At 42.9% G+C, this 144,179-nt stretch overlaps 5 protein-coding genes across 6 annotated transcripts; 2 read left to right on the plus strand and 3 right to left on the minus strand.

Annotated features, from left to right (window-relative positions):
* Positions 1 to 6,100: 6,100 nt before the first annotated feature.
* Positions 6,101 to 38,264, minus strand: RDH10 (retinol dehydrogenase 10). 2 transcript variants are annotated; one of them, XM_056854083.1, is made up of 6 exons: positions 37,973 to 38,264; positions 35,507 to 35,745; positions 12,575 to 12,673; positions 9,985 to 10,130; positions 9,143 to 9,274; positions 6,101 to 6,668 (listed from the first exon to the last, which is right to left on the minus strand). In XM_056854083.1, the coding sequence occupies exons 1-6, from the start codon at positions 38,262 to 38,264 to the stop codon at positions 6,545 to 6,547; spliced, it is 1,032 nt and encodes a 343-aa protein (XP_056710061.1). In that variant the 3' UTR covers positions 6,101 to 6,544. The 2 variants fall into 2 exon arrangements, with proteins under 2 accessions (XP_056710061.1, XP_056710062.1); XM_056854084.1 differs by having other exon boundaries at positions 6,103 to 6,668; positions 35,507 to 35,742.
* Positions 38,265 to 42,744: 4,480 nt separating this feature from the next.
* On the plus strand, positions 42,745 to 55,036 carry RPL7 (ribosomal protein L7). Its single transcript, XM_056854492.1, has 7 exons — positions 42,745 to 42,818; positions 43,758 to 43,863; positions 47,172 to 47,338; positions 48,188 to 48,325; positions 52,368 to 52,477; positions 53,937 to 54,147; positions 54,987 to 55,036. The coding sequence occupies exons 1-6, from the start codon at positions 42,805 to 42,807 to the stop codon at positions 54,143 to 54,145; spliced, it is 744 nt and encodes a 247-aa protein (XP_056710470.1). The 5' UTR covers positions 42,745 to 42,804; the 3' UTR covers positions 54,146 to 54,147; positions 54,987 to 55,036.
* Positions 55,037 to 57,507: 2,471 nt separating this feature from the next.
* Positions 57,508 to 72,450, minus strand: C8H8orf89 (chromosome 8 C8orf89 homolog). The gene is made up of 9 exons (XM_056854902.1): positions 72,303 to 72,450; positions 66,230 to 66,281; positions 64,593 to 64,753; positions 63,885 to 63,964; positions 63,814 to 63,851; positions 61,302 to 61,394; positions 60,426 to 60,536; positions 59,236 to 59,306; positions 57,508 to 57,671 (listed from the first exon to the last, which is right to left on the minus strand). The coding sequence occupies exons 1-9, from the start codon at positions 72,448 to 72,450 to the stop codon at positions 57,508 to 57,510; spliced, it is 918 nt and encodes a 305-aa protein (XP_056710880.1).
* Positions 72,451 to 103,676: 31,226 nt separating this feature from the next.
* On the plus strand, positions 103,677 to 121,009 carry SBSPON (somatomedin B and thrombospondin type 1 domain containing). The gene is made up of 5 exons (XM_056854710.1): positions 103,677 to 103,902; positions 112,073 to 112,267; positions 118,381 to 118,471; positions 119,654 to 119,833; positions 120,892 to 121,009. The coding sequence occupies exons 1-5, from the start codon at positions 103,677 to 103,679 to the stop codon at positions 121,007 to 121,009; spliced, it is 810 nt and encodes a 269-aa protein (XP_056710688.1).
* A 1,776-nt stretch (positions 121,010 to 122,785) lies between these two features.
* TERF1 (telomeric repeat binding factor 1) lies at positions 122,786 to 143,137 on the minus strand. The gene is made up of 10 exons (XM_056854679.1): positions 142,915 to 143,137; positions 140,706 to 140,801; positions 136,934 to 137,064; positions 136,492 to 136,578; positions 128,760 to 128,909; positions 128,486 to 128,548; positions 128,096 to 128,205; positions 126,991 to 127,094; positions 125,791 to 125,864; positions 122,786 to 122,972 (listed from the first exon to the last, which is right to left on the minus strand). The coding sequence occupies exons 1-10, from the start codon at positions 143,135 to 143,137 to the stop codon at positions 122,814 to 122,816; spliced, it is 1,197 nt and encodes a 398-aa protein (XP_056710657.1). The 3' UTR covers positions 122,786 to 122,813.
* Between the last annotated feature and the right edge of the window lie 1,042 nt (positions 143,138 to 144,179).

Here is a 144,179-nt window from a genome sequence, read left to right on the forward strand (position 1 = left end):
CTGGCCATGTAGCTTGTTAGTTATATATTACTAAGAAAATATCATTGTATGGGTGGAATATGTAGAGAGAAGGTAGGGATTTTATTTATTTATTTATTTTTATACTTCTAGCCCTCCCTCCCCCGGCCAAGGCTGGGCTCAGTGCGGGTTACAACATTAAAATTTACAATAAAGCATATGAAACCATAAGACCATCCCATTAATTATAAAATGATGGTCGCCATATATATAAAGTGCCCACTGCCATAGATGAAGCCAACCATAAAATAAAACTTGGTCAGCTATCCAACCTCAATAAGTTGGTTGTAGGCTAGGAAGGGGGGGGGGAGTAGGGAGGCCAGCACTGATCTCACTTGATCTCACCTGTGGCTGTCCTCAACCATTTGTGTGTCACAAATACATCTCAGGACTTTCCCATCATGAAGGATGAGCCACCCACTGTCACTCAGAGTAGTATTTCTGCACAATGTAATAATGTCCCCAAGCACAGCACTTTAGTTTTCCACAGATGAGTGAACTGCTATCATTCACTTAAGGCTATAAGGTCCTACTGAGAAGAACCTTAGACCTAGTCTTTGCTGGTTATATACCGAATAAAGGCTATCTATCTTAGACCTAGTTGACATTAAAAATCAACCTAATCTTAACTATGCAGCTTCTCATCATGGCTTCTGTTTCTGGGTCATAACTGAGTATGGCTGGAGCCCAGTACACAGCATATTTATGGTCAGGGCCAATGTGCTTAGAAGAGGAATGGGTGCACTCCCTCTCCTCCCCAGGTACAGTCTATGCCCCAGGTACAGTCTATGCCACAAACAGAACCAAAATCAGAGAATCTCTGCAGTGGAAATTCCAGGTGGAGGGCACTTTTGCAAGCCCAGCAGAACCAATGGTGATGTACAGAAGCCCAGGAGAACCCAGGGCCACTGTGGCAGTACAAGCCCAACAGAAGTAATGTCATACCAGAGAATCTCTGCAGTAGAAACTGAAGGTGGTGGTGGTGGTGGTGGTGGTGGGTGGGTGGGTGGGTGAGGGGACTTTTGCAGACCAAACAGCACAACAGAAACAAAGGGGGGGGGGACAGGAAAAAACCAGTCCCTGGAAAACTGCAAATGCTGACTCCCGATCTTCCTGGTTAATCCCGAATATTTCTGGGATTTGTCGAGACATTTTTCAGAATCTCCAAAAAATTCCAGATATACTTGAGATGCTGAATACATCTTAAAAATGCAGCTAACGTATTTTTTGTATATATTTTAGCTTGGGTGTAGCTGAATGCACACCTCTAGTAACTGCCCAAGCCTTTCTCCTGCAGTTCTCATGCTGTATGGGCACTCAATCAAGTTGCCACTTATTTGGACCAACATGCTCTAGTTCAGTATACCATCAGCAACTGCAATGGTGTAAGTTGTATTAGAGACTGCCTAGACTACCCTAGACTATCTCCACTATTGCCTATTTGTGATAAGCACCAATAACTTCCACACCTTTACCATGAACAACAGCCTTTCTACACTTCCACTTATTACACAGTTTATGCACAACTGTACACCCGTTGAGCTGGACAGCCAGATGTTTTCCCCTGGCTAGCATTTGTGAAGCACATTATCTCATTAGTTTTGTTGGTAAAATGGAGAGGCAGTGTGGTGTAGTGGTTAAGAGCAATGGTTTGGAACAGCGGACTCCAATCTGGAGAACCGGGTTTGATTCCCCACTCTTCTACATGAGCGGCGGACACTAATCTGGTGAACTGGGTTGGTTTCCCCACTCCTCCACATGAAGCTAGTTGGGTGTCCTTGGGCTAGTCACACCTCTCTTAGAGCTCTCTCAGCCCCACCTATCTCACAGGGTGACTGTTGTGGGGAGGGGAAGGGAAGGTGATTGTAAGCCGGTTTGATTCTTCCTTAAGTGGTAGAGAAAATCGGCATATAAAGAACAACTCTTCTTAGCTGGTATATTAATTGTGATAGTGAATGCAGTGTGGAATATATAGCAGCAACTATTGGATAGTGCTTGTGTCATCCTCGGTGTCCTACACTATTTCATGGAAGTCTTGATTTTGAAATGTATTATTTTGTTTTCATTCTTCATATGTAATAGGCAAGCATCATGATGTGACATCACCCCATGGATCAGTAATGACCCATGTGCTTGCACAGGGGACTACCTTTACCTAATAGGCAGTTTGACATGTCCAATGATTAGGCACGCTGAACATCTGCTCTGTGGCTACTAAACAAAAGGAGAAAGGATTTCTTTCATATGTATTCCAAGCCCATTTTAGATGTTAGCAATACACCTGTAAGGAACAGTAGTATGCTTGAAGCCCCATAGAAGTTGCAAACAATATAACTAACATGAACAAGCATACTGCCTTCCTGCTCTGAGTCCAGCTTCTCATCACTTCTTTTTTTACCACCTGACTGGAGGTCCCTGCTCTCTTACTTGCATTACAAAAGTGGTGGGTTGGATAAATGGCTGCTGGGTAGCTTGGAGTCCACCTTTCACATCCTGCTACCCTTCATCTAAGAAACTGCTGCTGCCACCACTAAGGTAAGCAGCAGGGGAACAGCCAGGGTTTAGTCCTAGTAGCACATTGCCATAGCTGAAGAGATACCAGTACCACTGAAATCTGAGAAGCTTGTTTCTAGTTACTTAACTTTGACCTTTGGGAAATCTTTTTAGTGCATAAAAGGCTGTATCATTTTTTAAAAATCTCAAACATATATGTCTGCTGTATCATTTCCCCCAAAGCATGGTGAAAATGTCAGCAACTGTGTTGTTCTGGCGTCCCTTTATAACATGGGTCAAGCATTTCACAGGTATAGACTTATTACAGATTTACAGAAAGAGGTCATCAGGAGAGTCCACTGTGCAGCCACCCTGGGGGAGCAATGATTGCCAGTTCACTGAACATATGACCTTGAAATATGTAACACAATCACACAGATGTGCCTTTCTTAGTCTGTACCCAGATGCCAAAGAAAATCCATACAGATTCCCTGACAACTCTCTAACATTAACATCCTCCCACAACAGCCAATTCCTTCTCCCACTCATTCATTCTGCAAATCTTCATTACTACATCATCTCACTTCCCAACTAGAGACTGAGGACATACTAAAACAAATGATAGAGAATGGCTATTGGAACCCAATGGTCCCTTCCAAATTACTACAGGAATTCACTGAGTGCAATCCTGAGCAGAGTTACTCCATTCTAAATCAATTGACTTAGGCTGGTCTAACTCTGCATAGGATTGGTTAAAGATTGTGAACGGCCATTGGAATAACATGAAAGCAAGGGGTGATCTTCAAGGAACGTCTTCAAATGGCAAAGCAAGTGCTTTGCCGTAATTCTTTCCCACCAATATTAATAAGCATTCCAGAGGTGTGTGTATCACAACACAATTACTGTTACACAATAAAATATGTGACAAATAAGACTACTGAAAAGTACAATCTTTCATTTCATATTCTCTTATTTATTGAATTGCTGGTTTCCAACCAAGATTCATATATTGTAATTTTAAACAAAGGATTTTTGAAGGATGTTGATTTTATTATCTCCCAAACGTTTCCTTTTTAATCATCTAGTGAGACTTCAAAACAACCAACAGTTACAAGGACCAGTGTGCATCTAGCTGCACTGCTGTGTTGTTGCTAATTCTCTTGTTCTAGCCATGTTCCTGCACCATTGCGAGGTGATTAACAATTGTTTAACTGACACAGTTTTATCTATCATGAGCATGCATTACTAGGAACAGCTCTGTCCATGATTCTGCCTCCTTTCAGTCCAGTCTGCAAAGGTACAGGACCAAGGAATGGCAACACCATTAATCAGAACTGCCTTCAGAACTCTATTCTTGGTCAGTAAATGTCTGTATTGTTTCTCTATTGTCTCTTTGTTTTATTGTGGTTTTAATGAGGACCTAAGCCTACCTCCTTTTCTACTCAACCTAGGACTCATAAGTGGGAGACAGTTAATGATCTATTATTTTCAGTTATGCTGCAGCAGAGACGAAGAGTTGGTTTTATACCCTGCTTTTCTCTGCCTTAAGGAGTCTCAAAGTGGCTTACAATCACCTTCCCTTCCTTTCCGCACAACAGGCATCTGGTGAGATAGGTGGGGCTGAGAGAGTTCTGAGAGACATATGACTGGCCCAAGGTCACCCAGCAGGCTTCATGTGGAGAAGTGAGGAAACAAACCCAGTTCACCAGATTAGAGTCCGCCACTCTTAACCACTACACCATGCTTGAAGGGCAGGCTCCTCGAGGTTCACAATCCCTCACATCTCTCCTGGTTATAAATTACAACAGTGAGAAAAGATGGAGAACAAGTGTTGTTGGGGTGAATAGCAGTGAGCAGTGGTAACAAACCTCATGAAAGTAGCATCAAGATGGCTACATGAGAATGTACCAAGTAAAATGACTGGAGAGTGGGGTAGCCAATCAGTACAAGTGGCCCATGCCTAGTAAATGGTTCTGACCATGCAGAACCATGGCAGTGCCGTGGATTACTTCCAAGGCTGTCTGTAGCACATGTAGGACTTTAACAAGGAATACCAGGCATGCTAAGCATGAGCTGTTCCACAGTGCTATGCCTTTCCTACACTTTTCCCTGCCCTAATCTATATGTCTGGTTTCAGGGGCAATGTTTCCTTCATGAATATGTGCTCCCAGTGAGCTATTGGGGGAGATGATAGAAACGCCTTCTGTGAATGTGCAGTTGTATGTTCTCATGTTGCTATTCTAATGTCTGTGTCACCCCTTGCCTCATAAGAAGCTTCTTCTCTGGTCATTACCACTCCCTTTGGAGCCTGAACTCCTTTGGGGGAAAGCCTTCAACTTTTAATTTGGGATTCTTCTGCCCACCAAGCTGAGGAGGAGATACAGTTGCAGCAGACAGTTTACGAGAGGATGTGAACCCACAACTCTAGAGTTCCAGAGGGAGTAATAGTTATAGGGAATCCTACTGGGCTTGCTACAGTCCTCAGCAAAGCAGAGGACGCTGTGTTACATCTTGGTCCTTCCCTTGTTCTGTGGCAACATCAGGAAAGTGTGATAGCATCAGTGTGTATTGGTGAGTGTGGGTAGTGTCACGATGAACTCTAATACAATTATTATGCTCTCTGCTCCTTAGAGTTGAGTCTTTTTTAGCTCTGCTGAGAGAGCATAGGATAACAGCTAGCTACCCCAGCTCTGTACCAGTGTTGGTGATCTCCCAGTGTGAGGAATTTAGGATTGTGTTGCTCAGGGTCGATATGGTACCTAGAAATTTACCAGCATTTATAACACATACAAGTCACTGTTTAAAGAACGTGGTTCACTTTAATCACCACAAAGGTTGGTCACTATTTAACATGACATTCTAAAAAAAGTCATCACAGGATTTATTTTATAGTAATTTACAAGTGGATGGTATACATTTAGATATAGAGGTAGTTCACCTTTACAATATTCCACTAATACAGATTACCAATTTGAAGGCACAAAATTCTTTTTACAAAAAAAATTGTAAAAATGTCTTCCTGTTCTACAATGTGAATACATTTCTTTCTTTTAAAAAAAAAGTTTTTACACCTTTCCATCCTCCAACATTCAAGTTGCATTCAGCATTGTTTTAGCTCTAGAGTTAGTTGGCACCAAAAACATGATTTGCAATTGTTCTTCTCCTAGCTTGATTGCTTTGAGTTTTAGGTTAGAGTGTTAGGCAACAATATACACTATACAGTGTTGGAGGACGAATGAGGGGAAAAATAGGTTTTAAACATCCTTTTATTTTAAATTGTGATCTTATACATAATTTGAGAGCAAACTCTTGTTGATTCAAAGGAACTTACTTCAAGTAAACATATGTAGGATTGGGCTGCCATCCCCAAACACAATTTGACAGCTTTAAAAACACTGGTGTTTAAAGGGTTATGTCATGAATTGTATCTTAGTAATGGGAAGAGTTGAATTACAGTTTTGTTCTGAATGGTTTCTGAAATATCAATGTTACTTCTGAATCTGGAGAGATTTAGGATCAATACATGCAGATATTACACAGGAGAATTTACCTTACAGTTTAGCTCATAGGTTGGGTGATCCCCTCTGGAACACTGCACTGTTAAATTACATTAGTTTACATGATCATCCATAGGAATTACTGCATAATTTAATACCACAGAAAAGTTAAAACAGTTTGTGAAATAATTATATTTGAATGGTCATCTCAGGAGGAATTCATACATAGGTTTATTTCTACAAAATAGTATTGTGACTAAAGTTACTGTACATTTAGCAAAATTTCTGAAAGGACCAAAGGTAACAACTACGTTTTAAAATTCACTTTTTCTGTCATGGTTTCCAAGAAGTTGAGTTACTTTATATACAGTATGTAAAAACAATGATTTTTCTGCCCACTATACAGGTAAAAGATCCAAGAGAATGCCACAGTAAAAGGTTTTAATGATTGCATCAGCTAAATGCAAGTGCACTTCACAATTCAGTCGTAGAGTTTGATCATAATTCTGCTATAAATGCTAGTCCGTCGTAAAAGGTTATATCCCATTTTTTGCTTCATTGTTATTTGTGGCCTGTTTGCGTTGAGCAATGAAAGGGTACATACACTTGTCTGCTCCCAAGAATCGGTACATACACACGACGGCTTCAAAAGGCAGGATGCTATGAAGGGAGGGGAAAAAGAATGATTAAGAACATATGATGTAAATCTGGTAATTGGCAATTGATAAAAATCTACAGATGAAGCATTCTTGTTACAAAGACAGACATCTAAAGGCCTGAACTAGTCTAAAGTTAATGAGAGCAGCAGAGGACAGCAACTCCTCTCTTCAAAAGGCACCGTCGGAAAAACCGCCAAAAGAAACAAGGTAGTGGTTGAGACAGACATTGTAACGTTTTTGTTTATTTGCTTTTGAAACCTCTGACCTTGTCCTCATGATCATCTCCTGAACAAGTAAACAAAACCCTGAAGTAACAAAGCAGACATGGAATCATTAGGGTTGAAAGATGACAACATTTATAGGCTACTAGGATGGAAGATCTGAAGACGGTTTTAACCATTTGACAGTCTACCGTCTCCTTGATATTCAAGTGCCTCGGCCTGCACAGCTCTCAGTGTGTGGCACAAGGTAATGAATGAGCCAAGGCCCACTGTTGGTGCTGCTGAGTTTAGTGGCCCTGCAGCCCTGGCTCGTAGCCCCTGAAGGCTGCTCAACTTGGCTTGCTCCAGAGCCATTTCATCTTCCTGGTTTGTTCCTAGGCTTCAGCCTTCCTCGTACAGCTTTTTCATGACCTGAAACAGCCCTGAGAGGCTGCTATTTGGCCCACTGGGGATCCACACATACCGAAAGCATAGAGAAAGGTGATGTGTGTGTGTGGAGTTCGTGTAAACATCCTTCCCTGTGCATCACAGGGCGCAACTAGAAACAACAGTGTTCCTGTGGCATGGCAGACACAGGGATGCCCCCACCATTTTACATCTTGGACTTACTTATTGAAAAAATGCTGCAAGGCCCAATCCTGACAGCATTCCAGCTGGACAAAGACCCAAGTGGTCTTCCCATTTCTGAGAAGGCTTGGAAACAGTGGGGGGGGGGGAGACAGGAGGCCCCAGCAGCAGCAGCAGAGGTAAAGGGCAGTGCTTGCCAGATGATAGAGAAACCCCTGTCTGCTTCCTCATTGTGTGTGCATGTAAACTGCCGTCAAGCTGCAGCCAACTTATGGCAACCCAGTAGGGTTTTCAAGGCAAGAGACATTCAGAGGTGGTTTACCATTGCCTTCCTCTGCATAGCAACCCTGGTTTTCCTTGGTGGTCTCCCATCCAAGTACTAACCAGGGCCGACCATGCTTGGCTTCTGAGATCTAACAAGATCAGGCTAGCCTCAGCCAACCAGGGCAGGGCTGCTTCCTCATTGCCCAGATGATAATACTGGCTTATTTTACATGGCTGTTGTTCGGATAACAAGATAATGCATACAAAGTGCTTTGAACACTGACAGTGCTACAGAAAGGCTAAGTGTTATTAATAATGCAGCCTGTGTCACACTCCTCAAGAAAGAAGAAGGAGAGTGCAACACATGATACCTTCATACAAGAAATTTGTGCCAGAGGTAAGTTCCCACTGAGATGATCATTTGCTCAGCACAGATCTTATAGGCACCCGTTTGTCCGAGATGGGTATGGACAATGTTTCTTCTTGCACTCGTGAGCTTTACCCCTCACTCTTCCCGATGGACAGAGCATGATCGAAAGCTTCCATGTTTACCACAGGATTAAACCTAGAGTTGCCAACTCCAGTTTGGGAAATTCCTGGAGATTTAGGGATAGGGTCTAGAAAGGGGAGGGAACTCAGTGGGGATGTGGTGTCATGGAGTCTGCCGCATGAAGCTGTCATTTCCGCCAGGGGAACTGATCTCTGTGAGAACTCCAGGCCCCACCTTGAGGATGGTAACCCTAAACCATGGTTTAGAATAAAGATTTGTGGGCAGGAAACAAACTTCTAATTTGCCAGAGATTCTCCATTTAGATGTTATGGAGTTTGACTGGAGGCTTTCAAAACTAGAAAGCTTTCAATTATAATCTTTGTGCAAGAAGAGGAGGCAGGTAAGAGGGCATGATCATGAGAACACGCTGTGTTCATGCCAGTCATGGACAAACAGGTTTGTTGTGACATCTGAATGCAACCCACTGTCTTTAAGGGGCTTCTCAAGGTTAATTCTTCCTTTCCTAAAAAATATGTGATTGTCGATACTTTTTATCTATGTCAGTTTTCTCAGCAGATACTATGGAGATCAGAATAGCATCCAGTTCTTAGATTTGAGACATAAAGAAGGAAATAACATGTTCTGCCCCAGAGAAGAGCTAGTGGTATAGGTGGGTGCAAGACCTCTGATGAATAAAGGGAGGAATTCATGCATAGGTCCTAAGTACAGGATCTGCTGCTGCCAAGTCTGCCAGTCTATAACTCTCTGAAAATTATTGGTTGTATCCTATGACTCTGTGTCGCTAACGGAAGAGCTTCTTGCCTTGGTGGAGAGCTCCTTGCACCAGAGGAAAGGTCCACTGTTAATGTAACCAAGTTCATAGGATACAACCCACACATTTTAGGCCAAATCTAGAAATTTCAGAATAGTCACCTTTTCATGAAAGTGACCATATACATCAAGCGAGGTGTACAAATCATAGGCTGGTCAGTAAGTATTGCTCTCATAGCTTGCTTTACACAGTAGTCTGGTTTCAACGGTGGAAGGAATGGCTCAATTTCTTTTCTGAAAAACAAACAAAACCTCATTTTATAAATATGCTCACAGAACCATATATGCAGACTTAGCGCATGATTCATGTGTAAATATGTTGATTTTTAAACCCCGCTGATTTCAAAAGAGAAAGAGACCAAAGCATGCATTTCCTCACCCTTTAAAATCAGTGGCACTCAGAAGAAGAAGAGTTGGTTTTTATATGCCGACTTTCTCTACCACTTAAGGGAGAATCACACTGGCTTACAATCATCTTCCCTTCCCCTCCCAACAGACACCCTGTGAGGTTGGTGCGGCTGAGAGAGCTCTAACAGAGCTGTGACTTGCCCAAGGTCACCCAGCTGGCTTCATGTGTAGGAGTGGGGAAACCAACCCGGTTCTCCAGATCAGAATCCACTGCTCCAAACCACCACTCTTAACCACTACACCACGCTGGCTCTCAAGAAGTGCCCTTAACAGCCTTACATTGGAAAATTTACTCTAGATCTAATAACAGTAAAGTTTATGCCATATCAAAAAGGTAACTTAAAATTGCAAACTTGATTTTAAGAAGTGTGTTTTCCTATTACATAAGAAAAATTATAGGTATGTTTATTTTAAGTATGCTTGTAAAATGGAATCAGTCTTGTATTGCTACAGACTGTAACTGCAGTTTCGAATGGGCATCTAACATACCTGTATCTCTCTCCAGAGAAGGAGAAAAGTCAAGCTAGCCCACTTACCTAATTCGGCAGCCTCTGAACATTCCAGTGTCTACCAGGTAAGGGCAGACCAGTGTTGTTTTAATACCATCCTTTTCAGCTGCCTTCAGTTCATGGCTTAGAGATTCATGAAAACCCACGGCTCCAAATTTACTGGCACAATAATCCTGGATTGTTAAGAAAGAATGCAAGCGTGAGAATGTATAACAAGAAAGAAGGGAACATATTTGAAACTATTCTTTATGTTCCTAGATCCAAATGGAAAAAGTTATAACAAAGAACAAACATGGTTTTGATGTGGTTTTGTGTTGAAATGTCTACATTTCAAGCAGCAACACACACACGCACACAGACTGCTTCTATGGCAAAGTCATCTGGCTGAACTGACAAACTGTCTCAAGACAAACACTGGAGACTCTTGCCTCAAGTAATTTTAACAACATGAGACGTATGAAAGTAGCTAGACTATGATACTAAGAGAGGAAAGAAAAACCATTGATCTTCAAGAGCAATCCATGCATGCTTACTAAAATATAAACCCCATTTATTTTAATTTAATGGGGTTTACTCTATGGTAAGTGCTCCTGAAAATGCAGCCTCAAATCGAAAGTACTCAAGGTTCTTTAGAACATTATACTTGGGACCTTTAAACAAATAATTGTGTTACACCCCTTGGTTGTGATATCTTTTTCCATCTGCAGTCTTGCCTCTAAAGGAATATACTGCAACAAAAGAAGACATAACAATTGCTTTAGGTTAATGTCAGAAGGACAGGGGCAAACTGAAGTGTGGGTTCGCTTTCTTTCTGGTACCATACGTATCACATACTAAGTGTGTCTGGAAGGAGAAGAGAGAGAGGTGCTGGCGGACAATACAGGCAGACAAGAGAAAAGGTCTGGACAAGTTTGCCAACAGACACGTTGTGGTAGGGAAGTTTATCTCAACTGCCTACTACTGGCTCCTCACAAATGCCTTCTGACAAATCCAAATTTCCAGTAGTCAGGCTTACATGGTTTAAATTAATTCTTGTTTAGCATGTCTAGTTTGCTTGCCCATGAAAAGGTTCTGTCCCGCTTGACCACAGTTGGCTGTGAGGTAACCTAAATGTTGACTAATGAATTATCGTCAGTGGCATGAAATAAGTCTGGCTGGCAAGAGTTATAGTGGAGAAACAAAAACAGGGCTGCTAAACTATGCCTTCCTAAAACACCAGCAGGAAAGAGAAGCAGTTGCTAGAAATTAAGTACACAAGTATTGCAGAACTGATCCTTTAAACGTTTTTGTTCCCATCAGTCACTAGTAACGACACAGCATGGGGCAAGGTAATCTAGCAAGAGCAGACTAGAAGATACAAGAATTGGCTACCCTATACCATTCTGATTATGCAAGATTATCCCATTCCACATGATATCTATACCTCTCTCATTCCTAAAAACGTCTTATTTTGACATTGGCACCACAATCCTGTGTTTCAATGGACTTAAAGGTAAAAGGTAAAGGTTCCCTGTGCAAGCACCAGGTCATTCCTGACCCATGGGGTGATGTCACATCCCGACGTTTATCAGGCAGACTTTGTTTACGGGGTGGTTTGCCAGTGCCTTCCTCAGTCATCTTCCCTTTACCCCCAATGGACTTAGACTGGAGTAATTTTGCCCAGCATTGTACTGTTAGTTCTTAAACTACTATACTTCCAACAGTACCATTCTAAGAGCACTTTCCTGGGCGCAAGCTCCACTAATTGGACTTGAATTGGATTCTGAGTAGACCTGCTTAGGTTTGCTCAAAGAGAGCAATCCTGAAGGGGGGGAATCGGCATAGGATCTGGTGTGACCCTGTGCCGCTGTTGTAAGTAACCACTTATCCCGGGATAAGAGGCACTACACCAGCACGGGGGCATGCTGGCTCCGGAATGCCATGTCGCTGTGCGGGGCTCTGCCACTGGCTCTGCCTCCTGGCAGCGTTCCAGCGGTGCAAGTCCCCGCACTGCTGTCCTGGGTAGCTTTCCTGGGGTGTTCCAGGGGGCAGAGCTACCTTTAGGCAATATCCCTTTCACCCCCTCGAGTTGCAGCATTGCCATGCCACCTTTTTTGGTGACGCAGCCTCACTGTTTTCTATGGGGGCATTTTCCCCATTTTCCATTTTAGAGTGTTTTAATTTTACTTTCAGAGGCTGGGAAGCCTCTGTGGAGGCGCCACCACTGCACCGCTCCTGCTGCCATGCACCCCACCTTCAGGAATGGGCTGTAAGTGCACGTTGTGGCACATATGTAGGGTGATGCGGGCATGGGAGAGGGAGAACATACTGGAATGGCTCAGATTTCCTATCATTCTACTGGGTATTTCAGAATGAGCTGCATATTATCCAAACTCCCCTGCAATGGTAGTTTCATAGAAAGCAAACTTAAATCACTGGCACATTACCTATTACAGTACTTAATTAATTGGCACATTAAATTTTCAACAGAAGGTGGATTAGTCACTCTTAAACAGTGAGTGCCTAAAAATCGCTATGCCTTCCCCTCAGGTGCTTTAAGCATTCAGTTGTGCAGCAAATTTGACAATAGCATGAAGTGCTTTGACGCATACGTGCAGTTTTAAGAAGTCTAACAAACCTCCACTCCCGCAGTACTGAACAGGCCAAGGGAACTTGCAACTGTCACGATATGCCCATGATTCAATTCCAGCATTTTCGGAAGGAACGCTTTAGCGGTCTACAGGAGTAAGAAAACAAGAATATGTTACTTCTTAAGTCTTAAGTGTCCCTTCGGTTTAGTTCTCTATCAGCCAAAATGCAATTTCACAGAGGATTTTGTATAGCTTAATTTCCCCCAGAGTGAATTGCAGCAAATAAGCAGCAGCACATTCAAATGAGTCTCATAAAAGCAGACAGGATTATAACAAAAGTCAAAAGTGCCCGTAGAACATGTTTGGTCTATGCTCTCCAAGATTCAAATTGCCAGATTAACTTAACCTTAAAATGGCAGTTACTAAGGAGGTCATAGATTTGTTTAATTTTAGCTCAGAGCACAATAACTAACACAGAATGGTTTCAGCACAGAGATTCCATTTAAATACTGTAGCAAGAAACAAAGGGTGTGTGTTTTGCTTCATCTGATTTTTGCTACAGTTGGCTTAGATAACCAATTTTGATTTAGTAACAGGGTCAAACCAGACGTGTGTTTTTCTGCAGCTCCCAGCAGTTTTCCCAACAATTATCAGGCTGCATGGGTCCATCCTGGATCAGGACTGCGGCTCAAAGGGAGGGGCTATTTAAGTTGCACTGTTTTCCCAACCCAAATCGATGCTACATAGCTGCTATTTGTACCCCATCAGTACACAAATGTTTTCCCAAAAGGGCAAATAGCAGCACCCCAGGGATGTTTCAAGTCAGGAAAATGATGCAGTTGGGAAGGCTTTTAAACCCTGTCTCCTCACATTGCAATCTTGATCTGAATCAGATCCCCCTGTGCCTGGTAACAAATGCGCACATGTGGTGTGGCTCTCAAACGGACTTTCAAGCAGAGCAGCAAAATAAAGAAATCATGAACTAGTCACTGTGACCACCATAGCTTTCCTGTACTGTTGTATCCTTAGGGGAAGGGAGGAGCAGAAGTGGATTAAAGGTCAAGAACTGCTGCTCTAACCCTTTCACCACACTGACTCAGATTGTCATGTTAACTCACAGACACCCTTCTATGAGAGAGAGAGATCAAATTTAGTCAAGTTGATACCTTCAACCAATTGTTATCTGAGATTTGTGAAAATAACCAAATCGTTCTATCATTTGTAGGCACCTCAACCAGGTTTCTGGAAAAACAGCACACACATTTTCTAATCAATCAATCAATAAATAAATAACAGTACCTCCATCATGATTGCTTTTACCTTTATACACAGAGTAAGAAGCATCTAATCTGTCATCTACTTTCTCCCATACCATTCCCCATTAAATAACTCCCTTATCCTACCATTCACCTTCTTTTCAAGCTGAAAAATCTTTGTCTTCAGGAGACCTGCCTTTTGTAGGCACCAACTTGCGTCTGCAAAATTCCTGGCACAGCCCTGTGAAACCCTATGGAGCGATTTCATGGTGTTATCTACAAAATAGCCTTTTTGGCTTGCTGCGCCCGGTGGCAAGCCCCCCCCCCCCGCTCAAGACTGCTTTGTGAGAGAGAGGTTTATTGCATATTGCCAGAGGCTATTACTATCAGAAGAATCCTCTCTTTCTCTGACTCACAGGAACACAAAATACAAGAATTAACAGCGATTACAATTAAAACAAATTAAAAATGAAGTTCATATTCAATAGAAGGTTAAAGTATAATGTCCATTACAACAAGATCTACTTTTGAAGCTAAAATCAATAAAAAATAATTTTTTAAAAAAGATTTTAACTGTACACATATAAAGTGCACTGCACTAATTATTTGGATGAATAAACTTGCTTTTGCAAACTCTTTTGTTACTATCTGGTTTGCACCTCAACTTGTATTTTAAACCCCCCCCCCCCATGAGCCAGAGTGGTGTAGTGGTTAAGAGCAGTGGACTCTCATCTGGAGAACTGGGTTTGATTCCCCGCTCCTCCACATGAAGCCTGCTGGGTGACTTAGGGCTACTCACAATTCTCTCAGAACTCTTTCAGCCCCACCTACCGCACAAGGTGCTTGTTGTGTGGAGAGGAAAGAATTATGATTGTAAGCCACTTTGAGACTCCTTACGGTAGAGGAAAAGTGGGTTATAAAAACTCTTCAATGTATTTTTTTAATTTTTCTGCAAATCTGGGGCCCTTTGCAGGTTTGTAGCAAGATCTGCCTTGCCCGGTCACAGCTCCAGTCACTGGATTTAAGTCTCCTCAGATTTGGCTGACTTCACCGATAGTATATAGATGATAATGATAACAGCAGCTTGTTTTATTTAGACTAACTTATTTGGATAGTTGTAATTTTTTTAACATTCGAACAGGCATGCTGGAAGGAGGAAATGAGAACAAAACAAGCAATTCTCCTCCTATAATCTCATCCCATGACACCTGGATATGCCTCCATGGACTTTGCTGGGAGTCCACCTGCAGAAATCCATTTGTAAGATTAAGACATCTATAATTGCTATACAGCAGTTGTTTCACAGCTGCTATATGCTTGCAGGAAGTGACAATGTGCTAGAATTGCATTTCTGCCAGAATGAGTGCAACCAGAAACCAGAAATGGCTTGATTTCTAGGTTTTTACACATCAGTTGTGAACAATTAAGGATGCTTATATTCTAACCAATACTGGTTCCAGCATTTTTTTTTTAAAGTTAGAAATGTTTCCTTAAAGAACACAATATTCTAAAAATGCTGAAAGGTTAACAAGCCAGTGATTTTACTTTAAGTTAAAATCACATTCAAACATGTTTGTTCACCGGGTAATGGATGGCCTGAACAGTTTCAGCTTCATAGTTTATGTACAATGAGACTACAGCTGACTCAATCTAATTCCATTCTTATGGCGTCTCTGCTTTTTCCAATCAGAGATGTCAGAACAGTTTTGCTCTAACGATTTTCACATGTTCTTGTGCTGCGTTTTTGCCTGCAGGTGTTAAATGACTAACTCAGACCACTGAACACAACACAAAAGAGGGTTTTTCACTGGCCAGCTGGTGGATGATAGAAGATTAACCAGTCCCCCCTTCTCCATGCCTAGGCTCTACTCTTGATTAGCAGAAAGATGGTCTTTGTTGCTTCTTCTTTTTAAATTAAGCCAACTATTTTCACTTCCAGTTGTCCTTACTTGAACACTTCACATGTTTGCAGGGCAGGTATTTAGCGGCATCAAATTCTGGTAAAAAGAAATCCTGGTCAAAAAGCATGTTATCCAAGTAGTGTAAATGATGATTTTATTTCCAAACACATTTTGATTATTTAATTCTTTGAAAACAGGGAAGAGAACTTGTAAATGCATTCATCCATTTCTATATTGCTCTTCCTCCAAGGAACTCGGAAGTTGTTCCCTGCATTTTATCCACAAAACACCACTGTGAGAAAGTCCAGGCTGAGAATGAGTAGCCCAAGATTATTCAGAGAACTTCATGGCTGAGAAGGAATCTGAACCTTGGAATACTCTTGATGCTTTGATCACTATAATGCCCCCAACCAGGCCTGGACGCTATACCCTTGCTTCTGCCTGCACAGTGCTGTTCACCATTGCAGATGGTATTCTTCTGGCACTAGGTACTTCCACTCAATCAAGACCAGCATCTTTTAAGGAGCAGAAAGAGCCTAGCACCACAGGAACAAGCTCTGCAGCAAAGAACTGTCTCCATAATGCACGGAGAGTTATACATACAGATGGAAAGTATAGGATCAAAGCCACATACTTTGATGAAAAAACAGCTAAATGGTAGGGTTACCAACTCTTGTGTTGAAAAATTCCTGGAGATTTGGGAGGAGGATACTGAGGAAGGCAGGGTTTGGGGAGAGGAGGGACCTCAGAAGTATAATGCCATATAGTTCATCATCCAAAGCAACCACTTTCTCCAGAGGAACTGATCTCTCTAGTCTGGAGATCAGTTGTAATTCTGGGAGAACTCCGGGCACCACTTGGAGTTTAGCAACCCTACTAAATGGTTTCTGCCTTCCTTGGATAACATTCTGCAGACATGAAGGCATAGGTCTTCATCCTCTGACCTTCATGGACCAAGCAAGCAATAGAGAGATGATGGAAACTGAAGGGAGGGTATGGTAGAAGGGTTTGCAGTCCTACAAACTGTGCAACATTTCCTATCCTCGGTATTAGAACTCTTAACTGCCTGCAAGTTTTCAAGCTTATCTTTGCAGATGTAAAGGCTAAAAAATAAAAAAGCAGTAGATGATCAGAATTCTGTGCCAAGTGTCAGATTCTGCCAAGTTCCATACACAGTTCTGTGTGCTTTGAAGACATGATAAACTACCAGTTTTGAGTTTGTCCCTCTCCTGTAGCTGGAATCGTCTGTAAACATCATCTGATGGGAATCTGCTTCCTTTGTCACCAGTGCCAGAGAAACACGATTCGTTTCCTTTTCTAGGCTACAGGAGAGAATGGTCTATTTCAGGACAGAATGGTCCAGGGTGCAACAGACGATGTAGAGGATGTGGCACTTTTAGATAAAACTAATCATTAAAGAATGTAAAGCATCTTTTGGGTTGGATAGGAACTGATTGGTGGAATAAAGGTGTCTTCTGCAGGATTTCTAATAAGGTGGACTAGCTTTTATGCATTGTTCACATTGCTCCTACATTTCCTTAATGCATGTTTTCTTCAAATATGAAAAATTTCAGGCTTATAAACAGCCAGTTATTTTGATCATCTGTGGCGTATATAAGCTGCTTCCAGGCAACCAGTTAGAAAGATTTTATAGAAGTTGATTCTCAGCAGGTATGTATGAACATGCAAGGTAATAGATTTAAATTGTATGGACTTATTTACAAATCTGACCCTGTTTAAACCTATACTTAAAGTCTATTCATCAATAATAGGCCAAGAGTTAGAGGGGTGGGGTAGTTATGGTACTCATGGACTGTTCTTGTTGCCTTGTGGTACATTTGTTGTAAGCTACCTTGGGCCTTTGGGGAGAAAATCAGGATACGTTTTTCAAGCAAACGGGTGGAGAAAATGAAGCTGTCCTGATGCATCTTGGTGCTTCGTTTAACATTTAGATAAATTCATCTTTACTGCTTACCTAGTTTTATTCCACATAAGGCTCCCTTAGCCCCATTTTCTATACAATCCCATATAAACTGTCCTGAACATCTTGAAGGAAAAGCAAGGCATAACCGAAATGAGTTTATTTAACTGAAGAGAGGAGCAGTAAGGGAGGCTTTCTTTGCTACTGCTATTTCAAAAGTGGGTTTATGACCCTAACCGTGCATTCCTGAGCCTGGGTGCCGATTTTCCTTAGGAGGAGGCATGACCTCGCCGCCAGCATGTGTCTTGTGCTGTGATTAGACGCACTTATGCTGGCTGCTCCTCTGCCGATGCAGTCTCCCCGTGGCGCGGATCGCTGTGGAGACTTGCAGTGCTGGCGTGGGGGGGCATTCCCGGGGCGGGGTGGGGGGAGGAGCCGCCAGTAGGCAGCTTCCTGTCCCCTTTTGCCCCATTACGCCGGCCCCGAGAACAGCGTTGCTGCGCCTGCTTTTTAGCAGGTGCAGCCTCGCTGTTCTCTATGGGGTGAAAAGGCCCCTTTTAACAAAAAAAGCCACCACAAGGCTTTTTTTTTGGTTTCTCGGCATAGGTGGAATGGTTTTAGGAGGTAGCTTGACTGCGCCTTCTCCCTGCCATTCCCCTACGCCCATTCTTAGGAATGCACGGTGAGTCCAGAAACTGAAGTACAATATAAAAACAACTCAGGTTGCCAACCTCTGGGTGGGGCCTGGATTTATCCTGGAATTAAAACTGACTTCCAGATTACAAAAATCAGTTCTCCTGAGGGTAGATTCTTCATTATCACATCCTTGTTGAGCTTCCTCCCCTCCCCAAAACTCTGACCACCTCCAGGCATCACCCCAAATCTTCAGGAATTTTCCAAGCCAGAGATGTCAACTGTAGACACAACACAGGTTTAGCTACCTCAGTCATGCAGATCTAGAAGTGATCTTCTTAATACTTCGCTTCCTAGAATTACACATTATCATTTAATTTGGCAGCAAAAAAATCATCTAATGATTAAACAGTTGGGCACTGAAGACATATCCATTGTTTGAGCTAACAAAAATACTATAGATGCATTATCAATGAAAAATTTGCTGAATATACAATAAGAAGTCTGGATTACAAGTCTGGATGACAAGTACCACCAAAAAACCAAGATCTTTATGGTAGAATTTATAGTACAGTGAAGTGAGAATGTGAGAATTTTCACTTACGTAACTAGATGGAATGAATTTAGAGATTGTTAATATAGCCCCCTTCCTCCAAATCTCCTGAACCATATCATACAATATATGAGTAATGCAATACAGCTGCACTCCTTTTAGTCTGAACCTTAATTCACTGGACTTCAAAAGACATTGTTCTACAAGCAAGCAAACAAAGTTCTGTAACATTTATTCTGAACAGAATGATAAAAAAAATTAGGCACAAATGTTTTGACTATGAAAAGCCAAACATTGTCTACTCCAGGGGTCGGCAAACTCATTAGTCAAAAGAGCCAAATATCAACAGTACAATGATTGAGATTTCTTTTGAGAGCCAAATTTCTTAAACTTAAACTATATAGGTAGGTACACTGTTTATTAACTTAATAAACTTTAATTAAAGTTTTAAGTCTTAATTAAACTATAAGTACACTGAATAAAACTTGATATCATACTTAATAATGATCTTATTTATTGTTAAAAATTAAATTGTAAGTAAGGTATCCATAAAATTAAATCATTTTTTAACAAATCACAGTTTAACAAATTGCTGCTGTTAGCACTATTTTAGTTTTCTGCTTTAACCCCTCATCTGCTTAGGGAGAATCAAAACTGTTTTGTGGCTGTGTTCTTTGGATGGAATTCTGGTTCCCTTCTTTCCCTCCCCCCCATGTCAAGTAGATAATGTTTTAGTAAAGGAAGAGTTCTGGTCATGTGTATATGGGCATATTGTTTCAAGTCTTGAAGGGATTTGACCTGGAATGGCTGGCTTTGTGTGAATTTTCATTGGGAATGTGTCCCGAGGCTGATGCCCGGCGTCAAACCTCAGGACTAAACCCCGCCCCCTCCGCTGAAGCAGAACCCCACTTACCGGAATCCCCCAGAGAATGCTGAGGGGGGGGCTGGAGTGACAAGTCTGGGCGGGAGGCGCAGTGGCTGGCGCAGCTGGAACTTGGCCGGGAAATGGGTGGGATCGGTGCAAAGGCGACCAGCACCGGCCTCTCCCTGGTGACGGAGGCACGCTGGGAGCGTTCGGAGGGGGCCGGTTCCAAGCCCAAGGCAGGCCGGGGCAAGGCGGAGATGCCCCAGGCCAGCAGCCTCCCGGGGGGGGGGGCTGGCATGGCCGGGACCCGCTGTTCCCCCGAAGGCGCGACGGCCCACCGCAGCGATGGGAACGGAGCAGGGCCTGGCGGACGCCACAGTGAGCGCGCAGGCAGAGGGAAACAGCCCCGCCCAACAGCTGATAGGCGGGCAGGCCCGGAGCCAGAACTGCCACGCTCCACGCTCGTCAACCTGGGCCGAGCCAAAGGCGGAGGCTTTCGCCTCCCAAAGACTTGGGGGGAACGTCCGGGAAGGGAGTTGGGGTGGGACCTCACGGCCTGGGAGGATAAGAGGGGGAGAGAGGGAAAACGCCGGGGAGGATTAGACTCTCTCTCTCTCTCTCTCTCTCTCTGGCGCGCCAGCTCCGGCGCAAAGGAAGCAAGCACAGCCCGGCTGCCGGCGCGAGCGAGCGCAAGAGCAGGGGCTCCAAACCAAGTGACAGAGCTGCACTCAAGGGGCCAAAGAGCCGCATGCAGCACGCGAGCCACGGTTTGCCGACCTCTGGTCTACTCTATTCAGCATCAGCAGCTGTAGAACTTGTGTGAGAAAATGCTCTCTGCATATTCAGCCCTAACAGCCCAAGTGCACATAAACAGAATCACATAATGCAGTATCTCGTGAGTTGTACCATTCCAATAAGTTTGAATGATTTCTTTGGAAAGGGGGAAACTCCATGTGCATAGAAAGTTAGCATGTCAGGAAGGCTGGCCTAGAATCTTTCCTCTGGACGTGCACATTTTTCATATGGAAATGTCATACTCCCATCTTCCAGGGGGGTAAAATATATTAGACACCCCTCCCGTGTAATTGGAATGGTACAGCCCCAGGAAAAATAGCACCGTTTGTTTCTGCCGCATGTGTTGAGTGCTTTTAATTCTTAAGGGAAAGGAGGGCGATAAATGTGGTGGCGTGGACAATATATATCCATATATATCCATGCAATATACAAATCTGTCTTTTCAAAAGTTCAGATCCTGCTTACTGACGTGTTCTCTTCAGCCCACTAATAAGATCTGCGGACCTTGTCATCACCCTTAAATTCTCGAGCTATTCCTTGGGAGCAAACAGCTCTAATAACTTTTTAGAAATCATCTTACGAGATGGAATTTACTTGTCATTTCACAGTTGTACAGGGCAATCATAAATAGAGTTACACCTTTGTTAAACCCCGTGAAGTCACTGGGTTATTGATCGGAAATTCTGTTTCCAAAGGTGTTCATGTAACAAAAGTTAAAAGAGTCAGAACTATAACTTCTGTGCCAATCAAAAGTACAGTAACGGGAAAAAATGGATTCCTGTTAATGTCTGTATTTTCTTTTTTAAGAGTTCAAATATAGCAGCACAAGTTCAGAACTGCAGACATTCAAATGGAGGACTTGGCCCTTCACACAGAACTGCTTGTGGCCCCATGCAGGCCCTTTACTTTTGCAATAATATTGTCTAGTTAACTGGACAGGTAAGAATGAAGAAATATTCACCATCTCTGACTTCATTAACCAGCTTCTTTGCACCATTCCGACAGCTCAAAGGAACCAGTTGAACTGGTCAGGCAGCCATGAAGCAATTCCCTTGATATGTACATAGCAACTATTCACTTGATGACTCTTTAGGACAGGCAAGATTCAACACACTGTGCCAAAAAAACATGCCAAGCTGTGCATCAAGGAACATTTGTTGTAAAGCTGCTGAAATGTGTGCTTATCTATATAGACATTTGTCTGGAACATTTTGGCTCTGAGAAAAGAAGGCAAGAGATATGCACACGAGATATACATAAGGAGAGAACTCCTTCCATCAAAAACCCTACCGTTGCCCAGCCAAAGCCATTTTCACATTACCCTTCGTCATTTTCAGAATATTTTCCTGACCACGAGGGCTAGACTTATTGTAGATGTGATGGCAGAATAAAGGCAGCCTATTTTGTCCCAGCTGGAACAAGTCGGCAATCTTTCCCAATGGGTTACATTGAAAACTTAAACGTTAACCCAAACTGCTCCTGAATAGAATCAGGAGAACACTGATCTTTATTACTTTTATTGTGAAGTCTACTGAAGAGAGGATTTCCTGGGAGATTAGAGATGACAGCAGGCAAAGCCTGCTTGAGTGGCAAAGGAAGAAGGAACAGTGCTGCATGAAGAGAGCCTGCTTATCTTTCTCTATCAGGGTAAGTGTGCTCTAGCAATCCAAAGAGAGAGACAGAGAGAGAGAGCACAGCAAGACAGGAAAATCAGAGAGAGCAATGGGGAAGATGACCACATGAAACAAGACATTGCTGCAGGGGAGACAATAACTTTTACCTTTTTCATTTTTCTTTCCCATGTTAGAAGCTCACCCTGCTTCTGCAGGTTCCCCGTTCCCCTGGCAACTCATCTGAGACTAGACAGGGGAAAACCCAAGAGAGGGCCTTTGCTGTCATGGCCCCAAAATTATTGAACTCCCTCCCCAGGGCCATTTGTCTGTTTCTCTCTATCACTGTCTTCTGCCAGTGGGTAAAGACTTGTGTTTTTTGAGGGGGGTGGGATGGGGGGTTGTCTGGCATTTCCTTAAATTATCACTCTTTTCTGCTTTATGTTTAAATTGGCTGTTCTATGTATGCATTTTTAGTCTGGTTTTATGATATATTTGTATTGTGCTTGCTTAAATTGCCTTAGTGGCCCTGACTGGGCAGTAAGGCAGCATATAAATGTTGTAAATAAATAAACTACACACAGTATTAGTTTCATGAGCTTCACTTGCAGGAGGAAATTCACATTTTCTCCAATAATTCAATATTGACATTTGAGTGATGGCAACATAAGATTCCCTTCAATGAATGCAACAGTATAGAGTTCCCCTACGTGGGAAACCGGATGAAGGGGGTCCTCTGGGATGGTGCCACAGCTTCTCAGGGAGGCTGAACCACCTGACTATCAGCATTCAGGTTTGGCCTTTTTATGTTCCTGCCCTTTAAAATTTTTTTTCATAGGACTGTTGTTTTGAGGTTTGCTTTTATTATTGTTATCGTTATCAGTTAATGTAAAACTTGACTGAATGTTAACTTCAGTACTTTTAGCAAAAAAGAAAAGTTTGAAACTTATTTAATCAATAAATGAGAGAAGATGTGGACTACTGGCAACAACCACCAGGCTTTTCCCTCTTTCTTCTCTGTGAAATAGGAACAGCTTGACTACAAAGGCTATCTCCCTTAATGAAAGCAGCATTCTTCTCTTTTGCACTTTGGGGGACTACAGATGCATGATAAGAACAACTCATCCTATGTTGATCTCTTTGCTTTCCTAACATTTAGATGAGCACGTATGATATCTTTCAGAAAACGCACAGACGAGAGAGGGTTTTGTAGAATGAGTAGCTCAACATCCATAGCCAAATACTCAGGCTGATATGGGGTAGGGAAAGAAAAGAAGGAAAACAAACACTTGCTAATGAGTGGGCAGATGCCTACAGAATTCTTCCAGTTTCTACAGACTAGGCTATGAAGTAGGTTCCGTTCTCGTTTATTTCTATAGTAATGGGTTGTTCAAACAACGACTGAAGGAAAGAATAAACAAGCATCAGGTTTTGATTGTCACAGCCATTTGTCTGCCATAGAATGTTAACCCCTATCCAAAGAAGAACTCAAAGGTTAGAAAGACAAAGACTTTTTTGTGATGCCAGACTACACTGTTGCCACCTAACAAATTCAGAAGCTAATCTGACACAGTGCCACTTTCCTAGCCCACATCACTGCTTTTCAAGCTTTGTAAACGGCTTGCATGGATATTCTGTGCATTACATACAGATTCAAGTGTTCTAGGGCACATTCAATTGACGTAGAACAGACTGTTGCATCTCACCGCTGCCCCATGCAACCCAACACTGTTTTTAGAACTGGGCTTCCCAATATATGGGTCCTGACCCAAAAGCGGGTCATGGAGCCTTGACAGTGGGTACCATGCTTTTGCAGTTTTATAGATTTCTGCATGTTCTGTTTTCTTTAAGTGGGTCACCATCCCACGTAAATATGGACTTCCGTGTCTCTAACCATAAAGATTGGGAACTACTGTTCTAGAGCACCATACATTTTCCTGTAACTGACTGCAAGGATAGGCAAGCTGTCTTTAAATGCAATTACTGGCCTTATTACTGAGGAATCCTATGATTTTCCATCACACAGTATGAAAAGAGCTGGTCTAAGCCATTATACAGCAGCTTACAAAGAATTCCACCAGTTGTCCAAATCAAATATGGACCTTTGGTATGATAGCCACGTCTAGGTGGTAGCTGGAGATCTCCTGGGATTACAACTGCTCTCCAGGTGACAGTGATCAGTTCACCTGGGAGAAAAAGGCTGCTTTGGAAGGTGGATTCTGTGGCATTATACCCCATTGAAGGCCCTCCCCTCCCTAAGCCCCACCTTCCTCAGTCCCCACCCCCAAAATCTCTAGGTATTTCCCAACCCAGATCTGGCAACCCTAGAGTCAAGGGTTGAGACAGACTGGTGAATCCCACAGATGGTCACTGGTAAACTGCTTAGTAAATGATCAAAACTTTCTTATGTACACAATAGCAAGAAAGTTATAGAACAGCAAAACATGACTGTTCTGTATGTCAGGAGGGAATTGTGCCTTTTGGTTGGGATTGTTTGGACATCTTCAGCCACTGTTACACAGGGGCGTAGCTGAAGTAGGCAGGAGTTCTTGTTCTCTTTTGGTTGTTTGAGTGAATAAACTAGGTATGCTTAAGGCCTGCTGAGCCTTTCCCTTACCACTACCAGGCACAGCAATGACATAAAGCCAAACAGAGCTGGTAAACATGAGAAGTTGGGACAAGTTTAAAAAGAAGAAGAAAAGAACAATTAATAAACACTTCCCCCCCCCAAAAAAAAGATTTGCCAATTTCAGGTGGAGAATTTAAAGAGCCAAGCTTCACCTTTCATTTGACACAGTTTGTTCATTGTTAATTATCTAGCACCTCAACCCTAAGTCCTACTTCCTAATGCATTCCATTTCTAGTTGTGAGAAGTCTTCACCTCTCTGATTAACAACCAGAGCCTTGACCTGCCATTTCCCATTTGGTTATGAAATAAATGAATAATGCAAATATCTTTCCATTTTCACACCAACAAACTCACCTTTGAATATTCATTTGAAAGCCCACACACATACACTTTCCTCTTTAGACATTTGTTCTTACCGTAAGTAGTCAGAGAAGTAACTTGAACGTCTTTTATTTTGTTACACCATTATTTCAAGGACTGCAATGAAGGTCAGACATCATTTCCCCCACAAGACTTAAGTGCTGATATACTGGTCCACCAATTCAAGTGAGAAAGGCCCCAGTATACTCTCTGAACCAAAGACTGAAAGCTATGCCTTGCTTCCCATTTTGATATAGGCCAAAGAAAACAAAAATAAGCATTTTAAGATTCTGTCATGGGCAAGTTCTGGATAAGTATAATGGTCCAAACACAGAGTATCTATTGCTCCTTCAAATAGGAGATGGGAGGTCAGACAACAAAAGGACAAAATTAGACATTTCCCATAAATGCATACTAAACCTCATTAAAGTACCTGAAATACAAATAAGAGATATGCAAATATTGCTAGAGTGGCTTGTTTTCTAGGTAGCCGCAAGGGTAGACCCAAATTCCATTTCGCATTAGAGACCCATTTTAAGAGGATACTGATAATAAGGTACATGAGCATCATGCTCAGTTTGTCATTCAGAAATAGAACCATAAAGCTGGAGTCTGGAATAGACTGCAATTTCTATGTCAATATTCAAGAGATGGAACCTGAAAACCAGTTCTGTTGTATGGCAACACCTGGTTTTCTTTTATGCAAGATAAATTCTTTTATGCAACATGATTTCCAATGGTTCTTTTCAGCTTTCACAGCAGGAACCAAGGCTCCATAAGAGGGTCAGGCAAGTGGTGCTTAGCAGTTGTCCCCCCACCCAACAGTTTCTTACTTTTTAACTTACAGCCAAATTTGTGTTGAAGACAGAAATAGATCAGAAAAAGGAGAACTGCCATTCACCCCATACAATGAGAATAAGGCAAGTAGAAATGGATTTTTGAAAATATAGTTCAGGGGTTCCCAACATTTTTGAGGCTGAGCCTTTGAAATTCTGACACAGTGTGGAGGGTGCGGCTACAATATGGCTACCACAGGAGGCGGAGCCAGCCACAAAACAACTGCTGCCGCTCACCTTCAATCACACAGTGAAGATCCTTTTGCAGTGGTGGCAGCTGCTGCCAAGGCAACATTTAAAAAAAAAAATCTGCATAGCCAATCAAATCTCCAATCAGAAGAATTGCTTTCCAGAAGCCCCTACTTGGCCTTGCCCACTTTCTAAATACACTTGATGGGCACCCAGAAAGGCACTCATGGCCGCCATGTTGGGGACCTGATACAGTATGTTACATTTTATCAAACACTACAAATAACTTGTGACCCATTTGGTACTTACCCTATTCCACTTCAGCATCTAGATGGGAAAAACAGAAGTCTGAATGTGCCCACATGTAAAAAAAAATAAAATAAAGTGCGTACATGCACACTAGCATACCAGGTACAACTATTCTAGTTTAGCCTTCTGCCTAACGTAATTATTTTCCATGTACAGGGAGTCTCCTCCACCTTCTGCAGGGAAACATTCAAACCCCCGATTCCTCACCTCCACTCTGAAGTGGTATAATCTAGCAAAGGATCTGTCATGTGATACCACTGATTATATAGTTCTGCTTTTAGTATTACAAATTGATACTTTTTGAGATAATCGATTACATTACTTTTACCCTTCCCGGTTCACAAAGCTTGATGTTCCTCCGACAGCTTCACCTTCATGCCGTACGAGTCAGAGCATAGTACTTAAGACTTAAGATGCAAAATGATTGCTGTTGATTATCGTTTGTGGCAGCACAATTGTTTACCTACGTTTTATATAAACCTGTAAGCCTAGACCTTTCAGAACTGATGCACAGAGAATAGTAGCAAGTTGTTCATGAATGAATCCCTGAAGGCTAATCTTTGAAGAATTTAGATGGATAAATGTTGCTACTAATGTTAGTACAAACATGATAGGTAAGGAGAGAACAGAGAAGAAACAGTTCCTGCCTGGAGGATTACAATCTATGCTAGACAGAGAAGAGAAGGGTGAAGAGGCAGGTCAGAAACTGAGAAGCCAATAGAGCCAGGATAGGAAGGCCAGGCCATAACAGATGTCCAGGAAACATGAAGCTGCAGTGGTTAAACATTCATTTTAAGGAGCTCAAGTTTTATAGGTGGCTTCTGCATTAAGCAGAACACCACATTTCCCCCCCCTCCCCGCTTCAACTGAGCATCTCATTACTTCCAGAAGGCAGATAACCCCCCTCTGGCTCTGGCATAAAAAAAAAAAAGAGATAAGGAACAAAGTGTATGGGTATCACAGCATATTATCCCAGGCACATAAATTTTATAAAGAATGATGGTGATCCTATTAGCTGCTCCATAAAGAGAACAGGGACACATTTTTCTGGACCAGTCTTAGAATACGTTGCCCTCAATGAACAGGGCATATGACAGCTCCAGTTAGACATAAGTTTTTAGAATTTAAAAAAACCCCAAGGAAATAGGCAGTGAAGAAACTTAGGCTGTTGTTTTTTAAAAGGCCCCTTTTAAGCCTTTCAGCGGCCAGGAAATCTCTTTGGAGGTGAGGCATCCCCAGCCGCTGAAAGGCTCAGGAATGAGTTGCCCCTCTTTTAATCCCATTAACTTCAATGGATTTAGAAGGGTGCAGCTCTGATTAGGATGGCGCTGCCAGTAATTTGAAAAATGCCTGCCCAAGTAATATCTGCACTGCCATTTTAAACATTCCCACTTGCTAAGCTTACAACCAAGAAAGGTGGGTGTTTGCTTCCAGTCTCCAAGCCTGCGGTGTGAATAGTTAACGCTATCAGATACATGTGCACACACTATATTGCATGTGTGTGTTTGCATGCGCCACATGTATTCCAGTTTGTAACATGAACCTGCTCTCATGAACTGGAAATAAAAAGTCCCCATTATTATGGTGATACAGTTCTTCACTGTTTGATTTCTATTGAATCTCAAATTTCCTGATCACCACAAACCATCCACAGTATCTGGCATCTCTACTGAAGAGGTCTCAGGTAGCTGGGAAAGATTCTAGAGATCTGCTTCCAGCAAGGAGTAGAAAATACTGAGGTAGCTGGGCCAATTCAGTAAAAAGCAATTAAGTGAACTCATATATAATCCTAAACTGAGAGCTAAATAAAAAAAGAAGAGAAGGAGAAGAGGGAGAGATGCAACTTGTGGTGGCAGAGGAGATCCTTTTGTAAATAAATACACATAGAAATGCAGAATTGCTCTATAAAATGAGAAGTATACCTAGAGAAAGCAGTAAGTCTTGAACATTTCAACTTGGGATAGGATTGCCAGCTCCAGGTTTGGAAATTCATGGAGATTTGGGGGGGGGGTGGAGTTTGGGGAGGGGGGGTTGGGAAGCAGAGGGGCCTTAGCAGGTTATAATGCCATGGAGCCCACCTTTGAAAGCAGCCATTTTCTCCAGGGGAACAGATCTCTGTGGCCTGGAGATCAGTTGTAATTCCAGATCTCCAGCTACCACCTGGAGGTTGGCATCCGTAAGTTGAGAGAAGGGAATAAGGTGGCCCCAAAAGCCTTATGTCCTTCAATTTGGATCCTGTGGAAATTTCCACCAATAGATGTTCAAAAATTCCTTCCTTTCACAGGAAACTGCCAATCACCCCCCCCCCCCACACACACACACGTTCCTCAGGAGCAGCATTCCAGGTATTGTTTTGAGCTGCAGCAGGAAGAGGCAGGCAGAAAAATCCCACCCTTACTGATAGAAATCCCTTCTGTTGGTGAAAATTTTGCTTGAGGTCCATCCACCCCTTTACCTGCTATAAGCTTGTTTTAAAAAACCAAAAGCCAGGATTCAAAAACCATAGACAAAAGACTGAATTTGATTACAGAAACTCATTTGTCACCTGGGAGCTAGAAGAGGTTGTTATGCATTTGGACTTCCATTTGTATGTTATATGCCAATCAGTGAATCACCTACCTGAAAACATTAGGCACAGACTTTTCCAATAACTATCAAAATACTAGAATTGCTATTTTAATAAAACAGGAGTTTTGTTTATGTGCATCAATTTTCATGGTTCATCTTTCCTATTCAGTAGTTTTAATAGTTTCAAATACTGTCTTTTTGAACTGATCTATTCCAAGCCTTCATATGAAAACTGCACTGTAGAGACAGACTTTGTAGCATTGCTATAAAATTAACAATTCAAGCTAAGTCAAGGATCAAATCAATACATTTTGATGATGCATCTGGGGGCATGAATAGCATGCATGCTGTCTGCAAATTGACAGAAACAGGATGGGAGAGGAGAGAATCATACTTATGGGAAAACCAGGCTTAATAAATTTTCAAATACTGAGTTGTCTTTTTCAACTGTACTGGTTAAGTAAAACATCCATTATATGTTGGCAGAGTACTAATAAGCCAACTCCTTCTGTTTAAAATCCCCTTGGTCTATATTTAGACATTTATACACAGGTGGAACCAACCTCTCAACCCCCTAGCAGTTGTACAAAGATACAGGGGGTCCTTTCTGTATATACAGAAATAAGTCTCTGCTAATAGTAATCCTGCCCAGCACTATCTTGCTTTGCTCTGGAGAGGATAAAAAGGCAGCTTAAATATGGCATATGTATACATGACATTTCAAAGCTATTTTTAACTCTGCCTAAATGTTTCCATAAAACAGCAGGTTAGATGGTTAAGAGATTGGGAGTGTGCAGAGGGCTCAAATGCTCCTTTCCCCTCCTCTATGTTAATTCTCCCCCATCTCCAGAGTTGGCTTTGGTCGCAGTCTGGGTGGAGTTAACCATTATTAGCACCACAGACATAATACTACACTATGGTTAAAACAAAACAAGGGAAAGAAATGGAATTTTTTTGTTGGAAAAGGCAGGGGGAGTACAAGCCTATACTTCTAATCTGCTAGAGCAAGGTTCTGAGATTAAGAACCCTACATCTGTATTGGGGCATTGTGTTGTTTTCACAGGAGTGCCCTGATTTTCAAAGACCTTTCCAGTACCTAATGTCGCATTCATACAGGGAGGCACCTTAAACAAATATAGACCATCTTGTCAATAGTACACAGAGCCCGTAGCTGCAGGCAACGGGTTGGATCCTTGTCTAACTTTTGTGCATGGGAGTGTGACTTCTCCAACTCCCCCCTCTCACCACAGCATGAAACACCCCCCTGAAATGCTGTTCCTAGGGGACTGGGCAGCATATGGGCTGCCACAGAAGGTGAAAATCACACACACAGCCACCGCACATACAGATCTTTTCCAGGGGATCCAACCCAATAGTTCTAACTGAGTTCCACTGACTAAGGCCAGGGCATGTTCTGCACCACCTTCAGGTATTTACTTAACCTATACCAGACTGTCACAGCTTTAATTTCCTAAGGCATTACAGGTGGACTTTCTGAAACAAGGCCGTTAAGTTGAGTACAAACAAGTTAGAATACTACTGCTTCAAGATTTGCTGTGATGCTGCAACATCATACTTCTGAATATCAGCATAACAAAACCATCAAGATGCCCATTATACGAAGGGAATGCCTCTAAATATCAAAAGAATATAACTGGGGATAACCACATCACAACTTAGAAGAAGACAAGTTGGTTTTTATACCCCGCTTTTCTCTACCTTTGAGGAGTCTCAAAGTGACTTACAATCACCTTCCCTTCCCCACAATAGACACCTTGTGAGGTAGGTGGGGCCGAGAGAGTTCAGAGAGAACTGTGACTAGCCCAAGGTCACCCAGCAGGCTTCATGTGGAGGAGCGGGGACTCAAAACTTATTCTCCAGATTAGAGTCCACCACTCTTAACCACTACGGCATGCTGGCTCTCACTAGATATCCTGCTTTAAAAAAGAGGAATAATGAGAATAAAGTACTGGAAGAATGAGATATAGCAAACCACACATATACCCAACGAGATGCAACCCCCATACCACAAGCAAACTGTTGCTACTATTCCAGTCTGCTGGACCAAACACACTCTGAGCCAAAGAAGATCAAATTGGCAATGTTGCTTGCAATAATGCTTTACTACAGTGGTAGACGCAGTCAATAAGAAACACTGTATTATTTTGCCCTATAATGGTACTAAAATAGGGCTACTAACATGGGCCATCTTAGCTTGAATGTATTGTTAAATACACAAGGTAAGCAGGTCCTTGTTGGTTGTGCAAGTTTTACCTCGTCTGGAATCACTTCCCCTAAAAAAGTGTCAGTTCAGGAAACAATTCAGATGCGGATAAAAGAAGACTGTCTGACACCTGTTCTCTCACCCCTCAAAGCACATTTTATAGTACAAAGCAAGTTAATACTGGAATATCCAGCCACTCTCAGCATTGGACACTGCTCGATATAACTAAGATCACTCAACGTAGAGTGCGTAGAGCCTGTTCCACTGCTATAATGGGAATTCCTCCACCAGAAGTTCTTCCCGTATACTTCAATCTCTTAGCCTCCCCAACCCAAAGACGTGCTTTCACCTTAGCAAGATTAAATGCATTCCCCACACAGGTTTTAAATGGTCGCTTTTTAAAAATCCCTTTCAGCAACCGCCTGTGTGACTGCGGAGTTGGTGAAATTGAAACCCTAGGGCATCTACTCCTTTTTTGAAAAAACTGGAATAAGGAGAGAAATAGGGTGGATCACACCCATTCTAACAAAGTATAATCTTCCTTTAGAATTCTGGATCATACCTTTTCTCTTATCAGACTTAGAGGTGGACACTGAGAAAATTTATCAGGTGGCAAAATATTTAACTCAAACAATGGCTCTACAACTGTCCCGCTAAATGATACACGTATTCAGCTCCAAGAGATATTGCTGAACTTGTATACTTTTATAGTATGTTTTTTAGGTATTTTAGCAATTCTATATGTTTATATGTATTTGCTTATGACTTTGATAATGAGCAATAAACTAAACTATAATGAAGATCAACTTATTGGAAAAGCCACATAGCTGACTGATGCTGGAGCATCAGTGCCTTAATGTCAATGTGCATAATCTAATCAGTCTTCTTACAACTTTGATTTTATTCACTTTGCTCCTTAGAAATACGTTACTGCTTGAAGTTTTGTACTGGCTTGCAAGGGAGATGACACAAACTCTGCTAGGATAACAGAGATTTGAAATAAATTTGTTTCTTCTATCCATAACAATATTTTCTTGGTTGTTGTATTCATGTGGAACAAAAGTCACAAGGCAGTGAGGACAGCTATTACCTTGACCTAAGAGAAAAGTAAAATGTGTTGAAACATGGATGTTTAAGGCACATTTCCACACTATAAAAATATAGTTTCAAATTTTAGTGCTGCCTAAAAAAGTAGGCATTAAAAAAACCTCCTATGAAACAGTACAAGTCACTGGGATAGAGGTGAATTAATCACAGCAAGAACCCCAATGCTGACCCTTTAGAATATTGGTCCTGGTCTATTAAACATTAGTAGTTCTCAAGCCTCAATTAGTTCCTCCAGTTTTCAGTGAGACTTTTGCACTGAGAACGAAAAATTCAGAATTTTTACCATAAGGTTTCAGTATTCTCGGACAACCATGCAATTTACAAGTGTCAAAATGCACAGGTGCTTTTAAAAGATATACTGTGTATATTGTTCCAATGAAACAAACAAAAACTGTCAACAGTAATTCAGGTCAGCTCCAGAAGTTATCCAAATATATTGTTTATATATATATTTAGGCAAACAGCAATTTCCGTTACCTTGGCTAGGAAACAGAGCAACTTGAGCATCCACAGAAGAAAATAATTTCATTGTTAATTGAGTTCATAAGGGGACTTCCTTTATTTAAGCATGGAGCTACTATTTGGAACTACACAAGACCTCGAGACAAGATCTCCACTCAGTTAGCATGGATCTAATAGTAGTCTTGAGCTGGTTTGGTTCAAACCAACGATTAATACACTATGACAGCTCCAGAGCAGTCCTTCAAAGGATGGGGGAACTTAAAATTTCTTAGAAAAGTATAAAAAGATATTCCAAAACATAGCATAGTTTTTCCATTGTTGCTTCAGGATTTTAAAATGATTTCTTAGAATTTCCCATGTTGTAATTAATTGTTGGTTTAGATGCCTGTAGCAACAGCCGCTGAATACTCTGGGTTCCTCCCATATTTTAATGGCAATGATGTAATAAGTGGCAAAGTTTCTAAGCACTCTTTGTAATTATGCCACGAGCACATATTTATCAAGCTATCCAATTGTCAGTACAACCTAGATTTATCTTTACAGAACAAGCTGTTAAGTATAAAATGGACAATATAAATTCCTGTCATCTATATGCACTGAAACCGATGGATTTTTAAGATCATATTTTATTTGTTCAACACAGTGAAGCACATATCTAGAAGTTTTGTTTGCAGTTAAGGATCAGGATACTGAAAAAGCAATACTTGCTCCAAGCCTACATAAGTTGCCTACATTATCAGTGGTGATGAAGTAAGAGGAACACTACAGAGGTTCAAAGGGAAGGTCCTTACTGAGTGGTAAGCAGCTGATTTGCACACACAGGCTACACTTAAATGGATTTCAATAGCAGTAATGGGAACTACCCCTAGCTGAGACTATGGACAGCCACCATCAGTCAAAAGAAACAATACTGGGCTAATTCCAAAGGAATAGTTGTGCTTGTCTGTGGCAGCAAAAATAAACAGGAGTTTTGTGGCACTTTCAAGATTAACAAAAGTGTGTACAGTCCAAATTTAAATCAGAAAGGTAATATGCTAGTTAATAGATTCACAATGCAATCCTAAGAAGAGTTACACCAGAGTACCTCCACTTAGCATTGCACTGGCCATGGGTGGGAATTCCTACATTTTGCCAAAACGATAGCACTTATATGGAATAAGAAATCCCAAATTCTTGTTCAAGGCTGCAATGAGGAGGGGGAGATTATCCCTTGGCAAAATTTAAGACCGCCACCCATTACAGGGTTAACTAACTTAGCATGGCCTCTGTATGTTTCTTGATCAGATTTAAATTTTATATAATTACATTTCACCCTCCTGCATTTCACAGCCCATTAACCCTGTTGTTTAACTTCTCCTTATCTCCTACATGAAGTGATTGCCCGGTAAGGATCCACTCATTACATCTGAAGGAAGGGGTTCTAGTCTACCAAAGCTTATGCTGGAATAAAACTTTCTTAGTGCCACAAAATTACTGTTTATACTAGACTAGTTGGAGCACTGCCCTGAGTCAAAATTCATAATATGGCTCTCTTTCAGTCAGTTTGTCTGATAACAAACCAGACTTTTCAAGCATACTTTAACATGTTCATCTTCATTGTCATGATGATCCCAGAGCTCAAGCGTCAATTCTCAGGGCTTTGTGCAAACCTGTAACATTCCTTCCACCCACTATACACACTTATGATCCCATCCTATACATGGACAGAGCAATCCTGATAAGGGGGGTACACAAGTGGCTGTGGATGGCGCAGCCATGCCATCCCTGTGTGGTTTCCCAGCCGGAAAAGAGACAGGAAAATCGATTTAAAATTAAAAATCAGGAGGGGGGGGGGGAGGCCCAGTCATTTTAGCAAGGCTACGCCAGCAAAATAGCTAGCGTAACAATGGCATGGCATGAGGGAACGTTCCCAGGCTGAGAGGGGTTAGAAAGCTGGCTAAAGGGAGTTCCAAATCCAGGACGCCGGCATGGGGAGAGATGGTGGGACGGCTGTCCCTGCACCTTGCTGCCGTGTTGCTCTCCAGGGCCAGCATAAGTGCCCCCCACGGGCGTAAGTGCCCCTTGCCATGGCGCAAGTGGGCACTTACGCCAGCGCAGGGTTACGCCAGCTTCTATGGGCACTCAGCCCCCCTTTCAGGATTGCATAGATAATCTCACGAAACCTGAAAGAAAAAAATCCATTTTATTTTTGAAATAAATAGACCACTTCATAGTAAAAAAAAAAAAAAAAACCCTAGCAGCTCAGGCTGCCCCCTCCCACCTGGCAAAGTATACCCATTTTCTCCCATTTCCTCTGTGACACATTAAATGCCAGATTGAAACTTCTAAAGAGCCAGAAATATGAAGTCATTAACAAGGACAGCCAACAGTTCTTTCAATTTACAGGCAATTTATAAAAAAGTTGATAGCACTGCGCTTGAGTTATGATGACCACATATCTATAATCTATACAATAAGACCCATTAATGTCTAGATACCCAGTGGCCCTGATCCAGAGAGAATTTGTCATGCTCAAGTCTCACTGAAATGTTCGCTGCTACTAACCTGTCCCATTGATTTTTACTTAAGTGTGATTAATGTTCTTTGGCTCGGGAGTGACTGAGTAAAAGGGGAAAAGAACAGAAAGTACAAGAGGAGGACTCTACCAACATACAAACAAATCCAGTCTCAACAAGAGGAAGGTGCTATGCTAATGTTACGTTAAATGCTTTTATTGTTATGGGAAGGACAGACTAGGAAGCAAGATAAATGAAATATTCACCCAGAAGTGCGCATGGCAGTTAACCATCATGGTCCTCTCAATCAACTCATCGGGACATTCCAGGAGATGATGGCCAGAGACCACCCCAGCGTTGTTGACCAGGACTGAGACTTCACCAACTTCTTTGCGGACTCTCTCAGCTGTCGTGTAGACATTCTCTCTTTTGCTCACATCGCAAGTGTATGTATGGACCTGCAGGTTGTAGTGAGGTAGCACTTCTTCTTCTCCATGCCCAGCTGCTTACAGGAACACAGACAAGCAAAGGGGGAGTCAGAGCCTCATTAGAGATTTAAGCTCAGAAAATAGCAACCAATTATTAATTTACCCATTCTGATAAGATTCTTTTGATCTTCAGTTCTAAAGGATGGAAGAAGCTGTGCTAATTCGTATCACTTGTGGACAAAAGGAATAAACAATTAGGGTTGAGTCCTATGACTCCCTTCCAACAATCTTTCTCCATCAGAAATAACCTTTTCTACCAGAGAAAGCCTTAGCAGAAGAGAATAAGTCAGCTGGATCGGCCAGCATTTTTACTCAATTTCACCTAATTCCACCTTAATACTACAGTGCCGTCGCACATGCTTTTTCTCCATACTTGTCCCATGATCCCCAGTACAGCCTTTTTAGTGGTCCACCTGTGGAAAAGTTGGTTGGATCCAATGCAACAGATTCAACTTAGCAGAAGGGAGTCATAGAATCCAACCCCTGGTGTCCAATGGATGATACAAGAAGTACCCACAGTAAGGAATGAAGCAACATTAGTCTAAGCATGGAACTTTCAGTGCATTCTGCTTCAAAACAAACATCTGGATTGAAGGTCAATGAGAACAGATCATCCTATGCATGATTACTCAGAAAATAAATACCAATTTCTGGGGGTTTCTCCCAAGTGTGAACAGGGCTGCACTTTGACTTTGTTTAAAAACTGGAACACTAATTCTTAATTGGTTTGGTGCATAAAAGGTACACGGGATCAAAACGAAGTACAATGAAACAATTTAAAAACTACCTTGGCCATGTACACTAAATAAATGCATCAAACCATCCTTTCTATATGAAACACACTGTACAGCACCAGGAAGTCAATCTTCAGTTCTCCACAAGTACTCCACTTTAAACGTATTCCCATTTCACCATCTACAGGGCGATTACTGTTTTGTCAACCGCTAGTCTCTTAAAACCAGTTGTTCTTATAATCTTCCCCAGAATATGCAACATGCAAATCTATGGAGAAAACACCGGACACTAAGGCTACAATCCTAAAGACACTTTCCTTGGACTAAATCTTGGACTGTGTAATATGGGACTGACTTTTGAGGAGATCTGTTTGATTGTTCCCTGAAATACTAGTCCATACTTCTACCCCTAGCTGTGTTTATTTCAATTTCCTAATGTTGTAGTGTTCCCACTTGAAGCAAATTTTAATTTAAATTCTTTAGACCACCCCAGATCCTAATTTCAAAGCTGATTATTTTCTTCCATTTCAATCTTACACTGAATTTTTAAAAATCCGAGGTAGCAACCTTCCCTCTCACATGTGATCATTTAGAATTATGGTAGATATTTTCATATTTTTCTACATGCCTAGTGTGTGGAAACTAGAGAACATGCTCCACAATCACATACGAAAAACAACCTTTTTGTATTCTTAGCACTTGACTGTTCTCTCCCCCTTTCTTTTTCCTTTCACAGCAGGAAAAACTTTTGAATACTTTCACAGCGCAATCCTAAACCCTTCTCAATCCACTGTAAGGGGTAAGTCTGTTACTCCATTCATTTCAATGGTCTTAGACTGGAGTAAATGAGCTTAGACTGGAGTCACTCTCTTTAGGATTGCACTGTTAGTCCAATATCCTTCGATGAAGCAGCAGGTAAAAAGGCAGGCACCCTGACTAAAAGGGCAGAAAAAGTTGTACAGGATCTGCCCGTCCCCCCCTTTAAGCCTCTTACAGAAGCCTCCTGTCTTGGTCACCTCTACCCTATTCCTAAACAGCTTCCCCACAGCGTGGGCACCAATGGCAAATCTTGTGATTAAAAACCAAAAACCTCAAGCTCTTGAAGCAAGGCAGATGGTGAAAGCGAATCTAGAACATAGTTTAGGACATGGGTTCTCAACAAGGGGGGGGGATTGGGACCAGCAAGGTGTGACGTCCTGTAGATTAGGTACAATCTGTAAAAAATGTAGTTTGTTTTTAATTTGATCTGCGACATTCAATAAAGTCTATGACTGTCTTGCGAAGGGGGGGGAATTACATTCTGAACAACGGTGAAAGGGGGGCATGAAGCCCCAAAGGTCTCGGAAGCCCCCTGCCCCACGGTTGCAGCGCGCGATCCCCGCTGCGGGGCGCCGGCTCGCCCTGCTTCCCGCGGGCTTCCCGGGCCAGCCGCTCTCCTTCCACCCGACGTGGCGGCCGCTCAGCCCTCCGGGACGGGACGGGGCGGGCGAGGCGACGGCAAAGGGCTTACCTTTGCGGGCGGCGGCGACGGCTTCTTCGGCGAGCTGGCGGTAGATGTGTCGCACCAGGCCGGCCGTCTCGTCGTTGCCGGGCGCGTTGATGTCCCACAGCACCAGGCGGGCCCGGCGGCGGGCGAACTCGAGGGCGAAGAGGCGGCCCAGCCCGCTGCCCGCGCCCGTGATGAGGCACACCTGGCCGGCCACGCTCTTCTCCGGCCGCCGCACCAGCCACCGCGCCGCCGCCACCACGAACGCCCACAGCACCCGCAGCGTCACCACGAAGAACTCCACCACGATGTTCATGGCTGCCCGGCCCGGCCCGGCCTCTCCCCCCCACCCGCACCTGGCCGGCAGGGGCGAGCCGGGCGGACGCGCAGCCGGCGAGCCCAACCAGCCCCGGAGCGCGAGGGGGCGCCCACACCCCGACGGCCTCCCCGCACACCCCGCTCGCCCTGGCACACGCCCCTCGCCTGGGCTGGGCTGGGGGGAGCGGAGGGGCGCTCCGGGGCCACCTTCCCTCCCGGCCGCCTGCCTGCCTGCCTGCCCGCCTGCCTGCCCCCTGCTGCCCGGCCGCCGGGCTACAGCTCAGCCCCTGAGAGTGAGCCTTGCCCCGCGGCTCGGGGCTCTATATAGCCCCGGCGAGGGGGACGCGGCCCCCCCTCCGCCCCCGCCCCCCTCCCCAGCCCTGGCCCCCCGCCCCCGACGCCTCCTCGCCCGCTTTGCATTCCGAGGCCGGCCCCCGCCACGTTCCCGCCCTCTGGCCCCGCAGCGCCGCCCCTCGCTCGACGGAGGGACGCGCCGGCCCCGGACCCCCCGGCCCGGCCCAGCCCAGCCCCGCCGACGACGATCGCCCTCCCTCCCTCTCTCGCGGCAGTCGGACGTCACGAGCAAGCCGTGGGGACGGAGCCGGGCTGGGGCCGCGCGCCTCTTCCTCCTGGCGCGGCACAGCCCCGAGGCGAGGGCAGACCCGGGCCGTGCACGCGCGCGGGGGGGGGGGGCTCGGCCCGGGGTCTGCCGCTCTCCAGAGGCACTTTTCCCCCGTCGGAGTTCTCCAAACGCTGCAGGGCGGTGGGGGGGGGGGGGCTTATCGTTGAGTTCGGAGAATTTGGACGGGGGGGATGCGCCTCTCGAGAGCGGCAGGTCCCCGGCCGAGCCCCCCCCCCGCGCGCGTCCACGGCCGAACTTTGGTCTGCTGCCCGGGCGAAGAGGCGCTTCCTTCCGCGCCGTCGCCAATCGGAGCGTAGCCCAAGCTGGCGAGAAGGGCGGGCGCCCCCTTCCTCGGCCCCCCTCGCTGCCAACGAGGTCTGTCTGTCTGTCTGTCTGTCTTTCTTTCCCTTAGGCAGATCATGAGACCTCGCTGCGCAGGCTGTCAAACGCCCAAGTCCAAGGCGCGCGGTCAGGGGCGCTCCCGGAGAGGACCGGGCTGGGAGACCGATGAAAAGCGCGCCGCTGCCTCCGGGGCGCCGGATAAGGCGCTCGCCTTTCTTCATCTTCGCCCACGGTCCGCGGCTCCCGAAGACGAGATGCCACACCCAGGGACTTCCAAGGGGCTGGGAACACTGATTTGTGCGTGTGAAGTGCCGTCAAGTCGCAGCCGACTTATGGCGACCCCTTTCTTGGGGGGTTTTCATGGCAAGAGACTCACAGAGGTGGTTGGCCAGTGCCTTCCTCCGCGCAGCAACCCCGGTGTTCCTGTGTGGTCTCCCATCCAAATACTAACCAGGGCTGACCCTGCTTAGCTTCTGAGATCTGGCGAGATCAGGCTAGCCTGGGCCATCCAGGTCAGGGCGACACTGATTTACTAGTGTGTAAATCGCATAATAGAAGAGATGGAAGGGACCACCAGGGTCATCTAGTCCAACCCCCTGCACAATTCAGAAAACTCACAACCACCTCCCCCCCACACACACACCAGCGACCCCTACTCCATGCCCAGAAAATGGCCAAGATGCCCTCTCATGATCTGCCTAAGGGGGGGGGGGGAGGAAGGAAGGAAGGAAGAAAGAAGCAACTTTTTTTAATGAGTGAATTTCTCAGCAAAATCGATGGAGTTTTTAAAGTGATAGAATCATAAGCCAATGGGTTGAAGTACTTAATATTGACATTAGCATATGCTCTAATACCCATTTCATATGGCCTCAAAATGTCCCTGTAATTGGTCAAATTTCAAAATTTTCTCAGGGGCATGCAGTGCTGTAAGGGCTCAGTGAGCTCACCAGGATCTATTCACAGCCTACATTTGGGCAGCTGGATTGTCAGATCCTTCGTTGGTGCACGGCTTAATAGTTCTGTAGTTTTATTTCATCACTGCATGGCCCATTTTCAAGGACTCCACCCCACCACCCTGTTCTCCACCATTTGAGCCTCGAGGTCCTTGCAAGGGCAGCAAGGCCCTTTGGACCTTGTTGGATGTTGCCCTATTGTTGCTGGTTGCGAAGGGCCCCCCATAACAGTTCAAGCTTCAGGGCCCCCAAAATGTAGGTCTGCCACTGTTATTCCCTGTTATGTGCGCATAACAATCAAAGCCGTGTTTAAATAGGGCATGGTTCAAGGCGTTGTTTCACAGTCTTGTATGAAAAATAGTGGTTTTTGTGTGTGTCCGGTCACTGTTCCTGGGAGACTAAGTGGACTACATGCTCCAGAATGCACAGCGGCTAGTCGTAACGTAATAATGGGGGCCATCTTGAGCATCCCTCACGCACAAAGACTACAAGTCCCACAATGTATTGAGACTCACTTTTTAAACGATCCCCCCCCATCCTTGAGTTCGATAAATTGTAAAATGCATGCAGGGAATTGTAGTTTTTAACATGGTAATTCTTACCAACGTGTACTAGTTTCTATCTTGACAGCTTCATTATGTTTTGTTTAGTTCCTTTTCTACAACATATGATGAAGTGAACTCTGATTCTCAAAAGCTTATGTTGTAATAAATTTTGTTGGGCTTTTATTTTTATAGAACGAATCAGTTCTCATGGCTGCATTTCTAAATTAAACAAAAGTGGAACCTTAAAAACGAACGACAGCATACTGAAAAAATGAATGTTCCTGTTTAACTGGCTTTTTGTTTTACTTTGCTACAACACACTAACAACACACTAACGAGGTTAGCCCTTTGCAATCATGCATTTCTAAGCACAGTTATAGGGGAATAAGCCAAACTTTTTTGAACTAATTTCAGAGCAATGAAATGTACTCATACTATAATTTCAAGATTAATTTTCTCAGGAATCACTGAGGCAATCCCCCCATATTTTAAACGCAGTTTAATATTTATGAATATATTATTAGTATAGCTCAGAACATCAAATTTCAAGAACTCAAACCTTGCAGACAGATAGGGTTGCCAACCTTCAGGTACTAGTTGGAGATCTGCTATTACGACTGTTCTCCAGCCAATAGAGATCAGTTCACCTGGAGAAAATGGCCATTTTGGCAATTGGACTCTATGGCATTGAAGCCCCTCTCCTCCCCAAACCCCACCCTCCTTAGGCTCCACCCCAAAAACCTCCCGCCGGTGGCCAAGAGGGACCTGGCAACCCTACAGACGGAGGAAATCTGGGTTCAAGCCTTAGGATTTATTTCTGGTTAAACATGCTCAGGGTTCCACACTGTGGGTGACATGAAACTAGTCGTTCTCCCCAGCCTAACCTACTTCACAAGGTTGTTGTGGGAATAACATTTGGGAGCAAAGTTGCCAGCTCTGGGTTAGGAAATACCTGGAGATGTGGGGGGGGGGTGTAACCTGAGGAGGGCAGGATTTGGGGAGGGGAAGAGCTTCAATGGGGTATAATGCCACAGAGTCCACCTTCCAAAGCAGCCAATTCTCCAGGTGAACTGATCTCTGTCACGTGGAGATCAGTTGTAATCCCAGGAGATCTCCAGCCACCACCTGGAGGTTGGTAACCCTATTGGGGAGATCAGTACCATTTATGCCTCATTGAGCTCCTAGCAGGAGTGGAAAAGGACGATGCAGCACCTGATTTGACAGAAACATAGGGTTGGCATCTCCAGGTTAGAAAATTCATGGAGATTTGGGGGTGAAGCCTGCGAGAGTGGGGTTTGGGAAGGGGAGGGACCTCAGCCAGGTGTAATGCCACAGAACTGATGATCAGTTGTGATTCTGGAGATCGACAGGCTCCACCTGGAGGCTGGCAACCGTACGTGAATGTTAAAAAAATATATATCTATCTATATATCTATAGGGAGCGTTATTGAAACCACAGACTATACATAATATAGTGGGCAGGTCCATACCTCCAATTACTGTCTCACTGTCCATTCGGAGATTTCTCCGGCTACATTAACAATGCAATCTAAAATATGTTTGCTCACTCTTACTGAGCTCAATGAGATTTACTCCCAAGCAAGCATGCATACGACTTCAGCCTAGGGAGCGATGATAGTTTTGTAAAGATAAACAGGAGTCTTGGGGCACTTTAAAGCCTAACGAGCTTTTAGCACGTCTGCACCTATGCATCTTGACAAAGTGAACTCCGGTCCACGAAAGTTTGTGCTAGTTTATTTTATTCTAGCATAAATGTGCGCGGACCACAGCCCCACTTCGTCAGACGCATGTGTGCAAATGCAGGAAGAAAATTTGTTTTTGTTCGCTTTTCAGGTGCCCCTATCCCTCTATTTACCGGCAACGTGCTTGCTCCTCTAGACCGACAGTTCAAGCGTTTGGCACCCAACTAGCCAACTCTCTCTCCCCGTTTTACGCAGGCAATGATTTAGCGGACTAAAAGCCTGGGCTGGGACTTAGGACGCCTGTGCTCTGAGACTGGGGCTGACGCTTTATGTGCACTGCGCATGCGCTAGTTCTCTCTTTCCGGAGGCGACCATGGCGGGCGAAGAGTGAGTATCGGTTTCTTCCTAGAGACAATCCGTTGCCATCCGCGGCGTTTGAGTCGCCCGTTCTCCGGTTCTGCTTCTCGAGTTTAACTGCTGAGTCCCCACGTGCCCGTCGAGATTTTGCTTGCACGTCTGGAAGGGGGTTTAGGCGAGAGCGATGTGGCTGGGAACCGGGCAGTAGCCTTGCTGCAACGCAGCGTCCTTGGGCGCGGGTTGGTTTTGGCAGCGGGGCTTCTCTGCAAGGCCTGAGGCGAACCCAGTGGGAATGGGGAGGCGGTGTTGGCAGCCGGCAGTTCACAAGCTGGTGAGGTGACCTTTCCCTGGGTATTGTTAGTCCCACCGCTTGTCTGGTGCGGCTTAGGCCCGGTTTAGCCTTCCGGAATATGGCGGAATGAATGTACCAATGAATGGAGAAGGCTCAAATTCTGTTGCGCTCGCAAAGCTGGTTTTATTTTAACAAGGGTTGGTGCTTTGGAAATAGTGCTTTTTTCATAACTTTTTTGTGGAGTGGTATCATGTGGCGACATAGATGCAGATGCTTCCAGAGCGTTTCACGCATACTTATAAAAACAAGCGTGTTTTTTTTTCTCTCTTGGAAAATGTCGTTAACAGAATTTTTTATTTTATCTTCTAAAATATAAGGGCGAGTTTTTAACTGCTCCTTTATAAAAAAATGTACGATTATCTTCAGGACTTGGTTTTGCTAAGCGTGTTTTATAATTGTGCTGTAGCAGCAGCATGCAGCAAAGAATTCCCTCAAAAGAGAAAGCAGATTATTAAAGGCTGTGCTAAACTAGGCATTTAACTAAAAAAACTGGTACGATTTAACATTCAGTAATTTGTTCATTTATAATACTTTTTGTGGCAAATTGAAAAGACTTTTAAGAGTTTGGGGAAGAAGCTGATCCATAGTTATGTTTTGCTTTTTACTCCGTAATGCAGAGCAAAAAAGAAGGTGCCTTCGGTTCCAGAAAGCCTCGTGAAGAAAAGGAAGGCTTTTGCAGATATAAAGGCCAAACGTCTGAAGAGACTGTTGGTTCAAAAAAAGGTGAGATTTTATTAATCTGGCTAGACTTTCCTCGAGACCTGTGACAAATGGTGGGATTCCACATAGTCCTTAAATGGCCTCTGTATAGATGGTGTGACCCCCATCATCTAAAGAAGTGAGCTGTGGCTCACGAAAGTTCATAACCCTGCCAGAAATGTTGTTAGTCTTTAAGGTGCTACTGGACTGTTGCTCTTTTCTATTGCTAGTGACCCCCATTAGGAATACTGTGTAGGTTCCGGTTGTCAAACTTTAAAAGAGATACTGCAGAGTTGGAAAAGTACAGACGAAAGCAACCAAGATGATTAAGGGATTGGAACACCTTTTTTACACGAAGAGAGTGTGGGGCTCTTGGAGGGAAAATAATGGGGAATGGGTGCTAGAGGTTTGTAGAACTATGCATGGGATATAGAAAGTGGATAGAGAGGATGCTGTCACTGTTCTGCAGTGCTAGAACTTGGGGGCACTCAGTTAAGTTGATGGGCAGTAGAGTGAGGATGGACAAAATAAGTACTTGTTTACTTAATGAGTAATTGTGGAATTACTCTGACCCTAGAAGCTAAACTGACCCTAGAAACTAAAATGACTAAACTGAGGCTATTTTGGTCACATGAGACGACAAGAGTCACTGGAAAAGACAGTCATGCTAGGAAAAGTTGAGGGCAGCAGGAAAAGAGGAAGACTCAACAAGAGATGGACTGACTCAATAAAGGAAGCCACAGCCCTCAATTTGCAAGATCTGAGCAAGGCTGTCAAAGATAGGACATTTTGGAGGACTTTCATTCATAGGGTCGCCATGAGTCGGAAGCGACTTGACGGCACTTAATACACACAATTGTGGAATTCACTGCACACAATTGTGGAATTCACTGCCAGGAGTGTAGTGGTGGTCATGAGCATAGGTGGCTTTGTTAGACAGACTGATGGGGGATAGATCCATCAAAGTCTACTAGCCGTGGTGATTAAAGGGAACCTCCATATCCTGAGGCAATAATTTTCTGATTTCTAGTGCTAGGAGGCATCTTCAAGGTGGTGTTGGGGGGCTTGGCCTGTATGTTCTGTTTGTTGGTCCTTCAGGGCAACTGATTGTGCATAGTGTGAAACAGGAAGCTGGACTAGGTGCACTATCAAGGGTCTGATCCATGAGGACACCTCATGTTTTCTGGGATATTCTGCAGTAGATTTGCAGAACCTGGGTTTTTTCCCCTCTGGTTGGCAGGTCAGCTTTTTGGCATTGTGTAGCGCTTTAAAATTATGGGTGGCCTGATCCCAAAGGATCTTTGTCCCAGAAGAGCTTGCACTCTAATGCAGGTTGAAAAAGCTAGTTGTCTATACTTCTTTGCTTTTTCCATTTCCAGAAACAGTCTTTCTCCTGTACCTGTCATTAGATCTTATTTTTCCTTAGCCTGTTAGCACTGTACTTTCATGGATATTGAGATGTTTTATTTCTTCAGTTGTAAGATATTGATGAAACTTTGAAGAAATATTTCTCATCTATTCCATAAGAACATAAGAAAGGCCCTGCTGGATCAGACCAAGGCCCATCAAGTCCAGCAGTCTGTTCACACAGTGGCCAACCAGGTGCCTCTAGGAAGCCCACAAACAAGACGACTGCAGCAGCACCATCCTGCCTGTGTTCTACAGCACCTAATATAATACGCATGCTCCTCTGATACTAGAGAGAATAGGTATGCAGCATGACTAGTGTCCATTTTAACTAATAGCCATGAATACCCCTCTTCTCCATGAATATGTCCACTCCCCTCTTAAAGCCTTCGAAGTTGGCAGCCATCACCACATTTTGGGGCAGAGAGTTCCACAATTTAACTATGCGTTGTGTAAAAAAATACTTCCTTTTATCTGTTTTGAATCTCTCACCCTCCAGCTTCAACAGATGACCTCGCATTGTAGTGTTATGGGAGAGGGAGAAAAACGTCTCCCTGTCCACTCTCTCCAAACCATGCATTATTTTATAGACCTCTATCATGTCTTCCCTCAGCTGCCTTCTTTCCAAGCTAAACAGCCCTAAGTGTCTTAACCGCTCCTCATAGGACAGTTGCTCCAGTCCCCTAATCATCCTGGTTGCTCTTTTCTGCACCTTCTTAAGCTCTGTAATATCCTTTTTTAGGTGTGGTGACCAGAACTGTACACAGTGTGGTCTCACCATAGATGTGTGCAAGGGCAGTATGATATCAGCAGTTTTATTTTCTATTCCTCGTCTAATTATGGCCAGCATGGAATTTGCCTTTTTTACAGCAGCCGCACACTGGGTTGACATCTTCATTGAGCTATCCACTACCACCCCAAGATCCCTTTCTTGGTCTGTCACTGCCAGCACAGATCCCATCAGTGTATATGTGAAGTTGGGATTTTTTGCCCCAATATGCATCACTTTACACTTGCTCACACTGAATCTCATTTACCATTTTAATGCCCATTCTTCCAGTATGTATAGATGCTTCTGGAGCTCTTCACAGTCCGATTTTGTTTTAACCACCCTTAATAATTTGGTGTCATCTACAAACTTGGCTATTTCACTGTTTAACCCCAACTCCAGGTCATTGATGAACAGGTTGACAAGCACCGGTCCCAACACAGATCCCTGAGGCACCCCACTGCTCACATCCCACCATTATGAGAACTGACCATTGATTCCTACTCTCTGCCTGTTGTGCCACACTGAAGGGACTCCTGTACTCTTGCCATCATCTTCCCTTAACCAGAGCTGTGTCCTTCTGTTCCTCAACATCACCCTTTCCCTTCTGGAATTTTCCCACCCCAGGGCTGAATTAATAGGACTTCATTTACCCCTGCCCGGACAGGAAAAGTTAACATTTCTTACAGAAGAGCACCTTCAAAAGTTTATGAGGTGCATAATATAAATCTTTCTGGTTTGGGAAGCCTTAACTTAGACTTCAGACTACTTTATGTATACCTTTCCCCCCCTTGTTCTGTTTCCCTCCTGTAATAATAATAATAAAAAAAAAACTTGAGACTTCAGTTTGCTGTGATGTGTGAATGAGGGTGCCTGGGAAAATTGGGTTTTCCCCTACAACCTGGTAAATTGCCATAACACACTGTTGTTTAAATAAAATAACGGCTTAATCCCGTATATTGGGAGGGGTCTTTTGAGGAAGCTTTCAACTGCACTCTGTGCACATGGGTGGTAGCCTGTGAACATAGCGAACAAGCTACGTCTTCCCCTCTTGAAAAAAGAAGCTTGTTGTGATGTCTGAATACCACTTTGGATGGCATCAATGTCTGAAGCTTTGTAGGTTGTTGAAATTAATACATTGCTGTTCTAATTTCAGTTGCGAAAGGATGAACGAAAACTCATCTATAAAAGAGCTCAGGCCTATCACAAAGAATACAGGCAGATGTATCGACGTGAGATTCGCATGGCTCGAATGGCTCGCAAAGTTGGCAATTACTATGTACCTGCTGAACCCAAACTGGCATTTGTAATCAGAATCAGAGGGTAAGTTGAACAAGTGGGATATGCAGGCCCTGACATTAATTATAGTTAATTCTTTGCACCAGCAATCTTAACAGTGCATTCCTGAGGAGAGTTACTCCAGTCTAAGCCCACTGAAATGAATGGGCTTAGACTGGAGTAACTGTCCTTAGGATGCACCGAAAGTGGCTAATTTGAGGGAGGAAACTGAATTGCAGTGTCTGACAAATTGGTCAGCTGTTTAACAGTGAGTTCTGTGGTTCCAGTTCAATAATAGGGACGTACCACTGTCAACTGTAGAAATATTGGGTTGCATCTTATAGAAAACAAATGAAATACATTTTCCCTGCAATCTCCTCTATCCCTAGTATGTGGGACACAGTTCAGGGGGCTACCAGAAAGGTTAATCAGCAGAGATCGCCCAGTCCTTCTGGAATGGGTCATGGAAAAGCTTGTGTAGGGAGTTTCTCCTATTTCCCCCCTTCTTGTTGCAGCCCCTGTACTGTTCCCAAGGGTCCCCTTATCCTCAGGAGTGGCTTTACAGGGAGCTGTAGTGGGATAGAGGAGGCTGCAAAACTCCCCTTTGTGCTACAGGATTCATTTTACTGAGGAATGTTCTATTGGTTTCAGCAAAATTGGACATCCTTGAGCGTTTTGTTAGTGGAATAGAATTTTGTGTAGTAAAACTAACATCTTTAAAGTTATGCTTAACCTGAATACCTGCTGATATTGTTCTAATTACAGCAAGGTCAGTTATCTGTAATACAATTAATCTTAATTAAAATATTTTGCTATGAATTTCAGTGACGGTACATTCTTAAAAGCTATTATTCTTATGTGCTGAAAATGTCCTCGTTTTTCTGAACCTTTCAGCATTAATGGTGTCAGTCCCAAGGTTCGCAAGGTACTGCAGCTTCTTCGTCTGCGTCAAATTTTCAATGGGACTTTTGTGAAACTCAACAAAGCATCCATTAACATGCTGAGGATTGTTGAACCCTACATTGCATGGGGGTAAGTTGAATCTTGAATGTAATAGTTTTCATATAAGTAACAATTACATTCACTAAATTGTTTGCTGCTTTTTCCAGTTCTTTCATCTGTATTCTGCTTCTGAACAAGATGGTCTTGGATTCTCTCAGCAGCAAGAAGGGGGGGGGGAGTATGTGTATAAGACAGTGAAACAGAGAGAAGCTGCTTTCACAGCAGTGCTATGAGATAAACGTATTGGTCTGTGTCATAATAAATGGTTCAGAAGCTAGTTTGTGGATTTGATGTCCTAAATCAGTGATGGCGAACCTTTTAGAGACCGAGTGCCCAAACTACAACCCAAAACCCACTTATTTATCGCCAAGTGCCAATACGGTAATTTAACCTGAATACTGAGGTTTTAGTTTAGAAAAAACAACTCATACATTTACATATTTTTCATTTAAAAAAACAAATAATAACAGAGCTTTCAATGATACAAACAACTTTTTATTGAAAGGTAAAAGTTTGCATTTGGCATGCATCTCTCCAGGACTCGTCCTCTGCTCAGCCACCAGACATTATTGTACATAAGTTAACAATTATTCTATGCCTGAACCTCCTCAAGAAGTGCTTGAAACTGTTGACAGTTCAGAGCACGAGCCATGATGTAATTCACCATTTTTGTGACATCTTTGAGGACATCGTCAATTTTTTTGAACAATTAATGTGATTTTTGCTGTTGTGTGCATGCTGATAATTTGTCTACCCTTGGCTCATACTTTGTAAGTTTGAGAGCAACACATGCAGCATTCAGGTCATCTGTTAGCCTGTTTCTGGTGTCAGATTTGATATAATTCAAAGCTGAAAACAGCTGCTCACAAGCATAAGATGATCCAAACAGAGTAAGGAAAGCAATCCCAAGTGCTTTCATTGACTTAAAATTATTTGGCAGAGAATTCCACACTTTAAGGATTTCACTTTCAGAACTAACTGTGCTGTCCTTTGGCATCCCTTCTATCTTCTCAAATGTTTCTCGCAGGTCATGGAATGTATTTTTCCAGATAGAGCTTTCTTAAAATTCTTTTAGCTCCATTTCCAGATTTTCTAAATCTAACCAGTATAGGCAGGAAAGATCAAGTTCTTCAAATTTGGCTCTATCTGGAGAAGTAAGAAAACACAGGGTTGTCTCCATCTTATGGAACTGTAAAAATCTGTTACTAAAATTCACCTTTGCTGCTGCTACAATGCTATAAAATTCCTTGTAGATTTCCTGATGGCTTGTAGGATTGTCTGCAAATGTTGTAGAATTTTTTTAATGCTTTTTTAGATTTGGAAAATATTTCAGCTGCCCACTTTCAAGATCTCTTTCAAAAATCTCCAGTTTTCTCTCAAATGTTTTGATATCACAAAACATCCTTTCTGCTGTTTTCCCTACACCTTGTAGTTGTTTGTTCAGTACGTTGAAGTGTTGTGTAGAATCTGTAAAAAACATGAGGTTGGTAAGTCGGGCCATATCAGTGAGCTGTGGATATTCCTGCCCTTTTTCATTCATAAACAGTCTAATTTCATCCAAGCAGGCTACAAATCTCTCCAGGACTCGTCCTCTGCTCAGCCACCGGACATTATTGTACATAAGTAGACAATTATACTGTGCCTGAACCTCCTCAAGAAATGCTTGAAACTGTTGACAATTCAGAGCACGAGCCATGATGTAATTCACCATTTTTGTGACATCTTTGAGGACATCATCAAATTTTTTGCTGTTGTCCCTGGCACAAAGAGCTTCTTGATGTATAATACAGTGGAACTGAATGACTTGATGTTTTGCTTCTTTAACAAAGAATTGTATGAAACCAGATGTTGCCCCCACCATAGAAGGTGCCCCATCACTAATAATTTAAACCACTTTTTCTGGTCTTATGTCTTGTGACAAAAAAGCCTCCATCACAGCATTGTAGATATCTATCCCTTGTGTTCTTTTAGGCAAAGACACCAGTTTCACCAGCTCTTCTCTCATGGTGTCACCAACAGCATAATGCAAAATTACTGCTAGCCTTGCATGATTATTTATATCTCTGCTTTCATCCAAGCACATGGAGTAACAGGCTGCCTTTTGTAAGTCAGTGGTGAGCTGCTGACTAACATCACTTGCCATGCGCTGGACTCTATCTTTAACAGTATTTCTGCTAAGTGGCATCTCACAGATGCGTTGAATAATTTTATCCTTGTTTGGGAAATCATGAAAAAGGGAATTGCTCCCAGACAACATGGCTGTGTTGATAATATCCCCATCAGAGAGGGGCTTACCATGTTTTGCTATGCACAGTGAAATTTGAAAATTGGCAGCTGTCAGATGATTTGTTCTAGAAAGAGTTGGAAATTTCTTCTAGAAATGAGGCTTGGGGGAAGCTAGGTAGACAGACAGAGATACATCCTGGCATGACAGGAGGGTCAAAGATATGGCCCACGTCTGAGAACAAAGCCACTGTAGTACCAGCCACATGGGACACTGAAGCTTCATGGACCTTTGTCTATCAAGGTCAGTACTGTCTACTCACTTCAAAGCAGGTGTTCTATCATTGAACCATGTCCCCCACCCCCAGCTCCTCAAGTACTTCTGAATTCCATAGATTTCAAGGGGAGAAAAGTATTTTCTTCTATTTAGCTCTCAGACTGAAACCAAGAGGACTAAAGGCCAAACCACACATTAGGTTGAAGATCCATTACTAGATCTCCACATGGTTTTTTCACCCTAAAATGCAGCCACAGGGACAGACCCCACTGGGCTGGGAGGATATTAACTTTCTTCATTTTCCCAATTAAAAATGTCCTCCCCAACTGGGTGGCTATTGTTCCTGGTAGACAAATCTTTTTCTGTCTTCTTTCCTTGCTAGAAGATAATTGTACCTGGTGTGGAGGGGAGGGTTCAGCTGAGAAGTTAGTACCTTGTTGTCTCTGTAAAGGGCCTTTTTAAAACAGCTGCACCCTGGGACCAAGTTGAGAATTAGATATATAGGTGAGTCAGCACAGGGCTTAACATTCTGTAAGGGGAAAAAAAACAATGTTGATGTTTGAAAAGGCAGTTGGAATGGGGTGCAGAGAGTTAGTTGGATGGTAAGGGATGATGAGAAGCTGACAGAGTAAGCATGGATAAAAAGAAAAAAGGCAGAGCAATCAATGTGGTAATACCTACCTAGGAAAGCAGAATGGAAGAAATTGAAGACGGGCGGGGCCCCCAAACTGAAGACGGGCGGGGGGGCCGACAAACAGCTGAGCTGCTCCGCAACTCAGCTGAGAGGAGGGGGGAGTGGCAAGGTGCTCGGCCACAGCCTCCCCGGTCCAAAGTAAAGACGGGTGAACAGCTGAGCCCAACGAACATCTGAGCTGCAGCCAACAAACAGCTGAGCTGCGGCCCCAACTCAGCTGAGAGAGGGGGAGGGGCTTGCCCCGGGTGCAAGGAGAGGAAGGGCGCAAGCGCAGGCTTGGGGAACATGGGCTTGGGGAGAAGGAGCACCGCAACATGGCACAGCCCTAGGCAGACGTGACAGCTCCGCGCGTGCCCACAGAGGGCTCGGCGTGCCGCATGTTCGCCAACACGGTCCTAAACTGTTTGGGATCAGGGTGTCAGAAGGGCCCCGTTCCCAGCACATATTATTATTATGTTTTATTGTTTCAATTTAATACCCCGCTCTCCTTGGCCGAGACCGGGCTCAGAGCGGCTTCACATAACTTTGTGAGAGGTTCTGCTCTGTGTATCCCTGATTTTGGAGATAAGATCAGTAGGCATCAAGGATAGGGCTTTTTTTGATGAGCGAATGAGTCAGGGCTATTGTCTTGCCTGTGCAGTCTCTGGTTGCATCTGGAAAGGGGACCCAGTGATCAGCAACTTGCTAAGAGGTGTCCCAAACCTGGAACGAGACTTATGACATTTTCTCCTGTTGCTTATTCATCTGTTACTGGTTGTATTGTGGGTTTTAAATTGCCATTAAACTGCGGTGTAGGGCTCATAATATGCAAACACAGAAGTTTATTCTTGTTATAGTATTGAATTAGCCAATGCAGATATTTCACCTTTTTGTTCCAGTTATCCCAACTTAAAATCTGTGCATGAACTGATCTACAAGCGAGGCTATGGCAAGATCAACAAGCAGCGTGTTGCTTTGACTGACAATTCTTTGATCAAGAGATGTCTGAGTAAGTACAACTCATTTTTTAGCAGTCCTCAGGGCTTAATATGATTTACTAAATGTTGGTTGCTTTTGGTGCATAGATACATATGTAAGCCTGTTGCCTATTCTGAATTGTGCTGTGTATCATAGAGGAAACTTTCTTGACAGTCATTCTGTTGGTTGGTTTGAAGTCCAGCGTTTTTAGCTCTCATACTGTAGTTCTGTTTACATAGTGACCTGAGCCTTTTATTATCGCTGCTTTGAGATGTCCTGGCAAGCAGTGTAACAAGCATGAACATACCTTGTTCTATCAGAGAAATGAGTGCAACTGTGACTGGACTGCTGTGGAGTTCATGTATACATTTTTATTCTGGCCCTCCTGGGGGCTCACTACATGGTTTTTCTCCCATTTTATTATCACAGCAGACCTGGAAGGTAGGTTAGGCAGAGACAGTGACTGGCCCAAGGTCATCTATTGAGAATCATGCCAAGTGGGGAGTTGAACTTGTGTCTCCCAGTAACACATTAACCGCTACATTTCACTGGTTCTCTTGAGGCACGTCTGCCTTTGTTGGCCACTCAGGCCCTCAAAATTGTTAATAAAAATGCAGAAACTATATTAAAACACAATATTTTAAAAAGTTTTTTAATGGTTCTTGTTCTCACAGTGTTTTCATGTAATCTATCAATTAGCTTATTAGTAAGAGGAACTTTTTTAGGACCTTGCCTGAAAAAGATGCAGTAGAAAGCATAAATATAAGCAAGCCCTGCGTTTTTACGTCTGGGAACATTTCTTTGAAAGCTAAAGATACAGTTGCTCAGTTTATGTCATTTTAAGGCATACTGTCACTTTTTCACTGAGGAAAAAAAATGAGATATATGCACAGCTAGAAAAACCGCCGTTCCCCACTTCATTACATCCTTCTCTTAACAGCTACTTGAGGCTATTGGAGGGTATTACAATATTACTGTAATGTTCATTCATAGCCTGCCTTTCTCACTGAAGCTCCAGGTGGATTATAAAGTATAAAAATGATTTGATCAGATAGCAAAGATCTCCAATAAACTATGCAGTACGACTTAAGGCTACAAAAATAGGACACCTCCCCCCCCCCCAAGATATCTACATTGGTATTCAGTAGCAAGAATATCTGTAAGAGAATACTGCTTTATGTGTAATTTCTGTGTTATATTTACTAACACATTCTCAAGCATATTTATGGATGAATTGGCATAACTTTATTTGTATGCTGGCAGATGATTTAAGTGATTAATCATTGGCATTTCTATCAATGGCAGTCTAATATTTTTCTTGGAAGACTACTGTGTTAGTGTTTGAAAAAGACTTCCCTGGTTCGAGGCTCTCTTTGGCTTTGAAACTGACTGGATGACGTGACAAATGATCTTAACAAGGTGGTGATAAGAATCAAAGATGTTTAAGCAGTTTGTGCACTGAACTTTGTGGTTATTCTGTTTTATTTTAGAAAAGTATGGCATCATTTGCACGGAAGATCTGATCCATGAAATCTATACTGTTGGTAAAAACTTCAAGGCAGCAAACAACTTCCTCTGGCCATTCAAGCTGTCTTCTCCACGAGGTGGAATGAAGAAGAAAACTACCCACTTTGTAGAAGGGGGTGATGCAGGAAACAGGGAAGATCAGATTAACAGACTCATAAGAAGAATGAATTAATGGTATGATTAAGTGTTTGTTAATACCATGCAAGTTAGTGATGTTTCCAAAGGTTAGAGCACAAGCTTCAGCAGCTCTGGAAGCCTGTTTTCAAGGTGAGGCAGGCCTCAGTTGCTGCATACCCTCTGACTCAGATTGTAAATGTGACAGGCAAATACCCCTTTCACTACTTCATTGAACCTAAGCACATCTCAGCTTGAGCTTGCATGAATGGGGAATTGCCTGGAATGTTCTGATGGAAGAATGGGGTACATTAAGGGAGCCACTATGGTTCAAGTCCAGTGTCACACCTCCATTTTGCAAGGTTGAACATTCCCTGCCTCCTTTTCTTCAGGTTAAGCAGGAAGCTGAGGCTTTCCTGGCCTGGGTCTTATTTATTATCTTTAGTATGTATGCTATAGAATTAAGTTAGTTAGGCTGCCTTAAAGTTTAAAATTCAACAGTTCTGCAAGTAAGACCTCCAAAGGTGGTAGTCCAGAAATTGTGGCTAGTCAGGTTACCCACTCACGTTAATGACAGTAGCCATAACAGGAGGGAGGAGAACCCTGGTGGTTAGCTTGTTCTCAGGTGGATGTTCACAAACCTGTGTTAAAATTCCTTAAGTTACACAGGGGGTAAAAAAGGTTACTGTGTGAATAGACAAGCACTGAACGTAATTCAGCCAGTTTGAGATGTTCTGAGTCAATTTCTATTAGAAGTATTCTATTATAGTTTATTCTAAGACTGTTTTAGTTAATTTCATCTCCATACTTACCAGGTAGATAGTGTAGGAAATAGTGGCTAATAGAACATGTTTGATAAACTACCTAGTATTTACTGTTAATTTGTCTTTTTCCCTTAGGTGCTAAGACTTCACCAAGCTTTGCAAATAAAAACAGTCTCTGTAAACCATTTGTCCTTTTCCTTCTTGAATTGACTGGCTGCCAGTAAAGCAGGGTAATCAGTATCCAGTTCTAGGGGAAATCATAAGGTGCTGGCCAAATTCTACACATGATTTTTACTCCCCCACCTCCCTTTTCCATCTTAAACCATGACAAGAAAACTATGCAGGGATTTAAAGTATTGGTGGGAATGGAGGGAGAGGAATAACTACCCTTAATCCTCTGCCTTATGAGTAGAATCAATAGTGTTGCCCTTCTCTAGCACGGAGGGGGGGTGAGAGGCATTTCAGTTAGTGTTATGACATGGATTGGATACTTGACTAAATGACTGCTTCTGTGCATGCCACAGGCTAGTTTACATACACGAGGCTACGCTGACACCAAAGGTCAATTTGTTTCTTACAGCCCTTATAGGCCCCCGCCAATTGATCTTAACATTCTGCCTGTGTCACTGCTTAGCGAGTGTGAAGGGGTAGAAATGGCCAATATCATCCTGTTGAGAATTCCTCTGAAATTACAGAGCTAGTTTTTTTTTACTAGAAATAGCAGCAGCTGGTTTATTTCTTTTTCACTCAGTTCATTTATTTCATTATTGGCCAGCTGCTGAAGACCAGAATTTGACACTGGAACCAAGTGTTCATGTAAACTTGTACAAACAGCTATTGATTTTTTACAGGGAATGAGGACTGCTGCAGCAGCTGTACTATTTAATCCCAGTTAAACATCGTGGTGCACACTGAGTCACAAAATATACACTACTGTTTGATGTTGCCTATTCCCGCCATGTTCAGTGTGCTTAAAACACACTCCTATTTTCTGTCTAGAAAGAAATTCCACTGAAGTCCCTCCTGAGGAAAAACCTCCATGCATTAATGCATTGTTCACGAGACCGCAATCTGGGACAATGGAGTATAACAACAACTTTCTTAGCATAAGGTTTTTTGGAATGGCCTATAATGATCTTAAAATAGTCTCATGTCAGCAGAACAAGTGACTGTGAGATTCTGATCCTGGCTTGGAGACAGTGCACAAATAAATACACCTCAAACTTAAAGGCAGTTGTATATGGAAATTTCTGGCTGAAATTGAGTCAAAAGCACTGTTCCAGTCATGAACAATCCCTCTGAAATGTACTTGCTGTGCAACTTCAAAATGCTGCTTTTATTTGAACTGACATCAAAGCTGATTTCTACAAATGATGAAATAAGTTTGTCTAAGTGTACTTTAAATAACAAACACTGCATAATACTTTTTATTAGTACTACCTGAAAGCTTGCACAATGTTATGTGTGTTGCCTTCTGCAGAAGTCTTCATCATGGTGGAAGTTAAAGGGGAAGAGAGGGGAAAAAGTGATTTCTTAAGGCTACATGTCTGTTGAATTTCAGGTAGTCTTTAATAGATTGGGCAGATCTGGCAATCAATAGGAAAACTAGCCTAAAAATCAGGGTCAAACTTTCTCCCCTTTTAAAACATTTAGTCTAATATACTGGAGAAAAACTATGCAGATTGTTTTGGGTTATTTTGATACTAATAAAAGTATTGCATAGCCTTTGGGTTTTGTTTTAGACTAGGAGCACTTGAACTCCAGTGAGTTCAGATTGCCTTAAAATTGCTGGTTGCAAGTATGCCACTGATTTATCAATTAATTGGATTGACTAATCACTGAACTACTTGTTGGATGGTTGCAAAACAATTCAGATTCCTCTGCAAACGATGCATTAGTTTTAAAGTGGCTTCTACTTTTTCTGTTCCCATTAATAATGATTTCTAATTAATGTGTGGTTTGGCATGGTTTACCTGTGTGCAGTTCTGCACAGGAGTAGTTGTGTAGAGATGAGTGTAGAGCCTGGGACCACCAGGTTTGACTCCCTCGCTCGACCATGGAAGCCTGCCAGTTGACATTGGGTCCATCACAGTCTCTCAGCTTCATCTACCCTCACAGGGTTGTTATAGGGATTAAGTGGAGGGCGGGTGAACTATGTGAAAAGCCGCTTTAGTACAACTGTGCAAGGCTTCTCATCTTGCAAGTGGCAGTCCCGAGCAAGACAGAAATCAAAACAACCTGCCCTCCTAAACGATGAAATGAACCAGCCAATTGTTATCTGGTGTGCCAAACTTGCATTTCCTGGACCAATGAACTAATCTTGGGATCAGCTCACCAGAATTGTTACCATTGATTAAGGTACGTTTGCTTGGCAAACTCATTCATGCTGATGACTATGACATCTCTACTTTGGACTAACACAACACCTGCACTCCCAAGTGCATCGGTTACACATTGCTAACAAACATTTGTGCACGGACAACTGGTAAAATTTAGTGAATTTACTCATGTAGATGGTAGCACCTCTGTACAAACTTATAAAATGTTTAATATCAAAGATTTGGTATTTTACATTCGTTATGAAGTCAATAAGATAGACACTGATCAATATATACTGTGGAAATAGGTTCTGTCTATCTCAAAAGAAAATACTTTTTTAAGGGAGCCTGCTCCTTGCCTGTGAAGTGTGATGTTTCTTGATCCGCCTGACTCTTGTGGTTTTCTCTTGGTGAATGGTTTCGCATTCCAGAGCAGCCAGTTGAGAAAGCCGCTGGATGTATTGAGAAGGAGCTCCACTAACAGGATCTGTGAAGTGACAGCCTGGGCAAAGAACAAAGGACTCAGCTGACTGCATGCTGCTAAGTGTTTATTTCATGTTTTTTACTTAATTATGGGCTGGAACAATAGTAACAGTATTATGCTAAAATATACCAAACAGTAAAATAAGCAACAAAAATCAGTAACCCAAAAGATTCAATGGTAGCATGGGTAGTTCTTTGCAGTAGAAACTAGATAAAATGGTCCCTTAACACTACAGAACTATGGTGGAGAGAACTGTACAATTGGAGTGGTTGCCTTTGTTTAGGTCTAGGAGTCTACCATTTTCAGGCCACTATGCCACCTCTGCTCTATACTTCCTCAAGGTTATTGTAGCAGCCTGAATAGCCCACCTTATCCCAGGCTCATCAGAGCTTGAGAGCTAACCAAGGTTGGCTATAGTCAGCAGTTGGGCGGGAGACCACTAAGAAAGACCGGGCTTACTATGCAGAGAGTGGTAATCGCAAACCACCTGTGCTCATCTGTTGCCTGGAACACCCTGTCGATGGAGTAATCATGAGTCAGTTCTAGTAGCAGTAGTAGTATGGAAGATTCAGGGAGCAGAATCCTCTAAGAGGAGATGGGAAAGTTCCATGCTGTTAACAGCCATGGTCATCCTGATTCCATGTCACCCAGACTGGAAAGCAAAGTTTGAGTTGCCATCTATTATTTATTATTTCCATTTGTTACCCTGCTCTTCCCGGCCAAAGCCAATATGGAACTAAATCCACTCATGTGTCCTGCATAATGTATAACTGGGAAGTTCTGAGCAACACCATGCAAAGTAAGAGTGCCATAGGAATTGAACTCTAACAACACAGACCTCCAGGCTCACTTTACATATTCAACCAGGGCTTTAGTTAGAAGGGTGGCTGATAGGGTGAACAGAATCCCTAGTTCATAAAATATATTACTTTTAATAAAATGAGCCTTCACCAAAAACAAAGTACGTTACTAATAGCATCATTCTGAATTCTATCAGATTTTATATATCTAGTTTAAACAAAGAGATTTACTCATTACAGAATGGCAAACTGTTGTCTGTTCCATTACATTTTCCCTTGCAATGTGGATGGTCATAAACAATACAAACTCAAGCATTTAAAGTAAATGGATGTTCAATATGTAGCCCAATCTTACACATTTTTACTTCGAGGTTTCAATGAGTTCAACATTGCTTTCAACGAAATGAAACAAAAATGTTCACAAATATTAGTATGTACGTCAGCTTTTCTAATATGAATCATCCAGTCTAGATTCTAGTTTAAATTCCTTTTTAATATTGCCAAATTAAACCTCTGGAGATGGGTTTACACGCCTTACTAAAAATGTTATCCCTTACAAGCATGCATTACAACAAGATTTCAACAAGTATTTACAAATTAGAATCTCCTGTGCATCTATTCTGTTAGCAATGGTGCTTTTCTTCCGCAGAAGGATCTTTCCCCTGATACAAGAGGCTCTGCTGCTGCTAGCAGATCCACAGATCTAAACTAGATGGCATTCAAAATGATGCTAGTTCTAACAAGGATAGGAAGTAGGACGTGAGATTTAACAAGCAGTATACCTTTGCCAGGCTTGAATTTGGACCCCTCTGGAAATGAAATTAGGCTGGAACACCGGTTGTACTTCTTCAACCTATAATATTTACATTACATGCGTTAAACAAGATAATGTACAAGTGGGAACCTGTAATTCTGAGTGCTCGCCAGCTGCCACCTGGAGATTGGCAACCCTAATTCCCCTAAAGGAAATGCATCATTTGGAGGGTGGGCTGTATAGCATGAGGTCATTTCCTTCCCCAAACCTTGCCCTCCCAGACCCTACTTTAAAGTTCTAACTGCTATACCACACTGGCTTTCATAGGATGACTGTTGTTGAACAGTAGCAAGCAGCCAGGCCTAGCTGAGTCATGCAAGTTGAGTGGTATCAAATCCCTCAGAGGTTGCTTCCAAGCCTAGTGTACGACGTGGAGATCTTCCAGAGTTACAACTGAATCATCATCGTCGTCGTCATCATCAAGATTTCACATTTTTCTGCAAACCTGTGCCCTTTTCAGGTTTGTAGAAAGATCTGTCTTGCCTGTTCGCAGTTCCAGTCACTGGATTTAAGTATCCTCAGATTTGGCCGACTTGGCTATCAGTATATAGATTACATTTATTATCTCCCCCTAAAGTCTACAGAAGACATGTACACTATGTGACAATTGTTTTGTCAAAATACTTTGCTAAACAATTATAATCTCCATTTAAATTCCTAGCAATATTCTTACAAAGATCAAAACATTGTACTGGTAAAACTGAGGCAGGATATTTTACCTAAAGATGACAACGAGATCCTGAAAATATTAACAAGTAAGATTTTTTATTCACAGTTACTGTCTTGACAAAATCCAAAAGAACCATGAAACAACCGGGCCCAAAGGGATGAGTTTTTCCTCAAACAGCTCCTATGCCACTTGAAAACTGTGGAAGCCTTCCTCAAATTCTGAAGCTCTTTTCTAATATGATATGTGGTTCAAACTCCAAGAGATCTGGTGGGTTAATGCAAGTTCTTGCACTTCAGATTAGTGAAGGTATACTTAATAGGACTAAGCTCCCATTCAACTCTTTGGAAATTGCTTCTGAATAAATTGGGCTGCTTGTCACAGGAAGATCCACGGATTAACTGAATTAATTTTCATGGGCAGCATCAATTGTCCCATTTTAGTTTAACCATATTTCAAAAATAAAAGGGGTAGCACCCAAACTATCTTACCTTTCAGCACCTTCTTCTCCAGCTCCACCATGCACCCCAGGTACCTTCAAAGAGCCTGGTTTCCAAGAACACGTCCCTCTTCTGTGAATGCCTTCAATGACTGTATCTCCTCTAGAAGAGGAGAAATAAAAATAAATGTTCCAAATAGTGGCAGTTTTTACAGCAATATACAGGGTTTTTTCACATTGTGTTGTGATAAAAAGGCTTTCATGGCCTAGAGGGCCCAAGGAAGTTGGGTCATCTGTACCACTGTCTTTGACATTGAGGAAGGGCTGTGGCTCAGTTGTAGAGCATCTGCTTGGCATGCAGAAGGTCCCAGGTTCAATCCCTGGCATCTCCAGTTGAAAGGGACCAGGCAAGTAGGTGATGTGAAAGACCTCTGCCTGAGACCCTGGAGAGCCGCTGCCGGTCTGAGTGGACAATACTGACTTTGATGGACCAAGAGACTGATTCAGTAGAAGGCAGCTTCATGTGTTCATGTGACATAACCCGTTCTAATAGCAGGTTTGTATTTCCAGCTGAATCAAATCTACTCACAGTCCACTGTGTTTGTTGGGCCTGTACTGCTTTCATAACTGCCCATCTACTCTATTTACTATAAGTTTACATGTCAACCTTATGATTAATCATGAGACTGCCATCCTGTACCCAAAAAAGGCTTGTCTATATCTACCTATATCTTACAGGAATATGGCACTGAACACAATCCCAGCCTGTTCCTGGACTGGGCTTTCACACCTGGGGAAGGCATGCCTCAACGCACATGTCCTAGCGGTGTGTAGGGGTTTCAGCCTTTGGCAGCCGCTTAAAACCTCACCTTTATGGTCTGAAATTAGTACAGCAGAATTAAACTTATCACACATAATGTAGACTTACCTGCTTTTGTAAAAGCTGTCAAAACATTGTGATGAGGTAGATGGCAGCCAGTATAAGGGTGGCAAACAACCATAGTCTTCATTAATGCAAGCGCTAAACCAATTGAACGAAGAAAGTCTTACAAAGAAGGCCAGTAAAATAAAAGGTAATGATCCATACTGTATTGCCTGCATTTCATTTAATTTCCCCCAGCACCTAAAGATACTCCTGAAACATATTCTAATAGTGTATGTATATAAAAAAAGCAGGCTTCGTGCCTTAAAATCAACAACACAACACAAGCCTTTATTAGCATATTAAAAGGAAGAGTGCCATAAAATCATCCACACTGAATAGTAGCAGTAGTATACAAAAGAATACCTGACACAACAGAAGACGCAAAGGCCCACTGATATATATTGCTGCAAAATGTGGAATGCAAGCACTATATAAATCAATCTTAATTTCACAGGATGAACCATAGTTGAACAGTAGAACACATGATTCACAAAAAAAGGTCTCAGATTAAATCATGGTTATTTCTAGTCAAACAACAGCAGGGCTGGTAAAGAACTGTGTGGCACAGCTTGAATAGCTGCTGACATTTAGGGCAGACAGTACTAGAATAAGTGGGTAAATATTTATTTACTTAAAACATTCCTATGTAGCCTTCTCACCAAAATAGGGTCCCCAGGTGGTGAAACAGAGTATCCATGTAGACCAAGCATTTTTAAGCATGTGCAATTGGGTGATTAAAATCTATTCTATGGATAGAATTTGTGAATTCCTATAGAAATATCAAATAAAAATAACAAGAAAAAAAGTTGCAATTGTAGGACCAACTGAACTAAGAGGTATTTGGTGGTGCCGTAAAATCACAGCTGACTTATAGTGACCCGTAGGGTTTTCAAGGCAAGAGGCGTTTGGAGGTGGTTTGCCATTGCCAGCCTCCAGGTGGGCTTAGAAAGTTCTGAGAGAACCACGACTAGCCCAAGATCACCCAGCAGGCTTCATGTGGAGGAGTGGGAATCGAACCTGGTTCTCCAGAATAGAGTCTGCCGCTCTTAACCACTACACCATGCTGGCTCTCTAGAGGTAAAAGGTACTTACTGATCAGTAAACACACAAACATACTGTTTACTTTTGGATACTGATAATGTAATCTTAAACAGAGTTATACCTGTCTAAGCCCATGGTGTCGCTCTGCTTAGGATTTTACTGTATTCATACCTTACTAGACTATGGATCCAGTAATCCATCTAACACATTCCATTCCAACTTCATTCCACGTAAATAAGCAAGATGGTGACTAAGTGGCAAGTAAATGAATCAGTTTAAACTGAAGAAAGCAAATCAAACCAAGGCCTGTTTGGGGTTTAAGACAGACGTAGTGTTTGCCTAATACCAATACTCAGCATTTACATAATGTTTCACATACATTATCCTAGAATATTCTGTGTAGGGTGGCTCAAAGTTATTATTTCCAGGGCTAGGGTTGATAGACTTTCAGTGCATTCCTGAGCTCTTTCCTTGAAGCAACTCAGGAGGCGAAGAATGGGCTGTGCCGGTGTACGTGGGATGGCCGCCGCCGGCCGTCCCACTTACACCACACAAAGTGGCCTGGATGCCAGTGGGAAGGCCCAGACGCTGTCCTCCCCGAGCTGCTCTGACAGCGCGGCCCAGGGACACCAACACAGCTTCGCATCCGGACGGCGCATGGGGCATTCCAGTGCCGGGCTGGGGGAAGGAGCCACCTTTAGGTGGCCTCCAAAGCCCTTTTGGGCCAGGAATGCCCCTTTTTTCTTTTTATCTCCTGTGCAACCCTTCCTAGGGTTGCACAGGAGATAAAAAGAAAAAAGGGGCATTCCCAGCCCAAAAGGGCTTTGGAGGCCACCTAAAGGTGGCTCCTTCCCCCTAGGAAGGGTTGCACGGATTTTTCTTGCTGCGAGGAGGTTTCAGCCCCAGTGGGGGGGCCGAAACCTTCTTTGGAGGCAGCGCAGCTTAGTTAGTATTCCAGAGAGTGGTAGCCCAGGCAAGTGAGAAGTCATATGGGGAAGTTATTACCAACATCATGTTTAACTCAGGCCAAGGTGAGCATTGACAGTGTGAACATCAGGTGGGGTAGACAGTGCTCAGTTCCCCCACCCCCTTGCCTTCAAACAAGTGATTATTGTTGTCACAGCTGATAGTTCTGGCTATCTGATCAGTGAGTTGGCATGCATCAAACGTGCTTCAGTGAATCAGAATCAGACAGCTTTGGATCTGGAAATATCATAATCCTCACTATATTGCGATTACTTATTCTGTAAGTGGGTATCTGTACCATTATTTGTAGTCCAAAAGTATGAGTCTTCCAGCTACTTGACTTCAGATACAAAACAGGCAAGCCGTGTATACCTAGAGTCTTCTGGGACATGCCAGTTAGGAATGCCAGTGTTGCAGTTGTGCTTCTGGAAAATATTCTGTGTAGTGCATTTTGGTAACAGAAATAGTTCAGACTATTCACAAAAGAACACAGACTTCAAAAATATACCTGACAGGATATGAATTAGTAGCACCTTTTGTCTTCTGTACAACAGGAGATGGGTTTGATATTGCGAGGTATCTCTCAGATCCCTGAGTAAGACTTTGCATTGCAGTATTTTCACTCATTTCTCTCAAGCCATATGCAGAGGTATATTCTGCTTTAAAAAGCAATTTAGGTAAAGTTATTTTGGTTGAGGCATATTCTGCTTTAAGCAATTATTCAAAGTAGTCAATCACTACTCTTGGTCAATAAAATTTAACACTATATTACAACTACAACCTGAAACACACTGACTTAGAAGTATCCCACTAAAGTCAACAGGAGACATCCGACGAAACATGCCCAGAATGGGTAACTGGTATGGTCTTTCATCTGGTCAGAAAACAAGTTCATCTGATGAGGCTACTTTTCTGGCCATGTGCAGCAAAATGGTAAAGGGCTTTCTTACGTGCAGATACTTACACACAGGCAAGCAAACACCTGTCTTTATCTGGCTAGATGTGCAGCTGGAATTTACCACAGTTCATATGACATGGACATCCTGTTCTTTGTGCTGGCCAACCAAATTGTGGTGTAGGGGTTAGAGTGTCAGACTTTCACTGAACTACCAGGTTCAAATCAAATGTCATGAAACTCACTGGGTAACCCTGGGTCAGTCACATATTCTCAGTCTACCCTTCCTTTGCAGGGCTGTCATGAAGATAAAGAGGACAGGAGAAAGATATACACTATTTGTCTCCTTTATTAAATACATATGTATAGGATGACATATATACAAGGTTTACCTTGTTTTATCTTTTTTGTCTTTATCACCGCATTCTTCCAGCTACGCTCAAACTGAAAACTCCCAAATGGTTTTCCTAAGACTTTGTTATCCAGATTCGTGCCGTCAGACGTCAGAGTTGGCAATTTTTGTTCTTCAGAAGGCTGGCAAACAATTGGTTGGCTGTTTTCAGAGACAAAACAATAATTAACCAACAGTGAATGATTTTCACATGTTGTCAGTTGCAGATATTTTCTCAGTCAAAAAGTAGGTAAACAGGTTGCTGCATTTCATGCCCCAGAAGCACCCATATTTCTGGGAAATCATGGTTTATACATACTGAGAGACTATGGCTATGACCAAAAATTTTTTCCAATATTTTTTGTTCATGGGCCCTGTCTGCTGAGGAAACTCTGGTGTACCAGAGAACTTCTGAATGTTGCAAAGGAGTGCTTTAGAGGGAACACCGAGTTCATAAAGAGCACTGGCCAAGTCTGCTGGGTCTTATTGTTGCTCACTGTAAACCTTGAGTGTGTCTCAAGGAACCCTCTGACACCTTACAGCTGGCTGTGCATTCTAGGAGACAATCAGTAAACTATATTTCAGGGGACCTTGTCTCCCAGCTTCTGATAAAGTTTTCAAAGAACCCCAAGTTTCCCCAGAAACAGCGCGAAAACCATAGCTACAAATGATTGAATCCTCCGTGGCATAGAATCAAACCTGCCCTTGTATAATAGGATAGTATTCTGATTATGTGGAAATGATTGTTGAATTTTTCCTATTTCACCCTTCCAGCGGCAGACCCTATGCCATATCTCATGTGTTTCTGGTGGACAGGAAGCCGCAAGTGATGCTCCAGTCATTCTTGTTGAACCGTGGACACTATTTCTTAGACACAAATCCTTTTAAAAGCAGAACAGATGTCTTGTTTTGTCTGGACAACATTATTTAGCTTGTATTAATCACTCTTAACATATACTTTTATTTTGCCATTTAAACTTAAGTAGACAGAGCTTCCTGAATCTCCTTTCTCCCCCTAAAATCTGAAACAAGAACTCCAAGTATACAGCAAATGGTTGAGAAACTTGATGATGTCAATGAAATGCCGACAGTGCCAAAAGCAGGGAAGAGAGATACTGGCTACAAGAAAGGAACAATTGGCTTGGATTGTATTTGTGGGTTAGCAAGGCAGAAAGGCAACAGACAATTTCAGCATCACAATTACATGCAGTCAGGGGAGATTTTAGCAGATAGTTTTTATTTCTTATCATTATTACTGGGGAGGTGGCAATGGTAGCAGTAAATTGCACTGTCTAGGTAGCAAAACAGTCATTCTGAGTTACACAGGTCTGTATTCTCTTAATCCAGTGCTTCCAATTACAAAGACATTGCTCCAATCTTCTGCCCATTCACCAAGCAGCAAGTCCTATTGAGGTCAGTAGGATTGAACTGTAAGGTGATCATCTCCATTAGTTCAAGAGAGGAATTATTAGTGAGTGGGCAGACTAACTTAGGAGGGACCAATACCTGCTGGGTTAACAGACAACATAACAAGAAGCCTTGTTGAAATCAATTTGGCCCTGACTTCATTTTAAAGCATATTTTTTGCAAGGTTGCAATGCTAATTTTATACTTGTTAGGCCATGGTAAAATACTTACAGTTCTGGAAGGCAAGAAATTTCTGGGAGCTTACCATTGTGCACCTGGGATTCTGCAATCAAATGAACAAAGCAGTAACTTATCAGATCCAAAGTGTCTCCATTGTATATGAAAAAGATGTCATACTACATTTAAAAATATGTGTATTGAAACATGGAAGGAAACATTATCATGAAAGTTCTGTTTTAGTTACTACATTCACAGATTTATCAAAATATTTGTAAACCATTCAGTAAGATTTCTTATTCTAGAATGTAACCTGATTCCCTACTCAGATTTTGGTTTGAACCCATGTCTTGGCATTACTGAAGTGCCTTTAAAAAAACCAAGTAACCATAAACAGCCTTGCAAGCCTTAACATAAAACTCTGAACATAAAACTCTGAACTATTAAGGCAACTGCTGCAAACAGCTAATTAGAGCTCACCTCATATTCCTGACTTCCTCAGAACAAAGAAAAGGTTATAAGAGCTCCTTACAGAGCACAAACTCACTCATTACCTTATATTTACTGGGGTCTTAGCTGATCCAAGATTACAAAGAGCAAAGTTTGGTGTAAAACAAAGCAGGAAGCTCCATCCAGCTGATAAAGGATGGGAATTCAATCAGGTCTCATGAGTATGTCAAAAGGGTTTCAATGTTGTTATTTTAATGCTTTAATATTTGTTGTATCAAATTGTTTTTATAATTATTTTATATTGTTGTTACCCACCATGTCCTGGGATGCCTGGCAGAAGTGCAGGTATATAAATATTTTTAAATAAATAAATAAAAATTTAGAGTTCTAAAATATCAGGTATCAAAACAATAGTTTCCTGCTTTGTTTTGCAAAGAACTCGAGTCAAGGAATGTATGGCAAGCCAGGTGCTCTGACTTACCACTTGGCTGCATAAGAGATAATTTCTCGATGCCCAGCCAGCCCCAGATCAGCAACAGCTTCTCCTGTGCTTTTCAATAAACATTCAGGCCAAACACACACACACATACATTTTCAAGTACTAATTATTATTTGGGAATCCTTTTCTCTGTCAGGTAACACACATTACCAGCATTCACAAATTACGTTTTTCTCAATTTACAGGTCACTTCCACTAATATTGAAAAAGACATTGTCCTTCCTCCCTCCACTTGTCTATTTCTGATGCTAGTCCATAGCATCCTGCAACCAAACTCCAAGTAACACCATAATACTGAGTGTAGTATTATCCACAGCTGCACAATTACTTTGGATAGAACCAACGTGAGCATTCTTGTCAATTTCACATCTATGATGCATACATATTTTAGTAACTTAAAGTATTATGAAATGCTTCAGCACTGGTGTGCACACATTGACCCCTAAACAAGTAAAATCTCACAACTCTTTGAGAACTGGAAGAGGACACAAACAATGAATGTCAATGTTTGTGTGGGGATATCCCGCAGAAGGTGAAGCTTTTGTAAAGAAACACCGTTGGGTTTGGCTGTCGCTGTGTGGAGAGATGTAAAATTTAAATTTTCCAGAAATTTCAAAGCCACAGAGGAAAATAGGGAAATTTTTGTTTGGAAAAAGAGTTTAGGGAAAAAAATGAAAGATGCAAGACTTGCAGCGCATTCCTGACTTCTGAGGATGAAAGTCCTCAGGAGGCCTGGAAGGGGCTGCGCTGGTGTTGGAGCCCCCCATGCCGGCGTCCGGGCTACTTCTGCCTCTGTAAGTGGCCCCAATGCCGGCAGGGAGGTCTGGACGCCGGTCTCCCGGTGCTGCTGTGGCAGGGCCTTCCGCCAGCATCCAACCAGTGTAAAGTCCAGGAGGCGTCCCCTTTCAGCCCGGCGTTCCAGGAGGCATCCCCTTTCAGCCAGGCACACCGGTGGTGAGAATGGTGGTGCTTCGCCTGCTTTTTAGCCCCTTTTTAGCAGGCACAGCCTCACTGTTCTCTATGGAGCGAAAAGCCCAATTTAAAAGGCTTTTTTTGAGTTTTCGGAGCTGGGGAAACGGGTTAGGAGGCGCCCCAGTGGTGCCTCCTCCCCGCTGTTCCCGCACGCCGAAAGCTCAGGAATGCACTGTTATTTTCCTATCAAACCTAACCTTCTTTTACTGACTGAACAACATAAAATGCATCATTTGTAACAGTATATTAAAGTGTACTATTTTGCATATTTACAGAATTTTAAAGTACATATGTTTTCACTTTCTATAAGGGAAATTGCAAGTATACCCAATACTTGATAAAGAGTTGCAAACTGCTGCACCCTATGTGCTACCATAGCACATGTATCTTATATTTTTACCATTTGAGGGGTAGGAAAAAATAACAGCTGAAGCTAGAAAACATTTGTAGTAAACCAAAGAAAGTTTATTATTTGGAAAGAAACACACGTACAATCACAATAGATAGGACTTATCAGCTTATTTGGATATGAACGTAAATGTTATAACACTGAAAACACTAAATTCTTTAAGAATGTATTATCATTAAACACATTACAGCAGGGTTTGGGGAGGGGAGGGACTTCAATGCCATAGAGTCCAGTTGCAAAAGCGGCCATTTTCTCCAGGTGAACCGATCTGTAACAGCTGCAGATCAGTTGTAATAGCAGGAGATCTCCAGCTAGTACCTGGAGGTTGGCAACCCAATATATTATGCATACCAGTTTTAATGTGAAATTCTAATTCATAAATACTATGGCATTAGGTAAATCACTGTGGAATGAACTTTAGTATGAAGTCAACACTTCATTGGGTAAATTATGAATTTTACGCATATGAAAAAAAGCATGTTTTAAGAGAAAAACCAGTACCAAAGGATGATAATATCAAATTTGGCATCTAGCAGGAAAGAGACGTTAGTTGTGAAAAAAAGTTCTTGTTTACACCCCATCATCACTGATCTAGTTTAGCACAAAAAACATACCACTTATTTTCTAAACGTGTATCTTTAGAACCTTCCTGCTAGATTACAATCAGCATTAGTGTTCAAAAATGGGAACACACAAGAATGCTGGCGGTACCAGAAGCAAGCTTTTTAACAGAAACATGATATGCCTGTGTGACAGAACAAAGAAAGAGTGCCCTGCTTTGCTAATAAGCAACCATTCAGTTAAATTACTCCAATGTCTATACTAAATAAAGCTTGGACTCACAAAGTGTTGACAGTTGAAGTTCAAATATTTGTTTTTTAACTAACTGTAGCATACATTTTCTATTGTTGAAATCATATACCAAGCAAGAATAAATTAACTCTGCATGATGTTCATAGAACTGCCACTATCAATTTGTATTATGACTCCAAACACTTGTCTAATTCAATAGCCAGTTCAAGCTGGTTGCTGAGAACTCTGTATATTAATGAGGACTTAGATAACCGGCCTCTAGATATAGAAACATAAGGATATCAGGGGCTTCGCTTCTTGTCTACCATATAATCCTAAAATTCTTTGTCCCACTATTACTTTATTTAGAAAAATTGTACGCTGCCTCTCCAGAAATCTGCTTAAGGCAGCTTACAAAATAAAAACTATAAATACGAAACATTAAAAGATACTAATTAAAATCCAGCATGAGGGTGGGTGGGATCCAGCCCAGAATAAAAACAGAGAACATAAAAACAGACGACAGACAACTTAAAATAAGTTTCCATAGGGTTTTCAAGGCAAGAGACATTGGGAGGTGGTTTGCCATTGTCTACCTCTGTGTCTCCACCCTGGTATTCCTTGGAGGTCTCCCATCCAAATACTAGCCAGGGCTGAGAGTGTGTGACTGGCCCAAGGTCACCTAGCAAGCTTCCATGGCACAAGTGTCCTAGTCCGACACCTTAACCACTATACTGGCTCCAAACTAAACAGTGTTAAAAAGTCAACACCTTAATTAAAAGCCTGGGTGAGCAGAAATGTTTGGGCCTGGCACCTGAAAGAAAACAACGTAGGCACCAGGTGAGCCTCAAGGAGAAGGGCATTCCATAAGTGAGGAGCCACTACTGAAAAAGCCCTGACTCTGGTTACCACCTCCCCAATCTTTGAAGGTGGAGGCACTGACAGCAGGATTTGCAAGGCAGATCTTAACTGGCAAGCTGGACAATATGGGAGGAAGCAGTCTTTCAAGTACCCTGGCCACAAGCCATTTATGGCTTTAAAGGTAAGAAGCAGCACTTCTTATCTGGAAACAAACAGGCAGCCAGTGCAGATCTTTCAGCAGTGGGGTGATATGATCTCTGTAACCTGCCCCTGACAATAGCCTGGCTGCTGCATTTTGCAAAAGCTGAAGTTTCCGGACTGTTTTCAAAGGTAGCCCCACCTAAACCACATTGCAGTAATCTAACCTGGATGTAATCAGAGCATGGATCACCATAGACTGATCATGCTTTTCAAGGAACAGTTGTAGCTGGCATATCAGCCAAAGAAGATAAAAGGCACTACGTGCCACAGAGGAGCCTCCAACTGTAGTCCAGGATCCAGCAGTACCCCAAGCTACATACCTGTTCCTCTATTTCCAGATCCTGCAAACCAATTAGTCCTTTCTCAGGCACTTCTTCCCTAGTATGTCCTTCTTCCTATCCCAGTACTTCCACCCCAATCCCCTGGGTAGCTACTAGAATTGCCAAAGGGTGACTTTGAGACCTCACTATATGAAGTGGGGTGGAGAACCAATGCTTCTTGCCAGCATGGTGTAGTGGTTAAGCTAGGACTGGGGAGACCTTGGTTCAATCCCCCCTCTGCCATGAAGTTCACTGAGCAAATTTGGATTAATCACTAGCCTAATCTACTTCATAGGGTTGTTGCAAGTATAAAATAGAGGCAAGAACTATGCATTCTGGACTCCTTGAAGGAAATAAAATATAATAGATTAACATGTCACAACTCCCCAAAATGGATTTTTATTGCAACCCATAGACAAAGATATTGCTTTTCCTCATCTAGCCTTTGTCTCCTGGATAGGAAACTGGGGGTGGCATCAAGGGTGACATCACACAAGCAATAAACAGATCCGGCCCAGGGACTGTCAGTTGCTGATTCCAGTCTAGCCTAACACTGTTTTCTATACCTTTAATGTCTACCAACAGGTCTAGCAAAACCCATTAATATTCAAAACCCCACATCACTACCCATGTCCTGGTTGTTTAATTTGTTACTTTTAATGCTATCTTTAGTACTGCTATTAAAGTTTGCCTACTCAAAGAACTCCAAAACCACCACTTATTCCAGTAACTCTAAATCAAAATTAACGCTCTCTAAGCCATGTCTCAAATTGACATGTAATTGCAAAGCATTCAATCTGTACACTCCCTCTGCTATCCTGGATGAAATCATACTCCATTCCCTGCTTTTACTGTTTTGGACCAAGAATCTCCTCCAGGTCTCATGCTCATAATCATTAACTGTGGAGTAGGATCTTATCACCCAGAGTGTTAATAACTAAATGAGTTGCCTCTATACGGTACAACTGTTCTCATTACGAATAGCCTGCTGCAAATACCCACCCTCACTGTTTTGTTTACAAGAGCTGCTGCTGAATCTCGGAGTATCCTTTCCTCTAAGGGGGTTGAGTGGCAAGCTTGGATCCCAACACCTCCTTGCTTCAATACTTAGCATGTGTATGGTATTCTGGAGTGCTGGAAGCTTTCGCAAGTATTCGCTTGCCATACACACCACACCTTTGGCGAGTTATCTCATTGAGCAGACAGGGGGCGGAGAAAATGGCAGTCCAGTCCATCCCTTAACTGATATCATTAGCTTAACTTATATCACTGGAAATCTCAGGCACGAGCGGCAAAAGCGCAAAACAACGTGGCTACTGCAAATAGTCTAATGAGCACAAGATCAGCACATAAGTGACTGAATACCAATGATGCCAAAACGTGATCAAACGCGTGTAGAATTCTTCTGAAGTGGCATCAAAAGTCCAATGATATAAAGGTCTTCAGTGTTGTGTGGTGAAAGCCAAAACAGGTCTCCGGTAAATACCCTATTTCGCAACCGCTTTTTCGTCACCGGCAGTCCACAAATACATATTCTCTTCGGAACTTTTGTTCTGTAAAAATGGGTTAGTGCTGATAGCCTCGCTTATATCGTTAGCAACTCCCCCCCCCCCACTCACGCACCCCGTGGCTCTAAGCGCGTCTGCTGCGGGTTTTTGCTCATGGCGGCCCCAACGTCGTCGCGCTTGGGGGGAAGCAAAGGGCGGTCAGCCGCGTCCGAGGAGCCGCCGCCAACGCGCCCCTCGCCCCTCCGTACGGCCGGCGGAGGCATTCATGGCCCGCGACAGCAGCCCCGGCCCAACAGGGCGGCCACATCCCAGCCCCGCCGCCGTTTGTGCCGCAGCAAGGCAGGCCTCACGCAGGCAGGGGGAGCCGGGCCGCGGGTAACTAGGCAACGAGGGGAGCCACAATGAAGGGGCGAGGAAGCGCGAGGGAACCTCGGGGGTGATTGGGCGGAGTGTTTGTGCAAGTGCGCACGCGCGTGCGTGAAGCGCCGTCACGGAAGGTTTTGCCGCTCTTGAGATGCCCTCCCCCCCCCTCATCCCTATTCTCAGAACTCGACAATAAGCTGCCATGCAGTTTTGAGAATTCAGGTGGGGAAAAAGTGCATCTGCAGAGCGACAAATTCAATGCAAAACCTCCCATGAATAAATGGCGATGGCGACCCTATGAACGGAGAGCCTCCAAAACGTCCTGTCGTTAACCGCCTTGCAAAGTGAGGGGCGTGGCTTCCTTAAGGGAATCGATCCGCGGCTGCCACCTTGGATGGCTTTAAGAGGGGAGTGGACCTGTTCATGGAGGAGAAGTAGAAAAGGGCAAGAGCCCAGTAGCACCTTAAAGACCAACAAAAATATTTTCTGGTAGGGTATGAGCTTTCGTGAGCTGCAGGCTGTTGCCCTTTTCTACTGCTGCAGACAGACTAACTACTGCAGACAGACTAAAGCTCATACCCTGCCAGAAAATATAATTATAATGGTTCTCTTTGTCTGTACATGCAAGTTGCTGGAATGCTGCATTTAGACTTCTGATTGTATGTCTGCTACCTTTTACTTATGCTTCTCATCCTTAGAATTTTAAAGAGTTTCATTGAGGCTTTTAATTTCTTTTGGCTTCAGGAATAGTCTTTGTGCAGGAACAGTCTGCGTGTTCTTCCCTGATGTTATAAGTCTGTTACAAGTTGTTAAACACAAAAGAGGAGGCACCTCTGGCAATTCTCTAGAAAACAAAGGCAGGCTTTTCTAATTAAATATATTCACTTTTTACACCACTTCTGTGTAGTGGTTAGAATGTCAGACTAGGATCTGGGAAACCCAGGTTTGAATTCCTATTTTGCCATGAAAGCTTGCTGGGTGATCTTCGGCTAGTGACACTTTCAGCCTAATGTACCTCTCATGGTTGTTAGGATAAAATGTAGGAGAAGAGAATGCTGAAAGCCAGGGGTGTCAAACTCATTTGTTACGAGGGCTGAATATGACATAAATGTCACTTGGTCGAGCCGGGCCATGTGTACCATAAAATTTAATGCCAGGTACTGGAGATAGAAACTTTATAGAAGATACAGGCAAAGCCAATTAATGATATTATTTTTTACTTAAAATACACACATGCTTAAAACAATAACACTAACAACCCAGATCAGGACTTGGGGGGTGGCTTCCTGTGTGAGGAAGACAAGAGAATGAATTGGTTCTTGTAGGTTATTCGGGCTGTGTAACCGTGGTCTTGGAATTTTCTTTCCTGACGTTTCGCCAGCAACTGTGGCAGGCATCTTCAGAGTAGTAACACTGAAGGACAGTGTCTCTCAGTGTCAAGGGTGTAGAAAGAGTAATATATAGTCAGAAAGGGGTTGGGTTTGAGCTGAGTATTGTCCTGCAAAAGTATTGTCCTGTAAGTATCAAGATAATGTGCTAATGAGGGTATGGTATGTTAATATGGAACCATTGTATCCTGAAGTGATCTGTTAATGTGTGTAATCCAAAACTAATCTGTATGGCTATTGTTGAATGTTGTCTTTGTCTGGAGGTGTTTCAGGGCAGGAAGCCAAGCCTTATTCATTCTTAAACTCTCCTCTTTTCTGTTAAAGTTGTGCTGATGTTTGTGAATTTCAATGGCTTCTCTGTGCAATCTGACAAAATAGTTGGTAGAATTGTCCAGTCTTTCAGTGTCTTGGAATAAGACCCTGTGTCCTGTTTGTGTCAGTCCATGTTCAGCCACTGCTGATTTCTCAGGTTGGCCAAGTCTGCAGTATCTTTCATGTTCTTTTATCCTTGTTTGTATGCTGCGTTTTGTGGTCCCGATGTAAACTTCTCCACAGCTGCAAGGTATACGATATACTCCTGCAGAGGTGAGGGGGTCTCTTTTGTCTTTTGCTGATCGTAGCATTTGTTGTATTTTCTTGGTGGGTTTAAACACTGTTTGTAGGTTATGTTTTTTCAAAAGTTTCTCCATCCTATCAGTGACTCCTTTAATAAATGGCAAGAATACCTTTCCTTGCCATTTATTAAAGGAGTCACTGATAGGATGGAGAAACTTTTGAAAAAACATAACCTACAAACAGTGTTTAAACCCACCAAGAAAATACAACAAATGCTACGATCAGCAAAAGACAAAAGAGACCCCCTCACCTCTGCAGGAGTATATCGTATACCTTGCAGCTGTGGAGAAGTTTACATCGGGACCACAAAACGCAGCATACAAACAAGGATAAAAGAACATGAAAGATACTGCAGACTTGGCCAACCTGAGAAATCAGCAGTGGCTGAACATGGACTGACACAAACAGGACACAGGGTCTTATTCCAAGACACTGAAAGACTGGACAATTCTACCAACTATTTTGTCAGATTGCACAGAGAAGCCATTGAAATTCACAAACATCAGCACAACTTTAACAGAAAAGAGGAGAGTTTAAGAATGAATAAGGCTTGGCTTCCTGCCCTGAAACACCTCCAGACAAAGACAACATTCAACAATAGCCATACAGATTAGTTTTGGATTACACACATTAACAGATCACTTCAGGATACAATGGTTCCATATTAACATACCATACCCTCATTAGCACATTATCTTGATACTTACAGGACAATACTTTTGCAGGACAATACTCAGCTCAAACCCAACCCCTTTCTGACTATATATTACTCTTTCTACACCCTTGACACTGAGAGACACTGTCCTTCAGTGTTACTACTCTGAAGATGCCTGCCACAGTTGCTGGCGAAACGTCAGGAAAGAAAATTCCAAGACCACGGTTACACAGCCCGAATAACCTACAAGAACCAATGAACTCTGACCGTGAAAGCCTTCGACAATAAGAGAATGAATCTTCAGAGATGGTGCAGGGTAGTTGGGTGGTTTTTTTGGAGTAGGCATTTAGAAAAAAAACTGCTGCCTGATTAATTGGGGATACCCTCATAATTGATTACAAGGGTTATAATTAACCTAATTAAATGACTAAAAGTTACAACCACAATTACTAAGTATAGAAAGTTAGCATGCAGGGGATAGGCTAGGCTAGAACCCATCTCCCTGGCATCCAGGAATTGTGTATGGAGGAGTATTTAGTCATAGGATAGCACACCTGCCATCTGAAGTGGTAGAGCCGAGAAACAAGTGTACTGCTTCATTGAGAACTAGACATAAAGTGAAAGGGATATTTTATTTCCACTTCAAAGAACTTCCTACTGATTCTCTGGGGCACACACTGGCACAAGAGGGAGACTCACAAAAAATGTCAAAAAGGGGCACACTGTTTCCTTGTCAAAAACTGGCTTGTGTTCTTGGTCAGGAAACACAGAATCTTTTTCATAACTGTGAAACTCAAGGTAAAATGCATCCCAGCCAGAAATGTACCATCTGGCAGGCTAGTGATTTTGTATACTGAGTCTTGATTTTCATGCTTTCTTTATTTGGGAATGATTAAGCACAGTGTAGCTGCCCCAAAGTGAATTTGATTTTGTATACATAAAAGTGGCCATATCACAAATAGACTGAATCCTGAAAATACCAACTTTCCCAAAAGCATATGATGACACTTCATTTTGCTTGTATAGTCAGGGACTGTGCCTACTGCTGCTAGCTTTTGAAGCAATCCTTCCAACTGCCCTTAAAACAGCAATTTCATCTGCAGCAACTAGCAGATGATATGAAAAACATAATCTGCTGATTTCTTCATGGCAAAACTGTGATTAAGGGACAAGAGAAAGTTAAACTGTTTGTGTTGTGTAATGTTTATTGTAAAGAAGTATGAGAAAAATGTGACTTTGACTGGATACAATATAAAATAGTGTATATATAAATATGTTCATTATAAATATAGTAGAGGCACGGTCCTCCAAAGCTGTGCCAGAAGCACAAATAGATGAGAGTGAAAGGAGAGTACATTTGATACACACTGTAAAACACAACAGGTTCATTGACAACACTTCTGTGATAGGAGATATAGCATATTAGATTCTCAATGACCCAGCAGCTGATGCTCTAGAATCTTGGATCAGTAAAGAGTAAAAACAGTGTAAGCAGATAGGGATTTTTTCCCTTTGATGTAGTGGTTAAGAGCGGTGGTTTGGAGTGGTGGACTCTGATCTGGAGAACCGGGTTTGATTCCCCACTCCTCCACATGAGCAGCAGAGGCTAATCTGGTGAACTGGGTTTGTTTCCCTACTCCTACACACGAAGCCAGCTGGGTGACCTTGGGCAAGTCACGCTCTCTCAGCCCCACCTACCTCACAGGGTGTCTGTAGGGAGGGGAAGGGAAGGGAAGCCGGTTTGATTCTTCTTTGAGTGGTAGAGAAAGTCGGCATATAAAAACCAACTCTTCTTCCTCCTCCTCCTCCTCCTCCTCCTCCTCAACATTTCAGCTAAGGTTAAAGGAATAGGAAAGGTTGTGTGTTAAAAATAGTAGCTGTACTTTGTTTAGAGACAGAAACATGTATGCAATAAACCTTGATAGTTAAGCGGAAACATTTGAAAAACTGAGCAGATAGCCCTATTGGATCGCAGTATGAACCCACCAATTAGAGCACGGGGGGGGGGGGAAGCGCTGGCTATCTGAGGGCATAAAAGTAGGGCGATTGAGCTTTGTTCTCAGTTCGCCATTATGGCTTCATGCAATAAAGATGTTGTATCCTGAACTCAGTCTCTTTCGTCATATATCGCCCACGCTACACAATAGAAACACAGGATGGTTAATAATCTTAAGGTACTGTTACTCCATCCTGTTGGTTACATTGGGGGAAATGAGCCCTGAATTTTCCTATCCATTTGTGAAATGATGACCAAAGTTTTTGTGAAGTTTTCTCACAGCAAGATGGTACAGAAATATTGTGTTCACTGTTTTTGAGGTCTGTAGTCCCAAGTGCATCTCTTCTACTCTTATCCTTTCTTACATAGCATAATTTTTTCTGGCATCAGTTTTCCTAGGCAACAGGACATTCATAATTACATCTTAACCAATGGCCAATTTGCCAACAGCAAAATACCCAATTACGCTATGGAAGTATTGTGCCAGCACTTATACAAATTTACTTTTTTGCCTAGAAACAAAATGCACTTGTCAGATGATTGCACATAGTCCATACCAAGGACTACACGGAGAGAACAGTGAAATGTACGTGACAGCAGAGGAGCAACGGGAGGCGAGAGATCAGAGGAGGCTTAAGGTTTATGATCTTGTTAGGACAAGCCCTAATTATGGGTGGATCACTTTGAAACTGGGAATGGACTGCAAAGTTGCTTACATCTATTCCCCTTTCCTCTTTGTACAAATAGGGAAAAGGTAAGTGTGCAAGGAAGGAAAAGGTTTCTTCCGGTTCATAAGCACCCGCTTCTGTCCTTGGCTTCTCCCAAGCTCCTCTCCCTCCTGGGGCAGACCAGAAAGGTTAAGGAGGCCACAAACACTCATGTTGCCCTTTTCTGTGTGAATGACTTTTTGGGTGTTTCTTTACACTCACTGACCTCTGTGATGCTGGATTTGTCTTCCACAAGTCTCTCACCTGAAGGCTTTTGGGCCCCCAATTTAATAAACATTTATGATAGCATTCTGAGGTTTTTTTCATACTTTTGTTTTAAATTAAGTAGGTTAAGTAACAAAAAGACCAGTTTGGCTTATTAGCTCCTTTAATATTGCACAGAAGAGAAATAAATATGAGTAAATGTTGCTTTTCCCATGGATTTATAGATAAACTCAGCATATCGGTATAAGTAAATAAAACAAGATTATTTTAACCTTATTTTTAAAGGGTGGCTGTGGAACTGATTGGGTCTTTTGTCAGACCACAGAGACCTCTCCTGAACCTAATGCCTCTAGAAGGCCCAAAAATATGTAAACGGCAACACTTTACAGAACACATTAGACACTGCTGGGTCTAATTTACTGGAAATAAGAGTCAACTTTAAAGTTAAACTAATATCCTTACATTACAATGGGTGTAAAACTATGTCACATTTTTATCCACATCTTGTGCCAGCATTGAAAAGAGAAGGGACTGAGTAGGAACTAAGCCAACTGATCAGGAAAAATTAGTCTCAGTGGGTTGTTGGTGTTGTTTTTGGCCTTGGGACAGTTGCCAAAAAGCAAACCAGCAACCCTATTTCCCCCCTTTACAGTTGTATTTCTTAGGTGAATAGCCAGTTTTTATACTGAGCTCTACCCCAGATCCACCAGAAACCACTGGGCTTCCACATGGGCCCAACTGTAGCCTTTTGTCAACCCCACAAAATTTGGACCAAGTAAGCTTCCTTTTCTTTCTTCCAAGACTGATTATGGGGCAAACTCAACTAACGGTGCAATCCTAAGGGCTGCCTGTGCTCTGGCGGCCAGCCGCCAGTGTAACTGTGGCACCACTAATCTGCTCCCTGAATGGCTGGCAGGAAAAAGAGTTTGTATCTGGGTTTTGTATCTGGGTTTTCAAGGCTGCAATTGCATCAGCGTCCCCAGCAATACTGCTGTTGCACATGTTTTGTGTTGCAACAACTGGGATATGATGGACAGGGCAGGCAGCACCAATCAGGGCCTGGGGGCCTAGCTCAGTGCTCATCACAGCCCAGAGGTGTGAAGGGGTGTGGCCAGGGAAGCTGGCTCCATGTCTGCGGCACCCCCACCCCCTTAAAGGGGCCAAGTCCTGTCACAAACGTCTGGGCAGCTGACAGAGTTTGCAAGGGCCCCAGCACCCCCCCCTCCTGTGGAGACACAATGCAGGCCCTCAGCGCCAGCTGCAAATTGGAAGGGGGACAGGGAGATGTCAAGGAGAGTTTGTGAAGGAGAAGGATCCTGTTCATGCGTCTCTGATCTCTCTTCCTTCCCCTGCTCAAGCACATGTGCTTGTGCCCAGGGGAGGGGAAGAGAATGATCTTTCGCCTTGATTTTGTGTATGAAAGAGAACAAAAAAGTTGTACAGAAAATGAAGAATTGCAAAGTGTGTGCAGTTGGGTGATGACAAATGAATACAGTTATGCTTTTATTGCTTTTTCTTGTGAGCATTTTGTTTCAAAAGTTGCTAACGTTGTCAAAAGTTGCTAACAGTTGGCCTGCTTCCCTGGAATTTTTTTTAAAAATAGAATATTGCTGAATAAAGAATGCATTAAGCCTGGTGGTGAGTTATTTCCCTCAAGAGCACAGTAATGCCAGGTTTTGTTCTCTTGCTTGCTTTAAAAAAACAACAACCCAAAAACATTTCCAAGTATATCTGTGGAAAGTTTCCATAAGCAGAAGGACCGACCGCATCCTGGAGCAAAAAAAGAAAAGAAAAGCATAGCATAGGTTTATTTAATTCCACATGGATTTGTGTCATTCCAGATTACCCTCTCAGTTCATAACAGGTGTTATCTTTGCATTTGGTGAGAAACGTTTAGACATACTTTGAGAAATGAGGGCAAGAGATGATATGGTAGCTGGTTCGCATACACGGACGTGGAATTATACACATTAGCCACTAGGTGGGGCAAGGAAACAAACAGCATTTTACAATTTTATCTATAGATCCTCAGTCACAGGTTCTGTGGCACAACTTGTATTTGTATTTAACTTTTCTTATTTATGTGTGTGTATATCTACTGGTGCCCTGACCTGGATGGCCCAGGCTAGCCTGATCTCGTCAGATCTCAGAAGCTAAGCAGGGTCAGCCCTGGTTAGTATTTGGATGGGAGACCGCCAAGGAATACCAGGGTTGCTGTGCAGAGGAAGGCACTGGCAAACCACCTCTGTTAGTCTCTTGCCATGAAAACCCCCAAAAGGGGTCGCCATAAGTCGGCTGTGACTTGAAGGTACGTTACACACACACATATCTACTTTTTCTCCCTCTCCCATAATACTAGAACACAGTGTCATCTGCTAAAGCTGGAGAGCGAGAGATTCAAAACAGATAAAAGGAAATATTTTTTCACACAACGCATAGTTAAATTGTGGAACTCCCTGCCCCAGGATGTGGTGACGGCTGCCAGCTTGGAGGGCTTTAAGAGGGGAGTGGACATATTCATGGAGGAGAGGGGTATTCATGGCTATTAGTTAGAATGGATACTGGTCATGCTGCATACCTATTCTCTCTAGTATCAGAGGAGTATGCCTATTATTTTGGGTGCGGTGGAACACAGGCAGGATGGTGCTGCTGCAGTCGTCTTGTTTGTGGGTTTCCTAAAGGCACCTGGTTGGCCACTGGGTGAACAGACTGCTGGACTTGATGGGCCTTGGTCTGATCCAGCAGGGCCTTTCTTATGTTCTTATGGTAGCAATATTTACACCTGAATACACAGTAGCTCTGGTGAAGTGAGTTGCCTGTACAGAATATCAAGTAAAGTAGGGAACATTATTATTAGAACTGCTACTAACCTTACTGTCAATATTAACATGGTTAACTAATTTTTAAAGTCTTTTTATGATTGGGCAGAACAGTCACAAATAATAGAAAAACTGTACTGATTTTAATTAACAGTTGAGCTGCATGTTAAATATAAGTAAATAGTACTTTTTCTATATCAGTTTACTAGGGATATCTGGAAGAGACCACAGATGTCTCTCTGATCTCCTTTGTAGGGTACAGAATACTGAAAATGCAGAGAGACAAACTGATACAGTGGAAGGAAGCAAGGGGCACCTAAACCAAGGGGTGACCCGTATGCACTCAAACTCACCAGCAAAGTTATCATAAACCTATGCAAAGAAACATGCTAGAAGAATGAAAAAGTTTTTAGTAGTTCGTGTTAGCCGCCTTTTCATATGCATTGAAGAGGAAACCTTTTTCAATTACTTAACTGCTAAACCAAATGCTCATATAGAAAATAGTCAGTTAATGTTTCTTTTGACATGACTAAAGTTGTGCCAAAGCAAACCAGGCCAAGTTTGAGGGGAAGGACAGTTTGAATCATAAGGAGCATTAATTTGGTCCTTTAAAGCATAACCCCTCGGGGATGTCAAGACAAAGCTTGTTTCTGATCATCTTTAATACAGACATGCCTGAGAGTCAATCAGGAAGCTGATCTTAGAAGACCTAGTTATGTGGGGAATTCTGTGAGGGAGGATGCTGGAGAAACGTCTCAGGGTGGACACGCTGGTGAGTTGAATTCTGAAAGGAGTCACCTACAAGCTCTGAGCCAGGACAGGGTGAAAAACAGAAGGGAGGAAAACAGTTTTTCTGCCACTTCATTCTTGGACTACTGTAAGGACATGAAGAATAGCACCCATGAAAGCAAACTTTTAAGTGCAGGCAGACACACTTTCTCTCTTCTGGTTCCACCTTCGCTCTTTTAATTACATGTGTATCTGCAAAGGGAGGGCTAATTGAGGCAGGCTGTCATCTTTCTTTAAAAGGAAATGCATTCAAGCAAATCAAACATGTATGTGATGCATTTTGATTTTTTTTCTTATTTCAGATTGTTCTGGGCTAGAAAGGGGGAAATGTCTATACAACTGTCCAAAGGTCCAGAGAATCAGCATTCTACACAGACATCTTCTGCAGGAAAAAAACAGCTTGCTCCTGAGAATGATTGTTGGGTGTAGGTTCTACCTCTCGTCTAAAAAGGGTGAATATAGAAGGCTCAGCACTCAAACTATCTATGTCTGGATGAGTATTTGCAGTGCAACCAGATGGGACAAATGAAGAGGACCTGCACATTTTGAACACATTTCCCAGCCTTACTCTTTGGCAGAATTTCATTCTGTAATACTGAAATTCCATTGTGCCTTATTATATTGTACATAGTCCTTTGTACTAATTTTTTTTAAGCGTATGGGGGTAATAGTAGTTTCCCCATTGAGCTGCTGGCAAGGAAATTGTCAAAATACCAGCTGGAGGTGGGGTGTGAGGAACTGACGAAGGGCATCAGCTCACCCATAGCCTCCAGTGGCAACGCATGAGGAAGCAGCTTTTGAGCTAACACCCGTCATTCTTGCTGCTGAAAATCCTGAGCCAAGTAACTTCAACAGTGCTGCTGGAGCTTAATTTTGTTTGCTTCTGATCCAGCAGCCCTCCAGGGCAGTGACCCACTGAGAACTTCCCCTGTAAGTTAATGGCCAGTGCATTTGACTAATTCCCTCGCCTGCTTTCTTTCTTCAATAGAAAAAAAATACTATTAACTTTCCATGTCTCTTGGAGTCATTATCAGGCTGGGTTTTTTTAGGGGTGGATGGGTGGGAGGTCTTTGGTTACTTTACAAAGCCATATTTTCCTGCATACCTGGGGAGTTCTTGAAGTATATATCTTGGCTATAGTTGGTCTGATTTTGCTGCTTTCATGACTGGCATAGGGCCACCCAGTTTACTATTAGATATTACAAGCAGGGGACCTGCAAGGACTTGTGGGGGCATCTGATTTCACCCTCCCCCATTATTTCCTCTGTTTCTTCCCTGAAAGCCCCCACAGCATCTCCTCTTTTCTGCATTCTTCTCTTCTTCCCACCCACCAGCTAACCTACCTTTATCTGCCTCCTTCTTCAGCTTTCCTTCCTTCCCACTCCCTGGCACTCCATTTGGAAAAACTATGGCTGAGTTGCATGGTGCTGGTTGTCAGGCCCAGTTGCACAGTAAGAAACCAGCAAGGACTTTAGAGGGGCATCTCATTTCCCCCTGTATTTCTCTCCCTACACTAGTTAATCTTTTCCTCTCCCTGGCCACCTCCATATTCTCACCTTTCCCTGTTTCCTTCTCTCCCACCCACAAACCAACCTTTTACCCCCATCTTCAGCTATATTATTCATTTATACCCTGCCTTTCACCACAATGAAGACCCAAAGCAGTTTCTATCATTCTCCTCTTATCTATTTGATCCTCACAACAACCCTGTGGGGTAACTTGGGCTGAGCATGTGTAACTGGCACAAGGTTACCCATCACACTTCCACAGCAGAGTGGATATTTGAACCTGGGTCTCCCAGATCCTAGTCTGAAACTCTAACCACTACACATACAGGCTATCATGGAGTGGCTGCTGTCGAATAGTAGCAAGCACCCAGGCTTCTGTGAGTCATGCAAGTTGGGTGGTTGCAAGTCACCTGGTTGTTTCGACCAGGCCTGGCCCTGCTGAGTTCTCCCTCAAAGGCCAAAACAGCCCTGGAAAGGGCCCTGTAATCTCAATCTGCCTTTTGCTGACAGAATCTAAGGCTTGAAGGCTGGCAATACTGTGTGATTGCCTAGCAACGGCGACTGAGCACATTCATTTCTTAAAGCTACAGGTGCTGCTTCTATCATTTTGGGGATTTTATCCCACTTTAAAAAAAATTATTTCAGATTTTTTTGCAAATCTGGGACTTTTTCAGGTTTGTAGAAAGACCCATCTTGTCTGTTCTTGGCTCCAGTCTCTGGATTTAAATATCCGCAAATTTGGCCACACTACGAATTAGATATATTTATTATGTTGACAAGAAAATCTGACTACACTAATAATGTGTTGGCCTTCAGGACCACAGTTTGCAGGAGAACAAAACCAGAAATGACTTTGCTCTTCTCTGCACCCTCAGTTGCTTTGCAGTCTTTCTAATTAGAAAGAAGTCTCTGCAGTGTGGAGGAAATTGTATCATGCTGTGAACAATAAGACACATTCAGAGGTCCCTGAATCAGTCAATTACTCCATTACCTGACCTCTGTGTGAACTAAACTGTGCTGCTGGCTCTGTGAATGACAGTTATTTTGCATGGTGAAGCCATTACTTCTTGCGGGAACATCTGCTAATGCAACACCTGCAGCAATTTTTGAAGTTAGTCAGGAGCTGGGTGGTATTAGTTACTTACTGTACCTGCAAACTGGCCAGGTCTTTTATGGTGATAGAAGATAATAGCTTGACACATAACTGTTTATTTCTTTTACTTCCAGATTGCCAGTTACTTAAGGTAGTTTACATTTGTTGTGGAAATGGACAGCATTTGTGCAAAAACATATAATAATTCTTAGCACAAATTGTATTTGCTGGTATAATAGAGTTGTATTTGTGCATTCTGTCAGTGTGGCCCAGTTCCATGATCAAGCTAAAGTACATACTTCAAGGGAACCCCAGAGGATGGAAAAAGATGAGCCCTCCCCATTGCCTTTTCTTGGCAGAAACCAATGTTTAAAGGCTGGCTATATTGTTATGGTTGCCTAGCTGAAGTAGAACAGCTAGAAACAAATTTAGCTGCACCATAGACACCAACAAAGATTTTCAGGGTATGAGCTTTTGAGAGCCTAAATTCTCTTCATCAGATAAATTCTCATGAAGGGAGCTTTGACTCTTGAAAGCAAATACCCTGAAAATCTTGTTGGTCTTTAAGGTTTTAGTGGACTCATATCTTACTCATCATTTCTAACATTCTGCTCCTCCAGAAAATGTATGAGGTCTGTTTTACAAAGGTATGGGATACAGAAAGAGGTGAATACCAAAGCAAAGGGGAATAAGAATGTGTTGGGGGAAGTTGCCATTAATGACTGAAAAACAGTTCATAACTAATGTTTAGTCAAGAGTATAAAACATAAAATTTTATTATAGTTGAGATTATTCTTGGCAATAGTTTAAAATAGCCTTCGAAGAGGAAACACACTATTAAATGTAACGAGAGAAGAGGAAAGTGCACAAGCATGCAAAATTATATTCACACTAACTATTTTTAATCCTCCATCCTTTACTCCTAGTTATAGTAAAAATTAGTATAAGGGGTATTGCTTCTCCCTGTATGATATTACAGAAATCTAGCCCTCCTTTGTCATTCCCTTAGCTAATGGTTCATGCCCTGTACAGAGATCACACACAGGTTGTTTACCCTGGCTTGGATGCTATTGGGAAGTGGATTTTTTTCTTCCATGCTTCCCCACAGCATTGTGATTATTCCATGCATCTCCCAAGTTTTATCCAACTTTTGTGTGAACTTTCCCATTAGGACAGAACAGGGCTTCGGAGAGCCACCACGGGCCTCTGGACAAAGATCCTCATCCCCCCATATGACCCTGATCCAAACCATGTGTCTAATTTTTATAGACACATACATATGTGTACTGATAGAGGACACACTGCTTACGACTGATGGATTGGGCTGTAGTTCACAAAAACGTCTTATTACAATAAAGCTTTAATAAGTAAATTAGTAAGAAATCTATTTAAGTTTACCCTTGTACCTTTACCCACCACAACAGCAGGGGCAAATTGATTATGTAGTGGTGCTGGGTGAGAAGTATTGGGATCACTTAAACGGATTTTGCTGACATATTTTCCAAAAATATTATGTCATTTGTCATATAACGTGAAGCTTAATGCCTATAGTATCAAAGTAGCATTTACAGAGGTATATTAGATGCCCCACCAATACAACAACAACCCATTGCCGGAACAATGTTTAAAATGTACTTAAATGTAATGATGGGTGGGGAGAAAGAGTTCTAATTTCTGTTCCACATGTGTAACCACTAAGACAGATTAACATCCATTACCATCCTTCTAAAGGGGGGGGGGAAGCATCCTTTTACTATTTTGATCAATCATTGGGAAATATTATCCCCTCCCTCCACTTCTGTTCATAACATTATCAAGGGTTTGCTTTTATACTATTATTAAGTACATTCTAAGTAGCCAACCAGGGATGAGAAGGAGTTGACACCAAGACTGACAAATAAAGGGGGGGATTAGAAGGAGGGAGAGAGAAGAGAAGGCATATCATAAAAGGAAGAGAGCAAAATGGAGAAGAAAACAGTTAAAGAGGAAATGAAGAAGAGAGGAAAGATTGTTTTATTTTCTACAACATGCTAACAGGGAAGATCTGGCTGAGCAGACACAACTATGGAGCTGGGTAGAAGGAATGGAAGAGTACAGACTGCTGGAAACAACAACAGGAGGCTGCAGCCTGGCAATGGCTGTAGCAGCTATGAGCTGTACTGGCTGGTCTTGGCTTGTTCCAGTGTTGGCTTGGTTGATGGGTTTAGCAGGATATGCCTCCTTGCAGTAAACTTTGCAGAAAGGCATGGCGAGCAGAAAGAAGATACCACTGTTTATGGTGCCCTGCCTTCCCTGCTCTCCTAGGGGCTATAGTGCAGAACTGCATTAGAAATAAAATATTCCTACATGCATTCTGGTGTACTGGCCAGGCAGGCAGGCATGGCTGTGGCTGCAGCACGGTGCAGGGAGAGCTGAGGAAGCGTGTGGCAGGTCGCTGATGGGGAGGAAACTGAAGCTGCTGCTGCTTTTGCAGCCGGCTGGCTGCACCGGGTGGGAGAGATAGCGGGAAAGCACAAGTCCAGTCCAGTCTAGAAGTCAAGCCGGGGGAGTACTTATCAGGAGCGAGGCAATAGCGTCTTGAGTAGGCACTCTGTGTTCAAGGTCACTAGCAAGGCAGTCTGTAGTTCTAAGTCCAGGCCAAAGTCAAAAGCAGGCAGGGGAATCCGAACTGGAGTGTCTGATGCCAGAGATCAGTAAGTTGCTTCCACAAACCGTGTCTGTCTTCCTGTTCCATAAATCAGGCCGGTTTCCAGAACGAGGCGGGTGTGGCAATTAATCAGTGTCCTCCTCTTCTGGAGCTGTTAACTCTCGCCGCCTCGCTTGACCTGCGTCGGTCACTCATTAGCTGCCTAATCTTCCTCCGTCTTTGTTCTCCAGGAGAACATTCTTCCGAGGGGACCTGCAACCCCTCTGTCGGCTTTGTTGTTTCCATCGGCTCTTTCTCATCATCTGCTGCTTCAAGAGGTTCGGCCACTGCAGTCTCTGGAGAGACTGCTAATTGTTCTGATTCTTCCTCAGACGTGACGGAGCCTGGGGCCATGACATCTGGAGGCAGCCCTCTGGTTTCAGGGGCCCTCTAGCTGACATGGTCGCCAGGTATTTTGTCCCCCCAGTACCCCCTCTCTTGGTGGCCCTGGACAGGAAACCTCAGGTCTTCCTGGTCCCAACCATATCAGTTATATTTTCATTGCCCATATTCCCTGTGACAGCTAATTTTCCCCATCCACCACCTATGTGTCTATTTGGCTCTTGAAAGATTCCCAGCTTTCATTTTTTAAGCCTTTAGCCTCTTTCATTGTGGCTATATCTTAACAATGAAAGGGGCTATACTTTTTTTTTTTTAAACAAAATGAAAGTTGGGAATTCAGAAAATCAGATAGATTGTTATAACATAATTCTGTAACAATATGAGTCGTTGATTTAAAAAACACACACACCCCTGTGGCAGTGTGGGGGTTGTTGTTCCTATTGTAGGAGACTCGGGCAAGGAGAATCAGCCCAGTGACCCTGTTGCTGCAGCACTGTATTAGTAGCCCAGCAGCAACAGGGAAACCACACAAGTCTCTCACTGTGTGGAGAACATCTGAGGGCCAAACTAGATGTGACGTCTGCCCTGAGTTGGGTCAGGGAACCCCAACCCAACTTATAGACAGACATTACAAGGGGGACCTATAATTCCCAAGCACTGTAGAAGCTGATTCAGCTTGGGAGCATGGCACCGGGGGGGGGGGGGAGGGGGATGGATGGCCTTCAGGCTACCCTCTGCACTGTTTTCCCATGCTGAAATATCCAAGGAGGCCCTATTTGCCCCATTATCACTGTTCCCATTATGTGGCTGTCCTGAAATCCCTACTTTGGCTTTCCATTCCATTCCACGTTAAGTACAAATTCCTTATTGTTAATGGTTGCCACAGCCTTGCCCATTTCAGCTCTCCTGTCTCAAGGTATCACTGCTCTTCGCACATGTTCCTTCATAGGAAGAACCAGCCACTCCAAAGGTTTCCAGATCTTGTTAAAACTCTACCCATTCTCCTTTGCTGGCTATTGAGTATGGAACTGTTGCCCAAAACATCTAAGCAACACCACCTTTCTTTCTTCCTCAAAACCCTAACTCAGAACTCACATACCAGGTTTGAATCCCCATTACGCCATGGCATCTTCCTAAGTGAACATGAACCAATTATTCTCTCTCAGTCTAACTTACCTCACAGGGTTGTTCTGTCTCCCTGGGGAGAAAAGCAGAATGTAAATATCTTTAAAAATTAGAAATAATATGTGAAGCAATCAAATTAAGGGGCAGTGGTGTCTGTGATCATACACAAAGTGTTTATTGCCAAACCCTGCCTTCAGATTTTTAAGGGTAGAGATTCCAGTTTGGAAGCATGGCTCTCACACTGGCACCTCTCCATGAATGAATGAACCGTAGAAGAGATACTACTGGACAGTTAAGCTCTGGCTGCAGCATCAAAACTGTATGCAAAAATGTTTTGAGCTCATTTTCCCCCTTCTTCAGATGATAAGGATAATTACTTCAGAACTGAGATATACCAGGCTTAGATCCAAAAGCTTTGTGCTAAGGTAAGCAACAAGCGAACTCTTTACTACAGTGAATATTCTTGTTTTCCTACGCCTAGTGGCTCAGAGGTCAAGTTCCACAGAGGGGCCTCAGCCAAAAGAGATCAGGGTTTTTTCCCGCCCCTCCATGCAAAGAATGAGGGCAATTGTAAAAGCGCATCACATCGGGCTTCAGAATGTCCTCAGTCTTCTGGAATTCTCAGCTTTCTAACGCCTCAGCCCACGAAGTGGGAGTGTTTTGTGCAATCTGTGCTAGACTTCGCACAGGCGCAGCGCAAGGGGAAATGCCTTATCGCCCACTGAGAGGTGAGCTCTGGTTTAGCTTTCATTGGGACCCCCCCGGTTAGCTGCTTTCTGGCCCCTGTTTCCTTGGGGGGCTCTCACAGAATTGTTAGTGGGTGAGTTATTTATACTCCCAGCTGATGAGATACAACCCGTCGGTCAAAACAACATTCCCTTCACCCTCCTCTTCTCCCAAGACAGCCAATGCTGTTATTGAACAGAGAGAGCTCTCGGATGGAATGCTGTATATTTTGACAGGGCGTTAAAGTTTGTTGCATAAATGGCTCGTTCCAAACAAAGGATTAACCATGCTATGGTTTCCTCAAGAGAGCCACTGGTCTCTCTCTGCAAATCCAAGAAGGCCCCAGAAAAAGCAGTTACTGTAAGACAATCATGCCCTGCAAGAATTTCTGATAATGCCCCTAGGAAGTGCCTATCCCACAATAGCCAGGCTCTCTGCTTCGATGAACTGGTGGGATACATTCCAAGCTCTTTCTCTTGTATCATATAAATAGGAACATGAGGAATATTTGGTACCTACAGGCAAACCCCTCTGATCATCATCAAGGTTTGAACTGTCTTCACCTTACCAGAGCCTTGCTGAGAAAAGTAGAAATGGAAAAGCACTATGGATTAAATCCCAAGAATGAAGCCATTAACTTAATTTTTTAAAACATTTATATCTTTTTTAAAATAACTGATTAGATCTTCATGGAGTGAATCAGACTGCTGTTTCCTACCTAAAGTGGTTTCATGATTTAATCTGGGGCAAGAAATTGGGTTGCCAGTTTTCCCCCCTAATCCTATTAATATGAAGGTACTTTCAAATATTGGGAAGAGCAATACATTTATGGCTTTGTGTTTAGCCAGAATGTAATTCTGTAGGAAATTGACTTCCCTCACACTTGGGAGCCCTCATCCCTGCTAAACAGGGGAATCTTCTTTATTACTTCTTAAGGATACTCATAATGAACTATCAAAAACTATCAATATCCCCCCCTTAACAGTGAAAAACAAAAACAAAAGGCAGCTAAAAAGTTATCCACTCAGCTCAGCTACCGTTTTGTGTTAGTGGGGGACATGCCCTGAGCCGATAGGATGCCCTGTCCTTAGCTGAATGTAGTAGTAGGAAATAATCCCTAAGCTTTGCATTCTAAAAGCATCTAGTCTTTTAATTGTAATTAAGTAGAGCTGTCTTTAGGATTATTTTCAGCCCAAAAACATTTCTTCTGCTATTTATTTACATAACGTATACCCTGAGTACAGTTAAAACAAGCATACACCTATCAGATCATGTCTCAACAAATCCCAGGCATTGAAATGGCTTCATGAAAATGCCAGTCTAAAAAAGTCAGTGGAAAACAGACATAATGGGTCTCTGCTGAGCTTTTGGAGCAGGATATGCTAAAATTTGGAGTGCCATCGCTAAGAATGCTCCACTCCATTTTGCAATGGGTCGTATTCTGTAGCTAGGTGATACAGAACAGGGCCCTACCTGCAAATACCAACATCTAGGGGTGCTCATATGGGAATTAACACTTCCTGATATAAAGTGGCCAAAGTTACAACTGGTTTTATAGGCATCTCTTAAAACTTTGCATTGTGGTTGAAACCTGGGGCCAAACTAGATGTGGTGGGGCGGCAATCGTTGTTTATTTATGGCTGCCCATTCACACATAAAACCAGGATTGATGGCTGATTTGGATATCAAAAGTCCCACCTGTGCATAATTTGACACAAAAACCTACTCCCTATTTATATGTGTGTATGGCTGGCCTGTCGCGTATGTTTTGCTTCTAACGTGATGGTGGAAGTTAGTGGAGACTGGGAGTAAGAAACTCCTCTCACCCCTTGTGCCTCTTCACTCTGAATTCCTTTGCAAATCCTCTTTATAATATTTGTTCTTGGCTTCTCTGTGCTGTTGAGGATTTACTATCCCTTGACATTTTGAGTAAATTTCATATTTCAGAAAAGGTGTTAAAACAACCATTCATTTTGGTGAGTAATGACCAAGGCTGATCCTTGACCTATGTGAACAAAACAAACAAACTAGGAGGTCTGTTTCAGAGAAGTGTTTTGGCACTTCAGGCCCTAGAATGCTCCATTTATACACACACACACACACACACTCAAAGACTGTATGAATCCCTCAATATCCTTAAATAGTAAATACAATATAATTCAATGTATGCATGGTTCCAAAATAAGTAAATCCTTTCCAAAAGCACTGGATTTAGATATAGGTTTCTTAACCAATCCTCAATGCTACTGATCTCTTAAAATTATTATTTGCTAAAATTCTTAGTTAATCTCTGATTCTTGAAATAGTTTGGCTTAAGGTCTGATACTATGACTTATTCTGCCAACAAATAGGGATTAACAGCCTAAGAGTGTTGGCAGATCATGAAAGTAAACCTTGAGTTATACAGCCCAACCAGCAAGTCAAGGGCACTTTCCTGGGAGTAAGCATCAATGAATGACATGGGGACTTACTTGTGAGTAGATCTACTTAGGAGTGCCCCACAGAGTCCTAGGCTGCAACCACATCTTGTTGAATATTGCCCTACTGATCCATGATAACGATCATTTGCCACTGGGTGGTCTTGTCTATATGGGAAAATCCAGCCGCAAATTATTGCCATAGCACACAACCAATAATGTGAGGATGCAGCCCTAGAGTTGGCAAGGTTTTAGAGGCCATCTAGTCCAAACACTGCTCAACATAAGGTGTATATGAGCTTCAGTAACAATCTGCAGCAAAGCCATTTGAACGCCTATGTGAGTAGGCTGCACTTGCAAAACCAATCCACCACAAAATGTTGGGGCCTTCTTAAGCAGCCCAACTAGCTGTATGGGGCAGCATTATTTTGAAGAGTTCCAATGAGGCAGTGTGTGATCTGACAAGACCGCTTCACAATCCTTTCTCATTGTGTATAGAAAAGGCCAACCAAGATGTTGAAGAGGATGAAGCAATTTTTCTTTAAGAGAAAGCTCAAAGGTTTGGGGTTTTTCCAGTTTAGAAAAAAAGTGTCTGGGGGCATTAAAGAAGTTTTTGAACTTATGATAGTACACAGAGAATGACAAGACAGATCTTTTTTCTCCTTTTCCCATAATTTTACATCTCAGAGGCACCCAATGAAATTGATGAACAGTAGATTCGGGACAGTAGATTCTCTGCAGTCCTGTGGCAAATCTGATCTGGATGGCCCAGGCTAGCCTGATCCCTTCAGATCTCAGAAATTAAGCAGGGTCAGCACTGGTCACTATTTGGATGGGAGACCACCAAGGAAGTCCAGGGTTGCTACACAGAGGCAGGCAATGGCAAACCACCTCTGAATATCTCTTGCCTTGAAAACCCTACAAGGTCGCCGTAAGTCAGCTGTGACTTGATAGCACTTTTCACCATCACCACATTCAGAAAGACACCTCAAAATACTTTTTCTCACAATTGTAGCTGATTGAAGGAATTACAACACCTTTATTGGCATATGTTTGCAATAAGTACAAAGTCTATAGAGTGCAAAACTATGACTAAACAAAGTCAAAATTTAAATTCTTGGAGCCTTGTAGCCAGTTGCAAAAATTTTGCTACCCTGTATATTGTGGCAGGATTTTGTCCGGAAAGAAGTAGTTGTCCCTTGCACTTGTCCGAAGCTCAATTCCAGTTAACTAAGAGTGGGTTAAGGTGTTTGGCTTGAATGTCAGCATAAAAAGGGCAATACAGAAAAACATGCTGTAATGATTCTACACATCTCAGTCTGCAAGGACAGAGTCTATTTATGTATGGGGTTTTCTGAAACCTCCCTAATAGCACAGCTGAGGGTAGAACATTAAACCTTGCAAGCACAAAGGCTCTACATTGCTGTGGGTTGGTCAGGCGGTAGAAACAGAATGCTGGGCCAGCCAAGGATGGTGAAATCCCCAGAGACTTAAGTGATACCACAAGATTTAGTGATGGCCATTAGCTTTCATGACTTTTAAGGGAGATTAGACACATTCATGGACAAGAGGTCCATCAAGGACTATCGGCCATGACAGTTAAATGGCTTGGGGCCAGCCCTTTTTAATGTCCCAAAAGGAATGTAGTCACCAACGCGCATAAATTAAATCGAAGGCCAGCCCATTTTAATGTCCCAATAGGAATGTAGTCACCAACGTGCATAAATTAAATCAAATGCTATGTGAAGTTGTTAAGAAAGCTTGTCAAGAACTATATAGCTTTGTGAACTGCTATGAGTTTTGCTGAAATTTGGCAAGGTATAATTGTTGCCCTGCATAGCAATTTTTATTGCAGTTAGTAGGAGGCACACCCGCAAATGTCATTTACCTCTACAGTCTTGCCTGAACTCATGTGGCAAATCTGGCCCCAGGCAGGGGTTTGACTGGCAATCCGTTCCAGGGGCTCCTGTGAGAATCCCTCCACTAAGCCTCAAGAAACACCATTCTGTACCATGAGCAGAGTTCTCCCCTGTTTCAGTGCCCTCTGGGAAACAGGTGGAAGTAACATTCCAGGAGCTGTGTGAGGTTTCCTTTTGACAAAGCTGACTGCACAAAAAAAAATTCAGTTATAATTAAGATAAATTTCAAGACCTGGCTAGTATCACGTATTCAGCAGTACCAAGCATGTCTTTTGAAGTAGAATTATAAGTTATAAGGAGGAGACTGACAGTGCATTCCTGAAAAGAATGCCTGTGCCGGGCTTAGGAGACAACCCAGAGGCGTTTTCTCCTAAGGAGGTTTCGGCAGCGCCGAAACCTCTACCTGGCGCAAAAAACATATGCCAGCAAAAAGCTGGCGTATCGCAAGAAAATTAAAAAGGGGCGTTCCCGAGCCGAAATGGCTCAGGAGGCTGACTAACGTTGGCCCCGCCCCCCGGCTGATGCCAATACGCCCTGGGAACACCTCCCAGGGTGCCGTTACACCCCGGGAATGCCTCCCGGGGCGCCGTCACGCCTCCCGGCTCGCTGCTGCAGCCTGTGCCTGAGGCCGGCAGAAGGCTGCGGCCCCAGTGCTGCCGCCGTGGTGCCCGGGGACCGGCGCCCGGGCCTGCACGCCGGCACTGGGGCCACTGACGCCAGCATGCGCCTTCTGGGCGCTGGTGGTGTGGGCCCCTGCACCGGCACAGGCCGGCGTCAGCCTCCTAAGGCCTTTTGGCCCAAATTTCAGGAAGGGGCTGTGAATCTTTAAACATTTGCAACGGAAGATCTGCCTGCAGGAATGGCATAAAACCTGTGCCACACCAATGTATCCTCACAATTTGTGACATTGTTCACGTCAGACATCACTGTACTTAAATGCAGCAACATATGATAGGATAGGACAATTATAGAAACTATATGGTGAAACTAGGACTTGAGGTTAGTTTAATGGAATTCTCATTTTCTTTGGAATAAACAGAGTTAATTTCTAAAACATGAAGCATGTTTACTTAGCATACTTTCCCAGAAGAAAGTTTCACTGAGTTCAAGAAAGTTTTCTCCCAAGTAAGTGTGTAGCCATAGAATCTGGGCCCTTGTGCTTAAGGAAAAGGAGCTAACACACACACACACACACACACACACACACACACACACACACACACACGAGACTGGAAAAAATAATAACTGATGACAGCCTTGGCAAGACTTTTCTTTCTCTATTTTTGGTCTCAGCATTAAAACGGCTAAGGTTTCCTATTAAGGATAAAAAGGAAAATAATTTCCATCGTGCCAGTACTATCAACTGTATGGATAATATTACTTTGCTGTGCCAGTGTGAATTTTTTTTGAAAATGCAGTTTGAACTATGCTATAAAAGTTTCTTTACTGTTCCACTTATGGTGTGAACAGGGAGGATTAGTTTAGATGATCTGCCTCTAATGTCTGGGAAATGTTAAGCTTTAAGTTGTATGTGTTGAAGGCCTCCAAGTTTTAAATAAATATTCCACATAAATATTATGAAAACCTCTACTCCTCTCAGTGAGAATCTGCAGCGTGAAATCTAATGATATATACTTGATTTGCATTAATCTGCCCAGGAATGTATTGCAATTTTTTTTTAAAAGTGTGCATTGTTTAATATGGCAGGAACAACTATTGGGCCTGATATTCTTAAATCTTGGTAATGTTATTGAATTTAATTTGTTTCCGCATTGCAGTTTTAATGACCGATGCCAGTGGTGTGCAGTGGGGTTCCATTGGCCACTATGGCGACTGCCAATGTGCTACTTGGCACCCACTTACTTCTTCTCCAAAGAGTCTCTTCCTTAAGCAAAGAACCAATCCAGCCTTTCTGCCATTTCACTGGTTTGAGAAGATTCTCTTGAGAGATAGCATAGCAATGTTGAACATAAATAAACAAGAGGTATTTTGGAAACAGCAGCTTTCATCACAAGAAGGATGCTTGGCTGGGAACCTCTCAACGTTTTCTGGAATCATCTCCATGATAGCCATTTTATTGTCATGTCCAGTACCTGTTTTAAAAATTTCAAAAGTGCCCACAACTTCCAATCTTTAAAAACATATTTAACAGTTTTGTTTAATCGTTTTGTAATGTAAATGTACTCTAGTACATAGTACTGGAAGAGCTTCTATGAAGATTAATTTTTTTTACTATAACATGAAATTTACTTATTAATACATATTATTAATAACCTACTTACAAAAGATTTATATTGTTTTCTGGCTTCTTGCTCGCTAAAAAAAACTTTTGCAATTTTATTTATTTACATCATTTATAGTTCGCCTTTCTCACTGAGACTCAAGGCAGATTACACAGCACAACTACACAATATAAATCAACAGGAATGAGACAGCCAATAAGCTATACAATAGAGGTTTGGATTGCAGAATTCTGAAGACAAGCAGAAATCTGACAGAGGTGAAAGCAACCTGAAACAAAGCATAGACATCAACATGAAATGTTAAATTTCAGTTATATGTATTGAGTAGATGAGCCATTGAAATTATTTTATGCCTATGATACAGTCATTGAAAGCAAAGTGTGAGAACATCTCTGAACAAGTGCTTGGAAAAATATTTCAGGAGTCCTTAGATTAAAATATAGGTCAAAATCATGCTTGGTTTTTTTCTTTTGTCAACTGGTCAGTAAAATTATTCATAGATGGCGTACTTAGTTCTTTGAGAATCAACATTATTTTCATTCAGTTAGGACATATACTATAAGTCCTTCAGGCTGAGATATTATTATTTATTTAGAAAATCTGTATGTCACTTCTCCAGAGACCATCTCAAAAAAGCTCACAAAGTAAGAACAACACCATAATAAAATCACAAAAACAGAAAACATGAACATTATCAGTATTAAAACAAGTCAGGGGCATAAAAACAGCAAAAACCCCAACATTTAGCAGTTTAAACTGGTATCCAGGAAACATCCCTCAGCCAATAAACTGGCCGTAAAAGCAACCACTTAACCTATGGAACAGCTTGGGTATAGGGAAAGGACAGTAAAGCGGGCATCGGGTGAGTCTCAAGAGGGAGAGCATTCCAAAGGCATGGGTGCCACCATTTATAAAGCCCTGTCTCTGGTGCTACCCAAAGAACCCTGTTGCGCAGTGTGGTAAGCTGCAGTATTGCAGTCCAAGCTCTGCTCACAACCTGAGTTCGATCCCGATGGAAGTTGGTTTCAGGTAGCCAGCTCAAGGTTGACTCAGCCTTCCATCCTTCCGAGGTCGGTAAAATGAGTACCCACCTTGCTGGGGGTAAAGGGAAGATGGCTGGGGAAGGCACTGGCAAACCACCCCGTAAACAAAGTCTGCCTAGTAAACGTTGGGATGTGACATCACTGCATGGGACAGGAATGACCCGGTGTTTGCACAGGGGACCTTTACCTTTTACTGGTGCTACCCAATAAACCTCTAAAGGCAGGGGAACAAGAGAAAAGGGTGTGGGAAGACAATTTTAAATGATGCACTGGATAATCCAGGAGGCGGTGGGTGGTCTTGTATGTGGATTAATTGTTGTCGGGGGGGGGGGGGAAAGGACTTACTGTAAAGACCAGACCAAAAAAGAAAGACGAAGGGCATTGATGGTGGTGATGTTCCATGGACACACACCCTCTGTGTATCTTGCCAGGGGGAAGGCTTCGGTAAAGCAAACATTTGCATGAACACAATTCATGATGTTGTCTCACTTCAAAACCTGAGAGTGCCCAAGCCCCCTTTTATTGGGGAGACTCCTTGGAAAAGTAAATAGGTGGGCGTGTGCAAACAAGCTTGAAAAAAAGAGGGAGAGAAACATGAAATGCAGAATCTTTGAAATCTTCTCATCTCAGATGCCATCAGTTAAATCACTTAAAAGCAAACAGGACTGAACTATCTGTATTTGTGCAAGTTAAGGCCTTCCAGGAAGTTTGCTCATGTGGAGGGGTGTGTATGTGTGTGGATTGCTATAGACTGACAGCTAATATATGGGAAATATACTTTGAAGTTGACCTGGCTGATCCTTATATTGGGTATTGCTATAGATACAATTTTAAACTTGAGTTACATGATCCTGGTTGATTTGATTGTTAATCATACAGCCAATGCCTATTCTAGAGCATTTCCTAGCTAAATACAGCTTTCCATTTATACCTTTTTTAAAAAAACATTCAATATAAACACAGCTATGAAAGAGATAACTGTAGGTCCCACGTAGGTTATTTTTAACTGAGGGCTTCAAAGAAAAAACATTGCACAAAAATGTTTAGTTCACTTTTTGAGAATGCTAGACTTTCTCACTATCTGGACTTCAATTGTCTGGATTTTAAATCAATATTTTCCTTGTTACTATCAGTGTAAAAATAGCAATCCCATAAATTCAAGTATCTGATTATGGAAATGGTTTGGATGTCTTTAGGCTAAATGTGCACAGTTCTCTATAGTGTGTTATGATCAGGAGAAAAACACAGTAAGGGCAACGAAAATGTACTGGTGAACAAATCAGACAAAGCTGAAAGCTGAATAAGCATACTGGCAAACAGTGCCATCCTCAACGATGGAATGCTGTTTAGGATTGCTCTGTAAGAGACCAAGCTATGAATCAGCAACTCTCCAGTTTAATTGTCACCTCTATTATAAATTCATTCTGTGGCCTTACACAAGTCACTATGTCTTAGCTCTCCATCTACATGTGGATGATAATGCTGAAATAACCTACAGGGTTGCTGTAAGGATTATAAAAAAATAATGTATGCAAAGTGCACACTGAATACTGGATGTGCTATACAAATATTAAGTTTAACAACCAGCTTCACTTATATGCATCTTAAAACAAATACTTTAGAAATGTTATTTCAGCCAGATCTATAACCTGACTTATTTGGAATCAGAATGTATTCCTTGGTTCTTGTAGGTTATCCGGGCTGTGTAACCGTGGTCTTGGTATTTTCTTTCCTGACGTTTCGCCAGCAGCTGTGGCCGGCATCTTCAGAGGAGTAACACTGAAGGACAGTGTCTCTCAGTGTCAAGTAGTACCTTATGTCAGGTACTAGTTGACATGATATTAGATCCTTTCCACATACAACGCCAAATGTTCACTTGCATTGTCTGAGCACATTTGTGAATGTTGTTATAGAGAATGTTGCATATAGAAATAAAAAATAATTTAAAAACTGAATATTAATTCTAGCCAAAGGCAATTTCTCTTTCACATTACAGTCATGAGGAGTTAAATGTGCTTCATGTAATGTATCTGAAAAAGTGAGCTATGACTCATACCCTGACAGGAATTTTGTTAGTCTTTAAGGTGCTACTGGACTCTTGCTTTTTTCTAGACACACTACCCATCATAGTGTAATGATGAATAACATAATGCATCCGGAGCCATGCATGGATGCCTATAGTTCATGCACCCAGATGGTTAATACAGTTACATTATGCAGTTCTGACAGTGGCAGTTTCCTGTTGGCATGTGTGTATATGTGTGTTAAGTGCTGTCAAGTAGCTTCCAACTCATGGCGACCCTATGAATCAATGTCCTATCTTTGACAGTCCTATCCTCCAAAATGTCCTATCTTTGACAGTCTTGCTCAGAACTTGCAAACTGAGGGCTGTGGCTTCCTTTATTGAGTCAATCTGTCTCTTGTTGGGTCTTCCTCTTTTCCTGCTGCCCTCAACTTTTCCTAGCATGATTGTTTTTTCCAGTGACTCTTGTCTTCTCATAATGTGACCAAAATATGATAGCCTCAGTTTAGTCATTTTAGCTTCTAGGGTCAGTTCAGGCTTGATTTGATCTATAACCCACTGATTTGGTTTTTTGGCTGTCCACTGTATCCGTAACACACTCCTCCAACACCACATTTCAAAAGAATCTACTTTCTTCCTATCAGCTTTCTTCAATGTCCAGCTTTCACACCCATACATAGTAATAGGGAATACGATGGCATGAATTAACTTGATCTTGGTGGCCAGTGACACATCCTTACACTTAAGAATCTTTTCTAGCTCTTTCATGGCTGCCCTTCCCAATCTCAATCTCCTTCTGATTTCTTGGCTGCAGTCTTCCTTTTGGTTGATGATGGAGCCAAGGAATGGAAAGTCTTCAACAATTTCAATTTCCTCATTGTCAGTCTTAAAGTTGTATAAGTATCCTGTGTGTGTATATATGTAGGAAAAATAAATACAGCTTCCTTTTCCTTCAAACAGGTGGTCAGTAGATCAGAGATGACCATGCTGACCATCTGTTCTATGTATAAAGCACACATAGAGATGTTGAGTGGGTCTTATGTGTATTTTTTATTTTTATATTACAACTTACAGTTGATTTTGGCAGAGAGTAGCTCATCTTAGCCAAAGCTTGTCAGAGCTTGGGAGCTAAGCAGGGTTGGCTACAGTTGGATGGGAGACCAAGGAAGACTGGGGCTGCTATATGAAGGAAGGCAATGGCAAACCACCTCTGTCATCTCTTGCCTGGAAAGCCCTATGGATGGGGTCACTATGAGTTGGTTGCGACGTGACAGCACGTTCTTCTTATGAAATGTTGATAGCAAGGATGAAGACTTTAGCAAATTCTTTCAAGTCAAAGATTCTACATCTTCAATTAATGTTTCAGTTTCTTAAACATGCTCCACTAATATGACCCAGACAAGCTGGGAGTCAGATTTTATATATCTAAGATAAAGGAACTGAAGTTAATTTCCCTTCAGGAAAGGGTCCTTTGCTTTGGTGGTCCAAGATACCACTTGCTCTTAAGTCCAATCACCTGTTACAGTATTTTACATTGTGTGCCATCGTGAATAGCTCTCTGGGGAAGTGGCACATAATTTTAAAAAATATGTACTGCCAACCTTGTCTGCAGACTTACACTGTAACACCGCATCCTGCAATCAGCAGAACTTATTCATCTTTCATCTCATTCTGACTGTGTTACGCCTCTCCTTAAATCCCTACATTTGATTGCTGTCTGTTACCAGATCTGGCACAGACTCCATGTTCTTGCATTCTGAGCCCTCTGTGCAGAAGCATCTCTGCCCTTCCCTCCTCCAGCTCCACCACCCTCATCTGCCTGGAGATAGTTTCAGAGGGTATCCATTTTGGTACAGTACCACACAAAATTTCCAGGGTATAAGCTTTCGAGAGTCAAAGTTCCTTCCCATCTGACGAAGGGGCCTTTACTCTTGAAAGCTTATACCCTGGAGATCTTGTTGGTCTTTAAAGTTCTACTGGACTCAAATCTTGCTCAACTGTCTGGAGGTTTCCTTTTCCCTCAAACGACTCTGCCCTTTCTCCCTTTGTTTGGAACTGCCTGTTGGAATACCTGTATAATGCTGGCTCTCTCGCTTCCCTTAAATCTCTCCTCAAAACTCACCTTTTCTGCAAATCCCCTGGCACAAGTCCTCGCAGATGGGGATGTTTAACTGTTCTTCCTGCACCCTTCCCTACAGAAACTTAAGTGTGTGTATCTAAAGGAAGGGATTTTCATCCTTCCTTATTTCCACCTCCCTTCCCTTGTCTCCCTTGTGTCAAAGCTTAGATTGTAAGGTACTCAGGGCAAGGCCCTGCAGGCTCTTTTTGTGTGTGTGTGTGTGTAAAGTGCCGTCAAGTCACAGCCAACTTATGGCAACCCCTTATGGGGTTTTCATGGCAAGAGACTAACAGAGGTGGTTTGCCAGTGCCTTCCTCTCTATGGCAACCCTGGTATTCCTTGGTGGTCTCCTATCTAAATACTAACCAGGGCTGACCCTGCTTAGCTTCCGAGATCTGACGAGATCGGGCTGTACCATGCTGCCTTCCCTCCTGCAGGCCCTTTTTAGTGCTCTGTAAAATCCCATGAAGACTGATGGTACTACACAAAGAAGTAAGAAATTAAATCAATAATAAAATGCAACTTATTTTTACCTTTTACTTCACATTTTGCTTTGACTTTCTCAACAGGGCCCTCTTGCTTTACACGTTGCATCTATATAGGGTTTACATTTTTGGTACACAGTGGACACTTTGTGACATACAACATTAATCTTACACCATTAATCTGTTTTTCTTGGCACAGAGTTCTGGATGGCGAAATAAACTATATTTGTTCACTAGTCTTATAAAGAGTTGCACTGGGGAAAACAAAGAAAAGTATACTGTGTTTTGAAGCTTCACTAAACCACACCCATGCATTACATGGGAGATGTGTGGTGCTATGTCCCAACCATTTAAAATGAAACTAGAGCTGGGGGAGAGAGTGGACCGAATATTTGCTCACAGATGAGGAAGAGGATGTTTAACTGTTCTCCTTACACTCTTTTCCAGGCCTAAATTCCATTTCCCAGACTTCTGTTTCCCTTGTGGGGTAAAAAATGCAGGGGAAACAGCAACCTGAGGATCAAATCAGATCAGGAGGGAAAGTCTATGGGAAAACAAAAACACAAAAACCTCTTCCCCAACTCCTGCAAGTAAATTTGCAGTATTGCAAAACAAAAGAGGAGGTTCAGTTATGGATCTTCCATAAAATGTAGTTTGACCATTTACAGGAAGAGAAAAAGTATTGCTCCAGGTTTCTAGTGATAGTGGGTGCCTCACGTACTATTTCAATATCCAGACCAGGAATGTTTGACACACTGTAGCACTCTGTTGCTCTCTGCTTTGCCACTGACAAATGGGAATCTGCAGAAAGCTGATTCTTCACACATGTAGCAGCAAGGGGAGCTTTCAAAATCAATCTTTCCAGTGAAATATTTGCCCTGACCTGGATGGCCCAAGGTAGCCTGATCTTGTCAGATCTCAAAAGCTAAGTGGGATCAGCCCTGGTTAGTATTTGGTTGGGAGACCACCAAGGAACACCAGGGTTGCTATGCAGAGGAAGTCGCTGACAAACCACCTGGGTTAGTCTCTTGCCTTGAAAACCTCATAAAAGGTTGCCATAAATCGTCTGCGACTTTAGGGCATTTACACACACACACAGAGAGAGTGAACTATTTCGGGCCGGAGGATGGAACAGTTTTAAATGGTGTTTCTACTCCATCACGATTTTTGGGGTGCAAGTGCAAAGGTCTTGCTGTAGAGGTCTACCACTGAAATGAGTGGTGAAGCAGGCGCGCTTGGCACTTGCTCAGAGGCACTTGGATCTATTGTTATTGCATAAGTTCTGGGGCTGAGCTCGCAACTTCAGGCCATGCGCACGCTCCCTTCCTGGCGCAAGTGGTAAGCACGTCTCTTTGCAAGGCCATATAGGCCATTTATGCATGGGAGGTTTTGCCTTGGATTTGCCACTCTCTAGATGTACATCTAAGGAGCCCCGTGGCACAGAGTGGTAAGCTGCAGTACTGAGGTCCAAGCTCTGCTCAGGACCTGAGTTCGATCCCAACGGAAGTTGGTTTCAGTTAGTTGGCTCAGGGTTGACTCAGCCTTCCATCCTTCCGAGGTCGGTCAAATGAGCCCCCAGCTTGCTGGGGGTAAAGGGAAGATGACTGGGGCAGGCACTGGCAACCCACCCCGTAGACAAAGTCTGCCTAGGAAACGTCGGGATGTGACCTCCCCCCATGGGTCAGGAACGACCCGGTGCTTGCCCAGGGGACCTTGCCCTTTTACCTTGGATGCACATTTTCCCCATCCGACTCCTCAAGACTCCAAAAGAAGCCCCCAGGCAGAGTGCTGAGAATTCAGATGGGGGAAACGTGCACCCCGAGAGGGGCAGCCCCAAGGCCAACCCTTCCACGCGCGTGCCTGGCAAAGAGAGCCGCGCTGGCCACCTCCGCCCGGGCCGCAGGGAGCCCTGCCGGCCGCCAGCGATGCAAAAGCCGGCAAGATCCGCGGCGGCGGCGGCGGCGACCTTGGAGGCTGAGCAAGCCGCGGCCTCTGGCCCTCTTCCCGGGCCGGCTGGCCGGCTGCCAAGCGCGCGTCCGCCCCCTCGAGCCGCGCAGACTGACGCTCTCCGGGCGGGCGGGTCCGCGGCGCGCTCTTGCCGCCTGGCCGCGCTCTCCCGCCGGAGAGGCCGGCGGGGCGGGGCGAGCGGGGCTCCCCGTCGAGCCGGGGCTGCTGGGCTTGGCTTGGCTTCCGCGGCAGGGCGATGGGCGGCGGGGCCGGGCCGGCGGTGCTGGGGCTGGCGGCGCTGGCGGCCCTCTGGCCGGCCGCCGGGGCGGGCTGCGCGCAAGAAGGGCGCTGCTGCCCGGGCCGGGACCCGACGTGCGTCGCGACGGGCTGGCGCCTGACCAGAGCCTACGGCACCTGCTTTTGCGACGAGGCGTGCCGGCGGACGGGCGACTGCTGCTACGACTACGCCCAGGCGTGCCCAGGTACGGCGGGGGGGGGGGGAGAGCCCTTGGCGTCCCCAGAGGGCAGGCCGGAGTGGGGTTGGAGCCTCTCGGGGGCGCCTCCTCGCCTGAAGAGCCCAGTGGGGGAGAGTTGCAAGCAGGGAGGGGCCGTGGCTCAGGGGCAGAGCATCTGCTCGGCATGCAGAAGGTCCCAGGTCCAGGCCCCCGCCATCTCCAGTTCAAAGGACTAGGCAGGTGTGTGTGGGCGTTAAGTGCCGTCAAGTCGCTTCCGACTCTATGAATGAAAGTCCTCCAGAATGTCCTGTCTTTGACAGCCTTGCTCAGATCTTGCAAACTGAGGGCTGTGGCTTCCTTGATGGAGTCCGTCCATCTCTGGTTGGGTCTTCCTCTTTTCCTGCTGCCCTCCACTTTTCCTAGCATGACGGTCTTTTCCAGTGACTCTTGTCGTCTCATGACGTGACCAAAATATGACAGCCTCAGTTTAGTCATGTTAGCTTCTAGGGTCAGTTCAGGCTTGATTTGATCTATAACCCACTGATTGGTTTTTTTTGGCAGTCCATGATATCTGTAAAACACTCTCCTCCAACACCACATTTCAAAGGAATCTACTGTCTTCCTATCAGCTTTCTTCACTGTCCAGCTTTCGCTAGGCAGGTAGGTGATGGGAAAGACCTCTGCCGGAGACCCTGGAGAGCCGCTGCCGGTCTGAGGAGACAATACTGACGCTGGCCATTTATGCACAGGAGGTTTTGCCTGGGATTTGCTGCTCTCTAAGTGCACATTTTCCCCATCTGAATTCTCAACACTCTGCATGAGGGCTTGTTTTTGAGTTCTGAGAATTTGGATGGAAAAAAAATGTGCATCTAGAGAGTGGCAAATTCAAGATAAAACCTCCCATGCATAAGTGGCCTTTGATGGACCAAGGGTCTGATTCAGTATAAGGCAGCTTCATGTGTTCGCTCTGCTCGTGCCCAGAGAGCCACTTGATTATGAGACTCTGGGTCTGAATCGTGCCCTGGGGCGGGTGGTGGTGGAAGCGGCTGGAGGTTCCTCGGCTCCTTGCCACCTGCTGCGACTGAGTTGCCGAAGGGGCCCAAAGCAACAGGACTCGGCTTCTCGTGTCCACGCCCTCATTCGCTGCCGCTTCTCACGTTTGCCCCCCATTCCGCCCAAGGGAACACAAACCCTTCAGCGGCATTTACAAAACAACGTTCCCTTTTAGTTCTTACGAAAGGGCACATCCAACCCCGGCACAAAAACGCAAGGAAGTGAGTCAGGGTGACTTCACTGGGCATTTATGTGCATCTAAAGAGTGGAAAATCCAAAGCAAAAATCACCCATGCATAAATGAATCGCATCCTTTTGCACATTTAATCGACGGGACAGAAGAGTGCGTGGTGTGACCGGTCTTTGGTTAAGTGTTATGTAAAACACTCAGCGTAAAAGACTCTTAAAAAAAAAAGTGCCTGCTGGTGCCACTGATGTTGACAGCTGTAGAACAGAAGTGCCTGGCATATATGCACTGATTAATTCCAGAATGTATACAGCCTTTTGTACCTTAAGTTTTTGAAAGTGTTTTTTTTTTTTTAAAGAAAAGCAGATGCAACCGGAGCAGAGAGTCAAAGGACTTTGTGCTCCCGGTGCTGAGATCCTCTTCTGAAAAAAAGATCTAAAAGAGAAAGGGTGCAGAAAGGTTGCTTCCCTTTGCTCCTTTTCAGTTCTTTTTGAACAGCTGCTTGGTTTAGCCATCCAGACTGATGACAGCGTGTGCCCTAGAGGCTGACAGCCTCAAAGAAAAATAAAAAGAACACTTATTTTTCATTTAAAGCAGTATTTATTTAATTTAAAAAGAAACCCTTGTAGCATGTAAGCTTAATTTATTTGCTCGAATCATTTAGAGTTCTCTGCTCCGCAGGCATCTGGGTCTGGCACACTGGGTTGGTTTCTGCTCTGTTTGGTGCATTGTGGTCAGGATTATGTGGATTAGTCTGTGGGGTGGGAAGGGAGGTTGCAGTGGGGAAGGATCCTGCCTTAGGGTAGAGAGTTGGATTTGATCCCCACCTGGCCTCTTCAATCCCGTTCACTCTCCCAGCTCCTGGATCACTTGAAAATGTCATCACTTAAACAGGAAAACCTTTTATATCAGAATCAATCTTCAGACCGAGGGTGGAACTACAAGTTGCCAGGCAAGCACAATGTTCTCAGCTCTGGGTTTGAATCACGATGCTAATGCAGCAGCAGCAAAGAGCATTTGCAGGGCAGAACTGCTTGGTGGGAGGGGAGTGCTTGACCCTTCTCCTGCCCACCATTTCTCTTGTACAGTTCCTAACAAGCCCCCCTCCCCATACCTTTCCTTTTCTGAATCTGTTTGTGAAAGTGGAAATCCGCCTAGCTAGAAGTGAGGAAAGATCTGGGAAGATGGGAAGCAGAGAACTGGTGCTTGGGGGAAAAGGGTTAAGCATCTTTCTTCTTGACAGTTAATTCTTCCTTCCAAATTCCCCTGCTACTACATGACTGTTAATCATCAAACAAGGCTTTGAGGAATCCCTTTTTTTTTCTTGTAAAGTGTACTTTTGCCCATGAGTGTTACATAAAACCATGACTGGAGAGTGGTTAGACTTCTTATTTGGCCCCTCTTTTCATTTTTTTAAACTTTATTACTTACATAAAATTACATACATAAAATTGGGGGAAAGAAAAGGAAACAAAAAATATCAATCAAAATTACATACCGTTACAGATAAAAGTAATAATAATACTCATAAAAGATAACGAACTCTGCTATGCATATTAAAGCCAGCAAAAACATTACTCGTCTTCCTCACCACATTTTCCCATTCTGGAGATTATCGGGACCCAGACAGCATCTAGATCTTCCATATTTTTATAATGAGTGAGCTTAATTAATACATAAATTTGTTTAATCTTATCTATGCAGTTATTTATATCCAGGAATTTGTTTCCTGGCCCCACTCTTTTCAAATGCTAATTCCCTCTAATTTTTATGCTTTTTATTCTTCTTCCCTGTTATGCCTCCAGGATCTTCTCTCTCCCCTTCCCTTGTCACTGCTTCCGTGGTATTAATGTTGGTTTGCTAAACTGTGGCTGGACTTCAAGGGACATCCAAAGAAGTGTGTGTGTGTGTGTGTGAGGGGGGGTGGCGGCAGTAAATTGAGTGGTGTTACTTCCCACTTCCCAGAGCAATAGGCATGGAACAGTGGAAATAAAGAGTGTATGTTTGCTCTAAGGTAAGGCTGTTGAAAAAAAAAATTCGGTAAAATTCGGATTCGGCAAAATTCGGCCCGTTATTATTCAGGAAATGCCAAAGTCCGAACTCCCCCGCTTCGGGTCCGTGCAATTTTGCATGAGATCCGGAGTTCGGGGAAAAATTCGGCCGAATAAAGCCATTAAAAACACAATCGCGCCTTTCCGCGGCTCGGGGGGGGGGCATTTTTTGGGGTAGTGGTCCCAAACTTTCAGCGTAGCTTGAGGGGACCCTTCTTGCAAGAACCCCCACGTTTTGTGAAGATTGGGTCAGGGGGGGCTGAGATATGGGCCCTGAAAGGGGTCCCCCTCCTTAATGTGCATCTCTGACAATGGGGGTTTGCAATTAGCAGAACTTGCCGCCTACTCCGGAAGGTCCCAGCCCCGAGAAACAGCTGAGCTGGGGGGAGCAAGGGCGGGGCAGGCGCGAAGAAGTTTGCAAACCATGCAAAGCAACACGTTTGCAACCATGCAAACAATGCAAAGCAACACGTTTGCAATCATGCAAAGCAACAAGTGACGCCTGGGAGTTTGCAAACCATGGAAAGGGACAGAGGCATGCTAGCTAAGCATAAGGAGCAGGAGGGGGTGGAATTTCCCCTTTTGCATTCGACTCGGGACCAGGCAAATGCATTCTTAAAGTCACAATTTGAAAACAAGTTTTGAGCAAGCATCAAAATAGACCTAACCGATCTTATGAATGAGGGAAAACCTGAGGACACACAACTGAAGCCCCCCTCAAACCAGGGAGAGAGAGACTCGAGGGGGCACACACACCCCAGGCAGAATGGGCGAAAGCCCCCTTTGTCTTCCCCCTCACCCACAGAAACTGCTCCCTCCCCACACACACAAAGACTCTGCTTCCCCCCCCCCACACACAGGAGACAAATTATAGAGAAAAGCCCCAAAATGGGTCTTACTGTGGATGTCTTCTGTTCCACCTTCTTCGCACCTGTCCCGCCCTTGCTCCCTGCAGCTCAGCTGTTTTTCGGGGCTGGGAGCTTTGGGTGTGGGAGGCAAGCTCTGCTAATTGCAAACCCCCATTGTCAGAGATGCACATTAAGGGTGGGGGGACCCCTTCCCAGCCCCATATTTCACCCCCCTGATCCAATCTTTACAAAACTTGGGGGTTCTTGCAAGAAGGGTCCTCTGAAGCTATACTGAAAGTTTGGGACCTCTACCCCCAAAAATGCGCCCCCTGCAGCCAGAGAATGGCTCAAATGTGCACACGCACCCCCCAAGGGGAATCTCACACACAAACAGATACTCTCTTTCTCTCCCCGGGACGCGCAGCAGCTGGGCTCGCGACTGATTGGCCAGAAGACCACCCAGCCTGGCCACCGATTGGCCGCGGGAGAAGGCTGCTTACTAACTGACGGTTATGCTGCTGCTCCGAACCCCGAATTTGCCAAATTTATTCACCAAACACCCCAAACTTGTTGAATTCGGCTCCCCGTTTTCCCGTCTTTTTTGAGTTCAGTTCCATCCGAACTAAAAACTGCCAAATCGGGAAATTTGGCTGTTTTTCAGTTCGGGACGAACCGAATCGACAGCCCTACTCTATGGCATATTCAGCTTGTGTGAAGTGGTTAAAGAAAAGCCTTATTTGCGATGTAATAAATAAGTTTATGGTGCAGGTGTGAGAGGCTTTTTTAAAACAGTTGCACGCTTAATAGTGCATGTGAAATGCAGGAAAAAATCAACTTGTAGAATGCGGTTGATATGTACCAGATTTGTAAATGTGTAATTATCATTTTTTATCTTCTTGCTCGAGAAAGCTCTGGACGATATACAGTGTTCTTCTCCCTCCCGCTGTTTTATCTTCATGTTAGACTGAGAGAGAGTAAGAGACACCGACAGATGTCGCCCAGTGAATTATGGCCTAGGGACTTGAACGTGGGTCTCCAAGATACTAAGCCAGCCCTCTAACCACTACTGGCTCTTCGACTCCAGGCCCAAAAGTTGTTAATAAATTATCAAATATTTATTCCATTTGGGGTGGCTCATTTCATAATGATCAGATCTCCACCAAGTCACCAGTGACCATAACTCATGCATCTTCTGCTAATTTCCCCCTCCAAGTTGTCAGTGAATTGCAGAGGCTATGGAGAGGAGTTGATTACTCATTTTCTGCTGGATTTGGAGAACCAATGTGACAGTGCAATTTTATATAGTGACTCTATTTTAAGCCTTTTGAAATCAATGGTCCTAGACTAGAATAACACTATTTAGGATTGTACTAAGTTTCCCATGCTGCTTCTGCAAAGCCAGCCCAAAGTAAAACACGAACCCAGTACCTTCCCTTTGAGAAGAATATGGCCACCAGTGGTGATTTAATAATCTCCTTTAAACCTGTGGTAGTAATTAAGGATGCAAGAGACTGAGGAGATGGAAGCTTCATAGTGGGTGGTCCCAAGCAATAGTATATTTTCTCAGTGGGCATTAACGCATGGGCAGAATGTTCCTGGTTCGCTCCTCTGTTATCCCACAATATTTTAATCCCACAATATTTAAGTCTGGATAATCAAACGCATGACGCCAGCCTATCCCACATTAAGTCTGAAACAAGTAGCTGCTGGAGGCTCCCCGTGCGTTTGAACCAACCATATAATGTGGGATAGTTCGCAATGCGGGATAGCAGGGGAGTGACATCGCCCAAGGATTGGCTGAGGAGTTATCCAATCAAAGGGCGATTCTCCCCCCTTTTTTTTTCTTTGAACGCCAGCGTTCCAGTATACCATCGTCTCAACCTGTCAATTAAAAAAAGGCGGGACGGGAGACCGGAAGCAGCAATTGCTCGCACAGGAAAGGGGGCGGGACGGGGGACGGGAAGCGGCAATTGCTTGCGCAGGGAAGGGGGCGGGACGGAGGAGACCGGTAAGGAGCATTAGTAGCGAGCTAGCCGAGTAATTACACGCACGTCGGCGTTCCGGTAATGTAGCGGAATTTAAAAAAAGTAGCGGATTAGAACCGAAAAGATCGCTATAAACCAGGGATTGATTAACCCGGGTTTTTTTGCCTTAATTCGCGACTAAGGTGGGTCCGATGCGCAGCCCTTGGACGGTCGTGCGTGTGGACCATGGAGATTCGCTACTATTAAGGCACAAAAGCGAGACAAATTGGCCGTGCGTTAAGCCCCAGTGTTTTCAGGCCTCTGGTCTTGACTGCTAGTAGTAGTTTTCTTCCAGTGCTTTGTGCACTGAAAAGGATAGTCATCATCATACATGAAATCTGGATATGCAAATTAGGATGATTACCAAAATGTTTTTTTTTTGGGGGGGGAAATAGTATTTTAAAAGAAGATTGTAATTTATATGGGTGTATTATTTTTGGAGAAGAGCCCCTTGCCGCAGAATGGTAAAGCTGCAGTACTGCAGTCAAAAGCTCTGCTCACGACCTGAGTTCTATCCCAACAGAAGTTGGTTTCAGATAGCGGGCTCAAGGTTGACTCAGCCTTCCATCCTTTGAGGTTGGTAAAACGAGTACCCAGCTTGCTTGGGGTAAAGGGAAGATGACTGGGGAAGGCACTGGCAAACCACCCCGTAAACAAAGTCTGCCTCTTAAATGTCGGGATGTGACGTCACCCCATGGGTCAGGAATGACCCGGTACTTGCACAGGGGACCTTTACCTTTACCTTTTTATTATTTTTGGAATGGGAGAAGAAGGGAGAGTCTTTCAAATATGAGGTGAGGCAGTCTTCAACTACAAAATATGATCAGAGGAACAGCATAAGAAATGATATAAAGATCAAGTTATATAACACATCAGCCCTAGTTATACTACATACTAATAATAGCCATGTTCAGCATGTATTTTAATGTACTGATATAACATGCTGATGAGGTATTATAATTTTGTAGCTCCTCAGTTAAGTAAATTGCTTTATTTTATAACGAGTCCATCAAAGAAGCAAGATCCAGTGTAGATACTGAAACTATTTCATGAGCAGTGCATTTCTCTCCGCAAGGGAAAAAATAAAGACAATAAAGTGTTTGAGATGCATCTATTATTATATTTACATTTATACAGTACCAGCAATACATAATTTTAAAAGTAACATTCGAACAAAAGGGGTTCCTGCCCCAAAGACCATATAAATACATTTTGACAGTGGGAGGAGACAAGAACATTGAAGGAAACTGGAAAAATTGAAGAAACTAGGGTAACAAACTGTGAATGAGAGAAAATGAATGTAGGCTTTATGACGGAGAGACCAGATATTATGCTGGACATAAAGATTTTTTTTTTTTTAAGTACCCCCTTTTCACCTTATGTGGCTTTCAAAGCAGTTCATAAAATCTACAAAACCATATAGCACATTAGCAAAATGAAAGCAAAGAGCAACAAAACAATTTTTAAAAGTTCAAACTAATAATTGTAACAGTTGAAGCCGACAAACTACAGCTGTAAAACACAAAATAGCAGCATCTAAAATGATTGATAACCTAAGTAGCCCACCAGTAATAACTGGTAATCTTGGTCACTCAGCACTGAATTCAAACTAAAAAAAAATGACAGGGAAGATGCTGGGCAGGTACACCTGAACATTTTACCTGATGGGCAAGTTTATTTGAGGGAACGTTGGTCTTTTAGCTGTGCTGCTCTCAGGATCATTCAGGGCTTTAGAAGTCAAAACCAGGACTTTGCATTGTACATGGAAACAAATTAGGAGCTAATGTGGATGAAATATGTTTACTATGGAAGATTCAGTTAACAACTTGGTAGGCATGTGCCAAGTTCTTCTCCTTTGTCATAATGTTTATGGATTTATCCGTGTGTCCCTGGCAGCCTCTGACATGGCATGAATACTGGGAAAGGGTATGTCTGGCTTAGTATTATGGGAACAGATGGGAAATTCCAACGCTGGACTTCATTATTCCTGTTGCTTTAATTATTAAATTATAACTTTGTTGCATTTCCTTGTAGCTCTGCCATGCATTGCTGGGAAATGGACTCAATGGAGCGGCTGTGCAGAACAGTGTAAGCCTAACTTCCGAATGCGAACACGTGCCATACAGCAGGAACCAAAAAATGGTGGTGACCCTTGTCCTTCATTAGAAGAGAAGGCTGGCTGTTTGGAATATACTACTTATCAAGGGCAAGATTGTGCAGATGAGCATGGTACATATAAATACTATTTCTCTTTGAACTCTTCATTATCCTATTTGTAATTCTGAACTAGGACCTCGGCATGGAGTATCCACACACTGGGGTCAGGCTTAGAGAAGGGGGAAGTTTGTACTAGCCTGGGTCAGCCACCAGATTTGCACAAAAATAGAAAAAAAATTAAATTATAGACAAAACCCTGAGATCATGTGATACTACAGCGTGAGATCTTGGCTGCCATTTTGAGGGGGAAAAGCGAGGGGGAGCTGCTGCCCAAGCCAGATAGGTAGTGCTGGTGCTGCTGGGGTGGGAGAGAAGCAGCAGTCCTTGCCGTTAGGGTGAGAAAAGTGGGAGCTAGAGCATCTGTGTCAGCCAAGCAAGTGGAAGTGTTGCAGGTGGGAATGCTGACCAGTGAATAGGTGACCCAGAAACTGAGAGGAGGAAGGCTGGTATTCCCTCCCCCCATGATTCCTGTGGAGCTCCTTCTTGTATCTATATGTTAAGGACAACTAATTGTGTTCCCACTGGAACACAATATATTTGTGTTGTATCAATATATTTAATTCTCAGTAGGGTCTCATCTGTGGATACCTAAATCCAGAAACTGGGGACATGGACAGTCAAGACAGATCTTTCTGCAAAACAGAGCAAAAGTCCACGGTTTGCAGAAAAATCTGAAATTTAAAAATAATACGTTGGGGGTTAAACCCCCCCCCCAGTAATAGAAGCAGTACCTGGAGCTTTAAAAACAAATGTTCTCAGTGGCCATTGCTAGGAAACCACAACAGTACTGCCAACCTTCAGACCTTGGTTTCTTTAACTAAAAAGCAGGGGGGAGGTGGCAAGGCCCTTTCCAGGACTGCTTTGCCCCTTTGAGGGAGGACTTATTGGAACCAGGCTTGGCAGCAGCCCTGGAAAGCTTGCCACCATGAACGTGCATGACTTGCAGGCCCAGCTGCTGTTCTACAGCAGTCATCCTATGAAAGCCAGTGTGGTGTAGTGCTTAGAATTTCAGATTCGGATCTGGGAGGCCCAGGTTCGAATGCCTACTCTGGCCCTAGTTGGCCCTGCGCATGGAACCAGTAGCAATTTTGAGAATGCTGCCTTTAAGTTTCTGCCTAGTAACCTAATGCTTTCCTCCAGAATCTCATGATTACATTTCCCAATGTTATTGGTGCCAACATGCGCTGTGACTGCTGACTCCTACTGGATAGCCCTTTCTTCCCTGCTGGCTTTCTACCTTCATAACTGGTTTAGTCATTTAAATGTATTATACAGTGAAATAGGTTGTTTACCTGAACTTGTGTGGATTTCCGTAGCAGGAAGGATACAGCAACCCATCACCCTCTGTGCTGATGTGGCACTTGTATGCCCTTTCTCAGGAAACTCAGACTAGAGGGGCTTTCTCCTGCACCCCCTCATATTCCCTGGCTGAACTCCCAATTTCAACTCCATGTTAGAACCCCAATTCGAAGCACTGGTCACAAGCCCCACAGAGTCAGCCCTCTGATGAGTTCTGTTTTATAGCTGAGAGCTGTGGCTCCACCCCCAGGAAGTGTCAAACTCCTGGGAGGGGGGGTCAGACAATAGCAGGCAGCTGACTCACCTCACTCAAGCAGAAGCCTCTCCCAGTAGGACCATGTGCCCTCACCAAAAGCTAGGAGATTTTCACACAGACACTCCCCAAACAGAAACCAAACAGCCTTGAGCAAATAGACTGACACACTTATCCCTCTTCACCTCTTGCACCAATCCCAAACTCAGCTCCCCTGTTAGACCTCCTGTTTGATGCACCGGTGGTAAGCCCCATAGGGATTCTGAGTGCCTCTTAAATACAGCTCGTAATGGAGAGCAGATAACATGTAAGTTGGGCAGTGGGTGGGGAGGACACAGGGAAAGGGGAGTATATGGGGACTGCAAGAAGGAAATAAATAGTATAGGGAGGGGAATACAGGCAAAATCAACACCTAGATTCGAGCACCTTAGAGACCAACAAGATTTTTGAGGTACAAGCTTTTGAGAGTGAAAGCTTCCTTCATCAGATATGTTGGAATGGAGATCTCTCTTATATCCCAGTCAGAAGTGGAAGGGGAATTGCAAAGAAGGAACTCAGGATACAGAGGTAAGATGTGGATTGTAATCAACTTGATTAGAGCAGAGGGGAATGCTTGGAGGCAGAGAATTAGCATCCGTAGTGAGATAAGAACCCTGTGTCCCTATTCAGCCCAGGTTCCCCCCCCCATTGTTCTGAACTTGTGAACAAACTCAAGTTCAGCTAACTTGCATTGTAATCTCCCCTTGAAGCTTCTGTGTTTGAGGACTGCCACTCTTAGGTCAGTAGGGGTGCTTCCTGCAAGTCCTTGCACATCCCCCACTATGCAACAATACTCAATAAGTAAAAGAAACATTAATACTAAATTACTTGTAGTTCTGTTTATATATGCAAGTGTGAGTCTTACGCCTACTCTTGTCAGTTGGCCTTCAACCACTGAGAGGCCAAAAAGGTTTCACTTGGGCACGAGGCTGGGTGCTTTTACTGAAAAATGCTGATATGATGAGAACATTTGTAATGACAGGATTTTTGAATCACAATCACAACTTTCCACTTGTGAGACAGCCATGGTTATAAACAACAGTTTGCACTAATGCATACATAATGCAAAACCACAGATCTTGGTGGGAAGCAAATGTGGGGGACATTGCAGAGAGCAGGAGAAGGAAGCAGGTGTTCATGAGGGCACAAACTATGTTTTGCTAAGATGCAGCAGTTTGGATGGGACCCAAAAAACTGAAATATGTATGATGCAGGGTTCTACAATGGGAAGGTGAAATCACCCCCCGTCCACAATATGTGCCCTTCTACCAGTATAAAATGACATTTAGATGCAATCCTATATACACATCAGACTATAGAGTTGTGGCAGGATTGCGATGGGCCAAAGTTTTTCACACAGGAACGTAATTGGCCTCCTTCTGTCACTGGTCTTCCAGCTTCTTTAGTATAGAATGACTTTGCATAACACCATATCAGGTGATGATGATGGTTATTGTAACAGTGCTGTTCTTGTGCATGAGGTGATGAGTCATCTTTTTAGAAATTATTACTACCGTTAGCATTGTGTTATCCTTTTGATACTATAAACTGCATGTCTTTTCCATAAAAATGTTAGACCCATCTGGTTTAATTAAAAACCTGCTAGTGAAGCATCTTGACCCATTTCAATCTGATTCCAGTCCTGTGTTTGATACCCAGACAGCTTTAGTTGCACTGGTAGACAACTTTTGCTGAAAGTTGGACAAGAGACAGTCTTTTGTGTTGACAATATTATATCCTTTAGTGGCCTGTGACACAGATGACCACTACATTTGTATCCACCAGTTGGAATATGGAGTTGGTGTTAAGGGAGTAAACCTTTGGCGGTTTTGGTCTTTTCTGTCTGATAGGACATAAAGCGTTTACACTGGAGGGGCAGAATCAGCTGGGTGGGATTTGTCCTGTGGTTCTTCTATTCTCTCACCCATGCTCTTTTAAGATATGTATGAGGCTGCTCAATGAGATTGTCTGGCTCTTTGCAGTTGGGTGTCATCAATATGCAGGTGACATCTAGCTCTGATGAGTCCCTCTTGGTTCTGAACTGGTGCTTTGAGGCTTTGGTTAGGTGGCTAAGGCAGAACAAGCTGAAGTTGAAACCAGATAAGACAGAGGTGATGCTGGTCAGAAGTGTGATGTGCTAGAGGGATTAGATCTACTTGTCCTGGATGGAGTGGAGTTGGCTTTTCCAGAGCAGGTTAAAAGCTTGGATGTGCTTATAGATCCAGCCTTGCTGTTTGAAAAGCAGGCTGGCGCAATGGTGAAGCACACCTTCTATCAGCTGTATCTGATTCACCAACTCTTTCCTCTCTTAGACTCAGTTGATCTGACTGTGCTGGTCCATGCTTTTGTAACCCCATGGTTGGATTTGTGGAATGTACTCTTATGTTGGCTGCCTTGAAGACAACCCTGATGTTGCAGCTGGTCCAGAGTGCAGTAGCCTAACTGTTGTCAAAGGCTAACTGATGGGAGCATGTAGTCCATTTTGAAACAGCTTCGTTGGGCGACCAGTTTGGTTCAGAGCAACTCAGGTGATGTAAAGCCCTTTGTGGCCTGGGGTCCTCTTATATGAAAGACCGTCTCCTTCCATATTTTCCTGAGCCCCAGTGATGGCTTCTACCTCCTAGCTGTTTCCCCACTCAAGGTGGCATTGAACAGAGCCCGTGGACTTTTCCATAATGGCTCCCTCTGCGGAATGGGCTCCTTGAGGGGTTCCCTTGTTGGAGATTTTTAGGAAAAACTGCAAGGTTTGCTTGTTTGCCGGGGGTCTTTTGATGGGCAATCAATTGCGGGCATCTTTGGGAGAGAGGGAAATATTTGGGATTTGTTATTTAATTTTGGTTTTAACTTGTAATATTTCTAATCATTACTGTAATCCACCTGCAGCAAAGAGGAAAGGCAGGTTATAAATATTTTAATAAATAAATAAATGTGTACATGTTAGGCAATACAAGCACAATGTGGCATAGTGGTTGGTCTAGGCTCTGGGAGACCTTGGTTCAGAACTCCATGCTGCCCTGAAGTTTACAAGGTGACCTTGAGCCAGTCACGTTCTCTTTGCCTAGCCTACTTCACAGGAGAGAAGGAGGATGTATATCACCCTAAGCTCCCTAGAGAAAAGGTGGCTTGAAAGTATGTTAAGTAAATAAATACATGCAATATTTGGCAGGATTGCGTAGTTGTGAAGCGGAGGACATTTGAAATGCCTGCACCCTTAATGGAAAGATTATTGCTTATTTATTTTTTTGACTTGTTTGAAAAAAAATCCTACTCTGTCAGACTTACAGGTAAAGACAACATACCTATTTGACTGTACTGAGAGGTGCCTTGGAAATCTTACGGTTTGATTATTTATATTTATTTATTTAATACATTTTTATGCTGCCTTTCCATCCAACCCGGGTCCACATGTTGGTGAACATAAACACTTAATTGGTTCTTGTAGGTTATCCTGGCTGTGTGACCGTGGTCTTGGTATTTTCTTTCCTGACGTTTCGCCAGCAGCTGTGGCAGGCATCTTCAGAGGAGTAACACTGAAGGACAGTGTCTCTCAGTGTCAAGTGTGTAGGAAGAGTAATATATAGTCAGAAGGGGGTTGGGTTTGAGCTGAGTCATTGTCCTGCAAAGTATCAAAGGTAATGTGCTAATCATTGTCCTGTAAGTATCAAGATAATGTGCTAATGAGGGTGTGGTATGTTAATGTGGAACCATTGTATCCTGAATGTATCCTAATGTGGAACCACTGTATCCACCTGCACAAGCCTTCGACAATATTATAAACACTTAAATTATAAAATTCAATTAAAAACATAAACACACAGCACTAGAAGGGACAATGCCATTACTGGGGGCATGCCAGACGAAACAAAAAGGTCTTTGCCTGCTTGCGAAAGACACCAATAGAGGAAGATAGATGAATCTCCCTGGGAAGGGAGCTCCATGATGGAGGAGGCCCTTTTTGGGGTCTCCAGCTGTCTAGCCTCAGATGGCGGGGGCAACTGAAGCAGGGCCTCTGAGGATGACTGGAGTGAGTGGGTAGGTTCACAATCCCACCACTAGATAAACACTCTCAAACCCTAAACCCAGCAGAGTCCAAGCCAGGGCATCAAGCCAGGCACATAATTATCAGTGAATAACATGTGCTGTCTTTGTTGGTGGGGGTCACTTTGCTGAGGGTATCCTAAACTGGCCGTGTACATCAGTTTAATGACAGAGTTGGATTATATGCTTGGTTCCACCTGCACAAGCACCTGGCCTGCTCTGGAAAAATTTCTGCCAATTTCTTCCCCTTCTACTTCAGTCATCTGAAAGGCACCCAACACTATTCCCAAGGGTCCACCAACCCCTAGGAGTAAGAGTTTGGAAAGCCCAGCAGGGAGAGAGAGACAAGATCTGTTCTACAAATGTAACTGTGCTCACAATGCACAGGATCCAATCCTTTGTTTCCAGGTAGCACATAAAGAAATCACTCTATCAGTGTCATCTGTTTTTGTCACCATGCAATTAGTTTTAATAACAGAAAACTCTTCTTTCTTAGTTCCTGCTTTCATAACTACTTCTGAATACAATAAAGAGAGGAAAAAACGAGCTGTGCACCCAAGGTGGTCTTCAGAAAAGGAGGATTCCAGGTAAGTAGATTTAACTTCTAAGGGGAGGGCTGTGGCTCAGTGGTAGAGCATCTGCTTGGCATGCAGAAGGTCCCAGCATCTTCAGTTAAAGGGATTAGGCAACTAGGTGATGTGAAAGACCTCTGCCTGAGATCCTGGAGAGCTGCCGCCGATCTGAGTAGATAATACTGACTTTGATGGACTCAGTCTGATTCATTATAAGGCATCTTCATGTGTTCAATACATGTGGAGATCATTCAGTTCAGGGGAAAGGGATTGTTTTGTATGTGACTACAAAAAATATATTGGTAACCTCACATGGAACAACTTGAGGGTAGGCTACGATGCTAAGTAGCTCATGCTTTCATTGGCTTGTTCTCTAAACAGCGTTTGATTTTGTGTCTCATTACTTCATTTATGTCCCGAATTAGACAGTTATTTAGGTCACTGAAAATTTTTCATGGAGTTAAATTTTTCATCAACGAAGCAAGGCTGTAATTTGGGAGAATCATGGGGAATTAAATATATATTTTTATTCAAACAGCAGTGACCATACTTGTCTCAGTACACACGTGGTCAAATATTCCACACAGCCAACAATACCTTTGTGTAGACAGAAAACTATGAGAAAGTATTCAGTGAATTTTATTGGGTGTTACGTTTGTTGTTTGATGCTTTTAATTACATATTGTAAGCTGCCTTGAGCTATGGGGAAGGAAGGGATATAAACAAACATTTCTAGAAATCTTAGTTAATATTATTAAAATTACCATGTGACTTTTTCTTAGCTTTGCAGATTCACTAACTGTGAGTTAGGGCAAAGTTTGGTTTCCCACAACACTTACCTAGCAGTGACCAGAATTCAACAGAGGCTCTTAAACTGCTGCTCCATGCGGTTGATTTAGAACTGTTAAAAGAAATACGAAGATCTTCTGTGTCTTTGAAATTATTCCCAGGTCATCTTGCCTTTTTCTGAACTTTGTTCAGCTATAGATGATAATGTTTGTACTTCGCTTACTCAGTTAAATCAAATGGTGGCTTGTTTTTTTGCCTTGCTTATTATCTGGTTTATATGTAAATCTGAGGTGGCCTCTTGTCTTACACACCCCACTATATCGTGCATAATTCCTTACAGTATAGTCTAACATGCTATAATCATATAAATGCCATATTTGTTACCGAACAAGTGTTTCCTTCCCAAAGGAGCTACTGTGTGGAGTTTAGAACGGAAACATTATCTCCTCATTGCTCTGTGGAAAGCCGCCCATATGCCCGATGGATGCAGTATCTGCGAGAAGGATATACCGTGTGTGTAACTTGCCAGCCTCCAGCTATGCATACTGGCAGACACAGATGTTCTGGAGATGGTGGTAATGCAGATGGGTGAGCAACTGAATCGCTTATTCCTAATCTCCATAAACACACACACACATCAATTTTATCTACTGTATACATGCTTTTAAAGAGACCAAACACTGACACGTTCAGAACAGTTCAATGCAACCTTTACTCATCTACTGAAATTTACTATATGGTTTCAGGATTAATCTGTTCTCAGTTGTGGGCAGACCTTCCTTTCAGGTGAACCACAGCAGAAAAAAACACCTTTCTTTATAAAAGTGAATGATTTGTACTGTAGAAATAGCTTTTTTTTGCTATGATAGCAAATGTGGAGGAAGAGCTAAACCCTCATAACTCCAAATGTAGCCTTTCTTCTGTGCCTTCCTGTTGTAGCTATCCCATGGCTGTATCAAAGGCCTTCGTGGCTGCATTTGAAGAGTTACATCCAGAATCATACAAGGCTCACTTTCTAATTTATGGCAAAACCAAGGTCATGCAGACTTTAGTGCATTGGGTTCATCACATAAGGATAGTATTAGCTTTGAGACTAGGATATCTGACGAACCATCTTTTCTCATATATTCTTGCCCACGAATTAAGATCACAGGGAGACATCCTCAGGACTGTCCCACCAATAAAAGAAGCTCATCTGGTAGGTACATGAGAGAGAGGCTTTTTGGTGGCAGCTCCACGATTATGGAACAATCTCCCCAGGGAGGCGCGTGTAGCCCCTCATTTTCATTCTTTAGGAGGCAGTTGAAGGTTTTATTTAGAAAGGCATTGTGATTTTAAATTCTGGTTTTTATTGTTTTACTTATATTGTAAGCTTTCTTCAGTTCGGTAAGGTGGAAGGGCAGCAAATATATAGTTACACATAGAGCCTTGTGGCAAAACACCAACAAGTTTTTGGAAGACATTTAAAATGCAATGTGTTATGGTGACTTTAAGAGAATATAGCAAATTCAGCATGTTTTTATGTTAAGTACTTTTCTCAAAATGTTACATATAATATGATTCAATGTCGAAATGGTTCTTTTACATTTTAAAAAATACTACAATGGTATGAAAATTCTTGAAGCATAACTTCTGTTTCTTTTCAGGAATAAAGTTCTTCAGTGGCAAGCAGTTGGCAATCCTTTATGTCATGGAACATGGAAAAAAGTTCAGCAAGTGGAAGAATGTTCATGCCCTCTTGTACATAGCTTTATTTTTACATAATAGTTTGAATATATATATATTAATATCTTTAATTGAACTGATCTGGAAACTATGCTGTTGTTGTGCTTGTGTAACTCTGTTCATCATTGCTTTTGAAAAACAGCAAGTCAAGACCTTGAAATCATTCTTGGTGCTCTTTTCTGCAGAAATTAGAATGAGTTCAACTGTACCACATTACAATTAGTTATTTTTCTGCGGCCACATTTTCTAGTTTTGCATAATCCACAGGCAGCAGTGCTTGCAAAAGTCCCATTTTAAATGGGCGAGATTTAGACATGTGTTTGTAAACATTTTAGAAGGGGCTAGCAATCACATACTCTACTGCAACCGAATCATATGGCCCTTGACAGATATTTGGCAGAGGCCTGCCTGCTTCACACGAACTAATGATAAGGATGTAGCTTCGCTGTGGTCAATCTAAGGGGGGCGGGGTAGGAGCTAGTCATCCATATACAGCTGCTGTGCAGCAGGAATAAGTTGTCACTATGTGGCATCTGGTCATTAAGGCCTTTGCAAACTACTACAGGATAGGACACATGTAGCTTTGGAAATACTATAGTTTTCGTAATGTATTCTGAGACTTACCACTGCAGAACAGGGGTGTTCAGAGCTGCTACCCCACTACAGCTGTGTGTAATGCTCTGGCTCTGTACATCTAGAATGGTTTCCCCAAACATTTCTGTGATGAATTGGGCCTCAATACTTCTCTGAATATTTAAACCTGCAATGAAGCATTTCAAATGATTTGGATGAATACAAAATAACCTCTTGAGGGACTCATTTATCTGTTCTACTTATCAATAAATAAATTAGGGTGACCTACATGTAAGAAAACCAATTCCTAGACAGTTTAAAGGTTTGTAAGTACAGACCAGAGAATCTCAACAGTAAGCCCAGTATGTAGGAACAAATGTACTGGTGGGCAGTATCTGAACACTGGAGACAACTCCAGTACAATTAAAAGAGTAACCCCCCCAAAAAAACAACAACACAATAGCCTCCTTTAACTTGACACTTCACAACTCTTACTGGTTCTCTGAAGCTGTCTGTCTGAGACCCTATGCCTAATATAGAGAAGAAAAAAAATAATCTAGCTAATCATGAGAGCTTTGGAATTCTCAGCTTGCATATTAATGGCAGTACACTTGTAGATGTGAACTGAGAACAGATATTAAGCACAAGTGCAATTGCTATGCTTCTTTTCACTGGAGTCAAGGTACATACATACCTGGCCAGTAGTCATACTGCAGTCAGGCAAGATGTTATATTAGCAATACAAAAAATTTGCCAACAACCCTTTTGTATGCATGGATGTTCCTGCAGCAAAGGAGAGTTGAAAATCCTCTCTGTTGTTCGGAGGAGTCATTTTGCTGTCACGGGCTATCCATGACAATTGATCCAAAGCTGTACTTTTTTCACAGAACAATATAAACGGCCTCTAATGTGATTCTAAACCTTTTCTCCAACAATCTCATTGAGTTCAGCAGCACATATGCTAGCATAAATGTGTTTAGATTTTCACTGTTATACAGTTTAGTAATAATATTTACGCAGAATATACTCCCAAGAACTGGTAAGTGTCCTAGAGTTAAAAGCTTTATTTAAGATTAGTCATGTTGATGCTGCAGGCCTTAAGAAGATTCACTAGCCATGAGTCAGTATTATTATTTTACTGTCACAACTATTTACAAGAGCCAAGATGCATACAGAATGCACTAAAATAATTGAAAAACATCATTTTAGCAGTGAAAATATACATTATTTTACTTCTTACAGAAACTAGGCAGTTAAGTTGGAGAGTCAACTAAACGATGTTTAACCGAACCATAGTCCTCCACCTGTCTTTGAGCATTACGTTAGTTCTATTGTTGAAGTCATAATGCTGAAGAATCTGAGTCCAGTTTCCTACTCCAAACTTCCGTATACCATCCTTCAGTTTCTTGTCGTCTTCGTAACTCCAGCGCTATAGAAATAAAAATAATTGTGAATCTCAACTGTAATATACATTTTAGACACTTGGTTTTTCCAGTCTAGCTGAAACTGAAAGAAAATTCTCCATTTCCTGTCAACTTTTAATTTGGAACAGTTAACTGCATGCTTGCATCCTACAGAAGAGTAGTCATTCAGAAAATGTTGTTCCCCAACCACTGGGAAGCTAGAGTAGTTTAGTACTTAGAGCAAGAGTCTCTGACAGGTGGCTTGTGAACTATTGGTAGCTCACCAGCTGCTGCAGAGAAGCTCATGCATAGAAAACCCAGGAAAGGTTCACAAAAAGATTTCCTCCATTATTTTTTTAAAATCTTTTAATTCATAGGATTGTCCTCTGAGCTGATTAGCTTGATAGCTTCGCTGATGCTCTTAGTCCATGCTTGGTTTCTAGGACAGAACAAAATGTAGTGACATGCTAGGGGGGATTTTTTCATTCCTCTGAAGTAGCTCTCATTTAAGAAAAGACGAGGTCTCGGAGACCCAGGTCAAACCCCCACCCTGCCATGAAGCTTACTGAGTCTGTCTTAGGATACAGTACTGGGATCTTGGGCCAATCACTCTCTCAGCCTAACCTGTTTCACATGGTTGTTGTGAGAATGAAATGGAGGAGAACCATTTATGCCATCCTAAACTACTTGAAGGACAGGATAAAAGTATACTAAAACAAATGTTTGGGTGGGATCTTTAAACCTGTTGCTAATACATAACAGTCCTTGTGCTGACCAAATGGCCACCTGCATATTTCAGCATAACTGCTTTTCCAAACCACAGCATTTTTAAGGTAGTAACTCCCATGATTTCCAAGGTTAATCACATTATTATTGACACAGTTATCTCAGCTGCCTTTTGGCAGAGACACAAACTAAAAATCTTTTCAGTAATTCAATGAATAACATTTGAGCTAAAAATTTGAAAGATGAAAATCCACACATACAAGTTAACTAAAAACATAACAATAATGTAAGCAGGTATAAATCATGGCATAATGTCTGCCTATTGAAAGAATTAAACAATGACAACACTGAAAAGAGGAACCACTCAGAGACCTGTTGAAAGTCATTTACAGTATTCTTTCACACAGAATCTTCTGCAAGCATCGATCACCACAAAGGAGCACATTCAGTTTGCCTGGAATACTAAAAGTGCTGTTCTGTGCCCTCAGATTCTATTAAAAGGATTATGAATAAACAGGAGAAGCCAAGTACACGGTTATTTTAAGAATGTTTTGCAATTGTTGAGCAGGAGGCAGTTATTAGAAACTGCCAACTTCTGACCCTTAGGGGGCAAGAGCCTTCTTCAGCCAAGCTCCTGTTGGCTGAAGTTAGCACAACCAAAACATTTCTAGGCTTTGAGCATAGGGAAGAATGAAGACAGGGCATAGTGCTTTGGTGTCCTTTTCTGAAGTGAGACTCCTTATTGTCCATCCCATTACTCCAAGACTGACTGATTTTCTGCATGCTCTGAGCTGTGGCTAGGGAATGTCTGTCTTCGGATTGGCCTGAGCTGTATGAATTTACAGCCTGTCAGGACAGCTAAAAAGCAGCATAGTTTAATGGTGAGCTGTAAACAGCCAGTCACGCTTGGAAAGTCAGCGTCTCCCATTAAGCAGGGAAGCTCGGCAAACTGAAAGAGCACTTTTTTTTTGTTTGCTTGCTTGTTTTCTTTCAGGATGTTGATGTGTCACATGTTTATGAACAGGGTAAGAACAACACTAGTTGCCTAATATGCTTTTGTACTTTTTGCAGTGCTGGAATAATGGCTGCAGGAGCTAGACTGAGCCCTTTTGAGACTGCCTCTGCTCTTGAGGTGACTCTGCTGGCTGGGGAAAGGTCTGCATGCAGACAGAAGTTCTTAATGTTTTGACTTCAACATTAAATGGGTAGATTTATTGCACGGTAGCAACTAGGTCACATTGTGCCAAATACATGAGAAAGACTATTTAAAGTTTGGCCATCACTCTATTGATTTCATGAGATCTATGGTCTTTTAACTGTTAAGACAACTGTTGTCTGGTGATGGTAACTGGGGACCTTTCAGCACCAGAAGCAGGATGATGTCTGTTTTGGCAGTGTGAATTCTCAAGCACATTTTTCTTCTACTGGCCAGCAAAGAGATACCAGTCCTCTCAAGAAATTAAAAGGAAAACCAGCCAACCTTCTATTTTTAAAGGCAAAGGAGGCAAAGAATTAAATCACATACTATGAAATGAAGGTAGGTCCATAGGTTGCAAATCAGGTGGCTATTAAACGCCCCAGAGTAGTTGTGGTTCCCTTTATATTTGCAGGGATGAAAGCCTGGGTATGACTAGAGGCATAAGTGACAGGGCTCTCAGCTGGCAGCCTGAGTCAGATGACCCAGTGGATCCAGGACCAGCCCAGGAGTTGTGCTGCATACTTGTTTTTTCTTCTTTGTGTAAATCATATGTTTCTGTTTTTTAAAGTAAATTTGGGTCCCTGGTGGGGAGAAACGTGGCATATAAATTGTCTAAACAATTATGAAAGGGAGCTTAGAAATAATGAAATAAAGAAGAAGAGTTGGTTTTTATACCTCGCCTTTGTCTATCTTTAAGGAGTCTCAAAGCAGCTTACAATCGTCTTCCCTTCCTCTCCCCACAACAGACACCTCGTGAAGTAGGTGGGACTTAGAGAGTTCACAGAGAACTGTGACTAGCCCAAGATCACCCAGCAGGCTTCATGTGGAGGAGTGGGAATCCAACCTGGTTCTCCAGAATAGAGTCTGCCGCTCTTAACCACTATACTTATACGCACACTATTTTATACTCTTATACATACCTGTCTCTTCTGACTAGCAGGCAGAGAGCTATCACCTTTCTGAATATTTTCAATATTCTGCAAAGGTTTCTTACCTAATTCAAAAACACAAACAAATATTTTGAACCCAGACATTGATACCAGCATATTAAGGATATGATAGTATGGTCTTAAGACTACTTTATTACAGATCAGTGCCAGATTAGCTTAATTAACTGAATTGCAACAGCCAACATCTGGAAATCTCTGTAGATGACACTGAAATTTATGCAACTCCTTGGAGAGGGGCTATTGTTCCATTACAAATGTTCAGACACAAAGGTGCAGGGGAAGTTAAACCCCAAGTAATACCCATATATGTCCAGTATAAAGCACTTTGATAATTAATTAGTACTTATTTGAATTTTTAGTCAGCTGTGTGGCTCAGAATAGCCAGTATACTATTTCTTCCCTAATGGATGCCTCCACCCATTGTAACTGGAACAACAAAAAAACACTGTGTATCTGTTTTTAATACCTACCAAAAGCTCTAGGCATTAAACAGTGTGCATGTATGTGGGGGAGCTATTCTATGAAGTAGGGGGTGTCACTTTTAATTTTGCAGTAGCAAGAGTAGACACAGGCATCACAACCCTTTCCAATGCAACTAAGTTGTCATATGCAGCAATACGCAGTAATACACAGCAAGACTTGTCCACAAACTCCTATCTATCACCAATCAGAAACTGGCTATGGTATTGGAAACATTAAGCTTTCTCAACTGCAGCACCTGTACATTATTACAGTATAAGTTATGCCACAAATACAGGTGCATTCAGTTGCTCAAGTGTTTAACGTAACGTATGTTTTAAACGTACTCAAGGTCCACTGATCTGAACAAGTTAAGAGTTAGTAGGCTGTCTTCTCATACGGTATTCAGAAATTAAAGTTTCTACAAATTCTCTCATAAAAAGACAGATCAGTAGTTAGCCCAGATATTTTAAACAAAGGATAAATTGGTTCAGTATTATAAAGCCATATGTGCATATTGTTCTTCACCATCTAAAAATCATATCAATTAATACTTATATAATATTTATATTAAGCTGCATTTCTTAAATCTGTGGTTCAGATATGCATTTGTAAGTCATTTGCAAGCAGTTTCATGCGATACTAAACTTCAGTATTTTATTTATCCACCTATATTAAATCAATTTTAATATTCAAATAATTAACACTTACTTTGGAGAGTTTTCCGTTTTGTAATCATTGTTCTACGGGGACACTGCATCTGTTCCAAATTCCAAAATGCTCGGCCACTTAAGGAACAAGACTGCTTACGTGATCTGTAAAAAATGGATCAAAGAAATGAAAAAAGAGAAACTGTTCTGGAATCTGTGTCCCAAAACACTAGACCAATTCTTTTCAGTTGTTCAGTGGATGTAACTACTAAAATATGCTAAAATGACAGAAAAGCCTAGTGTATGTTTCTTCGGAGGACAGGTTTGGGTAAGGACCCAAAATGCCAGGATAATTTCTATACCCTTCTCTATTTTATTAAGGTGCTATATTTGTAGGAAAAAATGATAGCATGATAAGAGAGCAGACTTTAAAAAAAAAAACAGTCAATGCATCTGATGGTTCCTTGCAATTAGCGTATTGTGCTTAGGGAGTTAAACGTAGGTTGAGACAGCTTATTTTGATTCACTCAGAGAGGGTAAAAAGCTTAGTGGTTCATCAATACTGGGCTCAAAACTATACAGCACAAGTTGACAAGTTACCATGTTTCATTTAACAATTTAGTAACTGTTGCCTTCAAAACTGGCTTTCAGTTTATTTCCTGAAATTTTACGTGTGACAACCAAAACCATGTCCAGCCTCTAGGAAGCTCTTACCAATCAATCACCACTCAGCAAAGAAGCAACCAATCAGGAGAGTGGGGGGGGGATCTCACTACCAGCTTGATACTTATTAGAATGGGCATGAGTTTCCCTTCTCCAAAGGAAAGTCCTTTTAATTCCCTCCTGCGTGAGGAATTTTGAGATAGACCCTAATTTCATAACTCTGCTCTTTTTTACCCAGCCCTATCTAGCAATTTAACTGTCTGATTCCACAATCCGTTTACATTCCCCCACCCCCACTCTCCTGATTGGTTGCTTCTTTGCTGAGTGGTGATTGATTGGTAAGAGCTTCCTAGAGGCTGGACATGGTTTTGGTTGACACGCAGAATTTCAGGAAATAAACTGATAACAAAGTCCCACCAGCTCCTACACTATCCTGTTACAACAAAACTGTATAAGTAAGAATGACTCTTCAAGGTGTTAAAACTTTTTAACATACTGCAGACCTCTGCATGCTTTCCAAGAGTTTTCCCCCATCTGCTTCGTTTTCAGTGTCACATTGTGCGTCTGTTACTTTTTTTCCAGATTTTTTAGCTTCTGCCTCTTTTGTAGCTTCCTGTAAAACAGCACGGTATGCTATTTTTACATACAGAGAACTTAAAAGTAGAAATATCACAGCAATTTTAAAAAATATTAGTACTGCGCTACAGTTCTAATGTATGTGTTTTAAAGAGTCATTTTAACAAAGTCATTTACAATTTAAAGAACAAGTAAGCTACCCACAAACAACTAGAATGTTTCTAATCCATGGTCTGGTTCAAAAGTGCGGTCAGTGCATCTCCACTAACGGATCAGAACTCTTCTGCTTGGCTCCTGCTGCAGCCCTCTGAGCTCACAGAAACACTGATTCTGAGGAACAGAAAACATTCAGGAACTGTATGGGAGAGGGAAGGGCAGGTGTGCAGTGGGAGGTAGTGGGTTATGAAAAACAGAAACACACTCCTGTGAGATGGCAGCAGAAAATGAGATTTGGATCCAGCCCAGAGTCTTTAATATTTGTTCCATTTTTCAGTTAATATTTGTAAATTTTGTTCTATTGTTACTATTTGTTCCACCTTGCACAAAATGGGTATTCTTGTGGCCAGTCATCTTTCCTTCCTTTTAACCTACCTTAATTAGAAAATTATTAGATTCTTCATTCAAGAACATGATAATGTAAGATTTTATTTTCTCAGTCATAAGACTGAAACTGAAATGCTGGAGAAATTGGTGATATGGATCCTTTTGCTTTGTTATTGCAGCCAGCTTCATTCCTAAAGGCTAAAGAGAAAATTCAGAATATGCAGTCAAGATACAATGGACAAAACTTAAAAAGACTGGCATGTGCCATTACAAACCTGAAACATACTTTGGCCAGTCCAAGTGATATTACCAACACAAATATTTTGCAACTTATCTGCATACCTTGAATACTTTAGAACGATTACCGTATATACTCGGGTATAAGCCGACCCGAGTATAAGCCGACCCCCCAAATTTGAGGCCAGAAAAGGGAATTTCTTATTGACCCGCGTATAAGCCGAGGGTCAATAAGAAATTCCCTTTACTGGCAATGCTGCGCTCTAAAATGGCGGCCGCATGGGCGCGTGGGCGGCTAAAAAAACGCGCCTGGGCGCGTGGGCGGCCCCTCCAGGCCCCTGCCGGCCGGAGGAAGGCTCCCTGGCGCGGCGGCGGTGATGGCGGTAAGTTCCCCCCTCCCTCCTCCCCTACCCTACCGTATTGACCCACGTATAAGCCAAGTCCGGCTTTTTCAGACCTTTTTTTGGGCTGAAAAACTCGGCTTATACGCGAGTATATACGGTACAATCCATTTTCTAGATATTAAGAGTTCATGCGTACAACTTCTAGAAATAAGTGAAGGAAGTATATACAGTACATTAAGACAGTGATGGCCAGCTCTTTTAGCTTAGGTGGTACGTTTTCTATCACCGATCCCTTAGGGACTAGAGTCACCTGTCCTCAGATAAGAACATGCCAATAGTTTGTCCAGGAGCCTGGCCCTAAGCTTAGTTTTCCTGCTTACAAATGGAGCCAGGGAGTGAGAAAGGACAGGGTTGCCTTGCTTGCTCTTAAGTGCCTCATCGTGTGGGGGGGGGAGGTTGCATAAGACACTTCTGAGGCTTCACCCCCTCTCCCATAAAACACTCTGGAACTGCCAAGGAGATCCCACCCTCACTTTTCTCCAGAGAATCCTTCAGGTCACTGTGCATGCCTTACCAAGCTTCCCAGAACAGATGTGGCTGTGGCATTCAGCAGGTACAGGTCAACAAAGAGCTATATAATGGAGCGGCTGCCCCCCTGAGCACATGCAAGAGAATCTTCCAATCCTAATGGGCAGGGTGCCCCCTGGCTGAATGAAAGACAGTGTCCTTTTTTCAAACCAGCCAGCTGTTCCCCAAACCTAGGGAAATGGCACCAGATACCTGAAAGCATGACCAAGGTCATCCTGCTCAATCAGCCAGTGGTCATCTCTCCTGTTGAGGAATGGGAGACTGATGCAGAGTGCCAGCTTCATACTGGGAAGGACATCAGTCAGGTTGCCAGCTGGAGAAGCAGAACTCAAGTCTCCAGTCTTCTTTTTAGAATGTTTATAGCCCTGCCTTCTAAGCTGAACTGGTCAGGGGCAGTGTGAGCCAAGCCACAATGCATTTTGTTTTATTTTTAACCTGGGAGGATTCTCTCCACATTGGGGGAATGAGAGAGAGAGAGTTCACCTTTCTGACATGACTGTCTACAAGTGACAGCTGGCATCCTACCAGTCCTTCCTTGCATGTTGAGGGGCTGTGGTCTAGATCCAGCCAAAGCACTACCAAGTTCTCCTCATTAAAAAAAACTTCAATTAGCTATAAACATTTATTTTACATCATATGTTAAAAAGAGAAAGAGCCTTGGCTACTTACCGTGAAGGCTTCTTCTGCTCAGAGGGACGAAGGGCATCTTCATTATGGGTGTTTCCTTTTCCTCTTATCTCGGGAGGCAGGAACCAAATATTTAAATTTTTCTGACCTCTGAGGGTAAACGCCCCCTTGTGATCAGTTAAAGACTTTCCGAGCCTTATATATTTAAGATAGACTGAAGAAACATGTTAGTTATAATTCTATACAAGAAATAAGTTCCTAATAAACATTAACGATGAACCTTTAGGATAACTATAAGTCATGAACCAACAAACAGCGTTTAACTTGAATTGAATGTCAACTGGAAGTTAGATGTAACCATGATTACCTGTAATTTTATTTTATTTGTTTTATTTATATTTTACTGACGTCTGGGCGGGCAAGATGCCCTTCGTCCCTCTGAGCAGAAGAAGCCTTCACGGTAAGTAGCCAAGGCTCTTTCTCGCTCAGAGGGAGAAGGGCATCTTCATTATGGGACATACAAGAGCTGTCCCCCGCCCTTGGGAGGGTTAGACATCCTGAAGTATACTTTGCAGTACTCGTCTGCCTAAGGCGGCATCTGCTGACAAGTATAGATCTAATTTGTAGTGTCTCACAAATGTGGACACCGAGGACCAAGTTGCAGCCTTACATATCTCTTCCATAAAGCACGGCAGTCGAAGGCTGCTGAAGTAGCCGCACTTCTTCCCAAGTGGGCAGTAACGCCCGCAGGAGCAGGTAGGTTACTTATTCTATAAGCCTGTGTTATGTATAAGGTGATGGTCCTACTAATGGATGCCTTGGACATATGCTTGCCCTTGTCAGGTGGTGAGATATGAACGAATAAGGAGTCAGAGTTCCTAATAATTTTAGTAAGATAAATGTAAACAGGTAGTGCCCTTCTTAGGTCTAGCTAGTGCCAGGCCTTCTCCTTAGGATTCTTGGGGTTAGTGCAGAAGATGTAAGCACTATGTCCTGCTCCCTGTGAAACTTGCAGCTACATTTTGTCCTATCTCAGTGATTGGTTCGAATGGTAGTTGTGTGAGTGCTGTCAAAGCTGTGTGCAGGCTCTAGTTGTGAACCTGTGTCTAACAGGAGGAGCTAAATAACTGACGCCCCTTAAAAAGGCTTTTATGTGATGGTGTTTGGTTAAGCGGTATCCAGATACCTTGGGTACTATGGTAGCTATAGATGCCAGTTGCCTTTGTAGAGTGCAGGTAGCTAGCCCTAAGCTCTGTCCCTCCTGATGGCTTCCTTGTTGTCAATATGGTAGTGACGGCCACCAGGCTATAACCTAGGGCTATAAGTCATCTCCTTTCAGTGCCCATGCGGTCAGTTTGTACCACCCTGGATTGGGATGGCATATTGGGTCTTGTAGAGGGAGATCTTGTCTGTCTGGAAGTCTCCAATGGTTCTGTATGGACATCTGAATTATAGATGGGAACCACGGTCATCGCAGCCAATATGGAGCTATGAATCTGACTGATGCTTTTTGAAGTCGTACCTTTCTCAATACCCTTGGAGGGAGGGGGGAACCCGTACAGTAGGTCGTGTGGCCCTGGTGACATTAAGAGGTCCATTTGTTCCGCCCCCTGTTGACGGTACATGGAATAGTACCTTGGCAGCTGGTGGATGATGCTGGATGCAAACAGATGAATCTGTGGCGTGCCGAATCTCTGAGTAATAAGTTGAAAGACCTCTGGATGTAGAGACCATTCTGCCTCGCTGATGTCCTGTCTGCTGAGCCAGTCTGCTTGTATGTTGACTGTGCCCTGAATATGTTCTGCTGATTTTGATGAGAGGTTGGACTCGGCCCAAGGAAAAATGTAGTCGCTTCTGAGGATCGTCCTGATTTCTAGGGCACTGATGTGAAGATTCTGTTCTTGATAGTCCATGTTGCTTGAGCCATTGTCCCTTGAGTGTGGCTTCCCAACCTGATAGACACGCGTCCGTGAAGATTTGAATTGGTGTTGGACGGAGATACCAACTTCCTTTCGTCAAATTCTGAGACTGAAACCATCATACTAGTCTTGATCTGACTTCATCGGTCAGGATGAGATTTCTGTCACTTCTTCCTTGGTATGTCTCTTTGGTACGGCCTTAAGAACCATTGAAGAGGTCTTGCTCGTAAGCGTGCCCCTTGAACTGCGGGAATGCATGCAGACATGTGACCCTTCAGTTTGGTCAGGGACATTAGAGAAGGCGACCGGGAATTAATCGCTTTCTTTGCTAGAGATGAAATGTTGTGGATTTTTGTCCACTGGAAGGTATAAGGAGTTTGTCAGTGTGTCTATGTCCATCCCCCATCTCTCTCAATCGTTGGGATGGAACTAAGTGGGTCTTTCTGAAGTTGATTATGACCAGTGTTCTGTTAACCTCTTTAGAACTCTCTCTGAATGATCTATGCTCTGCTAGTTTGAGCTTGCGCAAATCAGAATGTCGTCTGAGAAGGGTGCATTATCACGCACTCCTCGCGCAGAGATGTGACTGGTGTGTCCAGAACTTTGGTGAATACTCGAGGAGGGGCGATGATAACCCGAATCGTAAGGCCCTGAATTGGAAGAGGTGTCCCTTGTACGGGAACCGAAGGAAACAACAATGTGCCGGGTGTATTAGAATGTAAGAAAATGCTTTTCCCTGAGGACCTGTGTGACTGACTTTAGTGTCTCCATCCTGAAGCGCTTTAATGGGATAATCTGTTCAGAAACTTGAGGTCTAGGATGGCTTTCCATCCGCCGCCTTTGTTGGGAACAGTAAAGAATACTGAATAGACTCCCAATGGCTCCATCGCCTTGATGTCCAAGAGGCCTCTGAAGTTCTATGGATTTTTTTTTTGGGGGGGGGGAATGTTGGAGATATTACTAGTCGATGTGAAGGAGTGTAAGAAAAACTCTATCTGATAGCCTTGTGAGATAATGTTTGTGACCCAGAGGCCTGGTTGGGAGGTGACCACTGATGGTGTAATAGGCTGAGCCTGCCTTCCACTGACTGGTGGCTGGCGTCACTGTTTGGTTGGGCGGTCGGGTTTATCCCCTTTATTGCCCTGGAAGGTGGAGGATTTTGGAGATTTATTGAATCGTCCTCCTTTACTAAAGGAGCTGCGATTCTGGTTCCGGTGGTTTCTAGGTTGATCAGGTCTGTATCTTTGAAATATGTGGTATGCACGAAAGGACATAGAGGGAGTGATCCCTTGGATTCCTTGCGTAGAAACTTGTCTTTGGTCTCCACTGATATGGGGACCAAATTGTCTCCAAGCAAGGTCTTTCCCTGATACAGGAAGCCCATAATAACCAATTTTGATCTATATACTCCGCTTGCCAGGGGCGTACCCAGAGAGCCTTTCTGGCAGCTGAGGCTGTGGCTAGTGTTCTAGCTGCATATGACATGTTATCTAAGGAGGAATCAGCTAGAAAGAATACCACTCTCGAAAACATGGATGACATGGTATCTAAGGTAGAATCAGCTGGAAGGATACCACTCTCAAAAAAACATGGATGCCCTTCTGGCATCTGATGCTGCGGCTAGTGTCCTAGCTGCATATGGCATGGTATCGAAGTTCGAATCAGTTAGAAAGAATACCACTCTCAAAAAACATGGGTACTCCTGTAAAGGCGTTTCTTTCTTCCTGTGGAAAAAGTTGATATAACTTCCTAGTCCAAATTATTGCCGCTCTGTATACTACGGCAGATGTGATAGAAGCGCTTGATAGTGAGTGCCAAGGCCTCTGAGCATTTATGCCTGCTAACTCTGCCTTCCTATCTGTAGGGTCCCTAATCATGGCAAGGCCATGTAACAAGGTTGAAGGAGTGAAGTCAGTGACAGGTGATTCTACTGAAGGCACTTTTAGAATTTTAGAAGCACCGATAAACCAAATATAAAGGCTTCCTAGAGGCTGTGGAGCATTGTATGGGTGCCATTGGTTTCTCCCGCTCTGCTTTCAACAGAGTTAGAAATAATCAAGCGCTGGCACAAACCTATCTGGAGTCTTTTCTCCCACTCTGAGTCCTCTGAGAGATCAAGAGTAGCTAGGTTTTTATGCCAATGCAGAAGGAAATCTTCTGCGTTAAATACTATAGACAGTCTGGGTACCAATTGGCAATTTTGTGACCGTGAATTAGCTTTCAGCGCTGCTTAGGCTGGCCAGCACGTACTCTCTTGGTACTACTTGGACTGGTGATTGGCTCACCAGGATCTCAGGCAGAGGTCTTCCACATCACCTACTACCAGAATTGGCCCTCTGCATGCCAATCCGACGCTCTGCCACTGAGCCACATCCGTTCCCCTGCTTTGGCTGATATTCTGCCCTTTTAGCAATCAGATTACTGTTTGTGGTGCTGGAGGGTGTGATCCCTACGATCCCTGTATGGATGGGGCAGGATAAGGAGGTTGTACTGCCCTTAAGCCATCTGAGAAGGCGTTTTTAATCAGGGCGGAGAGCTCTGCTCTTACAGGAGTAAAACAGGCTGCATCTATGAGGGGGGGGGGGCGAAGTCACCTTACCGGCAGTCGATGTCTCCGTTGATGCTTCCCGTCCTTAAATAATAATAGGCGAGCTGCCTGAGGACGGAGCATTGCGAGGCAAAAAGGCGAGCCGCCAGCCTCCTTCATTTTCCCCGTTTGTGCAGTGTGGGAGAAGTGGCTATAGCCGCTGTGTTCTCCTGGCTGCTTCCCGCTGCTTCCCGTCCTTGAATAACAATAGGCGAGCCGCCTAAGGACGGAGCACGGTGGGCGAGGCAAAAAGGCGAGCCGCCAGCCTCCTTCATTTCCCCCGTTCATGCTGTGTGGGAGGAGCGGCTACCGCCGCTGTTTTCTCCCGGCCGCTTTCTGTTGCGATCTGGCAGTCGCGTCTTTCAGGCGCGGCAGAGCAGCGTGCGTTTTGCAGCAGGCATTTGGCGCGCTTGTTAGCGGTCGAGCCAAGCCGTTTGTACTTGCCTGCGCCGTTCTTGCCGCTTTTGCCTTTCCCTTTTGAGTTTTGGTCCTCAGGTCACCAGAGTGACTGTCCGAGGGTTCATCTAATTGTAGTGGTAAGGCCACTAGCAGGCTAGGGTCTAAATTGGCAGGCGCTATATAGCTGTCCTGATGCCGATCCGCCATTTTTTTTTTTTTTTTTTTTTTGGCGGGAAAAGACCCTTCTGAGGAGAATAGGCAGAAAATTAAGACAGTAAATAGAATTGAGTAGTAGATTAGTTAGGTTAAGTTTAGGTTTGTTAAAATAAGAATATTTTTAGGTCTAATAAGTAAGGTTAAGGTTTCTCTATTATTTCTGTAGCAGAGAGCTGCTAGAAGGCTGCTCTCCCGTTCAAGGCAGGAAATAGAACTGATCACAAGGGGGCGTTTACCCTCAGAGGTCAGAAAAATTTAAATATTTGGTTCCTGCCTCCCGAGATAAGAGGAAAAGGAAACACCCATAATGAAGATGCCCTTCTCCCTCTGAGCGAGAAAAGAGCAACTGGTATTACAAAAGGGTGTGCAGCAAGAGAACATATTCAAGATAGCGAATGATAATTTGGTCAGATGCAGTGGAATAAGCTTTTCAAATCTAAGCTACCAAAACAATACGTGAACTCACTGAAATAGAATGAAATTTTTGCTTTTACTCAGTTGTGTGCCGAAAGTTTGGGTCTGAATTCAGGGCCTGCAAATTAGGGAAGTGGTCAAGCTACAGACCTTATACTGTAAAGATGTCCACTTGTACAAAAGCACTAAGGGTAAACCATTTGTGTCTTTATATTTTAAAATAGCAAACCCACAAAGAGATTTGCAATTACTTTCCAGAACATTAGCATCAGCAGTGACAGTGGTCCCCTAAGGGCGAGCCTTGCTCTCTGAAGCTCATACACTTAAAATAGTTGCTCATTTAAGAGGAGTTGATACATTTCACCTTTAGAAGGCTCATTAGCTTTAGAATATATTGGGTTTTTCCTAAACTTTTGTATTTATCAGCTTTTAACATAATTCAGTATTACCTCATTTGAGAGAGATTCTGGAAACAATCTTTCTACGACTTCTGCAGCTTCCTTAAAATAGCCTTTTTCCATGTGCACAGCTACAGCCTATAAAGAAAGAAAGAAAGACAACCTGTCTGTCATTCTTACCAGTGATCTCTGGGCTGATAAAAAGTATCACCTTCATTGGAGTTATCTGAGTAAAAATAGAGTATTTGTAATATTTATAAAATATGGGAGCAAAGCTACCTGAGCAACTTTATGTGAAGACCAATATTGACAGACCCTGTTTCCCAAGATCCCACCCTATGACATGAGACCATGATTTAACTGATCAAGTAATAACACATGCAGAAACTAAAGCACAATGTTTAACTTCTTACTTTCAGTATTGTACTGTTGCTTTTGACCTTCTCTTGCATTGCATCTTCAATAAAATGACCACATACAGCCACAAACCTACCTGAATCTGAATTAAGCATTTGATGTCTTCATGTAATTTATCTTGTTTCTTTTGTATTTTCTGAAGTGAAGTCCAAGCTGCCAGAGCATTTTCCAGAGGTGAAATTGTTTGATCACTCCCAAAATGAGAATCTTAAGAGGAAATACATTTAGAAGGGCTAAGAACATTTCCTAGAGTAGAAAACAAAATCACTACACAGCAACTCACTGCACACATATGAGAAGTGAACTCCTTCCTTTGCTATTGTCGGCACAACCGTTTGAAAAAGACAGCTCTCCAAATAAAACATTCAGACATATAAACACTTTAAATCTTTGGAATGGATAACGGTAGTTGTTAACTACTGAAGTTATATTAGTTTACACACAAAATAAGAGAATACAAAAGTAATGTAGAATGAGACTTCCACCAATAGGAAAGCAGACATATTGAATACCACCAAAACACCAACAATATGAAAAGAACTTTGATGGTTGATTAGTACTTATTTGAATTTTTAAGTCAGCTGTGCGCCTCAGAATATCTAGTATATTGTTTCTTCCCTAATGGATGCCTCCACCCATTGTAACTGGAACAACAAACAAGATTGTGATCCCCGTGATTGTACCAAAATAGCAACTGCATATCTTACCCTTACTGCCAGTACCATAGTCACCTGTTTAGCCTTTCTAGTTGGGTCCCTAATGTTTTGCAGAGAGGGGTACACAAATTAGTGTGTTTGGTCATGAACAACAATGTCACTGAAGAGCAAGTAAGGATTACCTGTTCTACTTTTTGGAGAAGAATTGCTTCTGTTGCTGAGTTAGGAGATACGCTCAGCAAATGTGCATTTGGGATTCAGATTCAAAAGTCATGGCTTGAAGACACATATGGAAATTGCAAATCCTACTGCAATCCTACAAAGCAGTTTCAGTACAAAGCAGAACACACTCCAATAAGAAGGGAGCTTTGACTCTTGAACCCAAAACGTCTTGCCGTTCTCTTAGGTGCTAGTGGACTCAAATCTAGCTCTTCAATATGAAACCGAACTCCACAGAACAAATGCATTATATTTTTTTACTTTTGATAGATAAAAGTATTTTAAAAAATCAGAATAAAAAAACAATTTTTAGCTACAATAAATGCTGGTTGCTTACAAGGAAGCAGAGAGTAGGAATCAATGATCAATTCTCCCAATGGCGGGATGTGAGCAGTGGGGTGCCTCAGGGATCTGTGTTGGGACTGGTGCTTTTCAACCTGTTCATCAATGGGGTTAAACAGTGAAGTAGCCAAGTTTGCAGATGACACCAAATTATTTAGGGTGGTTAAAACAAAATCGGACTGTGAAGAGCTCCAGAAGGATCTCTACATACTGGAAGAATGGGCATTAAAATGGCAAATGAGATTCAATGTGAATAAGTGTAAAGTGATGCATATTGGAGCAAAAAATCCCAACTTCACATATACACTGATGGGATCTTGGGGTGGTAATGGATAGCTCAATGAAGTCAACTCAGTGTGTGGCTGCTGTAAAAAAGGCAAATTCCATAATTAGACGAGGAATAGAGAATAAAACTGATATCATACTGTCCTTGTACAAATCTATGGTGAGACCACACTTGGAATACTGTGTACAGTTTTGGTCACCACACCTACAAAAGGATATTACAGAGCTTGAGAAGGTGCAGAAAAGAGCAACCAAAATGATTAGGGGACTAGTTAGAATGGATACTAGTCATGCTGCATACCTATTCTCTCTAGTATCAGAGGAGCATGCCTATTATTTTGGGTGCGGTGGAACACAGGCAGGATGGTGCTCCTGCAGTCGTCTTGTTTGTGGCTTCCTAGAGGCACCTGGTTGGCCACTGTGTGAACAGACTGCTGGACTTGATGGGCCTTGGTCTGATCCAGCAGGGCCTTTCTTATGTTCTTAAGGAAATTTGAATTTACTATAAATACATGCCGCTTGAAACTGAAAGAACAATCCTCTTTTGAAAGGTTGCTTTGCTTTTTAAAGACAGAATTGTGGAAAACCATCTTTGTCAAGCATGAAATATTATACTCACATTATGGCAAATATGGATCAACCACTCCAGGATCAGCAATTCACCACAGATGTAATCCACTGACACATTTGGGTGACCGTTTATTCTAAGCAGCTACCTGATCTCTGCAATTGGCTCAGTATTCTAATTATAAATGGACATCTACTTTCTGTCTCAGGAATAGATCAACTATCAGCCTTTGCTTCTAGTGGAAGTTTAGGGGAAGGGGACTGGTAGGTGAAAAAGGATAATTATATGACGGAGAAAGGGCAAAAAAAAAAAAAAAAGCAGAAAAGAGTCCTTGAAAAAAGAGGCACATTACAGATTCCAAACAGCACATACCTACAAAAACCTGTCAGTTGCGTCAGACTGACCATTTTTTGGTTCATGAACACTGTTAAGTCAGGCCTTGACAAAATTCTCTATGGCTTTAGATACAAGCAAAAAAATTCAGCAGCCAAACTCATTTTTCAGACTCCAGGGTTTCTATTTCAGTGACCATATTGTCCAAAACTCTTGTGAAAAATATCAACAACAACAAATCATTTATTGCAATTAAAAGACCAGTTCAACACAAATTTAAAATTCTACAACATTCAGTTTGTGAAAAATATGTTATAAAAGAAAACACAAATTAAGTTTCACAAATGGGAGAACAGGTTCCCTTGTGTAATCCTGAATCTCCTTCTGGTGACTGTATTTAAGCAAGGAGAATATGAGTGACATAATCTCCCCGCCCCCCAATTTCTCCACATATCAAAGAGAACTGAGCGGAAGGTGTCTCAAGCCCTCTGGCATACAGAAGTGTTAAGAGGAGGGAGGGTGTCAATTTTCCACCAGCTCAGAAGCAGCTGCCTCCGTAACATGGTATAAAGACCATTAAATAACCCAAGGCCCCCATTAATATCTGTTATGGGTGCTCCCCCAAAAGACACAAAATGACACCAGAGGCATGGGATAGAGTCTTCCAAAAATCTCTTCACTTTTAAAATATAAGGAGTGCAAGAATAAACTATCTGAAGAACGTTTGGCCAAAAGATACAACCCTTTCCCACCAAAAGGTCTATTGATCTAAGGAAAGGAATTGATACCAGGCATTCTCTACATGGAAACAATCTAATATCCCAGATACACCAGAGATTAATGGATCAAAAGCTCTTTTGGAACTCCAGTATTCTTTATACCTGCTTGGGCATAAAGCATGAACAAAGTTTTGCAAGACAGATAATCAAAACAAGTGCAAAATCCTTAGCAAATGCAGTTACAGGATAATACAATAAGAAGCCTAAGGAGGACAATTTGGTCATCTTGAAGATAGCATCAGCATATCAATGTCAACATTAACAGCAACTCTAGGTGTATCCTCCATGCATAGGCAAGTGTCCCTCCTTTTTTTTGACAGGTTGGCAACAGTATCCTACCATAGCCTAAAATTCTCAGTATACCCCAATATTTCCTCCAGCCTAAAAGCCTTCCTCTGACAAAAATGGTTCTTCCTTTGGCAGAAAAGTCAGGCTATTGGAGGAAGCCTCCTTCAGCCATAGGATTGCTTCAGACTTTGCTGAGTGAAGTGACAGGATACAAAACTATTTTTAATTCAAAGGCCTGTCTAAGAGTGACAAATAATGGCTGGCTATTAAGGTCGGCTGAAACGTGTCTTTTTACCTTTTGCTTTGTCTCTCTCTTGGCAAAGAAACTAAAAATAGCTTACAATGAGAAACATATAAGAAAATTAACAGAATGTTTACCAAGTGATTTTCCCTCTGCAACACCCACCACTAGCTGACAAATGCATATTGTTTTCACTTGCCGAGCTTCTGTTCTGCGCAACCCTTTGATAATAGCTGAAAAGAAAAAGCAGATATGATTATACGAATTTTGCTCTGACAGTGCCACTGTGTGGTTAGTAACATCAGTAACCTTGGGCTATGATCCGCAGTAAAGTGAACTAGACTTAAGGTTAGTTGAAAACAATCAAATTCTCTTCCAAGTAAGCGTTTATAGGATTTGGGCATTCAGGAACAACCTGATGACTTATAACAGGTTAACTAAAAAAAGCATTAATGGTTAAATAAAATTCATCATGTACTTCTTTTAAAAGGAAAAATGATTCATTGTTTTATGGTTATTGTAAACCCTAGAGGGAGCCAAAGCTCAGGAGATTTTCAGCTCAGTCTCCGGTATGTCACAGAATTTCAGGGTGCTTTCAGGCTAAATTGAAGTTATATTAAGGTGATGCCCAATTATTTAGGATACCAAACTCTAGTTTTACAATAGAACCTTAATATTTTAAGTAAGGAGGCAAAGTGATGGATGCAATCCCCACTCCCCACCATAAGATCCACAAGTGAAGCTGGGGTTATTTTTATTTCTGGAAAAAGTTACAAAGCAACATGCATTGTAGTAAAAAAAGAAAAAGAAAGACAAAGCTTACACAACTATAAGACTGGATTGAATATGCAATTACAGGGTAGCCACTGGGGAACAATGGTTATGTCACTGGCCCTAGATTCTAATCTCCACTCAAGTCACATAGCAAAATGAGCAACCTTGGGCCAATTGTCATGATTCAGAATAGCCGAACTACCTGTTGCTGATAAAAAAAAGAATTCTCTCATGGATAGGCAAGAGGGTTCTGTTTCAAAATGCCACCAGAACTGCAAGTCAATTGACCTAATCCAGCAGGCCTATTCTAATTAGACCCTCACTATGCTAGAAAGCTTCATATTTCCAATTGTCCCTATTGTGTTGACTGTAAAGGTTTGATAGTTACAATTTCTACATAGAAATTTAACTCTAGGAAAAGCTTGTGTGACCCACTTCTTGAGGTAACAAGAAAGAGTTCATATCTGCATAGAGATACTATGGTAAGAAGAGCTTTTGTTAAATTTATGACTGCCATTAAAAATATTTTATATCTTCCAGTCTTTATAATAAGTTGCTTACGCCCCCAGAATTTTGAACTTGGTCCGGAAACGAATGAAGTTGACACAAAATGCAGCAATATGCTCTGCGTAGCATGTTCCTAGCTGTGACTTGGTTTCCTCTTTTCAAAATCAGTGTTATGTACAGTCGGGTGCCTAATCTGGGTGTTACCATGACATAAATAACAGCAAGATCTTGTTCCCAGAGAGCCTTCTACTGAAGTATTGCATTAAGGCAACCCAGGCCACTATTGCTAACTGTGTATTTAAGAGCAGATGCAGATCCTACAGACCCATCAAAGCAGCGAACATGACCTCTAAAGGGAGCATAGCCCTGCTGAGAACAACCTATACACTTATCCCCCAATCATCTATACTCCCTCTTAACCTACCACTCCAATTAGGGTTGCTAGTTTTTAAAGCTGTTCCTTTAATACCCGTTTGATGTGCAGCAAATAAATACCAGGCGACGTTATTTATCTTCATGCCATGAAGAGTACTTCCAGTTTCCACACACGTTACTTTTCTCTTGACCGGCTGACCGCTTTTACCAGATATTAACGAAAAGGAGAAACAGAGCGGGGTTTTATCAGCTTAGTGTGGGCACCTTACCCCAAACCCCCATGGCTGTAAAAAGCCCTAAGAGAGCCTAGCTTGGGATTCGTCATTCTTCTCTCCACCTCTACTGATGAACACACACGGTGGGCCTTTGATGCATGGGGAGTTTTGCCTCGGATTTGCCTCTCTCTGGATGCACATTTCCCCCACCCGAATTCTCAAAACTATTCTCAAAACTCTGCAAGGGGGGCTTATTGTTGACTTTTTGAGAATTTGGATAGGGAACATGTCCATCTAGAGAGCGCCTGTAACATTGGCCCAGGACAACTCAACGCGGAAGGGAAGGCGCTGCAACAGAAAGCCTCGTTTCCAGGGGAGCCGCCGCACAGCAGCAGGGCAACTAGCGGGGACCGTCCCGGCGCCATCGGCTTCCCCCAAATCCCGCCGCGCATCGCGAGAACGGCGAGCCGCTCACTCAACGACAAGTCGCGGCTCCTCTCGAAGTCCTGACGGTTGCCCTCGCAGAAATGGCGGCACAAGCAGCGGCAGGCGAAATCCAGCATCCATCCGGTAGCCACCGTTTCCACCTCAGAGAAGGGTACCGGAGGGTCCGGGCGGCGCTCGTCGCGCCCGGGCGGAACAGGCGACGCGGGAGGAGAGACGTCACCACAATCCGTTAAACCCTCCAGTGTGTCCATTTTTTTCAAACCGCTCGCGCGCCGACGCTCAAACTCGGATCCCTCCTAGAGCGTCCCCTCATCCCATTAGACGCCTTCCTAGCCCCGCCCACCCCGATTAACCAATGAACGCCCCAGTTCTTTGTATAGAGGTGAAAAGGAGCCAAAGGCTTTCACAGAGCATTCCGGTTTGTAACTGAACGCCGTCGTAAACGGAGCTGGAGGGTACAGGATGAGCATTGTGTATATATTTAAAGGTATACTATTTCTCTGTGGCGGCAGTTAAAGTGGTGGTTCCAGGTTTAATTCAGCAGGAACAGCTTTCATATCACTGATCATTCTAATTTTTTTTGGGGGGGGGGGCAGAAAGAAGATGTCAATGCAAATGGTACCGTCGCTGCCCTCAGAGGAGGCTGCCACTCTGAATTTGTCCTCGTGAGCGGGAGAAACGGAGGCAGGATTTGGATTTACACGGAGTTTCCAGGTTTATTTCTATAGAACCATGTGTTTGTTAATGCACGTGCGGGTTCTCTGCTTAAAATTGTCTGGCGGGCTCTGCGCACGTTCTGTGGACTTGATGACTTCCCTCGCTTTTCCCAGCCCAACTCCACTGGGGGTAATAACATGACCAGGAGAACAGGATTTCAGTCCAGTTACTCTGAGTGACTTAGAAGTTTCAGAGCTGGGTGGTTGTTTTTTGTTTTGCTGTATGTAATAAATGAAACATATCATTTTGTATAAAATATTTTTGAAATACAATAAAATTAAATTAGTAATTTAGATTAGTAAATTAGTAATTTAGAGATCTGCAACCGAGATCTAGATAATCTGGACTTTCAATAATACTAGACCCACACAGCCAGCCCCACTGTCATCCCTGGTACTTGAGGGACCAAGAGTTGAATTATTAATTGATGCATGTGGAGTATAATCCTGTGGGGAAAAGCTGCTCTCTCTGTAAACGATGCTCCACTAGAGGAGAGAATATACTGTAAGCCTATAGCTGCTCCCTAGCCCAAGGAAGCACGTCCCCTGAATTCACCAGGATCACACTGACTGCACA

This window comes from Euleptes europaea, chromosome 8, assembly GCF_029931775.1.
Source record: "Euleptes europaea isolate rEulEur1 chromosome 8, rEulEur1.hap1, whole genome shotgun sequence".
Lineage (NCBI taxonomy): Eukaryota > Metazoa > Chordata > Lepidosauria > Squamata > Sphaerodactylidae > Euleptes > Euleptes europaea.

Bases quoted from the DNA above. Each gene is read 5' to 3' on its own strand.
- RPL7 (XM_056854492.1), top strand. The intron at 43,864-47,171 runs GTGAGATTTTAT...TTCTAATTTCAG, and splicing joins GACTGTTGGTTCAAAAAAAG to TTGCGAAAGGATGAACGAAA. The intron at 48,326-52,367 runs GTAAGTTGAATC...TTTTTGTTCCAG, and splicing joins GAACCCTACATTGCATGGGG to TTATCCCAACTTAAAATCTG.
- RDH10 (XM_056854083.1), bottom strand. From the start codon at position 38,264: ATGAACATCGTGGTGGAGTTCTTCGTGGTGACGCTGCGGGTGCTGTGG. The intron at 35,746-37,972 runs GTAAGCCCTTTG...TGTTCCTGTAAG, and splicing joins CGTCGCCGCCGCCCGCAAAG to CAGCTGGGCATGGAGAAGAA. The intron at 9,275-9,984 runs GTAAGTGGGCTA...TTTGTTTTTCAG, and splicing joins TTCAGAGGCTGCCGAATTAG to AAAAGAAATTGAGCCATTCC.
- TERF1 (XM_056854679.1), bottom strand. From the start codon at position 143,137: ATGGACACACTGGAGGGTTTAACGGATTGTGGTGACGTCTCTCCTCCC. The intron at 128,910-136,491 runs GTAATACTGAAT...TTTTCTCTTTAG, and splicing joins CAGAATCTCTCTCAAATGAG to CCTTTAGGAATGAAGCTGGC. The intron at 128,549-128,759 runs GTAGGTTAAAAG...CTCCCACTGCAC, and splicing joins CTAATAATTTTCTAATTAAG to ACCTGCCCTTCCCTCTCCCA.
- C8H8orf89 (XM_056854902.1), bottom strand. From the start codon at position 72,450: ATGCCTCCGCCGGCCGTACGGAGGGGCGAGGGGCGCGTTGGCGGCGGC. The intron at 60,537-61,301 runs GTAAGTCTACAT...CTCCTCTTCTAG, and splicing joins GACAGCTTTTACAAAAGCAG to AGGAGATACAGTCATTGAAG. The intron at 59,307-60,425 runs GTAAGATAGTTT...TAAATATTATAG, and splicing joins GGAGAAGAAGGTGCTGAAAG to GTTGAAGAAGTACAACCGGT.
- SBSPON (XM_056854710.1), top strand. From the start codon at position 103,677: ATGGGCGGCGGGGCCGGGCCGGCGGTGCTGGGGCTGGCGGCGCTGGCG. The intron at 103,903-112,072 runs GTACGGCGGGGG...ATTTCCTTGTAG, and splicing joins CTACGCCCAGGCGTGCCCAG to CTCTGCCATGCATTGCTGGG. The intron at 118,472-119,653 runs GTAAGTAGATTT...TCCTTCCCAAAG, and splicing joins TCAGAAAAGGAGGATTCCAG to GAGCTACTGTGTGGAGTTTA.